Genomic DNA, 128,435 nt, shown 5'->3' with positions numbered 1-128,435 from the left:
GGCGTTGCCTTGAACACCAAAAACTATGGCATTAATGAAGGTCAGTCCCATCATCGGAGAGCCGATGCCTTTATACAGACCAAGCATCTGTGGACAGGAAAGCAGTTAGGCGTAGTTAGACGCTCCACCTTTGGCGGGACTTCATGGTTTTCAGGTGTGCTTAAAGTAAATCTGGCAATGCGGCCAAGTTAAACAACACGTCAAAGTCACCATGATAAACACTGCAATAAAGTTGCCAACAGGGCAAATAAATGAGCTGCTGCTTCTCTAAAAATGAATTACTAAACTCTGTTAGTGATTAGTGAAGTCACATTGACTTCAATTTCTACAAAACAGCACATATGCTTGATTTAATACACACAACTCATTGTAAAAGGAAAAGACCCACTCTGATGAAAATGTTCCTGTGGCATTTCTGATTGGGGGATATGAAGAATTTAGCATTTTTTTTAATATTTAAATAGTAAATTAGGAGCAGACAAAAACCAAAAATGCTGTTTGAAACCGCTTGTAGCAGTGACGTAGAAACATTTTGACTTGCAGCTGTAATGTGAAGTTGGGGCTATAAGCTTCTGGGAGAGAATATAAAACAGAAGTGGGATGGGAAAAGGGGGAGGTTTACTTATGAGTTTACTTATTTAGGAAAAGATGATCGGAGTGGGTCTTCCGAGTGTTGAATCACTGGAATTCCTGTAATCGCAGTTTGCAACAATGATCTACATTTGTCAAAGAGGACATTTTGACTGCTCAGCTGTTTGTTTTATGCATGATCAGAGTCTGCAGAAGCCACAGGTAAGGAAATACAGTACAGCAACAACAATGCAGCATTTTAAAGTAGGAAATCAACTGCACCACATGAAACGACCGCATGGCCCAACATGCTCCACTTAGCTCAGATGGCCCGCAGTTCTTTATTTAGCTCACCCAGGAATGAGATCCTCAGTGAGCCTGGCTAAGAGATACACTTTCCCCCAAAACCCTGTGAGAAACATGTTGGCTAATTCCTCCAACAAACTTTTCAATGGAAACCCCCACCTCCCCTAAAAAGCCGGAATGACAAACTTGCAAGCTTACCGACTCCTGCCGTACGATCGATTGGAAGCAATGAAATGTCCCACGGTACAAAGGTTTGTCCACATTTTGAACCTGAAGGCGCACCTGGGGATGACAGCACTGCTGTTAAGGTCCCGAGCCGGAGTGATGGGACCACAGAGGACCACGGTAATCAACAACATACAAGATTACAGAAAAGATAATAAGCAGGCAACTTTCTGTACATGTATTTTATTTAAATTAAAACTGAAATTATATCCTTACGGGGTACAATATGTGGGAGAGGGAAATAAATCAGTCATAAACTGAGCATAAAGCTGAAGAAAAGAAAAAAGAAAAAAAAAGCCTTCTGTGCTTTATTTCTATTATTCAAGACAGGACATTGGGTGAGAGAAAAAGACCTGGACCGTACTTACTAGGTCACATTTCCGTGGAGAGGTTGTATATTTCTCTCTCTCATCTACAACACAGTGACACTGTTGCTGTTAAAGACAGCTGCCCCGAGCCCCAAGCAGACACCGGCTCAGGGAGAAATGACATTAAAAGCAAGGTGTAAAAGAACTCCAATCAAACCATTCACCATCTGTGTGTGCCTCTGAAATCGATGCTACCACGTCACCATTTTTTAACACTTCCTCGCCACCTTTTTTTTTTTTTTTTTTTTTTTTAAAAACCAAGTGGAAGATTTCAAACAATTTAAGAAAACATACAGATTGATTTTATAGAAAAAGCCTCAATTTCTAAACCTTTCAAATATCTTTTTCATCACCTGGGTAAATGTTTACTTTGCAACCAACACTGCATGTTGCTAAGATACATTCTGCAACCTTGAGGTTACATAGAATTAATGACTAACTAGGTTTACAGAGCATTACACAGCAAATTTAACCCTAATAATAAAATCACAATAATAAACAAACTTTTATAATGTAAAATTCTCCTTTACTTTATATATTTTTAAAAAGTTTGAGCTGACATTAAGCTTTGTGCAAAGCAAAACTACTCTTTATGACAAATTTTAGTCTAATTTTTTAATTAATGCCCCTTAAATAGTGGAGATCTACTGCTTGTGCTGTTAAAATGTGCATCTTTCCCATATTTTGGATTCAGATTCTTCTCTGGAGTAAAGCAAACAGTTTGAAATGGAGAAAAAAAAAGTGAGAATATTGATCAGCATATTAGAATATTGACCCACCTTTACAGTGTCAAATGGATGCCCAACTAAAACACCAGCAGCACCTGCAGACAAAACAATTGTTTTATTGTTTTCTGCAATGGACAAACTTTGACTCAAGTCTGTCAAAACCTCGACGACTCGTGATACGATGAGCAGCAGAGTCATCATCTGGTCACTGCACTGTAACCCCACCAACGTCATCCAGCCAGCACCCCGGCCTTGACTCATGTCAATGATCCCAAAACTATTTTACAACTGCTCCTTCGAACTTCTGAAGCCAAAACAAGCACTGGCAGCTGGATGTCTTCTTAGTAACAACAACAGATCTTAGACACAAACCTGACAGACTCCTTTAGAGGAGTTTTATTTTGAAATTTTACACTTGGAAAGAGCACACTGTATCCCAAATACAAGAAAAGGGCCACTCCCAACATTCAGTTCAGCAGGGGGGGGGGGGGGGGGGGGGTTGTATTCAACTTGAAATAATGAAACACTAACAAATGATCATTTTAAGAGGGACCAGACATAAACGGGACATCCACACATACGTTACCAAAATTAAACTTGTAACAGAAAACACTCCCAACAGAGGAATGATTACACATTTTGGAATGTCAGATTCCTAGGGAAATATAAATAACAGGAAGCCAAACATGTTTGTCGTATTTGTTTAGGTTGGAATTAGCATGACTAATCCATTCATGCAATAGAGGAACTTCCTAAATTAACAGCAGTAATTTTCAATCTGACGACTTCACCCCCATATTTTTTTTATTTTATTTGAGGAGATAAATCACAATTTCAGGCCTAAATCTCTTGTTCTGTGATGGTGTTGTACATGGCGCGCGCGTATCGTCCTAAGCTAGCCGGCTGTCCTGTCTGGCGCGATGGAAAAAACCCGGCTAATGCTAGCAAGTGATGCTAGCCGACTTGTAGCTGGCACATCACTTACCTCCAACACATCCAGCGGCGAAGTCCAGCGCCATTCCCTCAAACTAATACACGTGTTGGAAGGTGTTTGACGAACTCGATGACAGGTAAACGGAAGTAGTAAACACTCTTGTGTGGCCACCTATGTGTTATCAACAGCCGCCGGCTTTGGTGTTCAGCCGGGAAGGTTAGCTTACTTTTCGACCTAACGCTGCTGATGCACAAGAAGACAGACACTGATCATAAAAATAAAAACAACTTCGCAGCTCCAATAAACTAAGGGACTAAATTTGTGCCCTCGGCCGGTCTACTCGAGTTTGTCTTCCTGCCAAAGCTTTCTATTTCTGTGCTGCGGCAGAAGGCGGAGGTTGACGGCGTAAAGACAGACTCGTGCTTGCCCTTTTTAAGGCAGCCCAATCGGTTTACTCGGACGCGGACAACTCCCCTAGAGGGCTCTGTCCGCCCCTCACGCCCATTGGCTGCGGCTAAAGAGAGGGTTATAATTGTCACGGCAGATCCTTATACCATCTAAATCAACAGTGTTATCAACATGCAACTTGTGTGAGTTTGCAACAGGGATACACAAACTGCGTGACCTGAGCACCATAGGCAAAGTGTAAACCAGCTGGGTGTCACAACATACAAAAAAAAAGTTCCTTTACCTTAAATATTTTACACGTGGCAGGATATGACAACAAAAAACCCTTTAAGACCCACTCAAAGGAAAATCGCCTTTTTAACATGTTCTAGTGGAAATTCTTTAAAAAAAAAAAAGAATATTAAGCTTAAAATTACATTTCTCAGTATTTTTAACTTAAATCTTTGTGAATCAGGAACAGATAAAAAAAACAACAACTTGCAGCCGTGACTGTAGGCGCTACAATCTGGCTCAAAATGTTTGGCTAAATGACTTTAATATTCCTAACCATTTTTGTTGCACCGGTAATGTTAGGTCCGGGTGTGAGGGGCTGTAAGCTAGTGGGAGAGAATGTAAACAAAGGGATGATGGGAAATGAGGGGAGGCTTACTCAGCGCCAACAGCTCCAGTCACAACTCAGAGGCAAATTTCTGATGAGCTTCTCTGCCGTTCTGCAGAAACAACTGAAAAACAACTGTTTTTGTGTTTTTTTCACTTTGGCTAAAACAGCATAATAATAATTAAAAGACAACTTTTAAAATAGATCAAAGATGATCAGAGTGGGACTTTGAAGGTGAAAACGGTTCCTTCCAATTTCCTACGAAGGAACACGTCTGTGAACTAAATAAATATTACCATGATCCAGAAAACCAGAAAGAGAAAAATGAACAGAAAAGGACATCCCCAACAATAAAAAACATTCACATCAGTTAAAAATAACTTGGGGAAAAAAAACCCAACCGCTTTGAATTAAGGGAGAAAAAAAACATGAATATTTTATCTACATTGCAAAGAATATCTAGGAAACCACCAGGGATTTAGAAACAAGCTTAAACAGAAACTGGCTTGTTATGATAGAACTGGGTGGAGGTTAGAGAGCAACATGAAGTAGAATTACATCGACTTCTGAACACTCTTCAAACACAAGGACACTTCATGCACCTCCAGATGGAACCGTCCACTCAGAAAATGCATGCGATATAAGAAAATTCTTTTCTTTTAAAAATGAAAAACTTGGTTTGTAACCTAGAAATTCCCTTAAATGGTTTTACTGCCTTTAACACACTGTGTAATTCAACCAAAAATATTGCTTGCACTACTGGACAAGGATCTAAACTAGCTAAGGACGGCAACATTCATCAATGAACTGTCTGACTCTGCAACCTTTAATGCTTAAAGAGCAATTTGATCCAGTTTCAGACTAAAACCCACTTCGCCCTTTACCCTTTACTAATAGTTTTTTGTGGCCATTAAGCCCTTCATGTTTAAAATATAGCTTTTAAAAATGTTTTCTACAGTTGAGTTACAGCAGCATTGTGCTTTTCTGTGTACAATTATTGTAAATTATTTACTTTTTACAGCAGCAACAATCAGTTCCTTTCAAAATAAAATGCGCCCTGTGTCAAAAAAAACCCACCCTCATGCTGTCACCCTTTCTCTCCTTTTAATATTGAATATAGAAATTACATCATTGTTGTAGAATTCAACTTTTTCTAATAATCTATACATGTAAATGCAACGAGATGGCGTTTTTCTAATAATAAACCACTCTGACAGTAAATTAAACCATTTACCATCGTTTTGCTCAGTTATCTGACTTGTTAAAAATCTATCATTTACCGGTACTCGTTTTTTTGTATTTTTCTTTAAAGCCAACGATCCACAGTAGAATGATCAGAGCCTCTGGGGCCCCATCATCAGGTTGCAACGCAGACCTCTGGTCTAAGCAGTCAGTCGTAGCAAATCATTTAGTAAGACCAGTGATGTTCAAAGATGCACAAACAAAGCCATCGGCGTCACCTTTGGCTTTCTGTCAACTCCACCAATGAATTGAAAGCTTGCTCTTCCAGGTGGACCGCATGCCTGACTAAAAAGACGGGCAATTAGACTTATTGTTATCGAAATCCAATTTGGGATCAGCACCTCCACATTGTAAATGACTAGGACTGTAAATGTCTACCAAGGCATGCATGTTTTGTTTGGCTGCTTGTTGCTACGAACTCATTTACAGTCTGTTTGGCAATCATTAATCATCTGTTCTTTGCAGACTAGGCCATGCCAAAATGTGCTAAATCCCAGCTTATAATGTAGGTATAGAGGTGAATTATTTTCAGGTCAAAAGCTTAACTGTGAACAACACACAGGCAAAAGTGAACATTCTGTTCTCTTTTTTCCATAATTGTTCCTAAAGTTAAAAAATTAAGTAGTAAACATTTTGATTTATTTAGATGTTCTCAGAAAAAAAAGGACTTGTGTTTCAGTTCCTGTACCCGAGTGAAGACGCACGGCAAACTGATCAGCTGAGCGGAATTCAGACGGAATCTCCTGAATTATTCATGCCTATTTAATCATTCAAACGTGTTACCTTGAACGACCCCCAGTTGCTGAGAAGAATACCAAGTGATGTTTGAGGAAAAAACTATAAAAGAAAAATGCTTCGACCACCCGTGATCGAATAAAATGATAGGTGAGAAGAATAAAAATAAAATGGGTCAGAAGAATTTAATTATTTTGGTTGTAGGGGGAAATAAATGAGAAACATTTTTATCATAATTTAATGGATATTTAACATTAACAAACTCCTGCAGTTTTTTAAGTCACATTATAAAGATTAAGATTGGGTTTAAAATGTAAATAACTAATTTGAATGGATATTAAAAAACCTTAAAATCCAATAATCATATTCATAAATTAGTCTTTTTTCAAAAAAACAAATTCATGTAGTTTTCCTGCTAAACAACTTTTGAATTTGTTTTTAATGTAAGGATTTTTTTCCCACCTTCATTAAGTTAAAAATAAACGATTGTTTATAAAACTGTTTTCGCATAAATTAAAATGAGTTTTAGGAGGGGGGAAAAAAAATAGCAAATAAATAAAATTGTTTACCAATGATTTAAAATTAAACCAAATATTTGTGTGTTGGGTTTGTGTACTTTGGCAGCAAATGCAAACCAGACAAAAATGATTACTAATGTAAGATGTTGTTGAATATTTTTAATGTGCAATTACATAAACATATGACAATAAAGTTGAATAATTTTACCAATTATAAACCAATTTTCATTTTAGAAACTTTGCCTCCGCGTTTGTGTTGATGAATGTTTGAATCCATTATTCTAATTGTTACTCCTAATCCACTTTTGTTATTGAAAGAAGTTTTTTCAGTACCATTTGAACAGCTGACAAGCAGATGTGCAGATAGAGTTGAATTAACTTTTTTTTTTTTAAATAAATATTATTTTATGGTTTAACGACATTTAATCTGGCAATAAATCGACAAATTTCATGTTAAAGATGACAAGAACATGGGAAATGTCATGCTTATTCACGCCTATCGTGAGGGATTACAACCTTTTCATGGAAGAAAAAAGCTGCAATCGTGGGTTACAATTTAAAATTTAGCGGCCTGGGTGTCATGAACTGCTTCACGGTCTCCTCCGTGACTTGTTTGCGTCGTTCCTGATGCTGGGCAATCATCGGCTGCAGAGTCTCAATCAAAATCTTTTTGAGTTCTCCTGTTAGAAGAGCTCCACTTGAGTAGTCCTGCAGGGAGGAGAGTGGGATTCAGAGGAGGATGGGAAAGCAGAAAAAGGAGGAAGAAAACAATCAAGAAAGAATAGCAAATGGGATTTTTCTCCCCCCTGTATTTTCACCCACCTGCTTGATTTTTTCTAACTGTTCATCGTCATCAAGGAAGAAAGTCAGATACATAAATGAGACGTCTACGTCTGGGTTGCCACCGAACTTTCGGTGCTCCTCTATGGTGTCTTTTCCTCCCGAAAATGCATGTTTGTTGATCTGTGTGGGGTCACAAAATGTCAGAAAATGGCTTTTTTTCCTTTTCTTTTTAATAGATTAGCAGATTGAACAAGGCACCTTGTTCTTGATCTGCTTGGGTGTGTCGGTGAGGAAAATGGAGGAGTTGGCGTCGCTGGCGCTCATTTTAGTCTGCGCCCCCTGCAGGGCGGGGAAGAAGGAAGAGTGCAGCAGAGCTGGTTTGGGATAACCGATTCGGGGAGCGACGTCTCGCGTCATTCGGAAGTACGGATCCTAGGAGAGCAACGAGTAAAATCAAAGTCCCAAATCCTTGTCTTTTGCATGATAAACAACTGTTGCGTGTTGTCATCCTCACCTGGTCTATGGCACAGGGGATGAGACACTGAACGTCTTTTCTGCCACCAAAAATCTGAGGGAAGGAGTTGCTAAAGGATGGTGCTGCTTGGATGGCCGGGAAGCTGATTTTTCCTTAAATAAGTAAAAAAAAATCAATTGCTGTTGAAATCTGGGTATCAAAAAGATTGTCTTTTATAAATAGAAAAAGACTAACTATAGTTGTTTTGTTTTTTTAAATTAGTGAAAGCTTTTTTTTTTTTCCTACTTACCAATGCAGTCACTGTCTTTAAAGCCAAATATCCCTTTAACCTGATTATATGTCACATGTTTCTGGATTTTCACCACATTTCTGTAGAATTCAGGAGATGAACTGTGGAAGAAAATTACAAATGACCAAAAGAATAAATGTACGTAGGCATAGCTTTGAAAAACTGCAAAAAAATGTGTTTTATTAATGAATTTGGTGGTGTCTATGTAGAAATTACCCCATGTAGTCAAAGTCCGAGAAGATGAAAGTCTTGTTGACATCGAAGCCACAGGCAATGATGTCCTTGGCGTTTTCCACTGCAAAGCGGTGGCATTCCTCTATTGCTAGATCCTTCCACAGATACTTTTCATCATCAGTGAGCTGGATCACCAAGGGAATGTCAAACACATCTTGAAGCCACCTACAAGAGAATTAAAGGATCAACTTCAATTGTGAACATAATCAAACGTTTTTTATGGCGCTTTTGTTGGAATGTTGCGGCATTCCCCCCCCCACCTGCAACATGTTTTTTTGTGTTTTATCATTTTCATTTTTGCCAATTTTAGTTTTCTTTAAAGCATTTTTAAAAAAAATGTTTTATGAAACATATTGGTACTTGTCGGTTAAAAAAATCCACAGCCTGAGAGCGACGGCTTTGTTTGTTAATGTTGGAGAGGAAGGACTTACTTGTAGGCTTGGGCGAAAAATCGATTGAATGAATTCCTTCAAATTTTTTGTTACGGGCGGTTTAAAAAATACCTAAATCGAGTTTTTGTGTAATGCGGCATTTTGGCTCCCCAGAGCTACCGTAGCATTAGTTTCACACAGCGGTATGGCAAGCGACAAACAACAACATCATAGCACAGACGAAACAGCAAGCGACAACATGGCTACCGGTGAGAGTGGGGAGTTTGATCCCAAGAAAGGAATAAAATTATCTGTTGTTTGGAACTGGTATGCGTTTGCTGCCACAGACGTGGAGGGAGAGACCCCATGCTGCAACATTTGGCTAAAGCCCATCGCAGTCAAAGGCAGCAGCACCACAAACCTATTCCAACCCCCGGTGGAAACCTTTTATTACTGTTCTCCTTCACTGCGTAACACCAAACATGAAGGCGCGCCGCCAACACTTGTGCATGCTCTCACTCGCTCTCGTGTGGCACATGCTCATTCCTCTTACACACGCAGCGTGTAATATCGCCCAGCCCTACTTACTTGGTAAAGATGAAAGGGATGAGGTGACCAACATGCATGGCTTCTGAGGATGGACCTCTTCCGGTGTAAAGATAAAAAGACTTGTTCTTCTCATAGGCATCCAGTACCTGGTGCATATCTCTGCAAGACAGTGTAAGTTAGGAAGTGATTAACTGATCCACCAGACCTTATTAGACTCTCTTCTACGTGTTTGTAACGGTTTAATGTAACAGAATACAAAAGAGGAAGAAAACCTGTGAGAGAAGAAGATTCCTCTTCGTAGAAAGCGATGAGGTTTCTGTCCTGTGACCTTTTCTATTCTGTCCACCAGCTCCGTCTCAATTTTACTGCTGCCAAACCTCACTGTGAAATTCAAAGAGGATGTTAATCTGCCAGCCTTAATCATAAATCAGAGAAATTAGAATCTCACTACAATTTGACCTATGAGCTTGTCATAATCTACTCCTTTTGCATTGCTGGTGGAAACGTTCCACGGGTCAACATTGTCCTCTTCATCAATCCCATCTGTTGCTGCTCCATTGTCCTGGTTGACTACATTCTCTGGAGGTGGACATCCAGCTTTATAGTCCTGTCCTGTCAAGTGTTTGTAGTCCGTCTTCAATTTTAGAAGCAGTTGAACAGCAACGTCAATTTCAGCCTGAAAAATGAAAAGAGTTGTCAGAAAAAACACCCAGCAGTGTAATTTTAAAACATTTTAATATGCAAATCCTTCAATGGCCAGTTCACCAGCATGCTTCCAAATCACTATTGATTTGATTTTAGTTGGTAAAATATTAGGTATTCTAACTTTATGTAGTTTTTGCTACATATTAACAAATTTACATTTCAATATTTAGAACGGCAATAGCCCACTGACTATGCAAGTCTCCTTTCAACTTATCCAACAATCCCCCCCCCCCCCCCCCCCCCAAAAAAAAAGAAAAAAAAAACCTGATCCAAAAACAACCAGGTTGATAATGACACTCAAAGTAAGATAGATGATTGGTCAAATGTAGCTAATCTTTTGTCAACGTGTGCAATGCAGTTCTCTGAATAAGAAGAAAGCTGAACAGAACAGGTGTTTGGCCACATGGAGCATGAGAATGTGACAGCTGCATCCAACACATTTTGACGATCTTATGAACTCAAGGGCTTTTTGAAGCACAACACATACATTTACAGAATTCCACTATTCATTAGGAATAACTTTGCAATAGACACGCTTGTCAAAATTGAGTATTGAACTAAGTACCGCAAAGGGTGTCACTTCGCATTCTGTTTGCACATGCTCACTTCACCATTGAAGAAGTTGGGTTCCGCATTGGAAAATATCCAGTGTTACTGGAATGCTTACTGGGGTACCTTATACTTTGATTTCAAGGTGGACTTAGCGGACATTTGTGAGCCAGTGGTTTTGTGACTTTGGATCGATTTCACAGCTTCGTGAAAGGTACAGGAGAAATGAGGTCCACAAAACATCGACGTCACATCGTGACGAACAATGTTAATGAGAGCGGCAAGGAGCAGTCACAGGTTCAAGCACTTAATACAGAATAATAAACTGCACTCGACAGATGTAAAGCATGTAATAACATAAAATGAACGATCTTCTAAAATAATCCTAAGAATTGGAGAATCACTTAAATAATGTCCTGTGGCAAATTGATGGTGTTTAGGACACAGATAGGGAAGATGTGGTTTTGAAAAAGTCAAAAAGAAAAAACTTGATATACCGTATTTTCCGGACTATAAGCCGCTGCGGAGTATAAGTCGCACCCCTTGCCAAACTATGAAAAAAAGGGGGACTTATAGTCCGGAAAATACGGTAAAACAAAGGGGATCAGCAAAATGTCAAATATGAATAATTTTCTTAATTTGAGATCTATTTTATTTCTTTCTTTGTTCGGAATTGGAATCTCTATTGTTTGTGGTCACCAACTTTTAATTCTGGACCTTAGAAGTTTGTGGCTTGTGGTACCTACTATAACAACAAACAATATGTAAAAAAAATTGTTAGACTAGTGTCTTGTTTGGAAACAAATGCTGTCAATAGGCTGCAAGTAGAGGAACACTGTTTGGAAAATGTCATTGGTATTATGAAAGTGTCATACAGACAGAAATGATGTCACTAACCTTTTCTGCTTTAGCTGTTTTCAAGCATCTGACTTGTTCTCCTTGTGCATTTAGTCTCTCATACAGCTGCAGTGGAGTCATGGCGCCTTCTACCTCCTCTTGTGAGTCTGTCATCTTTTTCACACTGAAACAAACATTAGAATGAGCGACTGATCAAATGGAATTGGTAAATCCAAAATAATCCTAACAATCCTTAATACAGGAAGATAATTGTTGCTAAAGAATATCCCTCATGGTTTCGAAATGTCTATATCCAACAGCAACATAAAAAATAGCTGCCATACGGTAGAGGTAGATCATGCTAACTTGACAAACATTCGCTAACTGGTAATGAGTTTACCCTTTGTGCAATATTCCCCGTAAATTCCCTGAATACGTCTTGAAATTTAATAAGATAAAACAATCAATGATACAACATAAAAAAGTACAGTTACTGAGCACCATACCGTTTAATTTTGTCCAAAAAACCAGCTGACAGCTCACTCATTCGGCTTCAAGCAGCCTGTGTTCTGGTAAACCCTTCCCCTCGCACACAAGGCCGACGAAGAGTTCCGCAGATATTCTTTTTATGAGTGTAACGCGTGGAAATATTTTTTAAATATGGGAATTTACACGCTTTGTATATATATTTTTAGTTGTACAGTAAAATTAAAGAGCTTGGATTGTAATACATATATTTACCCAGCAGGAAGTTCGGGTGAAGCCGCACGATTCCTCACTTTCATCAACTTCCTGTGTTTTCTTTTCAAAATAAAAGATTACGGACGTTGTCAGACAGCATCAAAACGACCAAATTTAAGAGAAACCTTTACTCTGAAGTGTTATTGGTACTGTTAGGTTTTTGTGCGAGATCTTTGAATTTGCGATGGAATCAACAATACTCACAAATGTGTAGCTTGTGTACGTCTTCCTTAAGTGTTGCTGCAACAATGAAAGACATATTTACTGTGTAGCTTATGTATCTTCTCCTCAAGTCGTTTTTATATATCTTCCAGAGAGACTCGAGCGAGCTAATCTTCTTGCTACATCCTCCTGGCTCACTCACTGTCGACTCAAAAGAAACTGTCAGTTTGGCAGTGACACCTGCATCTGTAAGTACTATAACGTTTAATAACATTTGTTGAGGCTGTCTCCTGGGCACCTACCCGAGTTAGGGCAAGGAGCAAAAATATAAAAAAGGTCAAAAATGATCCCTGAAGGTTTGGATCAATGTTACACTGAGCTCTGGGTGGTGACAGCATGAGTGCACCAACCACCACACCAAGGTTCTAAACACAGGGGTTTATATACAGAACAGGGTGGTCCCTGGTCACCCAACACATTAAGAAACACCCGGCCATGCAACTGGTCATGCAACTACCCTCCTAGTGAGTCCCCAGGTCAGAGACAGATGACCCAAAGTTGTTGGGTGTTCATGTTTATGCCTTAACTTGTTTGACTGGTCTCTTATCTATTCCTCCTTTAGGTATAGCAGTTGTAATCTTCCAGTAAAGCTCTCAATGGTCTTCCAGTCCAATTGTTAGTAATCTTGCATTAAAATTCCATCCCCGTCTCTTCCACAGGCTGGTTTTCTGTTTTTTTCTGGTGCGTTCTGCAGCCCCTCTGTTCAGCAAGATAATACCTTTCATCAGGACTGCCTAACAATATATATCATATACAACTAAACAAAACATTTTATTTTCTCGCATAATAGTATTCAGCATTTGACTTTGCTAATAGTAATAAAACAAAATCTTACTAACTGTTTCTGTTTTTGTTGTATTTTGGTTGTAAAAAGCTGGAGAATATATCACATGACTACTGTTTACTACTGAGGTTGGCTTATACCTAGTCTTTTGATATTGAGACACCACAATACTGCTATGTTTTATATTGTCAACATTTGTGTAGAAGACATTTCAGGACGAAGTTACACACATTGGATGGGTGCAACACACAGTCAGCAGCTCTACAAACCCATGTTTCTTATTACATTTAAAACCAAAAAATAGATTTTCCCCAAAGTATTGTCTTAGGAAGGAAGTACAACAAAGAAATAGTCAGCAAAACCAACATTCCCTTGCTTTTTCTACTAAATTGATCATTTTTTAAAAGTCATATTTGATGCATTACCATGGATTCAGTTTGCTTACTTGACATTTTTGAATTTAAACTTGTCCAACTGTTAAACAGTAAATGGGACTACTCTCAATGATTATGCTTTTAGTGAATAATATCAAGACAACACTGTTTTATATATATCTTATAAAAAGAAACATTTTGGGATTTAGATTGCATATGATCAAATATACACAAAATCATACGGTACTTTAAGACATTGGAATTTATAACTTTCTTTGTATTTGTGTCTTTTAAATAGACTTGTAAGGTGACCTTAAGTGGCATTAAAGGCACCTACAAATAAAATTGTTTAATTTTTGTTTCATTATAGCCATATTTTAGAATAAATGCCCTGTTTCTATTTTATTGCCATTGATGCAACTTGATATGAGCAGCTTTTGATAGAAAGTTTAGGAACTTCTGTTTCTATCTACACACCCACCCATGCAAGCATATGTCCACCTCATCAATTCCTTTTAATGCTTATATTTTTATGCCATTTTATTTATTTGAATCTTAAATATGTAATGGGAGAGCTGTAATAAACTATATATTTTAATGTTTGGTTTTTAAGTAATTCAAAATGCATCTCTGTCAGATCATTGTTTAAATATATATAATAATATATTTGTGTTAATTACTATATATTATGAAAATAAATATTATATATATTGTTTTTCTAAAGTTCTGTCAAAAAAAAACTTTTTTCCCCCTTAACTGAAAAGGGTTGCATGACTGAATAAATGATAATTGTTATCAGTGAAGGTATTGATATACCCGTTGTTGTTTTCATAATAGGCTTTAATATAACTAAACCAAACTGAAAATTAAATATATAAAGTAATATAAAGCGGTATAGGACCAACAAGTCCTTAATGGCCTTTGCTGGTTTTTCACTATTTTTTCTCTTGATTAAGAAAAAAAAAAGTCATTAGTTGGACTTTCTCAATAACATTTAGACATTTCTTCTGAAAATGTCAGATGTTTTTTTTTTTTTCCCTGTTTGATCTGTAAGTATAGAAAATCAAAGAAGCCACTAGATGTCCCTACTGGACCTTAAACAAGCGACTAACAGCTTTCTGTTCTGATGTTTTCAGAGCCTTCTGAAGATGTCTTCTCTGGTTGCATACGATAATTCAGACTCCGAGGACGACTCGTCAGATCAGCAGGAAAAGAGATTAAGCCCGGCCCAAACTGCACCTTTTGAGCAAAATCAAAGCCCAAACGCCCCAATGTTACCCGATCCCCCAACTTCAGCTATGGACCAGATGGTTTCTGGATACCATGGAGACACACTGTCCAACTACCATCCTCAATCGCAATCCCTGAGTCAAAGCGACTGGAGGAGTTTCAGTAGACGTCAAGAAAAAGTTGTAATGGACTGTACTTCTCCAAGTATGACTCATTGGAATATCCCGTCTGTACAGACCCCTCCCTGCATTCAGAAAAGCTTTAGTCTGGTGTCAAATTCAACAAAAAGGCTACAAAATGTCCCTTCTGATGTGAGACCGTACATTTCTAAAAGACGGAGACTTTCCACTTCAGTAGAAACAGAACAGAAAGACGACCCATCGGAGCCTGATCACGGGAGTCAGAGCAGAGAGGCTCCCATTCTCTCTAATGTGCCATCGAAACTGGCACCTTATCTTGGTCAGAAGCCCAGAGCTGCAAAGATACCCAGAAGGCTTTTGATGAGTCTTGGAGGCCACAAGGGTCCAGTCAACACAGTGCAGTGGTCTCCTGTGCCCCAATTTAGTCACCTCTTACTATCTGCCTCCATGGACAAGACCTTTAAGGTAATTATAAGCACAGAAAACTCCTTCTTTGCACAAATAATAGTAACCAGTTACATAAAAAAAACCTCAGTTCAGCTGCTGAAGCTCTGCTAAAGTCAACCTTTTAATCTAATTAGTAAAAATAGGCTTTTTTTTAACCTGCTGTAATTTTTTTATCAAAGCATTTACAGACTCTTCATGAGTCATTTTTGTTGGACAAATTCTCATCAGAGCAGTTTTGGGCAGGTGTAAAGTGCAATAAGTGGGTCTGAATGTATAATCACGACCTTAACTGACATTTAGTGTAATTGTCGCAATTAATGGGCTCTCAGTGTAATTGGCACTGTGTCACAGACCAAAACCTAATACCAGCACCGCCGCCTCAATTTACTTATACACTACCATCCCTTTCTTTAGAATCAAATCTGTCATTTAGGGCAAACGTGTGTCAGCACTCACAGGAGGAAAAAAAAATCTGTCTTGCTTTTTTTCCCCACTTCTTTCCCTGCTCGTGTTTTCCTTTCACACCTCGAAACAAGTCCCCGGTCCCCCAGACATAAAAGGTCAAGCAATCTTGCTTCCTGCCAGTGCACAAACATTTCTCCATCAGTGTGCACTTCTGCTTTCTTACCAGCATCCTTTGAGGACCATGGCTAATTAATGATTTAAATATGAATGTGTTCATTTGCATAATCATACCAGCGTGTTGGGGTGGCATCCACCTCGCCTGGCACCTGGAGAGGGCTGCTTGGAGCAGATGGTGGAGACTTGGGACAAAGGATGGAGGTGAAGATGTTGTTATTAGTATGCAAGGATTATCTGAAAACTCTGGGATGGTAACCCTTGAGCAGGGGGATTGTGTGTTCCTTTTGCACAGTTTGAGCTGTTAACTAGCAACTGGATGAATATAACTTGTTGTTTGTTGTTTTTGCTGCTTTTTCTTTCTTAATTCAAAATTGAATTGATCGTTTTTTATGTAAAACAATCCTGTAAAGACGGTAATAGCAAAGGTTTTTGCATATTTCTCTAATAGTCACAATTTTCCTGTTTTTTTCTTTTTTTTTTGGAGAAGCATTCATGGTGACAGGGTTTATAGCTGCATCCTTTTTAGCATTACTAGTATGTGGGTGAGTATGTATTACCTGTAGTTTTTCTCTCACCAAGGTTGTGTTTAATTGGAAGGTTTTACCAGAAATGTAACCGTGGCAACGCTGTGCAACACCTGTTTCCTCCGCACTAACAGTAGTCGGTTCCTGCTGCAAAGTGCAGAAGAATGTCCGCCATGGTAACTAAGGTTGTACGCCGAACATTTTTATTGGTATATGTAACTTAGTGAGAAAATTAGGCCAATTATTTGGAAACATAAGCTTTCTTTTCCTCCTACTGATTTTTTTTTTCATTCTCAGTTTCAGGTTTTTTTAAGCCCCACAGCAGCCCTGGACTGCAAGGACCAGATTGTATTTGCAATCCTTTTTACTTACTGTGCCTTTGAGCAAAAATGTCACTCCTGCCTCATAGAAACTCACCAAAACATGTACAAGCCCCTAGTACCCAACTAAAGTTAATTTTTGGGACAGTGAACGACAAAAATAATGATAATTTCCCAGAGTGAGAAACCGTCAAAATCTTTTCCAAAAAAATTCCCCTTTAGTATCTTAAACAAATTTAAACTCCATCATTGGAAAACTTGGGAAAAATTTTTTGGAGTAAGACGTTCTAGATTCTGATGACCCCAATAATGTTGGGAGTGGGGTCATCTGGCCCCCCATAAAATGGCACAAGGGACACATGGCTCAAGCTGAACGAAATGATATGTCATACGACACAAACATGTTAGGGATATGGGCGTGGTTAATAAAAAACGTCCGTTGCCAAGGAAATTGAAAAGATTACTTATGCAGATACTTCTAAAAATTTACAAAGATCTGTTTGTCACCCCCAGGTGACCAAAACATAAAATAGTTGCTATGGAGATAAAAGCAACAGAAAAGCTCCCTTTTAAAAAAAAGTGAATTCTTTTTGAATGAATTTGCACGTGCACCTCCGACCGGGCTGGCAGAGGCAGAGGAGGGGAATGAAAACAATCATTTGGTTTTATTCCTGTGGTCAAATTAATTCTCCAGACTTTGGTTTTCTGGAGAATTAAATTTACCACAGTAAGAAAAACAGATTATTCCAAAAATGTTACCTTTTTCAGGCATTGCCACCTTGTAATAAGTTTGACCACTGTTCCCAGTGTGTGTTTTTTTTTCCTTTCAAATTCTTGTTAGGCTGAACAAAATCTAAAAACACTCCCTCTCCGTTCCCTCGTTGATATCCTTCACGCCGCAGACGCCTTGACCTCCGTCAGGTCAGTCTAATGTTATCATTGCAGCCTGTTCTCATCTCCTGTTGCCATGGCTATAGCAGGTGTAAAGCAGCAGCTTTAAGTTGATAAACCGCAACAGCAATTCAGTTTTAATTATCAAGAGTCATTTGTGAAGCACATTACCCCCAATGAGTCATTTGCAAAGACTCGCTGTGCGTGTCAATTAAGCGGCTGGTGAAATGAAAGGGGACTTGAGTGAAAAAAGGCCCTCTCTCAGGGATGCACAGCTTTTGGTGATTTGGAAAACTGTAAAGGTGTTTGCATCTGGGGGGTTCTATTTAGCATCTTTTTAGTAACAGTATTACCGATGTAAGCATTGTGGCTTGTTGTCTGACTTGTTGCAGCTTTTTGAGGCAAAATGTCATCATCAGGTACTTTTACGTCTCACATTTACCTGTTGCCTAGAGATGGCAGTATTTCCCTTAGACAAAGATCACTTACTAGTGCACAACAAGCAGCATTTGTAAGAGATACACCAATTTATCTTCTTTCTACGCTGCAATTATTATTGTGGTTGTCTATTTCTGTGTCAATTACCTTTTCCTCACCCTGGAGGCATCTTTGGCGTTCTGGTTGTTGAACCCGTGCCTGCTGGATTAATATGTCACTCATCCCTGTCCATCTTTCTTCTCCATTTCCCGTGGCACAGCACTTCCCTGCATTTTTTTTTCTTTCTTTTTTGGATCCACGTTTAATAATGAAGCGCAGAGCTTCACAGATCTTCAAAGTTCCTCTGTGGCCCTTGTGATGCTGGGAGAGCATGTAAAAAGACAAAAAAATAAAAAAGACTTCATCATTAGTGTGATACCTCACCAAGGCAACAGCATTTTTGCCCCGCTTTCTTGCCAAGTGATCTTTTTTTGAAGTCCAGTTTAATAACGGAAGACAGAAGCGAAAAAAATCCCCAAACCTAACAGCCTGGCTGGCACCTCCTTCATTACCAGACTTTCCATTCGCTCTGATTTATTTTAATGCAAGGTGTTCCAATAGATGGGCTGACTGTCACAACACACAGAAGACAGCCGGGTGCTTCTCCCCTCTGATACATCACTTATCAGGGAAAAAAAAGCCTCCGACAACACAAAGCAATTAGAGCCATTACACTTCCCTCCGTGCTGATTTATATGCACATTCAAGGGAAATTACTGTGATAAATTAGAAAAGGCTGCTTTTGATTTTAAACAAACCTGATTTGTACCACTGTAATGGCTCTTCTTTCATTTCCAATTTCCCTTCCCATCCATGCACTCTGCTGAGTAATTCCATTTGGTTTCATTAAAGCAGAGTTATGTGTGAGTGGTTTAGATGATGTCTTTGTGAGCTCTGGGAAAGCAAAGATGACAGATTAGACCCAAAAGCTCCCGCGACAGAGAAAAAGTTTTCCGAGGGAACAGGAATTCTTAAACAGATTTCCAAAAAGCCGTTTGTGGAAATGACACTAACGTCCAAAACTACATGTTTGGAAACGTTAGTCTTCTTGCATCATGCTTTTGTTGTGTTTTGCTCTACACTCCCATCTTTTCTCTTTTTTCTTTTTAGAGCTGTTCCAGATACATGTCGTGCAGAAAAAAACCCTCTTTATTGAGGTCAGGATGTGTCTGAGAGTTTGGTTTGTGTCCATATCTGACAGGTGTGGGATGGAGCGGCGAGCGGGAGATGCCTCAGGGTTTACACCTGCCACTCGGGAGCCGTGCGTGATGCTTGTTGGACACCCTGCGGGCAACAACTCCTCACTGCTTCATTTGACAACACGGCAGCGATCACAGACGTAGAGACTGGTAGGTAGCAGCCATTTTCAAACCCATGCCGTGCTGCACATTAGGGCCATTAATCAAAAAATACAACAGCAGCGTTTCTGCATGTTTTCCCATATTTGCGCTGACCCTTTTCAAACTAACTGCTGCTGATTTAAGTTTCATTATATCCAGAGAAAATGTTATTTTCCCCCTGAAAAACTGATCCCAGTGACCGTCTTTTGTTTACATCTCTAGCCACAACTCCTTTTAGGAGAATATATCAAGAGTCCCTTTCTTTAGATCCACCAAAGTGCAGTAAAATAAATGCTGCTAAAATAGTAAATTAACAACAGATTCATTCATTAAGAGAGGTTGATGGTTCAGACCCTGTGACAGGTTTAGGAATAGCCAACGACTCATTCAATAATTAGATTAAATTCAAGTGTTTTGGCTTATTGCCACAGACAAGTATGTAGGTTAAATCCATTTTTTTCTTCTCAATAGAAAAAAACCCTGAAACTATATAAAAAGGTGCAAAAAGTCTGCAAACTGAAGCTCCAGAGCCAAATTTTGCTCGTTCAATCCCCTATTGTGACCTTCAGGCTTTAAAGAAATAATCCAAAAAATTCCAATAAATGTTTTTGTATTTTTGGTTTATTTGTTTTTAGTTGATTAAGTTGTTGTCATTAATGTTTACACTTTTAGCATGACAGATAACTGAGCAAAATGACGGCAAAAGGTTGAGTCTATTGTCAGAGTGGTTTATTATTAGAAAAACATATTCTTATTGCGTTTACATGTACAGATTTAAAAAGAAAAAAATTGGATTCCATACTAAAGTTTTCATTTATATATATAATAACAAAAGGAGAAAATGGATGATGGTGCGTCAAAGTCATAATGTCAGAAAAATTCCAGATCTTTCTTGCATTTTTTATCTTAATCAGTTTGGATTATGTTTGTCAAACTTTACGGCAGAAGATGTTGATGATACCCAGATTTATGTATCTGTTATCTATTTTTAAGTCTTAAGCTACGTTCGCACAGCCTTCTGCAACGCGTGTTCCAGCAACCATTTTCAAAGAAAAGTCCATTAACACACATAAATGTGAGTTTTGGGCTACAGCGTTCAAAACTGTCACGTTCACGCAGAGGTACGTATATTTTTAAGAACGTTTTTGGGCTCTACGAACAAAATGTGCGGCCATGGACCATGTGTTGTAAGTTAAACCAGGTCGAACTTTGACCAATCCAGGACTAATATTTAGTAGTGACGTAATGGAACGCCACAATCAAGTGGCTGGAATAACATACAGGAACATGTGTGCAGAGTATGGACTGGAAACCCCAAGGTCAAAATGGGAAACACCTCAGAAGGTAGTAGAGAATGAGAGGGCAAAAAACCTGTGGGACTTCCAGATCCAGACTGATAGGATGGTAATGGCAAACCAAGAGCAGGTTGTCCAACAACCGAAAGCCAGCTGTTGCCCCCCCAGCGCGGCTAGTCTGCAGCTCACTGCTCCCCCCAGGGGATGGGTCAAAATGTGGAGAAGAATTTCTCCATTGTGGGATAAATAAAGTATCTATTGTTAGTATTATTATTATTATTTTCATTAGTGGTGGAGAAAGAACAGAGGAAAGCCGTTGTGGTGGATGTGGCAGTGCCAAGTGATGGGAACATCAGGAAGAAGGAACATGAGAAACTGGAGAAATACCAGGGACTCAGAGAAGAACTGAAGAAAGCCTGGAAAATGGCGGAGTGGCTACAACAGATCCCTGGAAAGACCACAGACCTCTCAGTCCAGAAAAGCGCAGTGCTAGGAACAACTAAGATACTGCGCAGGACCCTCAAGCTCCCAGGCCTCTGGTAGAGGACCCAAGCTTGGAGGAGAAACCACCTGCAGAAGGGTGGTTTCTCTTATTTATATATATATATATATATATAGGAATACAGCTGTGGGATTTGCACCGCTTTGAGATTTTGCACCAAGCCTCTTTCAGCTGTATGTGGCAGACATGCGCTTGTAAACAGTAGAAAAAGAAGAAGTCCCTCCCTGCTTGTCCAGTGTGAACATCACGTTCAAGAATAGAGCATTCAAAAACACGTGTCACATGAATGGTGTGATCATAGCATTAGGATGTTCTGCAGTTGCTGAAGTATCTACATCCTGGTCTTGCCGTCAGTTATTAGGCTAGTTTGCTAGTGTTTTTCTCTGGTTATTTTTTGTTATGATATGTACAAAATCTGGCTAATTTATTTTGTATTTTTTGTCAGAGTGCTGTATAAATATGGACTTCACCAAAAACTTGAGTAATTTGAACATAGAAGACCCTGATGGTTCAAATGTTGAAAAGACAGAAGTTACCAGAGATGATTTAAAAAAAAAAAAAAACTTCTCTTAATGTTTGTTGATTTCTTACAAAATAAGAGTTGGAACAAAAGGATGGAAAGAACAGAAAATTTGTTAAAGATTTAAAGGCCTTCCTGGTTTCTACATTTTTGGGTCAGCGCATGGCAACCACAACTAGCAGCTGTTTGCACTTCCCCTCTCAGCACGTCTGTCAATTGGGTCAATAAAGCCTGCGGATAATAGCTTGGCCAGCCCATTAAACACACAGGCAGCCCCAGGAAGGAAATCAATAGTGGATACATCACCACAGGAGGAGCCACCATGACCTTATCCTGGAACGTCACACGCTGGGACCATAAACAAACTAATTTTTATTTGATCCTCATTTCTAAACAAGCAAGCAAGCGAGATCTAACTGGCATGAAAACTAATGTCATACTTCCGACAAGTCTTTGGGAAGTAATCCCCCTCTTTAAATGTCTGGCATTCTGTTCAATTGTCTTTGTTTACTCTTGAAATGTAACCATATTGTTTCCCAGAAGAGAGATTTGCATGCATATCAAGAAAGAAAAAACTCAGTTCTACTGTAATCCTAAAGTGAGAGCTGAATATTCAGCTCAGCTTCTGCACAACTTCTGTCACTGCAGAGCATGATACAGCAAAGATGAAATCACTCTCAGTTTAAACTCCGTACTCTAGCAGTTGCTTCAAAATAAAACAAACAGATCAATACGTTATATTTTTCTACTGAGAAATATTAAAATATGGAGGTTGGACGTATGAATTCAGTTTGAAAGCTTAACTGGGATAGTGTTCATGAAGGATTTATGGAATTTTGTGACACACCAGTTCAAATTCCTGGAGAAAAAACACTCAAACCCATGCGGTTTCTAATATCAGAACGAACTTCCCCTTTTAAATCTCATATGTCATGAATATTCAGCTTTTAATGAAGGCTTATACTCTATATTTTTGTGGCACTGAAAGATTCTCCTTTTCCTACTAGATTAAAAAATATGAAAAAGGAAAGGAAGCACATAAAAACTGACACTAGCTTCACTCACTTCACTTTTCCTGAGACTTTAAATTCGAAATCTTTCGCTATAACGACCAATAAACCAATGAAATCTAAAGTAAATAAAGTCAAGACTGTTTCAACCAGAAGCTTTTCTTGCTATCGTAGTCAAAGTTTATGTAATCTACTCTGTAGACATCCACTGTTTATGGTGTTTGTGCATAATCACTGTCCTTTCAAAGCGCCATTGTTAAGATGCCATGAGGGAGGGCCAGATGACTGCAGTCCTCTCTTATCTGCCCTTTCAAGACAGCTAATTATTCTAGCTTAATTAAAACATGAGGAGCCCCAGTTTATTATGATGGGAATGTTGACTTTTTATTGTCTTGCCAAACATGAGTTTTAAATCTCTCTGACAGATCTTTGCCGTTGGGTAAGCCAATTAGGCTGGAAGTGCAAGCCTGATGAAATAGTCTGTTAAATTTTCGGAAAGTCAATTCTGGAAGTGAGTTAGCCCTCCTCCAAGGGGAAGGCCAATTTAAGTTTGGGTCTATGAGTCACGTCTCTGCCTTTCTGAAAAATGCCCACAAGGAAAATCCCTCAAAAGCTGTGTAATGTAGTGCATTTTCGTCATGGACTAACAGGTTCAGATTTTTGTTATACAGGGTCTTTTGTGTTTGTTCAAGAAATTAATGAGGAGCCATCGTGCCCCCCGAGGATTTCCACGCCGCACCGCTTTTGAGTTGCTGCCTTATAGTTTATGTTTTCTGGGAAATAAAATACAAATTTTTGGTCTCACCCTTTCATGCCTAATTAAATGAAAGCCCCTCGGTGTTCTTGTTCCCTATCGAGGTGTGACATTTTTAAATTGATTTTGATACAGCTCCAGTGTAAAACATTTTTTTAACACACCATTTTTCTCCCCTTAAACTCTAAAACATCTTTCCAGGTTTCATCTGGTGAGTTGATTAAATATCTTAACATCCACTCTGATGAAAATTGCAATTTTTGTGTTTTTAACATGTTCTTGGGGCGTTTATCTGATGATGGAGGACATATATAAATAAAGAAAATGTAAGGTTATATTTGTATTTCTGAGTCTTAGTTATACAAATATCTTTTTAGTCGGAACTGGTTTAAACTGTAAGCATGGATAGCTCCAATATTGCTCGCCATCTATGGGGCGACAGTGGCTCAGGTGGTTGAGCGGGTCGTCCAATGACCGAAGGCAAAACCATAATTAAGAGACCACTGGAAACCCTTCCAAAATAACTCAAAAGCTCAAAAGATGATCAGAGTAAGGGTGTAGTCAGACTGGAAAAACCGTTTGTTCCAGACCCAGTTCTCTTTATTTTGTCCGGATTGAGCTTTGAACCTTGCGTTTGGTCTGTATTCAGACTGTTGAAAGTGGTTTTGATGAGCCTGCATTCATTAGGCCACATTTCAGTGAGTTGCTGTGTCTCATTGCTGTGGTGTTATGGCATTGTTTTAAGAAAATTCTGTTAAGGAACTACTAGGTAACTTTTAGGATGAGGTCACAGTCTCGCACAACAAGACAGAAAAGCATGTAAAACGTGTTTTCCGCTGTGTTAAAATAAAAGAAAGGAGTTGCTACATTCTGACCGTGTTTAGATCACGTAACCACCAGCTAGGGAGGGCGTTTTGGACCAGTTGTTCCGCTCGCGAGGACGAATTGTATTCAGACCGAGGAATCTCAGAGCGAACCGAAGTTTGCTCTCCGATTGGAAACGAACTGAGACCACCTTGAAAGATGAGTCCGAGAGCAGTTCCTGGTCCCGAAACAGGCTGCGCCTGGGTGTACTCAGACTGAAAATTTGTTCTGAATTACTGGAGGAAAACAAACTCTGGTTCACTTTAAGCGAATCAAATATGTCCAGTCAATAAAATAGTGAGATTTAATAAAAGAAAAACTTTAATTTGCCAAGTATAGGTTGGTATAAAAACTTTAGCTAGTGAATAAACTCCACCTTGATGGCCATGGGTAGTTTTCTTTAGCTGTTGGCCCTCTTACCACCAGATTTATTGTCTGTTTACTAACCACTATGTTTATCACTACAGGCAACAGCACGGTGTGATTACACATATTGCTGAGTGCACAAACGTGTAATAGAGGCTCCTTTTTATGCTGCAGATTAACAAATGCAAGAAAGGCTTCAGGATAATTTGTTTCTCTGAGGTAATGTGGTTTTTATTTATATTGTGTTTAGTCTCCATAGCTAAAGAAGTCGGGATATCTAATCAGTCGAAATCTAATTTGTCACTGAGCAGAAACGACAAATGTTGACTTTAATTTATAGTCTGAGGAGACTCATGGAGAGGAGGGAGTAAAAGCTTTATCGTCCTCTAATGAAAATGGTAGATTCCTAGGATTTAATGTGAGCAACAGCTCAGAATAAAGGGGACTCATTGCAATAGTTATTTATGCGCCATTTTGCAGCGTTTACAGTTTTGAGCACATAGAAGAAGGCAGGGACTTATTAAAGTTTTACAACATACTGCTGTTACTCTGCAGATGTACCCGACAAAATAAAAGCAGGGTTGTAAAAGACCCAATATTATTTACTGCTCTGATTTTATTGTCAACTAAGCTTTGAGCGTCAATATGAGTTCATGGTTTGCACTGGAATACTTTTAATCATAGAACAATGAATAGTCATCTAAACCGTGCCTTTTTTTTATCTTAAATATGTGCAAATGGTATTTTCTTTGTTTGTTCAGTTACAAACTCCATTGTCTGAAAATAAACCATTTTTTTCCCAGAAAAAGGGTTTAGTCTGTACAGTCTATGTTTAAAGTCCCACTTCGATTATCTTTTATTCTATTTTCCCAGTGGTGTTGTTTTCTAGGACATAGTTTCTGCAGTATGGAAGCATTTGTGTAGCATAATTAAAAATAAAAGTCAATACCAGAAATACTTTTTCATTTTCAAAATGAAGCTGCATTTTTTGACTCAAAATTAAAATTAAAAATCAGTACTTCAAAACGCTTTTTCATTTACTACTTAAGAACCGCTTATTCTGTGTCATAGTTAAAACGAAAATGCAAAGAGGGGATTGCATTTTCATTTTCACATCCACCTTGCGAATAGTGTCACATAATTCAATTCCACTTAGCATTTCCAGAGAGGAGGCGGGGCGATGACGTCAGTGCTATCTCCGTGTGTCCGGCTGCTAAGAGACACAGACATGTCTAGGAGCAGTGCGTTCAGGCTTGTAGCCTTGTTTTAGCGGCAGAGGAGAGCGCTTTGTGATGGCTGTGCATTCCTAATGATTGTACACAGCTTCTCTGGACTTTTTGGCGAATTGCTTTTTCATTTAATTTTTGAGTCAACAAATGCAGCTTCATTTTGAAAATGAAAAAGCATTTCAGGTTTTGACTTTTATTTTTAATTATGCTACACAAATGCTTCTATACTGCAGAGTGCCAGTAGCTCATTAGAAGTTGGCCTCTGAGTTGCTGGCAGAACTGAGTAAGTCCGTCCATTTCCCATCATCCACCTGGTTACACGTTCTCCCATTAGTTTACAGCCCCGTACAACCCCCAACCTAACATTATCGGTACAAAAAAAAGGTGAGCAATATGAGAGCTATCAAGCCGTACAGTTTGCCAACCCGGACGAAGAAAATAAAGACCTACATGGATCTGGTTGTCAACAAGTGGATGCATCAGAATGGAGCAGAGCAGAGAGCTTGTGGCCTGCCGATTGTAGATTTTATGTCACAACTACAAGCTTTTCAAGCCAGATGTTTTTTTCTACCCCCCATGCACAACGATTTAAATAAAGAAATACTCAGAAACAAATGTTTATCTCTCTTTATATATGTTCTCCATCATGAGAAAAATTTCACAAGAACATTTTGAAAACATGATTTTCATCGATTACTGCTTTGGTTAATTTAAAGTTAAGCTAATATTTTTGCAACGCGTTTGCTTTTTTTGTGTGTGTCTAATTTGGCATCTGCGGAGGGTTTTTAGGATAATTTGGAGTTGACCAAATCATTCTGAGAGTTATGCAAAATCTTTTAGCATTTTCAGCAAGTTCTTTCAGCAATTTCTTAAATTGCCAAAGCATCCTCAGTGACCACATTCAGTAGAAAGCATTCACACTAGAATTATCGCAGGTAATGCAACTTTTCTAGTTTTTTTTAAAGATTTGTTTATAGTTAATAGGAAATACTGATTAAAATCCTGAACACTAGGGAATATGAAAGATGCTTTATTAAAGATAGAGCAAGAAATCATAGCCATGATATTAAGCAAATGTGTCAGTTGAGTTAAAAGCCCCAAAAAGATTTTTTTTAAAAAGGAAGAGTTTATATAAGCGTTTTAGATTATATAAGGAGAAGCAGATGAGATGTGGTGGTGAGGCACTTCAATTTTCTCTTTTTATCTTTGCAGCACTAAAAAACCTTGTAACTGTTACCTCGTTAAAGGGCAGCGATAACTGCTTACCCAAGTTCATTTGTTTTTTATCTTTTTGCCCATATGTTAAACAAATAATGATTTGACTGATTTGTAAGTTCATTATTTTGCTTTGACTCTGACCATAAAGATTTGTGACAGTTCTTGGATGTGAATGGATTTATTTTCCTTTTTCCACAGCTGTTCTTCACTCTGCACCACATCTACCATATAGCTGCACAAAGAAAAGAGTCTAAGAGGAATTGCATTTAGTTTTTTCTGCTGCTCTTTTTCTGCTTCATGTTTGCAGGTCAACAGACAGTGAAGTTGAACAACGAGTTCAAGGTGATGTGCGTTGCTCTGCACCCCAGCAACCCAAGCGTTGTCCTGTGTGGAGGTTACAGTTCTGCAGTCAAAGCATGGGACTCTCGTAGCTGCAAGGTCAAATTTGTTTCCCTTCTTCTCAACAGCAGATGTGTGTTTGCAAGGTCTCTGCTCTGTAGCTCTAATGCATGTGAGAGCTTTACCCAAATGTCTTCCGTGCCACACACTCCAGTCACACACTAAGCAATCAAGATTTCATTTTACTCAACCATCCGTGTTTTACTGCACAAACAGGGCAGGTTATGTCACAGGGTGTTTAAAGCAAACGTCATTCTTGCTGTATAAATGGTTCCTGTGAAGCTGCAGCCTAATATTGTTATTAAGCGTAATGGACTGCTTTATATGATAATCCTGTTCATTTCCCCTGAATCCGAATTCAAATTCTCCTCTTTGGCAAGCCGTGTCTTCCTCTGGCAGGTCTTTTTTTATTTTTAGATTCAATACTCCATTGATACTTCTGCCAGTCAGCATTGATATAAGTTTCCAATGAAGCTGTCCTCAGCTTTTTGAAGATGTGATGTCCTGGCTGTCTGTCAGGCTGTCTCTCTGTAGTTAAAGCTAGACAGGACCGAAATCACCCAGCTCCCCTACAAGTGCAGCCATCCAACCGTTGACCTGTAGTCAGGTGGACTTTAGGGGCTGAAACAAGGGTCAAATCTCCCATGTTCATTTAAGGTTCAGTGACAGGAAAAACAGCTAAAAGTTCCGGTGAATTAGACTGCAGCTTAAGTGGCAGCTAAGGGTTGAAGGTTAAACGCTCTCCCCTATACAGAGCAGCTGGTCTGTTCTCTTTCAACCTGATCTGACCAAGCAGCGTCTCAATTCCACTTTGTAGGAAACCTGCATTTGTATTTCACCCCTTGATATTTAAACTGAGTTAATTTCTGGCATTGTCTCAAGATGCTGATGACTTTCAGATCAAGGACTTGCTTGTTGGAGGCATATATGTAATTATTGATTTATCAGCCTTTATTCTGTAGCTATGTCATTTAATCAATGTCTTCTTTGAAGTTGTGAAAATCAGCAGATGCTATTGTCGATTTTCCTCACATAATTAGAAAACTCAGAATCCACAAAAAAGCCTTAAAGGCAACAAGATGGTGTAAATGTTTTCAAATTCCTTAAGGACAAACGTCCAGATGGTCTTTTAAAGAATCTCTCCGATGAAAATTAGTATTTTTTTGTGTTTTTATCATGGTATTTTTCTGATGGTGGAGGACATATATAAAAAAAATGTAAGCTCAAAATTGCATTTCTGAGTATTTCTTTATTCAAACTCTTGTGAATCCGGAGCAGATGAAAAAAATTCAGATTAAAAAAGAGCTTAATTGTGACATAGGAGATACACCTGCATCCTCTTGTAGAAGACAAGATCTTTGTTTTCCTCATCCGAGCTGGTTTCTGGCTCAAAACTGGATGGCGCCAATATTGCTCTCGTTTTTGTTGCACCAGTAATGTTAGGTTTGGGGGTATGAAGGGCTATAGGCTAGTGGGTGAGCAGTCAAACAGACGGATGTCGGGAAGTGGGGATGGGATTGCTGCATGGCAACGGTTCTACCTACAACTTAGAGGTGAGGAACTCTAATGAACTCCTGCCGCTCTGCAGAAAGTATGTTCTAGAAACGACATTGTTGTTGTTGTTGTTTTTTGTTGTTGTTTTTTTAAGGGGGGGGGGGGTGCTTTTACAATAGATCCAAAGTTGATTCTAGTGAGGAAGCTAGTTGTGACTTTGCACACATGTGTGTTTGTGTGCTTCTAGGTGATGAAAGTGTACAAAGCAGGGGTCCAGCAGACCTTGGACATCCTCTTTCTGAGAGGTGGGGAGGATTTCATTACGAGCTCTGATTGTGTGAGCAGAGACTCAGCAGATCGAACGCTCATCGCCTGGGACTACCAGACCACAGCTGTCCTCTCCAACCAAATCTACAATGTAAGACATCTTTGTGCGTTGACCTAAAAAGCAACACCTAGAACCCAGTGATGCAGCCTGGCATATTACATTAAAGGGTCAACTACGAAACTGTACTCATATTCTGAGTTAATCTTCTATTTTAATTGTGCAAATCTCCAAAAATAGAGCAAAGTTTGGTTACAAAACGTGTTAAAAATGTGATTTTAGGATTTGTTAGGCATGAAAATAATCAAAATAAGAGGTGTGTAGGAATAAAACCATGTATGTTTATTTGAAAAAAGACCAGTTGACTCATTGGTCAAAGCAATTTGAAAAGGTTAAGAGCATATTTAACGTCCCTTTTGGTTTTTTACGCTTCACTTATTTGGCCACCAGGAGCGTTACACTTGCCCAAGCTTGGCTCTCCACCCGCTGGAAGACACATTTGTTGCCCAGACCAATGGGAACTACATGGCACTTTTCTCCACCCAAAGGCCATACAGAATGAACAAGAGGCGGCGATTCGAAGGACATAAGGTCAGTAGGTACGGTATTAGGGTATCAGGGTTGCAATCACAAATTTTATCTATAGATCATGCATTGCAGTGTGACGACATTCACGCATGCATAGATGTTTGCAGCTTCTGCAGCAATCCTGAAATCAGTGTGTTTTACTGATCCCACCCTTTTACCCTCTTCCTTATCTAAAATATACACCAAGTAGATTACTATGTTTCCACGTCAGATTGCGGGAAAAGTTGTTGTGGTTCTGCAACCTGAGGCTCCAGAACCATATGTGGCTCTTTGACCCCTCCTTTTAGGCTCTTTGGTTAAAGGAAAAATAAAATGTTTTTCATTGAAAAAAGTAAACTGTTTATCAAGCATAACAAAACAGCAACATAAGTCAAACTTTTGATTACCGTAAATTAATTTGCAAACAGTTGATGGAGAGTAGATATGACTTTGCCAGGCTCTTGACTATGTAGTCCTGATGTTCAAAAAAATCCATCAAGTGCTGCAGTTTACACAAGTTCTAAACCAGACTCAGTGCTGACATGTTGGATCTTTTTGTTGTTGCAGGTGGAGGGATATGCCGTGCAGTGTGAGTTTTCCCTGGACGGAGCTCTCCTGGTCTCGGGCAGCTCCACTGGCTCCGCTTACTTCTACGACTTTCACAACGCTCGTCTGCTGCACACTCTGCAGGCCCACAGCCAGCCCTGCCTGTGCGTCTCTCAACATCCTGTCCTGCCTGCCACTGCCGCCACCTGTGACTGGGCAGGTGAGATCAAGATCTGGCACTGACAGATTATTAAGGAGAAAAGAAAACGAGAAAGGTGATTGCAGGACCTTAAAATTCAATTGAAAACTATATAAAAAGACTTTTGCCCTAAAAACATTTTGCACGACATTTAATAACACCAGGAAAAAATCTCCCCTTTTTAAATCTTTCAAAGTAAGTTTTTATTGTCCATTTCTTTTCTATTTACTTTCTTCAAAATGTTGATGTTGAATCTTTTTGTCATAGTCATGCTGACTGTATTGAAGTTAAACTGTATAAATTAAATAGACATTTACTTCAGTGCTGAAAAAATTACTTTTTTATCTAAAGCAAAAACATAATTCAAATGGTCGTTTTTAATTAAAACATTTGTTTTCATTTCAACATTCTGCACAGACATCACTTTTGAATGTTTTTATCTTCTCACTAAACGTGATTGGAAGTTTTCCTTTCATAAAAGCTGCTCAAAACACCAGGAAGAGACAAGTGGGGACAAAATAAGGAGGACATCGTCTGTCAAAGCATTTGCCAGTTTTTCTAAAACTGTGCCACTCTGAAATAAACATATGGGAAGATCATTCATTATCTAATAAAAAAAAATGGCTGTGAAATGTGTTGTTCTTTTAAATTGATCAGTTTTTTTAATTAAAATAAAAAGAATAACTAAAAAATACATTTTAAATCAGGTTACCTTTGTACTGGCGACATACAGAGCAAGACAATTTATTTACATACATCCAGTTATGGGAAATAATGCTCTTGAAGGTTTACAGTATCTTTCCAAACACCCATCTTTATTAAATAAATAGGCATACAACAAAAATATACAACCATGCATCAGACAGACAAACAGACAGACATGTTGACACTTAGACATGCCTGTTGGTCCTACAACAGGGCTGGAGGTAGGACGGAAGAACACACTTCAGCCACCGCATTCAGGGTCAAAACATTCAATAAATAGAACATCAACTGAACCTAGATAAAAAATAGACATAATCATATCATGTCATAACATATCACATCATAACTGTATTTGTATTGTTTCCATTCTTGCACATGGTTTCCTCCACAAAAATATAAATCCTTCTGTACAGTCATTACATTTGATTTCAACTCTATGTCCCCCTAAAGCTGCTTCACACATTGTATCAAATAAAGACTGTGGTTGGAGGGTTGTGTTGCTAGTTTCTCCCATTATAAAAAATGATGCTTAGGATCTTTGAAATTTACGGAGCCGGTGATTTGACATGCGTTAAAAAAAAATTATTCATCCTCACGAAAATAAATAATTCACGCGATAAGTCATTCATAAACACGGATGTGAGCAATACTTGGATTTGTATATCTGTATATCTCATGACAATGCATGAAAGACACGGAGGATGTTTAGAGATCGGATTTATTTATTTTAAAAAGCTCCACCGAAGCATCGGTAATCACGTCTCCATGTCTGAGTTCATTCACTTCCCATTTCGCACTCCGTCCTGCTGCAAAAGCCGCTTCCCGCCACTACTTCCGTGTCTCCGTGTGATCTACATTGATTCAAGAGGGGAAAAATAAAAACATGAATCAACCTAAGGGATCTATTTATTATTGTCTCGATGAAAATAAGAAAAATATCAAAAGATTTAGGAGGCCTGAGCTGGCTGCTTCCCCATACCGCAGCGGGTCTCTGTCTGCCGTCTCCATTTACATCAATGGTGCAGTGACAAAATATATTTTATTATTGCTTTAAACCAGTTATCTTATTTACAATAAAGATGTAATCAGAAGAATTTAAGTTTATTTACGGTTGAAAATACGGGGTGTGTAAAAGGTCACAATTATTTCGTGGGATTTTTTTTTGTTTTTTTACCCGTGTCAGGTCACGGGCTCTGTAGAAATTAACCCCATAACAACCTTATATGTGAGGAAATGAAGGAGGTAGAAGTATGGCACTACAAAAAACACTATCCCTTTCTTGCTGATTTCTTCCTGCAATACTACACGGAAACTTTTCTAAAAAGATGCTAAAACATTGTTATCCTTTTCTTCTTTGTGTGAGATCGAAGCATCTCTCGGTTGCTGGGCAGCAGGACTTTTTTCATTTATTTTTTTAACTTCTTCTCAGGATAGCATGCCTTTGATATTATCTACACACCTTCACTCAGGCAACTTTCACATTGATTCATTTGATGTAGCCTAACTTGGCATTCTGGTTTGTCTGTACCTGCTACTTTCTCATACATTTTCTTTTATTTAACTTCTTTTTTTGTTTAATTCCAAACTGCTAGCTGGTGTTTATGAACGACTTCCTAATAAAACTAGAGAAAAAAAAATCCCATTGGGTTTGTGCATCCAGTGCTAACAGCCTTAGAAAATTTGCATCCAGATTTATATTTTTCTGCATCGTCAAGTTTCCGTTCGTCTTTTATGGACCCAAATCTGCAGAAAATAACAGCATACATAATCGTTCACATATCGTGCAGTGTTTATCTGACGGCAACGACGTACACACTTCCAATAGTGTTCTTTTACATACAGTGATACTACTTTAGATATACAGCATGTACATGGTTAGGTGGTGTAAAGGAGATTTTCTTGTCCACTGAACATGGTTAAGGCAAATTCGCAGGAGTCCGACTCGAATACTTCGGTAGACACTGTTCAGTACAGCCGCCAATATAATTCTGTCCTTGTTGTACAAAAATATGAAAAGCCTTCGCTGTGTAAAATAAAGAACTACAGCTCACATAGTCATGACCAAGAGTTAGTACCGCTTTGATAAAAGTGGTAATTTCTTTAAAATGTAAAAACAGGAAGAAAATATCAAAAATTGGTCATTTACAACCTTTTAACAATGATTAAAACACATAATAGGCCTAAAAGGAGAAGGAACATGGAGGCAACATTAGGTACCCTCTTCCTGCTGTCATTGGGTTCACGAGGGTGGATTGCATTCAGGTGCCACTAATTCATTTAGAATTTTGTAAAGCTTGTAGTTTTTCCTACAAGTAGCCAAAGGATTTCAGAATATGGAAAAAAATACTACAATTATAAGAAGCTTAAGAAGTATATTTTACTCTAAAGGGAAAATCATTTGTCCTAAAATTGCAAAAACACTTGATGACTAAGATTCATTATATATCTTGGATATGAACAAATGGTCAGATGATGACAAAATGCAGTTGAGCGGCACTATTGCCAAGAGTCATGTTTCTCTCAAACCAACTCTAGAGCAATGCGGTACAAGAATAGTGATTTGGGTTTGCTTTGTTGCTGAAAGACCATTTTAGCCAATCGAGCTGTTCTTTGTACAAGAGCATTTCAGAGACGAGAGCTTTAGCTTAGCTTTAACCTGACAACAATGTAAAGACAAATAAAGAAATCCTAAGCAAATGCAACGCAAAATAAAAGTGTTGGAGTGATGTAGTCTGACCTCAACTCTGAGGAGATGCTGTTGTGGGACCTTAAGAGAGATGGGAATAAACTAATAACCTTAAGAACTTGATATAACAAAATATGAGGTATCAAAGAAACGGATGATCTTCATTAAAGTGAAAAGCAGAAAACGAATTTTTAAACTTTTCCTTCTAAGGATAAATAAGACATCTGTTGAACAAAATATATATTTAGCATTGTTGTTGTGTTTTTATTAACACTGTAATGTGCTTTTGGAAAACAACTCTACTGAAAATGTTGCATGCTGCTGTTATGTTTTTACACAGGAAACTAACTTTTAGCTATATCTACTTAAGATTTTTTTTACATCGCTTTGTAAACAATATTCATTCTGTACTTTTAATTGCACATTGATTTTTTTTAAACTAATAACTTTAAAGGTTATCCAGGTAATATTTGTCAGTCAATTTCAAGCAACACATGTGGAAAAATAGGTTTTGCTCGTAGATATTATAAAATATCAGATGGTATGTAAAACGATTTTTTTTACTTTTGTGCTAAAAGGTGGAATGTACCATTTATCAATAACAGTCTGTCTGCAAATGTGTCGTCTCGTCTTATTTGTGTGCATTTTACATCATGCATTTTGTCAAGAAGAAAAAAGGAAGGGATAAATCGCTTAACAGCTTGCAGTCGGTACAATTCACCACACATAATGGATGAGTTTTTTTTAGCCCAAATATGGGTAATTAAGTCATCCCATTACGGACACTTTAGTTCCACATCAATATTGTTTGCATTAAAGCAGGAATTAATGGACTTTTGCTGGTTATTCTTTCAGTGCACAACATCAAAAAAGAGCAAATAACATTAGCATTGCCATGTCGGATCGGCTGTTTCATTCTCACGGCTCCAATTAAAAACCTAATTACAAAAACCAAAACAGACTGAATAGCTGGTGTCAGGCTACACTGTAACAAGACAACAACAAAAAAGGTTGTAGACTTCATGACGCGTGCCTTGGCTAAGATACAGAAAAGGAAAACAACATCCCATCACAAGTATGCTTGCTGCAGAGACATAGTGCAGTACAGTACAGTTAGGAATTTTCATTGTCATGCATAAAATGAAAAGCTCTCCTCTTCTACTCAATTCAGGAGAGTACCATATAGCTGTGCCTTGGTCAAGCTGTCCTTCCTCGTCAGTCCTGTGCTGCCGAATTTTTGGTATCTTGGAGAGGTCTTCTTCGGGAGTGCGGGGCCGACACTGAGGGCAGAGCTGGAGCTTGGGCGCGGGCGAATGCTAGGCCTGGGGCTGGGGTAGTGCTGCAGACTGGAGGCTTCAAGAGAGCTTTGGTGTAGGGACTCTGCTGAGCTGTCCATGCTCAGGTTCACATAGTCCTTCTTGGCACTAATTGCTGCTGTCACTCCTCCACTGCCATCTTTGTCTCTAGAGCTCCCTGATAGGAACAGACTACATTCAGAGTCTTGACTGTCTTCCTTGGCTCTGTACAGCACAGATTTTTTGTCTTTGCTACGATGGTCTTTAGCTTTTTGGCCATGCCTAGGTGAAGGCATAGCAAAGCATTGGTCTAGGACACGGCTGTGGAAGACGTCGTCTCCATCATGGATGCCTCCTTGGAGAGAATCCTTGACTTTCCTAGAGGGGCACATTTCAAATTGATGTTCAGAGAAACTGTAGGGAGAGAGCCGACCTGTAATGTCGCGAAAAGAGGAGGAGAAGGTGTTGATGTCCTCCACACTGAGTTGTCTCCAGCGACTGCTAAGTTCGTCTTCTGAAACCTCGTCTCGGTTGTCCAAATCTCCTCCACAAGCCTGACCCAGCCCAGGAATGGGTCCCATGCTGTGGGATGAAGTCAGGTGAGGGGTGCTGGAGTGATAGGGTTCACTGAAGCAAGAAGCTGTCCTTGAGTAGGCTGGGGAGGTGCCCTTCAGTGGGCTCCTGGAGGTCACCATGTGCTGGATGCTGTGGGATTTGGAAAAACTCGGAGTGTCTTTGTCGTAAGGCATTGTGCCTTTTCGTTCATAGTCACCACTGCCCCCATTTCGCCAGTCCATGTATAGACCCTGGTGCGAAGAGGATAAGGTGCTGCTTAGAGTGCGTCCACACCCGCCACTAACTCCACCCTTCTCATCAGATGCAAGACTGAAGCTAGAGTAGGAGCTAGAAGCAGGAAGACTTCCAGCACCATATTCGTCGTGGGGGGGGAAGGGGGACGGAGGCTCATGGGAGAAACTTCCAGACTGAAAAGGATCGTCATCCGGGTTACTGTCCATGGAGTTCTGAGCGTGGATCTGTAGCAAATCTGTGTTGTGAAGATCCACGCTCTGCCTCCGCTCTGTATCTTGCCATCGTTCAGGGCAGTATAGGGCAGTGTCGCTGCAGTACAGGTCGGATGTCTTGTACGCAGCACGGCGGTTTAGGTGATCAGTACTTCCTGTTCCTGTTAGAAAATCCTCATTCTGGTGCTGGGGGCTAGGCGAACGGGTTGCAGAGACGCTGGTCCCTGCCTCAGGCTTCTCCAGAATCTTGGCTATTATGGATGTGGGGACTGTGTCAGAATACTTGGGGTGACACTCCGCCATTTTGGATCCTCTGCTTCGGTTTTTTTTCTCGATGTGGGAACTGATTCGTTCTTGAAAGTCAAGTGGCAACTAAGAAAAGAAAGAAAAGCAAGAAAAAATCTGAATTAAAAAACCTGTCTTTTTATACTAATTTACACTACCATTTTATTAAACATTTTTGTTTAAATCTGTATCAATGATAGTCACATTTTTTAAAGATTTAAGGACACACTCCAAAGAAAATTGTTTTTTTGGTGTTTTTAACATGTTCTTGTAGCATTTCTCTTAAGATGAAGGACAGACAATGTATAGAGAAAATTAAGGTTAAAATTGTGTTTCTGAGTATTTCTTTATTCAAATTGTTGTGAATAAGGAGCAAACGAAAAATTACGGGTTGAAAAAGCTTGTATTGTTCTGTTAAATCTACAATTGGGCGGCCATAAGTCCTCTGATCAGCTCCATTCTGATGCATCCACTTGTGGACAAATAGATCAACGTAGGTCTTTGTTTTCCTTGTCTGAGCTGGAATCTGGCTCAAGACTTTACGACTGGATAGCTCTGGAATTGCTTGCCATTTTTGTTGAACCAGTAATATTAGTTGGGGTTGGCAGGAGAAAGTGTAAACAAAGGAATGATGGGAAATGAGGGCAGGCTCACTCAGCGTCAACAGCCCCGCCCACAAATCACAGTTGAATTTGTGAAAAGTTATGCTGCTCTGCAGAAACTATAAACGACACAGGTTTTGTTTTTTTTTTGCCTAAAAAAATAAATAAAACAGACATAATCATATTAAAAAAAACCTCTGGGAACATTTTTACAGTAGATCAAAAGATGATCGGAATGGGACTTTGACTCATCTATTCTAGCCTTTTTAGAAAAGTACTTTTCTTTTGTTACAGCAAGCATCTAAAAGTAATTTTGTATACTGTGCGAGGACTACAATTTTTTTCGAATAATTTTGTCTTGCAAATATTGGTTAATTTTTAATATTTGTGTCCAACAAAGCCCCCATCTTTTTTAAACTGTCACCCTGTTTCTCTGTGTCCCTGGCCTCCCCTTGTCTTGTCTTGTCATCTGCCTCTCAGACAGAAGGGCAGATGCAAAATCTCTTTCATCACGTCATGTTTGAGGGAAAAAATGCTGTCAATTACAGACTGTCTTTTATGCACCATTTAAATTTGGTGGAGGTCAGTGGAAGCTGCTCCTGCTCCACCATGCTTTTTTGTGCTCCTTTTCCTAATTCTTTGTTTTCTTGCTTTTTCTTTCTTGCTCCACTAGCTTTTCAGCCAAAAAAAAAGAAAGAGAGAACCCCCCCAACTCTTTTTCTCCCTCCTATGCTCTTCCATGTTTTCTTTCTTTCTGTCTTTCTTCTGCCTGTCATCAAACACATAGCGGTTCTGCAGAATGAAATTAAACCAGTGCTCTGTGTCTCCAGCTGGGCATAAAAAACAGCCTCGGCTTTGTTAAGAATTAGAAGTTTGCCTTGGCATATAATAAGCCACATCTTTAAAGTCAGAGGTATTTTTAGCAGTGGTTGCCTCTTTCAGAATAACTAAAGATGGGATGGAGTTGAAGCTTAGAGGAGGGCAGGCTTGGGCAGCCTTATCAGTTATTTAATTCAAAAATTAAATAGAAGTCAAACAGATGAAAGTCCAAAAAAATTTGTTGCCCAAACAAATAACGTTCAAGCTTCTAACGGACTGATTTTCTGTTCTGGCTGCAGCTTTAATGTTTTCCAAAAAGAGTAATTAAGAGATCTGATGGTCAACAGAAGGAACAATGAAGGGTAATGTACATCACCATCTTTCAGTACATCAGGAAAGAGATTTATTTTGTGCTTGTGCCATGTTTTAGTGTTTAGATGCACATCATGCATGTGAGTTATGAAATACAAATTAAAGAAGTCCTGTCCCATGAGGATCTTTATAGGCCTAATTTATTAATTCTCAATCTCTAAAATTCAAATTTAGGGTTTTCAGTTCTCCTGAATCTTACATAACATAACATTCATAGAAGAAACTCTAAAATTTTAGTGAATTTCTTTGTCAAACATTTTTAGTCATTTGAGATTATATGAGATTAATACTCTGACACATCATTGGAGCTGGACCTCACATTATTCTGTTCTTTAGGGCAACCAGACTTTAAAGACCCACTCTGTTCATATTGTATTTATTTTAAAAACATTCCTATTGGTATTTTAATTATGCTGCTTTTAGACAAAACCAAAAAAACTGTGTCGTTTTCTTGGTCATAGTTTCTATGGAGCAGCAGTAGTTCATTAGGAATTTGCCTCTGAGTTGTGGGCGGACCCATTGGCACAAAGCAACCCTGTCCCACCTTCTCCTCCCTGTTGCTGAGAGCTTTTTGTTTACAAGCCAGTTTACAGCCCCTCACAATCCCAACTTAACATTACCGGTACAGTTTTGAGTCAGATGCCAGCTCGGACAAGAAAAACCAAGACGTACATGGATCTAGTCGTCAACCAGTAGATTCATCACATTGGAGTGGAACAGGGAGTTTTTGGCTCACCCAGTGTATTTTATATTCCTCCATCATGAGAAAAATGCCACAAAAACATGTTAAAAAAAAACAAATAAACCTAGTTTTATTGGAGTAGATATTTACAGGTTGATCTAGAAGACGTTTCTGTCAAAGTTCTGTGCAAATGTGATCTGGATGTTTGAGAATCTTCACAGAAATTTAACTTCAAAAACCTAGAAAGTGTGAAAAACAGAAAATCTGCAGATTTAACAGCTATGACTGGATCATATTTAAGGTTTACTTGACAAGTGGAAAACATAATTTTCAAGTTGATGTTTTCAAGTTCCACATTGCTGTGATCGAGTTTCACTGCATCGACATGTACTGAACATTAGTTGCCAACTGCATTGCCGCTTTACGTTTATAAAGCTCTGTTCAGTTTTCTTTGTTCATTTTAATGAATGACATTTTAATTTAGCAAAATTATTTTCTTTAATTTGATTTCTGTAGAAGTTGCAAATCTTAAAGTGAGAACTTGGTGTGTACAAGACTAAAAATATAAAGTTGATTAAACAGAAAACTGTCGTAAATTAATATTTTGTCCATCATAAACAAAATCTTTCTGTTGATTTTTTTCTTTTACACTGTCCATATTATATTGTCTTAACAGAGTTAACCACTTTGGGTTTATTATTTTAATTGTCTAATGTGTTGGTTCGGAGTGCACCTATTGTTTACATATTTAATTTGTTTTCCTCCTCAACCAGCTCTTCATCTTCTCACAATGCTTTGATTTATTATGGACAGCTGGGAAGCCGACAGACGCCACTTTAGACAGTTTCAATGGCACTATCTATTACAGGAGCTACACATCATAATTTCTGCACCATTTATGTTTGTTTTGATGCTGTTTGCTTTCATTCTATTTAAAATATATTTGTATTTTTAAACAGTATGACAGGAATATTAAAGCCTATTTCACCAAAGTTTTCTATTGCAATAAAAGTTGAACCTCTGACTTGTGAAGCAGGGAGAGAAGGGAACTCACCTCTGATAATTTGTGCGATCTGTAGTGGGACTTGGAGCACTGCAGCAGCTGAGCTGCCAGGTTGCAGTCTTTCCTATACAGGTCCTGTAAAAAGCACAACAATCATTTTTTAATCAGTGCACTTTTCTAAAGCTACGGACACAACAAGCTCATGGTGTTTACACTGAACAAGCAGAGAGGGGCTTCTTCTTCATTTTTCTATTGTTTACGAGTACAGTACTACTACTAGTGCTACTAAAGTTGGACGAGGCTTGGTGCGAAATGTTGAAGCAGTGCAAATCTCGTGAATCTTGCTCCTTTTTTTTCTTCTTTTAATTGCTCGATTCCGATATATGAAAGATTTGATGTCACATGATTCCGTCAGGGCAAAAACCGCAATTATTAATTTCCACTATATGATCAATTTCCAAACGGTTGGCACTTCTGTGACTTGTAAGAGCTGACTTCCATACTTCACTACCAAATCCGAGTCCCTAATCGGTCAAAGTTTGACCTGGTTTAACTGTCAATGCGTGTTCAATGGCCGTCTGTGTAATACGTAGAGCCCAAAAACGGTTGTAGAAACTTGTGTGGCGATGCAACAAGGGGAGAGTTTAGAACGTAGAAGCCCAAACACTAATTTACCCACATTTACAAAGTCTTTTTACTGGGAGTGGCCACTTGAATGCTTGTTACCAAGCGTTACCTGTAGCTTGACGTGTAGCATCAAGTTTTGAAACATAGTTAAAAAAATGTTGGTTTTAAAAAATAGGTTTTTTACTCCAATTTATTTTTTCGTACATTTTTTTTTAACTTTTTGTATATTTTTTTATTTTTTATCTTATTTTTGAGTCGGCTTTATGCTAACATCAAGTGTTATGTAACAATAAAAATCTTAAAATCCTTTGTTTACTTGCTTAAATACTTTGCTTTTGGGCATAGAATATGGGTTTTATTCTATTAAATACTGTACTTCATTCTAAAGAGTCTGTTAAAATGAGATTTTTTTAAATTGAAAATTTCCCTTTTGTAGTTGGTTAGGCACATTTTATAATTTTTACATTCACAGGACCTGAATGCATGTAATACCGGTTGCATGGTCGGTGGTTTTAAGGTAAATCATCTGATGTATGCAGATGATTTAGTTGTCTTCAGCCCCAGCAGCTCCGGATTACAACAACTTTTAAATGTCTGTTCTGAATTGATGTCATGATTTGTCGTACAAGGGATGATGTTGCATTGAATTTTCCTGCTTTTAAACTTTCTGATTCTGAGCTTGCTGTCTGTCTCAAAGTCAAATATCGTGGTTATATCATCAACGATAAACTTACAGTTGACGATGATATCCACAGACAACGGTGTATTTTATATGCTCAGGCAAACACGGTTGCACACAGGTTTTATTCATGCTCGGACAATCTTACTGCACACCTTTGTATACGGCCCACCTGTGGACAAATTATAGGGCATCCAGCATGAGGAAGCTACAAGTAGCCTATAATGATGCCCTAAGGATTTCACTAAAACAGCCTTGGTGGTGCAGCGCATGCAGTTTGTTTGTTGGTGCTACAGTTAATACTCTCCAAGCTTTATTAAGACTTTTTATCTATGGGTTTTTTTATCGTCTTAATGCTTCAAATATTGAAATCATTTTAACTGTCACCAATGCAAAGCACAGTACTTTTATACACCAATCCCCTATTTGGAGGTTTTGGTACAGTCGTCTTTTTTAAACTTTTAAGTTTGTTTGTTTTTAAAGTCAGCAGTTTTAGTCTTTTTATTAAGTTCATGATACCTGGTTATTTTACTGTTCTTATACTTTTATGTAATTGTTTTTATATTCCTATGTCATTGATTTTTATACTTTTAAGACATCTTTTAAAAAAAAAATACTTTTTATGAAATTGTTCTTATACTTGTTTGAGTGTTCTATTTTTATCCTTAAGTCTTTTATATGTTTTGTGTATTTTGTGGCAAATGGACTTTGAGTCTGTAATAAAGCTTATTATTATTATTATTATTATTATCATTACGTCATTTTTTTGTAATATCCTTTCTACCCAGAGTTATGGATAGTTTTTTTTTAATGGCACATGTACTTCTCAGCATCTTTCACCCAGATAAAGTGAAGCTCTGTCCGTCTTTGCTCCTTTTTCTCACTCCCTGTTGAATGCGTGTTTTTCGGCTCTCCGTCAACGTGAGGGTGGTCCACTGGGTGCAAAGGAACCTCGCCTTTCCCTTTTGTGTTCCGGCTCGTCTGCGTGTGGGTGGTTAGCTGGATTAGTTCTTCCCCTCTCCCTCTTTTGTTATTCTGTCCACTTCTAAAGGTCAGTTTTGCAGCATTGTGGCCCCTTGTGCCATCAACCCCACTGCCTAAAAAATGTCACTGAAGTCTTCTCTTTAACACTTTCAGCTGTCTTTGTGTCATGTCAATCTGTGGTTTTTCACTTCCTTGTATGATGTAGACGTTTCTAATGGTTTATTTGATATGACTAGATGTCTTTTTGCATTTTTTTATTAAGTTGTTTTTTGTTGTTTTCCAAATCAGCAGCTTAGATGTACATTGACTCTAGTTGACAATGAATTTGATAGTCTGGCATAGACTATTAACTATACATTTGTGTAAATTGACCAAGGTCATCACACATCTGCTGTCCATCTTTAATCTAGTTTCACTTGGAGCCACATCTTGTGCTCTGCAATCATCAGGCTTGACGACAAAAAGAAAACCAGAGGAACTGACAGTTGATTTGAAAAAAAAAAAAAAAAACATGCCATAAAGGTCTTTTTTTTAGGTCCCTCTCCTAAGCCACAGACACATATAACTGCACAGATAATCTCTGACGTCCTGAAAATGATGCCTGAATGGATGACATGCTGGCTCCGCTTATTTCTTTTCCTTTCGCGTTTTTCCCACACCAAATCAGCTTCCTCCATCTAGTCCTGTCTTCTGCATCCTCTACTCTAACAACACCAGCTAGCTTGACGTCTTCATTCACTGCATCCATAGTGTTCCATTAATAGCATCTGGGTGGTAAAGTTAAGTTTGAAGGTCTGTTGGGTTCCCTCACCAATGAGAAAGACACGGCCCTAAAAATGCTCAAATTGAGTTCTGTTCAAATCAAAACGGTAGTTTTTTAAAAATATTGCCCCCACCCCAACAGTTTTCATGAATAGAAAGTTGTTGTTTTTAAAAAAAAATATTTTTAAAACTTGACTGTAAATATTTTTTTCATTTTGGTGTAAAATTAGACTTCTTTAACATGGTAGACAATGGAACCTGCCTCCAGTGGTGTCTTTTAAAATTGCAGCACTTTACACTTTCTTTTTTTTTGGCTTGTTCAAAAATAAAAGATACAGTTTTCTGTGCCATATGAAATGAAACGTTGAGATTAACTCACTGTGCACACTTTTCATGAATGTCTAAGAAGATCCAGTTCATTTCAGTTTGACCACAAACAGAAAATAAAAATTTCTTTTTTTTCTGTGTGGGTTGAATGAAGTTTGAGAACAAAATTGTTTTCTAATTTTTATTTGAATGAAAAATAAATATTTAAATGTAGTTGGATGGGGCAAGAAACATCTGCCCTGCCTGCAGTTAGAAATAAAATAGTTTTTGATTTATTAATAATTCCTGAAAAAAGGCACTAAATCCTAACATTAACATTTTTCAATGTAAAACCAAAGTGCTTCATTTCCAGCCAAAGGTACGACAAGGCAGGCGTTTTATTCTGAAAACACAAATCTTTTGTCTTATACAGTGCCTGTTTCCTCTTCTGCTTTAAAAGTAGCGCAGTTTTTGGATTATTAAATAATTCTTTATTTAAAAACACAAAGTGTGAGTTTTGTTTTAACACTTGGGTTACAAGAATATAAACTATAATTTACTCAACATTTTGGAAAAAAAAACACTTGAAGTACAATAATCAAGGAATAAATTAAAATTTAAAAATCTTATAATGCTAAAACATATTTGGAAATACAATTTTAAAAAACAAATTCACGTAGTAGCTACATTTTATTTTAAAAAAGCTTTTCATTTCTGGAATTCTTATTTTCAATTTCCTGCCATTTGAAATCCTTTATCCTTTTATTTAGCAATCATTTTATTTATTTTAGAATTTATTAGTGATCATTTAAATACTGTGTTACTATTTCACGGACCCTCCTGGTAACATTCAGTATTATCTATACACAATTACAGGAGTATAATAGGGCTCTAGGTATAGAACATAAGTATTTCCTGTCATTTATGGATATAACTAGTGTTTCTTTTGCAACGATTTCTTATTTTATATAATATGAAAGTTATTATGTCTTTTTGTGTGTTTTTTTTATTTTGCACCTCATTTAATGTTTTTTTGAGTAGTTGAATTGGGATCCTTTTATACTTGTTTTAGTGATTCAGCAACAATTAAAAAAGTTTTTATTGTGAAAACCAACTCTAAGCTTTTTTGGTCCTTGTGGATTACTCTGTTATATATTATTGGCAAAATCGAATAATCCCTACAACTCTTGACTGTACAGGTTTATCTTTTCGATTTAATGAAGGCAAAGAACATTTAATTTAGTGTGATGCATTTGCATGCCTCACTTTATGCTCAAAGTCAGCACTCTTGGCTTTGCCAGAGGAAATGTCTGGCTCTTTGCTGGCCCTGAAGGGGCACAGTATCCCCCCATTAAAGGTGAACTTTGATCTTCATCTACCTGGGCGTACTGAGAGAGGATTGTCAAAATGCTCCACGCTTCAGGAGAGGAAGAAAGGGAGGAAAGTCAGCCTAACCGGCTGCCTCCACACAGAAGAGAAGTTAAAATCACTTCAAAGCAAGCGAGCGACCAGGCCGCCATATGCCCTTCAGCTCAGTTTCGAGAGTCCCCCACTCCAGTTTCTGCCATCCCAGAGGATGCCCATTGATTTGTGCATAATCACTATAAAACACCCAGTGGCTTACCGTTAATCTTTTCTCTGCTGGGGCACCTTGACAGACAACTATCTAGGATGTTGAAAAAAAGTAAAATGGGGATCTGGCTTGCAGTAAGAATGGGTTAACGGTGAAGACTGCCGATGTGGCAGACGGAAGTTTTTGAAAACCCCTTTTAAAGGGTGGGGAAGGGCAAAATCCTGAGAGCTCCAAGGATCTTCTGGTACTTTTAATTTGTGTTCCTCCAGACATCATTTATGCTTGTTCTTAGACACATTTTCATGCAAACAAGTTAAAACAGTTTGTACACTACTTACAATAAGTTATGGGGATATTGTAAAAAAAGAACTGGAAGCCGTAAACACAGTGTTTCACTTCACAGATTTTCAGGACAGGGAGCCAATTGTATTGATGTGATAAACACATACATGTGTTACACATACATCAGTCAGTGCAAAACTCTTTTGGTTTTGTAGATGGCCCAGTCACTGCACGATTTTACCTCAGAAACATCATAGAACCCATCACCATTCCCCAACTCCATCAGCACACTTCTAACTTTCTGTTCATGAGTGTTAATGCTCCTCCACATGGTGCCATAATTGTCAAAGCAGTTCATAAATATCAAATATGAAAATGGTGTTGCTTCTCATCTATTATTAGTAATATCAAAGGGAACTTTCCATTAAAATTCAAACCAAATAGGAAAAGGGCTCATGTAAATAACACTAACTTATTTTGAGAAGTGTAAATAGGTTACTGGATGTCCTTGTGCATGTGTGCACACCAGCCAGAGATGTTGCTAAGACTTGCAGAGCACTCACGTTGTCCTCTCTGAGTTTATTAATGGTGATCTTGGCCTCCATGAGGTGGTTGTTGAGTACAATGATTTCTCGGCTGAGGGCTCTCTTTTCCTCTTCATGATGCTGGGACTGCAGAGACGGAAAGTAAACAGTCAAAAGAAAAACTCAAGCAGGAGTTAAAAAAAAGAGGGAGTGTAAAAAGAAAAGTGGTAAGATAATAAAAAAACAACAACAGGAAAGACAGAGTTGAGGGAGCAACTGAGGGGAAGAATAACATGATAACAGAGGCAGAAAAAATGAAACACCCTCAAGTCAGCGTCAGTGGAAAGTTAGTGGCTGGCAGCAGGTCTTAATTAAAAGAAGATTACACTTGCCAGAGCTCATATCGTATCAATTACTCTGGGAGTACGAGTACGAGGCGTAGAGGGAACAGAAAGAGGAGAGAAAAATAAAGAGAGGTGGAAAGTGATAAAGATAAATGAAACACTCATTTCATTCCCAATGATTACTGTCAAATAAATTCAAATTGAGTCCGCCGGAGTGACATCTGAGTCTTCCTAACAATGCAGTTTAACTGCGCTAATGTCTGGCATTTTGCTGGTGTATCTTCCGCTCTGCCAACTTTCATCTCAGCAGCTATTTGTTCTGAGTTTTGCCACAGATGGAGCAAATAATCCCAATGATCTGACCTGTTTGTGCGGCTGTCAGGACACTGCTTCCTAATCGAGCTCAGTAAACCTTTTTTTTCTAACGCTTTTGCAAAAGACATTAATAGTCCCCCAAGGGGAAATGACACTCTCCGGCCACTTTATTAGGAACACCTTGCTAGTACTGGGTTGGACACCCTTTTGCCTTAATCCTTTGTGGAATAAATATAACAAGGTACTGAAAACATTCATCAGAGACTTTAGTCATTATAGTCATGACAGCATCACACAGTTGCTGCAGATCTGTCAGCTGCACATCCATAATGCCAATCTCCTTTTCCACTACATCCCAAGGGTGCTCTATCGGGTTGAGATCTGGTGACTGTGGAGGCCATTTGAGTCCTGTGAACTCATTGTCATGTTCAAAAATATCTTGAGATGATTCCAGCTTTATGACATGGCGCCCTATCCTGCTCGAAGTAGCCATCAGAAGATGGTACACTGTGGTCATAACGGGATGGACAATTCTCAGGTAAGCTGTGGTGTTGTAACCATGCTCAATTGGTACTAAGGGGCCCAAAGATTGGCAAGAAAATATCCTGCGCACCATTACACCACCACCACCAGCCTGAACTGTTGAAACAAGGCAGGATGGATCCATGCTTTCATGTTGTTGAGACCAAATTCGGACCCTACCATCTGAATGTGGCAGCAGAAATGGAGACTCATCAAATCAAATCAAATCAACCTTTATTTATATAGCACTTTTTCAACAACATATGTCACTCAAAGTGCTGTGCATAAAATACAATAAAATTTAAAAACAAGATGACAAGACAAACCGTGCGACAACGCCCCCCCCCCCCCAAAAAAAAAAAAAAAACCACACACACACACACACACCCACAGACACACACACATCAATAAATAAATGAATAAATAAATTAAAAAAGTGCTAAAATGATAGAATGTAGAGACCAGGCTTTGTCCTGAAGTGGGGAAACGACCAGACAACGGTTTTCCAATCTTCTATTGTCCAGTTCTGATGAGCCGGTGTGAATTGTAGCTTCAGCTTCCTGTTCCTAGCTGAAAGGTCTTCTGCTGCTGTAGTCCATTTGCCACAAAGTTGGACGTGTTGTACGTTCAGAGATGCTCTTCTGCAGACTTCAGTTGTAACCAAGATCTTTTTTGAGTTCCTGTTGCCTTTCTATCAGCTGGAACTAGTCTGGCCATTTTTCTGCTCACAGAACTGCTGCTCACTGGATATTTTCTTTTTTTTTCTGGACAATTCTTTGTTAATCCTAAAGTTGGTTGTGGGTGAAAATCCCAGTAGATCAGCAGTTTCTGAAATACTCAGTGCAGCCCGTCTGGCACCAACAACCATGCTGCGTTCAAAGTCACTTCAAACAACTTTCATCCCCATTCTGATGCTTTGTTTGAACAGCAGCAGATCGTCTTGACCATTTCTACATGCCTAAATGCATTGAGCTGCTGCCATGTGATTGGCTGATTAGAATTTTGCATTAACAACCAGTTGGACAGGTATACCTAATAAAGTGGCCAGTGTAGAGTATACTATCTTTTTGTGCATGGATAAAAAATACAAGATATTTTAAAAACAACTATTTACTGGCACCTTTCTTGTGCCTGCTTTTTCTTGTTAATATGAAAAAGGCAACTGCAAGTTCTGTTTACTTTTTAATACTTATAACAAATCTATTTTCTACTTAAATTGATGCACTGCCTGCCAGCTTGGTGCTAACAGCAGTGTACAACTGTGAAAGCTGTTTGGCACATATCAAAAGATAATCCGAGGCTTTGAAGCTGAAAACAGATACAGATCTTTAGTTCTCACCAAAGCTGCTGACTTTGGTTTATTAATCTAATCGATCTTCAAAAAAATGCTGGCGCTCACGTTGGATACAATGATCTGAGACAGTGACATGCTTTACAAAAGGCGCTGCATAATCCTAATAGGCTTAAAATTGTGAGAATGATCTTCCAGTGTATTTTTAAGGGTTAGGGGGCGGCGTACTTTTAATTATTAGCGCTATGGCCAGCGGAGAAAGCGCAGCTGCACACACTGATTGTTTCTATCTCCTCGCTGCGTTGGATACACATGCTTTCTTCTCAAGATGTTCTTATCAGTTGATGGCCCACATTAAAGAGAAATGCATCTAGGAGAATTAATATGCAAATCATGACAACCTAACAGTGAGTGACCCTGTGGAAGAAGAGGAAGAGTTTCTCATAAGTGCTGTTCACTTTCCAACTAAACCAGAAGACATTGCAGCTCCCATTTCAATCCTGACTCAAACAAAAGTTATTTTTCTGTGCTATTCATGATACGAGGGGTTGTTGATGTGGTTGCAATCTGTAAAATGTCAGCTTCTTTAAGAGCTTCTTCCATCCTTTTTACTTATTCTGGTCGGAGATTTTGCCTCTTAACTGGGCAACAAATGAATCTGAAGTCCCATGAGATGCAATTACTGAGCACAGTGGTTAACAAAGGATAGCAGAGCACTACACTCCATTTTAAAAATGCTCTTATTTCAGGGCTAAAAGAACAGGAAAAAAGTACATTTCTAAATTTGTTAAAGGCTTATTAAATCAGGACACCAACAACTACCTCTGACCTGGACAAAGTCGACTTTCACGAGCAGCTGTTTACCTCGACAAACACAGAAATTTTACACCGCGAAAGGGGCAAAATTCTTTTCTAAGGCAAAGTGGTTATCGTTCATTTCAACCTATCTAAAAAAAGCACACACTGCATTCCCACAACTGATTTACAGCTTGAAGTACAAGAGGTGATCCATCCCTCTTTTACTGAGTTGATTGCACTAAAGTGTTCTGATACTGTTGGGAAATCAGGCCTAAAGGGAAAAAAATAAGCAAGAATAATCATTTATAATAATTTTCATTGGGAAGAAAAGTTGGTTTCTTCTCATGATAAAAATAAAATAGGCAAAAAATTAAATCAAAACACGGCTTTAAGAAGATTTAATTGCAAATGTATGCAGATTTAGCTCTCTGCTAAGTGACAGGATGTTTTAAAAAATAATTACACAGCAGAAACAGGTAGACTATAAATAGGAAAAGAACCCTAATCTCAAAAAGAAAATCGCTGGAAAGAAGTAAAATTATCTAGCTATGCAGCAAATCATTTCTACTTAAGAAATCCTAGAATAAGATTTAAAAATCTAGAAACAAAGAGTTCCACACAATCATTCAAAAAGGGAAGAAAAAGCTTAAAAACTAACTGTTAGATGGAATAACTCCAAATTGAATATACAGCCCAATAATAAGAATTTTTTGTTAGTTCTAAGCAAATGGTTTGTATTTTTATTTATTTTAGTTTACAAGCAACTGATTATAATTCATTACAATGTGACAAAAAACTACTGTAATAGGAGGAAATGACTGCTTTTAAAAAAAAAGTAAACAAAATTAGATTAGCATCTTACTACTAGTTAGTCCATCTTATTAAATCCTTATCAGATCTAAAAGTACTTATTCTTAAAACATAAATCTACATTTTTGTTTCCAAATCATTGTATATTGAATGCCAGTCTAACTTGTCAGGATTTTTTGTATTTTATTATCAAATGAAATCAAATTAATTAAAACAATATTTCCAGTGCAATTTGAGTTTTATTTAGCTTTGAATTAAGTTTCTCTATTGTCATAAGTATGTGGAAACATTTGTTTGGACTTGTTTTTAATAACAATGTCCTCATTTTTAGATCCTAGCTCTTAGTGAGACAATAGGTGTAGACTAGAGCAAAGATAAGTTAACACAAGTTTGAACCTGGTCAAATATGTTGAATGTCTAAAAACAAGGTTTTAAATATTTGCAAGTATCAAATAATTTGAAGAGCAAGCCATTCATTTTTTTAACTGTTCTTAATTCTTCATAGTTAAGAGACGAGTAATTAAAAACGATTGGATTATAAAAGGCCTTAGATGCATTATAAGTCTGTGAGATTTAAAGTAAGAGCGGAGTTTCAGGTTCATAAAGTTCCAGAGTTTATTGGCATTTAAAGCAGAATCTGACTGTTTTCAGGCTTCCAATTTAAAAAAATAACTTAATTGGTCTAAGATAACTTGAGGCTCCATTTTACATAAAACTTAAAAATGTAATTTTTCTTCTTATTTGGAACAATATTCAAAATGTAATTTTGATTGTTAAAAGAACTGAAATAATTCTAATCTTTCATGAACTGGGCAAAGTTAGTTGAGTTACTGAAGTGAAAATAGTGCTGCTGAATTTTTCTCAAGACACTAATTCAGATGTGGATGTTATGGAGCCGAAAAGCAACACTGGACATCATCAGCTGACATGTCAGGGGGGCTAAGCTTTCAGTCCATTAGGTTTCCCTCTAGGGTGCACTATAACGGCAGACTCTGTGAGAAAGGCAACAGTGTTTACAAAAGCCGATGAAGTGGACTTTATTTTCTGGACAAGTTAAAGTCCTCCAGTGTTTGCAGTAAGATGCTGCTTATTGTCCGTGTAAATCAGTGCTGCATTGCAGTTTTCTTTCAGAGCCAGCAGAAATGTAGCCTGCAAATTCAGAGAAACTCAGTAAACTGATTAAGAAATAAGATGAACTGTTTTTACTCCTATTTTCCCTTAAAGTCCCACTCCAATAATTTTTTGATCTATTGTAAAAGGGTTCCCAGTGGTGATGTTTATGCCATTTTTAGTTAAAAAAATAACAACAAAAAATCTTGTTTCTGTAGAGCAACAGGTGTACATAAGAAATTTGAGTTGTGAACCCCATCTCCCATTACCCATCTGTTTACACTCTCTCCCGCTATCTAGAGTCCCAGACAATCCCACTTTATCATTACCGGTGCAACAAAAATGGTGAGTAATATTGGAGCCATCCATCTGTACAGTGTTGAGCCAGATGCTAACTTTTACAAGGAAAACAAAGACGTACATGGATCTATTTATCTGTAAGTGCATTCATTGGAATGAGGCGGAGCAGGGAGCTTGTGTCCCGACCATTTGTGCCATCTACGTCCCTGCTACACTCTTTTCCCAATGGCATTTTTGCATCTGCTCCTGATTAACAATGATCTGAATAAAGAAATACTCAGTAATGCAAGTGGGTCTTAAACTCAACTATGTGCAGTCCCTTAGAGTCTGGAGTTCTATATGTCGATTATAAAACTACTTTCACTTTTATAAAATTCTTTAAAAAAAACTGCCAAAGTCTGTTCTTTTGATTGAGTTTTCTCTGTGTAACAACATCTTTATTAAAGGCTTATAATGTGTGTTGTTGGTGCAACCAATTAGTGGCCAGCAGATTTCTTTTTTTTTCTAAAAAAATAAATAAATTACGTAACTACAAAAAAAAAAAAAAGCTCTGAGTGAAACGTTGAAACAAACACAAAAGACCTCCTCACACAGTTATTACGAAGGCTTTTAATGATCTAACATCTTTTATGATGGTAAACATGCCAGACCTGAAAGGGCTTCATTTTATTTATTTATTTTTTTTTCTTTTTTCCATTGGACTTTTTAAGTGAGAACTGGTGGTTGCAAAACAAGTAACTGTCATTTGCCCCGGGTTTTGAAAATCTCTGATCACCACAACAGATCTTTTCATTGTAGAACCAAGGAGCAATTTTTATCAAATGAAGTTTACATGTAGTTTTTTTCCTGAGAGGCTAGAGCTTTTCTTTTGTCAAAATGCAGCATATTTCTACAACAGGTTTCTAAAATGAGGTAAACATAAGCTCAAACAAAAAGGAACATGAGACGCCTTTTTACATCCACATGCCGCTAATCAAAGACTCTTGTATGATTCATTATCAGCAGCTGTGAGCTCTCTTTAAAATCCAAACCTTTAGTGTTTTTGCACGTTCAGGTCTGTTATTGCGAAATCATGTAGGAAATATTTTTAAATAGATCCTAATGATGTTACTACAGCTCTCTGGAAATCCTTAAATCAAGTTTGTCTAATTTATTCCAAAGACGACTTGGATTTTATTTGAAGTTAGCAAAGAAAGTATGATGGAACAGTAAAAGACTGGCAGAAAGCTGTTTTAAGCAGCTCCTTCAGTAATTATTTTACAGCATGAATGTTTAGCGCTGACATTCTTAATGAAGATGACATTTTTCATTAAAGAAATTATTAAGTAAGCTTGATTTAGGCTTGATTGACCTGCCAGTGCCAAGGTGGCTGTTGGTTAATTCCTGACAACTCTTATTAGGAGTATGACCAAGGTTTTTCAGGACCACAGACAGCTCTTTAACATAAGCAGAAAGCTCAGGGTCCAGCAGAATTGATTTGTATGAAAAATAGGACAAGAATATAATACAATACTAAGCTACGGTGCACATGATGCAATTACAAATGTTTGTGTTTTTCATATTTGGTGTTAAGTACTGCTTGTAGAACCAGTGTTTTTGCTAGAGTCTTTGAAGTTAAATTTATTCTTATGTCTGTGTAATTTATTTTGGGCACCACAGATAAAAAGCTTGCATGAATAGCAATTGTATGGAAATATGTCTTTCTGCTTGCGCCAGCTCTGACTCAGAAGGAGCTCCAAGATTAATTTGAACTCTTAATTCACCAAGGCATCAATCTGCAACTGGTCCTAGGCTGGAACTGCAGAAGCTTTCTTTCTGCTAGGTAGTTTTTTTTAATGTATCAACATAACACATGATGTTATACTTTTGGACACAACAAAACTGAAGCATTATGTATTTAGAGACATTCATCTTTAAAGTCCCACTCTAATCATCTCTAGATTTATACGGAGCGTTTCTAGTTGTCTTTTCATTGTGGTTTTGCCATTTTTAGGCAAAAAATAAACAAAACTGTGTTGTTTTCTTGGCTCTGCCCTGGCTTCCCATCATCACTTTGTTTACATGCTTTCCTGCCAGCTTACAGCCCCTCACAACCCCAAGCTAACAGTAAAAAAGTGGCAAGCAATATTGGAGATATCCAGCTGTGCATGGAAGACAGACATGGCTCTACTTTTCTGCAAGTGGATGCATCAGAAAGGATCAAAGCAGGGAGCTTGGAGCCCACCGACTGTAGCACGTATGTCACTACTGCAAGGCTTTTTATTGTCTCCTCCTGATTTACATAAGAAATGCTGTCTTTCTTAATCTTTCATATATGTCTTCCATCCTCAGAAAAATGCCCCCAAAACATGTTATAAAACCCCAAAAAACGATTTTCATCTAAGTGTGTTTTTAAAAAAGTTAACATCTTATATATATATATATATATATATATATATATATATATATATATATATATATATATATATATATATATATATATATATATATATATATATATATATATATATATATATATATATATATTTTTTCTTTCTCTTTTTCTTTCTTTTTAATTTCAGGCTCCCCAGAACCGTTAATTACAGCTCTGAACACAGTGAAGTCACAAGTCACTGTCACTGTCTTTCAGCCTGGGCTGTCTTCAACAAGGGCACACTCTGTTTGAAATGTCATTGCATGACATGACATCAAAAGAAATAGCAATCCAAATGAGGCCTTGTCTCCAAAAAAAAAAAAAAAAAAGACTGGGAGGGGGAGAAGTAAAAGTCCTGTACTGTCTCTAGCCATGAAGAAAGAGTTGCTGCACCCAGGCTTTAATGTACTGCTGTCTGTGAGCTCTGTAATGATTAAAAATTGGTCAATGATGATGTGACACTGTGGGCTTTTATTCTCTTTTTGTATGACAAAGCAATAAGGATTACAGCGGATAAAAATCACCAATAAAAAGCACAGAGTATTGCCGGATAAACACCCCTATTAAAGGCTGCCTTCTGAACATGCACTGTAGTCTTTTTAAATCGCTTATTTACTTCAGGTGATTTTACTTCGATAGCAATGGCTCTGTGATTCACGGCAGAGGTTCTCCAGAGTTGAATCTACCTAAAGAAGCCGCTTGAATGCTAAACTGCTAAACCCTTTTTCGTGTTTGTGTTTGTTAAAAAACTGACCTGTTTTGCACCTATTGTGTTAGTCTTAGTGTTGTGTTAGAGGCTCACCTGCGTTGAAGGCAGAACTCTGCTAAATTATTAAAAGTTTTTCTTTACATTAAAGCTGTAAACCCGTCCTTTTTTTATTGTATACTAATATTCTCGTTTCCCCTGTGCTCTCCCCAGCCTGGATAAAATACAAGGTTGTGTCAGGAAGGGCATATGGCATAAAAATCTCTGACAAACCACCTGTAGGAATCAGTGAAAGCTGATTCGCTGTGGCAACCCCTTATGGGTTTAGCCAAAAGGTGAACAGCAAATTTTAGCCAGTTTATGTGAGCCTAAACCCTTGCTCCATGCCAGCAAGCAGAAAAGCCTAGTTTGATGCGTCTCTGAACAGCTAAGGCAGGTAATAGATAGGATTTCATTAATTTTTTGATATCAGTAAAATTTCTTAGACTTTCTAATGACTTTAAATTTAAAAATAAAGACAAAAAATCTTCTTAATATGTGCCACAATTTGAATTATACGTTTGAAAAATAACTTTTACTCAGAGCTTTTTGTTGAAAAATAAAATGGCTTTTCTATTATGTCATAAAATGTATGAATCACTTTGCAAAAAGAAAAAAAGAAAATAAATTTGGTTCCAAAATCTTTCTGTGCTGAAAAATTTGGCCCTAATAAACAGAGAGCTCCTTCCTAAACACAGTTATGAGGAGACATATGCCTCCTTTCCCCTGAACCGCGCAGTCTGGTCCGGTACTTTTCAATAATTATTATCTTTGATTTTTGGTGTTTTCTTAACATGGTTAAAAAAAACTTATCATTTTACCACTGTGTTTTTTTGATAAGAAGTTTAGGCTTTTCTTTCAGCATTTGCAGCTACTTAACCTTAGAAACAAAGCATTGTTTTTACCATGTACTAGACATGCTTGATCTATTCCTCCTCTAACATTTATTTTCTGTCCTGTTGTCTGCCTTAGTTTCTCATCCTCATTCTCCAGTTCTTCCTTTTATTGCTGTTTTGTAATAAAAGTTGGCGGTCAAGGATGCGTGGCATTCAGGAAAAGATGCGTTTTGTCGATGAATAAATAGTTGGAGACTTTTTGCATGAACATCTCGTCTTTGGCTAATGTTGTCAAAGTCCTCTTTTTGATTTTATAGCTATGGTTTACAATAACAGACCTTATCTGCTGCGTCATGGAGCCCTAATGTTCAGTCTATCTACTCAATGTTTAGTCTAGTTCTGGGGTTTTTACACAGGCTGCCAGAGGATAGATGTTAAAGTTCTGTTATGGTTTGGCACCAAAATAATTAATAAATAATTGATAACCTCCTGACCCGGTATGTACCAACCAGACCTCTCTGTGTCATCTGGATCCGGTCTTATGTCAGTTCCTAGAATCCAATCCAAAAATGGAGAAGCTGCATTCAACTTCTATGCTCCACAGATCTGGAACGGACTTCCAGAAAGCCTTAGATCGGCTGAAACACTTGGTTTGTTAAAACACAGGTTAAATACCCAACTGTTCTCAGCTAAATTTGATTTGTTTGTACTCAAAAGTTTACATCTGTACTGCTACTGTAAGCGTACTGTAATTTTAAATATTTTACACTTTTGTTTTACATTTTTATTTGAAAAAGCTTTCCTTTAAATATTTAATTATTTTTAAAGTTTTACTTTGAATGGTCTTTGCAAATGTGATTAAAAAAAATGCCTTTCCTTAAATCAACACATCGTCAAGCAAACATTTATCCATTATTTGTTCAGTTTTTACTTCTATTTCAAGGTAAATAAAACATTTTTCTTTACTGTAATTTGTCAGGAGAACAAAAAATAAGAAAATGATCAGTCGATTTGTAAAATAACTGTTCTTGGTTTTAATGGCGAGATGCAGACTTTTAGCGTCAAAGCCTGACAGACAACACTTTCTAAAATTGAGGTTACCACTCAGGTTCATCACCACACTGTCAGAGCCAGATCTTCTTCTTCAAATCAGGGGCTTACGTCTGAAAGCAGATTGGGGGGAAATGCTCAGGAAGTCAACCTGACGTGATGAGACAGCTGCTGCTGAGGTGACCAGAACAGCAGTTAGGAGTAATAGTTTTCCAACAGGGTTGCACGACAGCTAAGAGCAATTACTTTGGACATTGATTGTGCGCCCTGTCTTTGATTGTGTAATTGCTCTGAGAGAGATGAGAGTAGTTCTGCGGCTGAACAGGTGAGCTCAAATCGATTACAGTGGGTCTCTCATTTATTAGACCACAAAAATTGGGGGGGGGGGGTCTCATGCAGTCGGTGCTCTCAAATTAACAATTTTTCCTAAATTATAATGTATCATTATGTCACATGCTACAAGTGCTGTAGTTAAGAATCAGAAGCAATTGCATTTGCTTCTTTTTCATAGTTTCAAACTCCATCTAAGGCTTTTAATTTTTTTTTTGAAAGTTCCTCATTTCTTTAAATATCCAGTGCAATAAAAATCATGATTTTTGTTTTAGTTTTAAACATGTTCTGGTCACATTTTCATTTATGAATCCATAAAGACTTGGATTTCTGAGTATTTCATTATTCAAATCAAATAATTGTAAATCTAGAGCTGACAGAAAAATGCAGTTGGAAAAAGCATGTTATACGACAAGCCACAAACTCCCCACTTCGCTCAATTCCAAATCATCTGCTTTGTAGACGTCTAGATCCACGTTCGTCTTCGTTTTCCCTCATCTGAGCTGACTTCTGGCTCAACACTGCAGTGCTGGATAGCTTTAACTTTGCTCACCATTTTTATTGCGCTTGTAATGTTATGTTCGGGTTGTGAGGAGCTGTAAACTAGCGGGAGAGAGTGTAAACAAAGGGATGACGGAAAGTGAGAAACTTTCACATGAGAAATTAAATTTGAAATTAAAGACACATCAGTGGTATTCTTTTCTTATTTGAATAAATAAATAAAGTATGTCTCTCCCTGTATCCTTTCAAGTTCCTTTTTAAAGTAACAACAAAAACGAACAAAAGAACCAAAAACAATATTCGATAAGAATCCAACATTTCAACTATTAACAAACCGTGCCTTGCAGTGCAAATGTGCATAAGAATCAGATATTTTCAAGCTTAGTTTGCTACACTCTGATTTACTCTGCACATTGGTCTAAGCCACATACCTGGCATCTTTTCTTAGATGCAAGTTCATCAATGTCTGGGGTCAGGCTCTGAGCTGAGTAAAACCTAGTATTTTAGTAGGCCTGTCTTGAAAGCTCCTGTTGTCCATCTTTCGTCTGGCCATTTTTGAGAAGGGTGAAAATACTTTGTCCGATGTGACAGTATACACCACTAGCATTAATGCACATTTGATATGATCTCGCGGGCCAATTATAATTACACTGCGGGCCAAATTTGGCCACGGGCCTGAGTTTGACACATGCGATCTAGACCAAAAACACATTATAATCTGTGAGTTAGATCAATCAAAAAATAGTTTTTTGGATTGTATTTTATTATTTACCATTTTTTGGAAAGATGGAGAACAAAAACATGCATTCAAACCAGCTGGTTTTCATAATTTCATGTTTGCAAAGATCTTTTTCAAAAATTACAACTTTTACTGAAAGTTCAGTGTGTTTACTTTGAGTTTGTTTGCTGCCATTCTTTAAAAAAATATGTTGTTATTAATATAAACGTAATAAGGTTTATTTACTATAGTTAACCTTCGTCTGTTAATATCTTTTTCCCAGATCTACAAAGAAAAAAAATGGGCAAATTGTGTCAATTATTGCTTGGGTTTTTTCCACCTTTTATCCTAAATTCGAAATGAAGGATTTCCTGGCGAAAGGTTAAAGATTTTAGCAGAAGAGTAAAACTAAAGTTCAGATCTCATGAAGCTGCTGCCTAGAAAACAACTTTTTTTCTTCCCGTCTTTACACGAGTCTGGCTGAGGGAGGGAAGAGCAGATTTAATTTAGCAACAAACCATGAGACAGGGTTTACTGGTAACTGCAGGACTTCATGTTCTCCACTAAATGACCCGGAGTCAAGCTTGTAGGTAAAGGCAGATACCAGACAGGTCTAGTATTTGTGAGGCGCACCAAATGTGCTGGTTCTCATTGTACATGGAAGCAACTTATGGGAGGAATGAGTGCAGATCATAACACATAAATAAAAGATTAAGCCCCTCTTCATGCATCTTTTATTAGAGTCTTGGTGAGGGCTCTGTGGTTGAAGACAGAATTAGATGCATTTCTTGTTAATGTCTGTACAAGCAGATGCAGACTTCAGTACAGGCTGACATTGGGGTCACACAGCAACAAGCACTTTTTTTGGATTAAGAAAAATAAGGTTGAAAAAAGATGGATGACTAATCCTCTGAGTGTCAGAAATTTAAAAATAGAGAAAATCTGTTTGATTAAGCAGAAACAAAATGCCAAAGAAAATACTAAACTGATTTTTTTGTATCATTCTCTATTTACGGTAGACATTTTTAATCTCTAATGTAAAAAAAAAGTAAATCAGGAGACATTAAAGAAACACCATTTCTTCACCATTCACCTATTCATGCAAATATCCATCACATCTATCTATTTGAATGCAAAAAAAAACCAATTTTTTTCAATAACTGGAATAAATTCAGGCGTCAAAGGGTTAAAATTACTACGCTGTGACTCGAATGCACCTAAAATACTTCTCTGCACAAAGTTTTGACAGAACAAGCTGTCGTTATATGTAAGTTGTGTTGTTTTCTGTCTTGTTTTGTCGATTTCAGTTCTGTTTTGTGCTGTCAAATCTGCCGTGAAAGTTTCTTACCGCTCTGCACATCTTTTCCTCTAAATCCTGGTTGATCCTTTGAATAGCTGCATAGCTGCTTTGGATCCTAGAAAGACATGAACATGACTTAGATTTACAGAACAAACACCAAAAGCTTTGAATCGTTACAAAAATATCTCTCAAACTAAATCTCATAGAGAATTTATAAAGATGCTTGTAACATTTGACTTAAACTGTATATTTTTTGCATGAACTTTGAATACATCAGTGCGTGCGGTAAAGAAAAACAGCCTGTTTGTTTCATGGCTTTACCTCTCAGTGTAGTGCAACATATTTTCATTAGCTCTAAAGCTTAGAAAGCATCTCTAAACCATCATTTATGGCGTCATTAACCTCACAGATAGCCCATGGAGACTCCAAGCGACAGGAGAAACAAATCATAAAACAAAAAGTTTATGAAGGAGAATGATTAAAAATGACTTAGAGACCCTGGAAAAGTGGGGTGCAAATAACTGTAATAAAACCTGCAGGCATTAAAGGGAACAGTCAGTCATTCCCAAGGAAAAGTGAGCAGTTTGTGCGCTTTTCCCCCCCTTTACACTGATCCGTGTGTCAGGCAGCACATTACTGGGTTTTGCAAATCACACTTTTTGCAGTTTGACAGACGATGTTCAATCAGACTCAGTCTGACAGAGTCCTTTGGGTCCTTGTCTGCAGCCGTCCTAACAAGTCTCCTCATTTTAAGACAATGACAAGCCAGTTTAAATGGCGGCAGTGGGTGACAGGCAGGCGGATGGATGCAGGGCGGTGGATCTGAAAATTCTTCGCTTCAGTTTAGCGATTCCAAAACTGAAGCAGCAAAGGGCAAATGATAAAAATCTATTTTTATTTTTCTATGTATGTTTTTCTATTTGTAGAATTTCAGTGAATGAAATAAACCTAACAGTTTTTTACATAGATGTCTCATAATTCCTTTTCTTCACCTTTTTTTTCCCTCCAACATTTTTGGGTATTTAAAATGCCTGAAAATAGAACAAAACCATGCCGTTCTTTATAATACTTGACGTTGGGGATTTACAACTAATAACCTTTAATGCCAGGTTAGCCATCTTTGCTGTGACAGGAAAACAAACCAATCAGGGGCTATGTCCCAATTCCATACCTACACGCTAACTACTAAAAAACAATTTAGTGTGGAATATTTTACAAAGACTATTTATGAATCTGATTATGCTTGGTTATTAAAAAAACAAGTTAAAATAAAACTTTTCACATAAAAAAATCATTTCAACGCAATGCATTGTGGTCAGTATTCGCCAATCCTGTTTGCTTTGAAGCTTCTGGGAAATTTCTAGGGCACTGGATTTTGGAATTGCAGATGCAGACAGTTCTACAAAATGGCAAACGCACTACATAGCGCACTAAGTGGTGAGTAGTAAAGGAATTCAGACACAACCATTTTTTATTTATGGTCCCTTTTTCTGCCATTTTTAGTGGCACACTGGGCATTTGATAGACCAAAACATGTTTGGAGAAGGCTTGGTGCGAAACGTTCAAACGGCGCAAATCTTGCTTATTTTTTTTTTATTGCTTGATTCAGATATAGGTAAGACTTGGTGTCAAATCATTCCGTCTGCAATTAGTAATTGCCGGGAATGAGTTAAATCGTGTCTTGCAGTACTTAATTTAAGTACTTAATTTAAAAAATAAGATCCAATACAAGTTACAGGGAAAGCTTTAAATAGTCACTACAATAAAATAACCATGGATTAAAAATTGTTTTAAAATAAAAGACAATAAAAGGTGACATACAGACAGAGGAAATTGGTAGGTTCTATTAGGTTTTGAAAAGTAATTGGATGAATTTTAAGATAAGGCTTAAGTTTGTAGGCAAAGAAACAAACTAAAACGTTGAAGCAGATTGTTTAGGGATTTTGGAGCTGCTACAGTAAAAGCCTTCCATTCCCTTTAAGCGTTTGCTTCGTTTTTGGCTTCGAGCAGCCAAACTTTGAGGATGTAGGAGCTCAAAGAGGCAAAAAGACTCCAAAGTGTGTAGAGATTTAAAACCTTATGAATCCAGGAATGAATGCCTTCACTGAAGTGATGGAAGTATTGCTGCCTGGTTCTCATTCTAATCAGGTTCTGAACAGAATGATTCCTCCTGTTTTAGGCAGGAACTGTGTCTGTTATAAAGGTAGAGGAGGTGATCTTTCCCATAGCTTAAAATGCTTTAAAATATGTTTACAAATGGAAACGGTACTTTAATTAAGTGTTTGACTTTATTTTAATGGAACATCCATTATTTGTGACATTTAGGTCAGATAAATATTTGTGGGAAAACCAGAAAGGTTTGTTGCTTTTATGTGTAATTTGCAGTATGTTGAGACCAGTCCCAAACGGCCATGTTGAGTTCTAAATTGAGTTCTACCTGCGCAGCTTCTCTGTGAATTTCTCCAGCTCCTCTTGAGCCCGGCGGAGTTCTGTCTCCAGGTACTGGCGAGTGGAGTCGAACTCTGTTTCCACCATCTCTAGCTTCTGGGTTGTGTGGGACAGGCGCTTGCGGATATCGTCTTTGTGGTCGTGGAGGGAGCTGAGCAGACAGAGGGAGGAGGAGTTCAGAGAGCAGAAATGTGGAAATGCACAACTCACATCAGCCATGCTCTTGGTGTTGTCAGCGTTCAACAACAATGAACAAAACGGGAAAGGAGATTGGCGGAGAAGGCGGAGTGTGCGCTTGTGTGAGAAGAATGGGAAGAAGAGGAAGGTATGATGTGCAGCTTGGGTGTAATTCAGTTTGGAGAGACAGGTCCTAGGCAGGGAGGAAGCAGGAGGCCAGTGGGGAGGAGGAGATGGATGGAGCTGGAATACTAATAATTTCCCATTCACAGTGATGGAGCCGAACACAGAAAAGATCTCCCATTGGTGTAATGGTGAATTAAATTATGTGGAGGCTGAGTCTCTCGAAGAATAGGAACCGTTTTTCACCCCAGACAGAGAACATGGCTAGATTGTGGAAAAAGGGTTGCAAACATAAAACTGGTGACTGAGTGTGAGCGAGAAACCATTAGAAGAAGGTGAAAGACAGAAAGAAAGCTCCAGAGGAAGCATGATGCTGGAAGAATGGCACAGCTCTAACCCTTTTATTATCAACAACAACATAGCGGACAGGTAGATATATTTCATTACGTGTGTGATGTACGTTTGTGTGTGGAGGATGAAAACAGCATGACAGCGCCGACCGAGGGAACTGATGTGCTAATGAAAGGCTTGGGATTGGGAGCAGAGGTAGAGAGCGCTCTGAGGGATTTAGCCCTTCTTGGCTGAAGAAGAGGTTTGATGGCACAGCAACAGCCAACCAACTGGAACAGAGAGTTCAGCCTCCATCCTCCAAGCAAAGCCTTAATTACAAGAGCGCAAAACAATGCCAATGAAAGACTTACAGAGTCTGCAGTATAAAAATGGGTAAGAGAATGGAGCACCTTCAATACTTGTGTGGAACTCTTAGTAATAGCTCTAATCATTCATTAACCAAACTCATTCTGTAAATAATAAACATCATCCGGAAACACTAAAAGATGCAATATATTTGTAAAGCCATGTAAGCAAGAATTAAAAGAACAGACTGTGGGAAAAATTGTGTAAATAATTTGTTTTTGGCTGCTTTCTAGGGTCTACACTAAATATATAGACACAAAGTTTTGATTTTTTTTTTTATTTCTTAAAAATATATATTTTCTGGCAGCAGATTTTCCTTGTAACATACTGAAGGCCTGAAGAATTTCCACATTATTAAAGCTCATTTTGACTGAGGGGGTGCCTAACCAGGGCAAACGACATTCCTAAAAAAAAAGGAATTAATATGCTTTCAAGCAGGACATCCATAAAACTACAGCACACATGAAGAAACTAAAGATAACAGCCAGATTTAGTGAGCTCAGACAAACCAAATACCTTAAGAAAAGCCTTTTTATTCAGCCTGCAGTTTAACCCTAAACCACTTTTAATAACAGTGTGACAAGTTTTTATTCAGTTTTAAGCTAGTTTTTTTTTAACGCCATGGTTGGCTCTATGTTGGTTGTTCATAATATTACTGATCCAATAAAGGCAAATAGGCGGGGCAAATAGGTTTTTGGAACAATACATGTAGCTAAGGATTTTATCTCTTAGTTGTCAATTCAACAGGACCCACTCATATTTGAGTGGAATTTCCATCTCCATCCATTTTCCAAGCCTACTTAATCCTTTTTGGGGTCACTGGGATGCTGGAGCCTATCCCAACCACTGTTAGTTAAAGGTGGGACCACCCTGGATGATTCGCCAGGCCCCATTTCCATCAGTCATGATCATTTGTGACATCACTAATAGTATTCTGCATGGCAAAAATGAAGCTCAAAGTGTCGCGGCACTTTTAAACAAAGCAACTTTACCACACTCTAAAAAATATTCAAAAAACGGGAAATATAGTAGGAGAGAGTAAAGCCAGTTTTATTCGGACTATTTGGTCAGCAATCAACAAAATGCACCTCTATTGTTGCACAAATCTTGGCTCTGATAAAACTACAACAGTTAAATTAAATGTTTTCGAAACTAAATAGTCTTATTTTGTTGTGTTGGACTTTACATGAGAGTAACTGCTCCTCTTTACAACTAGTCTTCAATGGTAATTTAAGAAACTGCAATAGTTGATGGTTCTTAGTTGGTTTCAAATTTTAAAATGGGAGGTGGGTGCTTGTTTAAAATATTTTAAGGCTGCCTCTTTTGTGTAACAAGCCACCGAGTGGTTAATAAATGAACTGCCAATGCTCCAGTAATTTTGATTTTCAAAGTTGGGTCAAACAAAAAGTTTGTCCATACAACAGATAAAATATAAATTCTAGAAAAATTGTTTCTTTTTCATGTATTTCAGTTTGACATGACGTCTTTTGAAAAAAAGTTGTTTGCTTGATCCCAATTATAAAAAAACCATAGTTCAATTGCAAAAAGTAGAATGACTGCCTTTAATATCTTCTTCCTCTCCCACATAGGGGATTATAATCAGACAAGTGAAACCAGGTGTTGACAAATCAGAACAAAAAACATAAAATAGAAGTGAACAAAATAAATAGAAAAACAATTCTTAAAGAAAATCTAAGAAATTACAAATTACAGCAAACAGAGAAGACCTTTAAAAAACTATGGCAAACACACAAATAATCCATTTTCTGTTTTTGTCCCAGTTAAGCCGCATATATTTCAAGCTAATTAAGAAAAAATCCTTGAAAAACGTTTTAAAAAATTCTGGCCTCGTGCTGAATCTGTGTCACAGTCGACTGAAGCAGGGAGTGGTTCAGCCAGTGGTTATCAGTGACCGGAGTAAACATCATGTGGCAATGTATTTTAGTCATTGTTCAGTCAGATGTTCACGTCAGACTTAATAAACATAATAAACTACAGTTTTCCTGCACATTGTACAACTACATAAAGATCAAATCTTGTGTAATCGCTACATTCCAAAAGATGTTCTACTTAACAAATAAGAAACGTCCCAACTCTTTAAAAGCACAACACCAGCTGCACAGCATAGGGCAAATTTTTAGACTCAGTCTTCACAGCATAACTACTCCGTACACATTGGTGGTACCACTGATGGACTTGCAAAATAAATCCTAGTTTAAACATGAGGGTTCAGAATACACACAACTTTAGTTTTTATTATTGTAAAAAAGCGATTTAGACAGATTTTTCTTCAGGTCATCGTCTTCAGCTGCTAATGTTTATTTTTTTGAGAAATGTATGAGCCAGGAGGTTGCTGCAGGTACGTGGGAAAATCACTTGCGGGGTCTTATCACCAAATAATACCCGTTTAATTAAATCTCTGCACGCAGCCCTTGTTTTTGTTTGAGGGTATTCAATCTCTTGTCGCCCTCCGCATGTTTTAGACTGTGGCTGATCAAATGCAGAGCCGTGTTTACTGGGACGCAGATGTCAGCCAGCACATGAGGAGATTTGAAGATGATTGCTTTGAATTAAAAGAAGAGATACAACGTTTTTAATTGCTTATAATAATCATGACCATCTAGTGAAAATTAATTTCTAGCGGTTGAAATGAGTAATGGATGCTCCAGCAATGAGGATGACTTGGACTTGAGACACTTTTGAGACCTTCTTACCTTCTTTTTGGATGTTTGCAACCATTTCTCTGGGTTTTCAGGGCTGTTTTGCCAATATATATCTTTTTCATATTTTTCTCTGTGCCTTCCCTCTCATGTGTGTATTGATGCTGCCTCTGCCGCGGCTGCTGTTGCTGGTCGACTGAATGTTGATGCCGTGTATGAACTCTAACCGTGAACCAATAGTCAAAGTTTTAAGTCTTGCCTGGGGAGGCAGATAGATGTTGGCTATCTGTGATGACCCTGGCAAGAGAGCAGAGAAAAACAGCTTTGAAATTCCACCAAATAAGCAGCACATTTCAATACATGCCAGGGAAACAGTAACTGTTTGCGTTCAGAAGGATCTGCCTGGTCACTATGAAGGAGCAGAGGGAGCAAATTAATTATGTGTGTGTTCACTAAACCAGATTAAAGAGTAAAGCACATTGAAACATCCTCTTTTCCCCACCAACTCTAGTTATCCCAACAGCCATCTTTCTGACTTATCGTTTACATCTTCCTCTTCTACTGGATGCAATAGAACGCAGTGACCACAAACTACAGAACCCCATGGAATAAAGAGTTATTGACCAGCTGACCACAGGAGTGACCCCTCAATAAATCAGTGTCATGATTAATGCGTGTTTCCATTTCCTCTGCGGTCCAGCAGTTTGCGCCTTGTCCTCCACACAGAAAGAACTTCATAAGCAGTCACATGCTGTCAGAAATAGCCAAGAAAAAGCTTTTTCAAGTGTGACCATCATACTTTTTCCAGACACATCTGTGTAATCTGATAGTTGTGAGCGATATGTCATAAATTGAGAAAAGTCCAAGGCAAGGATGATTTCTGCTCTAAATGAGAGCAGTGATAGATTATCACTCGTGATTAAAGATTATCACTAGTGCAGCAATACAAATTGATGTCCATGGCTGTCACAATTCCTTCATTGTATTTGTTACATTAAAATAAGAATTTAAGGGTTAAACTATTCTTATCCAGCTCATTTTGATCCCTTTTTATTGTGAAACTTTAAGAACAAAGTGAGTCCTAAACCAGTATTAGATTTTTTTCTTCATTTAATAAGTTATTACTTTTATTGTTAACAATAGGTCTAAAAATGATTTTAAATAACTTACAGATATTTTTTCTTTAGAGTTGTCTTTTGCTTGGAAAAATCCAGCTCTGTAAAGAATTCAGATTTGTCAAAAATCTTATTTGTTTAAAGATGGGTTAAATTGTAGATGTAGTTGTATACTGTGTTGCCCAAAACGTGATCAAACTTGATTTAAAAAGCGCTTCTGATACTTGTGTAGCTCAATCTTATCCTTTATATGACATATTAGGTATCGCTTTACATTAAAAGGGTTGGTAAATAATTGGGGTAAAAACAAACAACAAAAACATTTAAGGAGGCAAGATGCTGAGCTGCTACTCCTGCTGCCCCCATTGAATCCCAACTGTAGCAGCTATAAAAAGCTCAGTTGCATTAAATTTTTTTAATGCAACCACCCAGCATAGTTTCTACATCCCAAACACCATCTTGTGTCTTTAGATGGAAACGTGAGGTTGAACACTGAACACTAGCTCCAAGACAGACAAACATTTTACAGGAATTGTCAAGACAATACGATCTTTTAAAGAAATGACCTGTCTGTTTTATTTCTAAATTTATAATTATTGTCTGAACATTAATGTAAAAGTACAATAAAGATATGTGGTGTTATTTATTAACTTTTTTTTTTTTTTATACAAATTAGAATTTTTTTACCACTAAATTAAATTTTTACAGTAACCGTGTCCAGATTTTTGAGCTAAGGCTTTTGAATAAAGGTTCATATGCTATGAATTTATTTGTCCATGTTTTATTTACAGTCACAGAATGTAAGTTAGTTTATTTAAAACCACTTTGAATCACAATGAGCCAGCTGTGCTTTTATTTTCTCAGTGTCTACAAAGTAAAAGGGCGATGTTTAGGAGCAAACTGGAATAAATTCTGTGTTGCATGCCCCATTTTAATGCCATACTATATATTGTTTTTAATCACCCCCCAGCATTGGCCCCTTACTTGCAGTTCTTGAAAACACAATTAATACAGCTGCTATAGCTCTCCTCTTATCTGCAAGTCCCAGGGAGGGAGAGCAAGAAAGCCAGCGGGAATCGCTTCCGAGTTTAGGAAAAGTGGCTGTATAGAACTGTCCTCACACACACACACACACACACCCACGCGCGCGCACACACACACACACACACCCACACACACAGTCCCCTGCAGTGAGTATGGAGTAGTGTACTCAAACTCTAAGATAGCACCTCCCCTCAGGGGATAAACAGCAGATCCTCGTGCCTCAAGTGCTGTTTGCTAAAGTAAACACTATCTATGGGCAGGAACAAATTCAGGTCCTCAGAGAGATTTGTGACAAAGCTCATTGTTCTTTCTGCAATGGGAGCCAATGGCAAAACAGCCAAAAGTGTGAAGACTGAGAGCCCAGCGTCACAAAGAACTGATAAAAACCCAGCATACTAAAAAAATAAAATAGTTTCTAAATATTTCTTGTCAGAATACAGAACACAATGTGGTGACTCAAAAACAACAAAAAAAGAATACCCTCCATCACTCTTCTCCATGTCTACTCCCGATACAGTGGCTGTTTAATTCAGAATAAAACCTTTATGTTAAATCCAAGAAATGTTCAGTGGCAGTCAGCCTCCATCTTGCATTTACAACAGGGAGCCTTTATGCAGCTCAATTTACTAGTAATGAGCCACAGTAGGTGCGAGAGGTAAGCTACTGCCTGCCACATACACCATTCACAGGCACCAAATAAGGGCATTAAACTTTAATAGCCATAGTGCCACCCCCTCCTGAAGTCTGCTATTAAGCGAGCAGCAAACAGAGACATCACAACCCATTGTAAACAGAGAAGTGTCAGCTCATAGGAAGAAAAAAAAATCTGGTCTAAATTTAGTTGTTCGGGAGATGATCTCATGACTCTACGTTACAGTCTGACAGGCTGAAAAACACTGGGTCATTTCAGAGTCCTAGAAAGGCCCAAACAGCAGTTTGTCTGTCAATATGTTTACATGCACAGAGCTATTAACCGGGCTTCTATATATCTGTCAGTAAACAAGCACAGGAAAGGGATTGGTTTATTGATTTAAGTATATCTGTACCCATTTGGACAGGTGATGCTAGTGGATGTCATGTAATCTCTGGGGCAAACATCTCTGTACATCTTCTCTGTGCCTTTATTTTGCTTTTTCTATTTTCATCCCTTGATGGACAATCTTCTCTTGGTTACTACATCTGCTTTTTTGCATAAATGTCTGCACAGAAATCCTGCTTAAAGTCCTCTTTAAAATATTCAGACATAGTTTCTTTAACTTTAATAAACATGTTTGTTGTTAGAAAATTATCACTCGTGTTTTTTCTATTAAAAATGGTTTGAAAGAGTCTGCACTTTAGTAGTTGTTATTGTTAGTAACATCAAAATAACATGTAATACATTTTATAAAAATCTTTGTAGAAAATCCTGATTAAAGAGGATTTTGTTGGTTTTTACACTGTTTAGTTTTCCCATAGGTGTGGATAATCCAATATTTAACCTTTCAAAATTGTCAGATCCTATATATAAAATCATATAAAAAGCTAAAAACTTCAAAAATATGAAAGTTTTTTTTAACAAACATTAGTTGTGCAATCTGAAAAAGATCTTTAAGAAAGCATCCTTTCTAGTAAAAGCTAAATTAAATAAACTAAAATAAATAGGCGCCTGTTTTTTTTGCAAATAGTTTTTAGTTTGAAGTTCCTGAGACTATATTCTTTATTATTTTTATGTTTTCTTTTCATTATGAATATGCAATTTTTAGCCTAAATCCAGAAAAACTGTCTTTTTCCTAGGACATAGTTTCTGCAGAGCGGCTGGAGTTCATTAGAAATTTGTCTCTGATTGTGGGCGAAACTGTTGGCACAGAGTAAGCCTGCTCTCCTTCCCATCACCCATGAATGAGAGCTATCTGTTTACATGCCCTCCTCCTTGCTTACAGCTCCTCACACACCCAACCTTACAGTGGGTCTTTAACATAGAAGATATTGCAGGCGACACTGAAATAGCACATGCTATTTAAAGTACGGTGACTGCCCAACGATTCATGCGATCAACTCGAATCAGCTGATTCTGACAAGGGGAAAAGTGGCTTTGCATATTGGCAGTGCACTGATATGTAACAGTAAAGGAAAGTGAGAAACGGCGCAAAGCCAATTTCCACTACGACAGAATCAGCAGTACTGCTGAACCGTAGACAATGGAATCTAGTAGTCGAATGAATGTCAACACTGGAGCTAAATCTCTGGTGTTGAAGGGTTAATGCTATAGGAACCCGAACAGACAGAGATTTCTTGAAAAACCTCTGGGAACATTGGTTGAAAAGTCAACTATTTTCAGCATAGCTCATCCTCTGATAACATGCTTGTCTTTGCTATTGTACCAGTTTGGGAAAAGCTGTCATCAGAACTCCAACTATAAGGTTTTAGACATCAAGTTCCAGCCAATGATTTAAAAAGAAACAAAATATAAAAAAATGACATCACTGTAAGGTGGAGAACATTTGAAGTACTTTATGTGACAAATGTTTCAGTGACATTTAATTCAAATGCAAAGCCACTGAAGGTAATGTTGAGGCATATGAGCTGTCTATCCCATTATAAATAATTTGTTTTTGGAGCAATACACACAGGACTGCAGTTCACTTTCCAACAGTTAAAGGTGATTTGAGTTGCTAAAAGGTTTTGCTCTGCCTGTTAAGGAAACCACATGAAATGGTTTACAGACAGACATGTTTTGATGTATTGAGAGATTTGACAATCATTACCAGAAAATCTATACAAAAAAAGTGAGAGCTCCAACACACAGATACCTCAGTGCAACATGCAAAAAGAAAAAAAAAACATCCTGCTGTGACTCCAGCTGTGGCCTCCTGTGGAGACCTGACCAGCTTTAGAAAAAAAATAAAAATATGAAAAAGGCTTACAATTTCAACTTAGACAAGCTAAACTTTGCTGGTATGACTGAAAACTAAAAGACATCAAACTAGATCTGAAGGAAGTTTCAGAACGTAGCAGGGAAACATACACAGTTTTAGGTACATTTGTCTCCAGCTGTTTTTCTTTTGCAAAATAAAATTCCTCTTGGACTGATCTCAAACTTGTTAAAATACCATCTGCCACTATGACATTTTGTAAGTATTTTGGCAACATATACTGTTGTTTTATGTGCACTGTGTAATTAAACGATTAAATATTAAGGAAGGGGTGGAACTTTAGTTTTAGCATGCTAGACTCTATAACATTTCAGGTTGGCTTTTATTGTGAAAATGCATGACTGGAATCTTTTTTGTGCTCTGACAAAGAGCTAAAAACGTGTGACGTTAAGGCAGCAAACTGTGTTGGTTATTGTACCCATTACGCCATTATTGCTTAGGTGGCTTAATTCACAGAATTCTTCCTCCAGCTGCTGGTTGAGGAGAAGGCTGCTCTGTTTCTGGAGTCTTGCATCAGAAAAAGGCGTGCTGTTCAAGCAGAGCTTGAAAGCAAATTCTGATGAACAACACTTCTGCTAAAGTAAACACATATTGCTTTTTGTTTTAATAACTTTAATGGCTTTGTCAGTTTTAGCCTATTTGGTTGTTGCTTTCTGTGGTCTAGATTTAGGGAAAGAACAACTTATTCAACCTCACAAATAATCGCTTCAGCAAAAGCAAAACTGTGACTTTGCATACTTAAAAATGCATCATGACTCTTGTTTACCAGCTTGTATCTGACCAGACAAATGGATCAAGAACGGATCTTTTAAGCCAAAGCATTCAACACAGTCCTGAAAATCCTGTTTTCGGTATATTAACATGTTCGTTTGACATTTTTCTCAGACATCTCTGAGACATTTTTCTCAGAGAAAAAATTGAGCTTAAAAATGTAATCTCTGAGTGTTTTGTTTTTTTTCTATTCCAATCGTTATAAAATAGGAGCAGACCAAAAAAATGCAGTTTAAAAAGCTTGTAGCAGTAAGGAAGAAGCTACCATCGAGGACACAAGCTCCCTCCTCTGCTCCATTCTGATGCATCCACTTGTAGACGACTAGATCCATGTACATCTTCGCTTTCCTCGTCTGACGCCTGACGTCTGACTCAGTACTGTTCGGCTGGATAGCTCCAATATCAGTCACCATTTTTGTTGCACCAGTAATGTTAAATTGGGATGTGAGGGGCTGTAAGATGGCAGGAGATTGTAAACAGATGGCTCTCAGTTATAGGTGATGGGAAAGGGGGGCAGGCTTACTCTGCTTCCAGCAGTCCCATACACAACTTAGAGGTGAATTTCTAATGAACATCTGCTGCTTTGCAGAAACTTCATTCCAGAAAACAACAGTTTTTTTTTTAAATTTTGGCTAAAAAACAGAATCATCGTAAATAAAAGACCACGGATAACATTTATGCAATAGATCAAAAGACGATTAGAGTGGGTCTTTCAAGGCTTGACCAAAGAAATCCATAACTGTGTCTGTTGATGTGCTTAGAAGTAACCCAACAACTTCTCAGATTTATTTAAATACCCAAGAAGTTGCAGGATTTTTATACCAGGCAGCAGTGGATGAGGGTTTTTTTTTCCTGAAAAGAAAAACAACAATTGGGCATGATCATGCAACAACAACAGAACACAACAAAACTTAGTATGAACATGAGCAAGAATGTGTTTTTCTAAGCCAGTCTAAAAGGCAAGTTTGACTTCCATCAAATCAGGCATGTTGGATGAGTCATCCTCCTATTATCCACGAGGTGTAAAAAGAGCCAAACGAAATGGTCTACATTGTCTGTTTGCTTTTTAAACTATCAAATAAAGGAACTTTGTTTATGGCAAATCTAACTTAAGCACGGCAGCTTTAAACAGCCTGATTTAGCCTGTGCATTTTTAAAGTTGTTTCTCTTTTGCTTGGGGTTTGATGTGATCTTTTGAGCTTGTATCAATTATACTTCATAACAGTGAACCCTTTCTGTGTTATTGCAATGAACACATCTTGAGGGGGTAGAACTGGACAGTCTTTGCTTGCATTATTTGTTCTCTCTGTAAATGTACCCTAGGGGACAATTGTTATGCAATTGTACCTAATACAGAACTAACCTATGGGAATCAAACTGAGCTCCAATAAGCCCATTTGTTTCTAAATGTCATTAGTAATGAAAACTACAAGATGGATCATTAGAATCAATGAAAAATATAGTATTTGAAAGGTCACTGTGTGTCCTTCCAACCAAAACTTCAACCTACATGACCCAAACTTCCTGAGAATGAATTAAACCACTGAAGGATCTCTTATTAGCAGAGATCAGTTCTCTAGGGCAGTTTAATCCAGTTTTGAAGGTCTGTTATGCCACAAAATCCATTCATAAGATTTCTTCTTTGTAATATTTGAGCAAAGTTCAGCACACTTTGCTGAATTAGGACCCGTTGCACACAGAAAGAATATTTACCATTGAGATTTCATCTAAAAGGTATTCTCTATTCTTCTCCAATATCACAGGCTTTAGCAAAGTACAAGGAGGGGATTAAATAACTGTACTTGGTCCGCCTTTCATGCTGCTAATTACTTCATATTTGTGAATCTTGTGTGTAACGTGACACTTCTGGATTTGAAAACTATTGGTTCACATTTCAGGTCTAGTAATTTTCCGTTTGCCTAATAAACCAGTTCCTCTCCATATTTGCTCTCCATATTTGCGTCAGATGCAATGTATTGAGAAATTCGAGTGGAAAAGAAACGAAGCACAACACAGTTAGATCGGTTATTTTGCTTTTTCTAAGTCCAGTTACTCCTTTTTTATTTGCATCTCCTGCAGCTTGCAACAACCATCATGAGTTTTCAAGCTAAAACAGCAGCTTCATATTTTTCTTATGCTTCTCAATAATTCTGTCAAAGATTAAGATGTACATAAAATATGCATTGTAACAGGAACCTTTTCTGGAAAGCCCAAATGGCCTGCAGCAGCAGCATCCTTCAAGTTGGAGTCAGTAAGCCTTCTTCAGGACTAAGAACAAAGCAAATCGAAACAGTGCACATTATTTGTACGATCCTTGTCCCATATAGTAAAGATTATGCTCTTTCTTTGTACACATGCAATGCAAGAAACCCACACATGGCTGACTGAAAATACCAACTATAATAGATGTTTTTGGGTTTGGCAAAAAGAAAAAGACTAACCGAATTCCCTCTGAACTGATGTATCTGAGCTTTTAAAGCATTTTGTTCTTTTGATGAGTAATGCAACATTTCCTCAACTCCATTAATTGTACCTCCCCTGAAAGAATTTAGAGACCTCCTGGGAGGCCTTCCCCACTCTTTGAAAACATCCCCCCCAGAGAAAAATAGCTTCAATACAAAACTTTGTATTATGTCCTGTGTTTTGTTTCTTTTCTTTTCTTTTTAGGTCAAGGGAAATAAATATAAACTAATAAAAAGAGGTTGAGTTCAGGTTTAAATTCCGATGTTTTTCTTTATAAAAATATTCTAAAAATCAACTAGAGCTTCGATAAATGTTATTTCTTTATAAGCCAAAAGCAAAACTGAAAGATTCCTCAGTTTTTCTCTTTATTTGTACCATTTTGATCCAGATTAAAAAACATTTGTTTTGTTGCTTATCTATTTCTTGATCAAATATCCCCTCCATCTGTCCTTCTGTTTATTTGCAGCAAAAATAAATAAAATTATGATTCAAAAAGGTAGTTGTTTACTCATCCCCAACATTTTGAATAAACTACAACTACAGACAAAGAAAATCAGATGTAGAAAGGAAAGCTCCTACAGCTGACCTTGCATGTCTGTGTATTCTGACTATAAATATGTTGATTGTTAAAGTTTTGTGTAAGTGGAATTCAGACCTTGCTGTGGTTGCTATGACAACATAGTGATGAAATAGTTGTGCTTTTGCTCTGATCAGACATAGGAAGTTATACTTCTACTTCTACTTTTTAAGAAATAAAAAACACATTTTAGAGTTTCAATTTTCATCTTAAGGCTACACTTTCCGCGTCATTAAAGCACTAACAAAATGCTTTTTTTCCCCTAATACTATTTGTTGTAATATTATCTCAACTCTAACCAAGAATTTGAAATTAAAGATGCTAACAGAAATAAAATAAATCACATAGAACATTTACATTTGTCTGCACCTCATATTTCTTCATATATCTGCCTGCATAAATATACTTCTGCCATTATAAAGCAGGATAACGGCTTTTGTTCCAACTATAGCTATATGTCCTAAAATCTCTAATTCCTGCTTTAAATCAGACCAAGTTCTCGTTCTGACTTTTACATTCTAGACTCTTCAAAAGCCCTAGTGCTCTCTGTAAAACTCTCTAGTGTTCATATCAGCTTAAGAAAAACCAACGCTGCAGAAAATTGGGTTCTAAAAGACCCAATCTGATGAAAATCATGTTTTATGATGTTTTTCCTTTTGTACGTTTTTTAGATGGAGTTGAACTTCTTATATACATCAATTATTTCCAACTTTGTGTCATGAGTTCAACAGAAAATCTTTTTATGATCTTCTGTCTCGCCTTGCTCTGACCCACCTGCATGACTAGAATTATGTCCAAGATTTAAGAATTATGAACTGACTTGTAAATAGGTGAAATTTTGATAAATAAAGAAGAAATTATGCTCTTTCTTTTTTAGCAACCTAAGAAATAGACACTTTAGAAAACCAAAAGTATGGTCTAAAAAAATACACGTCTTCACAAAGTAGTATTCAAAATAAAATGATTTAAAAGATTATTACTTTTGTTATTACTTTTTTACAGCAACATAAAATATATTGCTAAAATCCTACTACCTATAATCATTGGATGAAGATAAATGTCATAATGCGCTTTAAAGAAATCTAAAGTAAAAAGAGATTTTATTATGACTTCACGGATCACATAGATGTTTAACCGCTGAAGCATAAAAATATCTCAATTTAAAAAGCACATAACTGCAGAGCATGAAGACATTTTGTCTTAACACAAAAGTCCTTCTGTAATTATTCTCTCTTTATGGCTGAAGCCTAAATAGGACATCTGGAAATCTATCATGCGTTACACGGAAAGAGGTGCTTGTAGGCTGAACATACAGCAGCATGCACGGCCCTCCAGGGTGCAATGAAGTATTTATTGAGGCGTAATGTGTGCAATATGTGCACAGACAGTGCAACATGTAGCTAGTGAGAATGCTGGATAGTTAACCCAACTGAAACCTAACAAAACACAGAAGTAAAGGGAACATGGGGGGGGGGGCAAAAAAGACATTTTTGAGAGCACAAAAAAAAAAAAACATCCAGTCTTAATTGTGGTGACAGGTGGTCATGTGTTCATTTGGAAGGATTTGTTTGCACGCCGGGTGTAGAAGGACAGACGTACCTCCAACAGCAAAGGGCAAGGTGGGGAGTCAAAGCAAGAAGGAGCATTAATATTTATATGCGTGATTCACAGGTACCTACATCAGAGAGCAAAGACACATGCTTACTCAAAGACGAAGCTGAGTGAGCACCTTCACATCATCCTCCAGATGCTGCAGTAGCCTGCCTTCTCAAACGCCAACTGCATAAATCCCCGATCTTACTGACTTGGAAATAATTAGGCAGAACAATGAGGGAATGAGGAGGTGGTAAAGCGCTTCAGGCTAACCTGAAGGGAGACAGCTGCTTTTAGGGGGGGTGCGTGTCTGCTTTGTATGGATGCAAAGAAGAAGCAACAAAGGCACATTCCTCCAAAAAGTTGAGTGAAGTATAAAAGTTTGATGGAGTGCTTAGTAAAACTGAAGACAATGAAAGTGGGAAGAAAATTAAAAAAAGGCATCCTGACTTTTTCCAGATTCTTTGAAATTAGTCACCTCTGGGTCCTTGCTTTTTTTAGCGACTGTATTTTCACAAGGACTTCATACTTGTCAAATCACTGAATTCAATGAAAAAAAGTGAGATGGGGCACGGAGAATGTTGTCATTGGCAGACAAAGTATAAAGGACCCTCTGAGGTGGGAGGCTTCTTATCAACCAGTTAGAAGTTTTCTTTTCTTTTTACGTCAAGCACACTTTGTCCTTATTTTGACAGTCGTAATGCAGTCGATCAGGACTTTGCCAGGCGCCACAAATCACCTGACGAGGAATGCATTAATAAAGCAGAATATAAGAAGAACAGCTGTTGGCACAATCTATGCGCTTTGAAGTGGAAAATTAAAAGAAGGTGGAGAAGAGGAATTACACAGCATTTTATTCATATGTACTAAATATCAGAAAGACAGATTTTTTTTTAAACAGTCCTTATTGTTTTTGTGTTCTGCTTTGAAGGATTTGTCAGAGTTCAGTTTTACAGAACAAGCCTCAGTGTGCTCCCAATGACATGTATCACTTCAGTTGGCACATGTGCAATTATGTGGCTACAAGGAAAATGATTGAACAGTAGTTTAGGGCTTGTTAAGGAGTTGCTTATTCATGTTTACTTAAAATTACATTTCCAAGAAGGAAATTTCCGGTAACAGGGACGGCCTGAACAGGTCATTTCATAATTGGAGAAGATTTTATGTACCACCCATCAATTATCCACAAACAACATACAAAAACATAGTTTTCAGCTAAATTTACATGTCTTGAGACCAAATTTATAAAACTAAGAGAAAAAAGTGCTTGAAATTAGTTTTGAAAATAACAAATCAGTCTGCAGTACCCCCTAAAATCCATTTTCCCTTGTCCCCCTCCTGATGTCCAAATCCAAATTTAAAGAAAAGTTTAAACTAAACATCCACTGTGTGAACATTTGTTTTATGCTGCAATTTCAAGTAATTATCCATGTGTGCCACTACATGAACCTAACCCTTTTACCGAAACAGTTGCTTTTAGCGAGAAATTGATCCTATTGATCAATGTGTAGAAGAAAATCAGAAAAGTGAAGGTTTACTTTTTAAAAATTCTGAATCCCAAAGAAAACCCAATGTGAATAATACAGACCATAACACAGTGCCGTGGAGGATGCTCTAGCACACACACACACACACACACACACACACACACATGGCAAATCTTTACCTGTAAATGATGTCCATTCCTCTCTCCTTCTGGACAAAAATTTCAGCGACTTTAACATTAAAAGTCCTCCTTATCTTATTTTAGTTATAGAAGTGTGTTGTTCAGCATTAGTCATTCATTAATTATTACTTCACGTTTTGAATAGAAGTCCACCTTTAAATTATTTTTAATGAGATTGCATCCGCCATTTTTGCAGTGAGTCAAAGCAAAACATAAAATACTGAGAAGCCCCTGGCTGCAGTTTCCAGACCAAGGCGTGCCTCAACATGGGCGGTGTTAAACGCATTGAGGCACGCCCGCTATATGGGATTTATCCTCGCAGTTAAGGTTGGCATTCAAAAATACTAAGAGGCTCATTTTTGTGTAGTTGATCTGGTTCCTTCAGTCAGTACTGATCAGTTCTCAGGTACAGGTTGGTTCTGGAGCCTGTCCTAGATGGGATTGGTTTCTTGCAAACTCTAACTTATCTTTTCACGTTATCAATTTAAGTGAAGTAGTTCCAGATTTTGCTTCTTTTTTCAGTGTCACTCATTTCTGTAGGTTTTTGTGTTGATGTCTCTTCTAGTCTTCTTATTGAACCTGGCGCTCTATTCCATTCACGCGCTGCTGTGCGTGTAGCGAGCTTTCGCTACCCCTCCCCTGCCAAGCACAAACACGTATTGACCAATGATGAGCGGTTTGAAGAGAAATTTAAAAAAAAAAAAAAGAGTGAAGGACAGCTAAAAAAAAATGATTCCCTGGAAGAAGCCGGCTCTTGTCGTTTGCTTGTAGCCAACGGTCGGTAATCGGAACCAATCGTATCCATAATCGCACGTTTAGCTCATACTATCGTTGTTTACATTTGGCTGCCACTGCGATGAACTTCTGAGCGCCATTTACACATTTCAGACAAAGCGAAAATCTCCAGGGTTTATTTATGTCATGAAAGACATCCTGTTCATTGACTTGCTTAGTCTGCGAACGTGCTGAGGCAAAGGAAGGTGGTGTCTTCGTCCTCTGAGCAGAAGCAGGGAACACAGAGGCAGTAAAAAAGGAGGAAATAGTGGAGCGCTACGCGTTGAATCCCGCCCACGTTGAGCCACGCCTCGGTATGCACACTGCATCCAGTGGTTGTTGAAAATACTGGCTCTTTTTAAATAAACTTTGAGTAACAATTGAAGAACAAATGCGAGCTCACAAGCGCCCTCTGTTTTGAGAGATTGATATTGCGTACCTCGCCATCTGTCTTTTCAGTGCACTTTTATGTCACATTTTAACACAAAATAAACGAAACATGAAATACATTGAATGTTAAATAGAAGGGGTTTACATGTAATAAGATTTTCTACAATCAATTGTTTTGAAATAAAGCATTAAATTTTGGTTTTTCATATATTTTGGGATGCTAAGGGGTTGCTTTGCCAAATTTTGCAGTTGCTTTAGCAACCCCTAGCTACCCCCTGGTGGCACCCCTGCTTCTTGTCCATGTTTTTTTACATTTAATTTAGTTTTTTCTCACTTTAAATGTTGCTTATTAAAGTCCCATGACCGGTTTAGCAGTTAGGGAATTATATACTGTAAAATTATTGACCTGATTTGCATAAAAACTTTAAAAAAAGGAGGAATTAAAACCCAAATTGATCCTCTAAAGATGGTCACAACTTAAATGATGATTATTTAAAATATTTCAACTTTGAAATAGTTAAAATCATTTAATCATTGTTTAAACAAAATATTGTTTAGAGGTTTAATCTACAATAAAACCTAAAAACCTTTATGATACGAGGTAAAACGTCTTTCCAGCTTCAAAAAAGTAAGGCAAAAACTGAAAGCAAAGCTCAAAATACCAGTGTTTACCAGTGTCTCAATGCTTTTTGTCATTCTTTTTGCTTTTATCAAATCAAATTTAGCATCTTTCTCAGTGGTGGAAGATAAGACACCAATCAAAAATCTCAAACATTTGTTCAAGAAGTAAAGAGTAAAAATCAACATTTTGACTCTTTTTTTTTTTTTAATTCGATCTAGAAAAAGAAGCGAAAACAATATAACTGTGAGTGTTTTGATCAACTAAAACAAAACAAAAAAAGTACTTTGTGAAATGAAAAACAAAACTTTCTCCTCATTTATTTGCTCCAACATCCATAGATTCTCCTTTGTCTTTTCTTCCCCATGATCTGTGCAACTTCAAGAGTTTGCTTTGATGAGAGCAACTTTTTTCTCATAACGTGCCTGTCCTGCCATAATTGGCTCTCTGAGGTATTGTCTTGTCTGTGAATAATAAACTTAATTGCAGGCTATGGAAATACTGGATTCTCTATTCCCACGCAACGAAAATCCAAATGACGACTAATTTATTTTAGCAGAAGAAATACACAAATCAATTGCAGCTGCAGATTTTCTCCAATAGAAAGTAGTAGCAGCCTCACTGCTGCTGCAGTAACAACCAGAAAGGCTTCAGTTTACTCAAGCGTCCTCCTTCCATATTATCCTGTCATGCTATACTGTTGAATGTTTTGCTGACCACCCATCCCCTTTTACCCCCCCCCCCCCCCCCCCCCCATCCACACACTGTAATAATGCAACACATGGACAAGAAGTCACAGCAGCCTCAGCAAAGCTCTCCAAACAATAATTGTCTTCACAAGCAGCAGCACTCACTCATCTCAGAGCCGGTAATAAAATCCAGGCATGCACTTCTCTGCTTTTTTTTTTCCCCCTTACCGTTTATATGCTTTTCGCCTCATTTTCAGCAGATAAGATCACTACATTCAATGAGGCTGTGCGTCCCCTCAGAGCAGCATGCATTTCAAAAAGCAGACTCCTCCAGCTCTGACTGGAGACAGGCTGGTAGCCAGGGAGAGGGATAAAATGAGAGAGAGGGGGGGGGGGGCTGCAAACTGAATGGAGAAGGAGGAAGCGTGTATAGGAAGAGGAGGGGTAAAGGGAGTGATGAAGAGAAGGAGAGGAGGAAAGGTGCGGTGTAGGTGTGACGGCCATGAGAAAAGGAGGAGGTGAAAGAAGCTAACCTGTTGTCGTGTCGCATCTCTCCATCCGAATCCTGGTTGAAAGAGGAGGAAAGAGGGTAAATGATTAGACATATTTATCAAACTGATTCATCTGCCACCGCCGCTGCTGCTCGAAGTGAAGCACCTCTTATCTGCTGTTTAACAAGCCTTCTGAGTAGATATGTCTCAGCAAACAAATATATCCATTATTTGCAACTCTCTGTTATCAGAGCATTACATGAGAGATGGAAGGGTGGGGAGCATGAAGACATGATAGATTAACAGCGCAAAAGAAGAATGCTGAGTGCTGCAGAAATTCAGGGAAAGTGCCAAAGGGCAAAAAGCAAGCTTAAGTTTCTGAAAGAGGAGCAACAGAAATGAACAAGGATGGAGGAAAAAATTTAAACAAAAAAAAATTCTGGATCCAATTTTAAAGAAATGGCCTCACATGTTAGGAAAACGAAGTCTACGTTAGCATTTTTTGTGTTGTTGTCGCCAGTTGTCCACCCTTGCACAAAAACTGGAAACGAGGGGTGGGAGTGTAATGTTTACTCAAAAGTGACTGTATATATCAGCTTGTTTTAATGTAGTGTTACTGCATCATGGTTTGTGGGAAGCAGATCCTTGTTTGCATGCATTTGTTTGTTACACGTGCATTATGCATGGCAAGAGTTTCACAGGGGATTCATCATTTACATTTTCACTTAGGCTTAATTCTTCAGTCCAAAACCGATTACCTAGGGTAGTTTCTTGAACACTGCGGCTCATACAGCCACACTCATGAAATACAATCGACAACTTCACAGAAGTCCGGTTTCGTTAATTCGCAATGCGACTGCTGGTGTTTGTGTGTTCACATGTTGCATGCCTGCAGCTTGATTTATTGTGGAGGATTCATTAAGGTTTAGTCATGAACGTCACGCTTGCACAGCCATGTCATACAGTTTATTGGACAGCACTGCGTGTTTATAGGCATGTGCATGCTGCCCTTCACTGCCTCGTGAGGGTGTTACAAACCCTGAGAATGATACAGCAGGATGACTCATACACCTACTGAATGAGACAATGCTCAGTAATCCCCTCCATCCATCCCTTCATTCCAGCCTCCCCGTATGCAGAGGGGAAAGCCTGGAGAGAGTGGGAGGTTGAGAGGATCAAAATTCCTTCAAGGTTCTGACTGAATAAAAATAAGCTATCAGAGATGTGAATTTGTTTACTGAATCATATTAAATAACTGTGATAAAGCAAGAGCTGCAGGAGCGTATCACTAGAGAACAGCTGATTCACGTTGGTACATTTTGTTGAAACGGAATTCCAATTATTTCCTTTTTATGCAGTAACCGTACATCAAATTTATTTCCTTAAGAAAAAAAACAACAAAGAAACATAGTTCTTTACGGTACAAACAATTGATCAGGGTGTCAATCTGTGCCAGAAACCTTTCACCTTGATGTCACCAAATGGTTTGTGAAAATACACTACAGCTTTAAGTTTCTTGTTTGATTGTACATTTCCTGGGTGTTGAGATCAAGATACCACTGATGCTTTACTCCCCAGGAACATGCTCAAACCTCAGGAGAGAACTAGACACTCACTAACACTCTTAGGGTAAATATTCTGTCAAATCTTCATGCTTTCCAACTGTAGTGTCAAAAATCAGAGCTCCATCTCCCCCTCTGGTCACCAGCGGGAACCGTCTCCAGAGTTCTGAGTGCACTTCATCTCCCAGGATCCCAGGCGCACATTTTCTGAATGCCACACACCTGACTATTTATTTGCAATCCCTCACAGTATAAGCACTTCACTGAGCCTCACTCAGTGCGAAGGATTGCTTGTGCCACTCTGCCTGCATTACCGAGCTTTATATCCTGACCTGATCTTCTGATTTCCTGACCCTGATTTGTCTCTGACACCATTTGCCTGCTGCCTGCCACAACTCTCGCCTGGATCCTGACTACTCCTGGTTCTTCTCTGATGCTCCCATGCTCGTAATCGACCCCGCCTGCCTGACCCTGATTTGGTGTTGTCGACTTTTAGCTTTGATAATAAACCTGCTGCAATTGGAACCAGCCGTGTGCCTGTTTTGTGACAGAATACTTCACCAAGAATGTTTTTTACCTATTTCTTGGGGGCTTGATCAAACACCAATTCTGTCATTTTCCAACCCCAAAAAATCTGTGCAATAAAATACATACTTTTGTAGTGTTGCTTTTTTTCTTCAAAGTAGCATATTTTTCAGTATGTTTTTCGATGGCTCCTAGATTTGTCACATTTATTTTGAAAGCATGAATTCCAACTTTAACCTGCTGCTAGATTTTACATCCCTGTTTGCTTTCTCGTAAGAAACACCCTCCTTGGCAGGCTGATGACCCAATCAATAATGGTATGATGGATTGCAGCGGAGCAAGTTTTTTTTCTAGTATGCCAAATGTTATCTTTATAATTCACACATCAGCTGTGCTACTGCGGGAGAGCAGAGGTCCAGGGGAATAAATTTTAGTAAAGAACCTGCAGTCCAAAACCCCCCAACTTCTTCACCAATAGAGGTAATAAAAAAGAAAAAGATCCTCACAAATGTACTTCAGTGTTTGCATATATTGATGCAGGTTAGGGTCACAGTGGCCTTCAACGCAAAAGCTGCAGATTCAAGAAGATTTTGGAAATGTTGAAGTTATTTTCATACGGCATGCAGCAGTGCAGAAAAAGAAGTATTTGTTACTCGGAGTAAAAAGTCATATGTGAAGTGGATAAGTGAATGTAAAACTGCTAGAAAGAACCTTTACTTTCTCATTGCTGTGTCTATATTGAATGTTTAGAGGCCATACAGATGCAAATGCTTGAGAACCCTTTCAGATCCTTCAACCTAAGAAAGTGCTCATTTACTGCAAAAAGATCCATTCAAAGTTCAATCCTAGCCATGATTTGACATCATTTAAAAAAAAAAAAAGCGAGCACAAGTGATAGATGAGTTTTGCATCTACTTTAGAAAAATCTTGCAGCTTCTTCCTTATATTTTGCCATATAACAATGGTTTCAGTCTCTGTCATCTTTTACATTTTGATTTGTCACATTCAATTAAGTCATATACCCTGCATAAAGGATTCATGCCTTATTCAACCACCATAAAAAATAACTCTGCTTTTAATGAATTCTGATCAAAATTACAATATACCATTGAAATCTTTACATTCCACTTATTTATCACACATGGGGCATCATTATTCATCCACTTAACTATGCAATATCAAAAATACAGCACTCTCTTTGATTAAATGTGCTTTCTTCTGTTCAAGTTAACCAGATTGATCACATTTACAGCGGCAAAAATTAAGTTTCTGCTGGCCTGATCATTCATGTTAACAAATGTATGTTTCGTCTGTAGTAGAGTTTCTGGAATCCTCAAAACCTCAAAAATTATAAAGCCAACTTTGAATGATGCATAATCCAGCCATTTTATGTCTTTCTTTCATTTCATTTTTACTTTATGGATGTTTACTTCTCTTTATGAATACTAATTTCCACAAGCCCTTGTTAGGCTTTTTGATCAGTTAAAAACTAAAGTTGTCCTTCTGTAAAATTATTCTTTAAATAAACCTATATATAAATACATATTTTTGGTTACAAAATGCCTACAAATCTATTTTTACATGTCCAAGGCAAGTCAAGTCCAAAGTTTAGGAAGAATCAATTGGTATGATCTTCTCACCTCTCAGTCTGCCTTCCCATTAGAACATTTGCCAGATTATTCTGCTTCTTTATAATAGAACCGCTAACTTTTTTTCCCTGTACTTTTGGTTCTACTTTCTTTCTTAGGTTTCCTGTCTAGTCTGCTTCACACAAGCAGACAGGGTAAACACACCAGAATCCACTTGCAAGCAAAGACCCTCATTTTTAGGCAGATCAGCATTCACTTGTTAGTTCAAATGAGCTTTTACACCAGCTCAAATGCTATTTTTAGATGTACTTTAAAACAATCAGTGGCTGTGCAGTAAATTTGTGTTTACTCTGTCTGCAAAACCGTAAATTTAGCACACACCTTTTGATTATGAGACGCCTGACTTTCAGGTGGAATTGTCTTCATTTCTGAAACGTCCAGTCTCAAATTTCTAGATGATGATCAAGTCTTTTAAATCTCTTTTTTTGAGGCTCAAGTGAGACATATTCTGCCACAAACATGAAGACAGCCATTATAAAGAAAAAGATTTAAAAACAGTCACACATTAAGAAATTTAGAACAAATATTTTTTTATAATATTGCCCCCAAAAGTTTTTAAATTTAATGTTTAATTTCTTCTGATTAAATGATCAGAATTAAATTCTAATGTTTTTCAATGCATCAATGCAGTGATGTGGTGTTGTACTCACTGTCACATTGGCAGCCCGAGGCAGTGAAGCAGATCTATAGGACATTCTGGGAAATCCCTCTGGCCAGCTGAAAACAGGGCAGGGGCTGCTCCGCTCAATGGTGGTCAGTTTAGGAAGAGATGTCCCATAACTTTTGGGTGTCACTTTTTTCTCTTTTTCCCTTCCTCGTTTTGTAATCCTGTCGTCCTCCCAGGAGGGTTTTCCTCTTTCTATGGACTTTTCTCGTCCTTTCTCGTTCCCCCAAATATTCTCTTTTATCCTCTCCCTCTGCCTTCCTTTCTCCATCCCTGTGTCTTCGTTTCTCTCCCATGGAATTCTGGTTCTCTTTTCTTTTGCTTTTTCCAAAGTTTTTCCCAGCACATTGTCTTTCCCAATGGTTCCATTAGCCTCCAGCTCGTCAAGCCGTCTCACTCTGTCAATGTCAGTCTCTAGATAAAGTCTCCCAGTGGACGGCTGGGTTTGGATCTTCGTGCAAAGGTCTAGGTTATGCTCCTTGTATGAGTGACTACCCCCTTTTACTTTCCTCAAGACTTCCTCAGGCTCTAAGATCTTACAGCTGGGTAATGTTTTGCTCCACTGTTGAATGGAACTTGTAATGTCCTTGGAGTCGTATTCCTTAATGGTCTGAAGGTTTGAGCTAGTCGGGCTGTACCACAAGCTTGATACTGATGTGGAAAAAGGGTTTTTTTGGGCTGAGTGAATTGGAGGGTAAGATGGAGTCGAGGGTGGCGGAGGTGGTGGAGACATGTAGGAATGGCGAAGGGTGGATTGTTGCTGAGGAGGACCTTGTTCAAAATTTAACACTCTGCAAGTTACCTCATTCAGAAACTGGGAGAACTTGCGCATTTCCTCTGCTCTTTGATCCTGCTGACTGGAAAACACAGACGAAAGGCTTTTACCAAGCCTGGGCAAAGTCATGTTTGGCTTACCTTCATCTTTACAAACTTTGATAGCAAAACAATTGCTGCTTTCATCTTGAACTGCAGGATGAGAGAATACGAGGTTCTGATAAATAATTTCATCCTCAAACCGAGAAGCTGACGAGGCCTGGTTATTGTTGCTGGTTTCTCCAGATGGGTCCTCCGAAGCCTCATTGTCTTCTGTTTTGATGGGTGTCCTTAAAAGACAAGTAGCTCCTGAGCTCCAACTGTTTGTATCCCAGCTGCCATCATCATCACTGGAGCTACCATTGCCGCTTTGGACACCCATGCCCCACTCACTGGGACTTTGGGAGGAGTTTTCCAGACTGCTTAGCGATCGCCTCCTAATCTGTGACACTGATTCCCTAAGATTGGGCAAAGAGACCTGGAAGCTGGAGGGAGATTCTTGAAAACTTGACAAAGATCCTTGGCGGCGGGAACCAGGCTCTTGGAGGCTGAGTAAAGAACCTTTTGAGCTTTGACCTGTGTTGCAGTGAAGGCTGGAAAGAGAATCTTTGAGTACAGGAGAAGACTGGCGTCTCAGTGGAGGGTGATCCTTGTGGTCACTGTAAGGTCCAGAGAAGACAGGACAAGATGAGGTGGAAGAGCAAGAGCCACGATCTTGCCGAGTTAGAGCCATTCTTGATTTTGGCTTTCTTTGCAAAGTAGCCATATTAATCACCTTAGCTCCTTTTCTTTGCACAGACTTTTGTGATCTCTGTTGAACAGATTCCAGCCTGAGACCATCGTTGGAAATGGACACGCACAAGTGAACCATCCCAGGCGCAGTTCAACACTTTTTTGTCCTCTGGCTTTGCCTAATTTTAATTGTCTGCCCTAGTTGCCCTGACCTCCAACTGTGCACCCAAGCTGTTGCCGTGTGACACACTTTCACACCACCACAGCACAACACACAATGAAGCCAAAAAAGGAGTTAGCATCAGATAGTCACTTGGCTTTAACCAAATCGTTACTATTCATACCATGTTTCATTCATTTCTTCCTAAAATAACTTTATAGATCAGCTGCTGCATCACCAGCGGTTTGTTAGCGGGCACCGTCTCTAATGAATTTGTGTATTGACAGGAATAGTGTTGGAACACAGCTGCATATCCAGGTCAGAAACATTGATCAGAACAGCCACTGAAATGTGCAGCCAGATTGCAAATTGGACGAATATCGACAAGGAACACGTGGTTTGTTTTATTAAGCTTACTTGTGTTGGTTGGGCTGTGGAATAATCAGTACGTTTAACCTGCCCCTTAAGAGGCTCTTGATATTAATTAGTTAGTCCAAGACTAAACTCTACTAGAATATCTGATGCAAAAGTGTTTATGCAGATTTCAGCTAACTTTATGCAGGCAAATACATGAGGCCAGCACTAAATTATGTTTCTTTGTCACCCTCATTTAAAATCCCACCAATAATTTTTGGATCTTTTGTAAATTCGTTCCCAGTTGTCTTTTAATTATGATTATGCTGTTTTTCTTTTTTTTTAAATTGCCTTTTTCTGGGTCATAGTTTCTGCAGAGCAGCAGTAGTTCATTAGAAATTAACCTCTGAGTTGTAGGCGGGACTGTTGGCAGGGAGGAAGCCTGTGCTCATTTTCCATAATCCTTTTGTCTACAGTCTCCCGCCAGCTTACAGCCCCTCACAGCCCTTTACAACCCAGACCTAGCGTTACCGGTGCAACAAAAAAGGTGAGCATTATCAGACCTATCCAGCCATAAAGTTGTAAGCCAAATGCCAGCTCAACCGAACTACAAGCTTTTTCAAACGGCATTTTTTGTTTTAATTTTTTTTCTCCATCAAAAAATAAATAAATGCACAATTACGATTTTCATTGGAGAGGGACTTTAAGGTTGGAATACAAAACAAGAATTATGAACAAATCTTGTTGTCTGTTTAGTGAATCATCACACTGTTGTTGACAGTTGAGCCAAAAGACAAGGGTTTTGCTAAGCAGAGGATCAGATTTTAGCACAACGCCAACTTGTTAATTAGTAAATTTTATACCCAACAGCACAATTCAATTTCCAAAGCTGAGCTCCATCTGCTCTCTGCTGTTCCTGCTTCAATGTTGTCCCTTGTCTGCCAGTTTGAACCTGGCAAAATGTATCCCAGGCTAACAAAAGCCAGCTAATCTAAGCAGGTAACAAAACGACAGGAAAAAAAAACATTTTGTGTTTAAAGCCTAACAAATCAATGAAGTGTGGACATTTAGAATAAACTATTTCTCCATAAATATTACTTTATGTGTGGAAAAAAAAACAGGCTTATTCATCTTCACATGTTCACAGTGTCTATACAAAAAGCCTCAGGACTTGAAGTTATAATCAGCAGCATCAGCTCCCCAGCTAAATGGAAAATAGAAGTTTATGGGTTTTTGATGTGCAAATGTATCCCTCTTCAACAGTCTCCAGAGAAAGTTGTTAAGTGTATTTTTCCACAATTCTAATGTTCGAACACACAAGAAAATAGAAAGATGAGATACAGAATCCAGTGTTTAAGATGCCAAAAAGTGCAGCTGTTGCATCTTAATTTGACCCCGAACACTTTATGGAGAAAGATCAGGAGTCATCTCGCATGTTTAAATGCATATTTTTACGCTCACTCAGATGGTTACAATTTGTTTGAATGTCTTAAATAAAAACACATTTACAATACATTTTGCAGATACAGTCAGGACCATAAATATTTGGACAGAGACACATTCTTTTTTAATTTAGTTTCTGTACATTACCACAGTGAATTTTAAATAAAACAACTCAGATGATCTCCAAAAGATTGCATAAAAATGTGAAAAACTAAAGCATTTTTTAAACCCAATACCTTCATTTCATGGGCTCGTAAGTAATTGGACAATAGACTCCCATGCTATTGCATGGGCAGGTGTGAGCAATTCCCTTGTTATGTCATTATGACTTTATGTCATTATGGCCAAGTCAGTCACCTGGTCTTAACCCAATTGAGAATGCATTTCACTTGCTGAAGACTAAATTTCAGATAGAGAGGCCCACAAACAAACAGCAACAGAATCAGCAATCTAAATAGTGCAAAAGAGCAATGAGATGGTTAAAGTGGCAGTTTAACGGTGCTAAGAACAGTAAGTAGATGAGTCTGTGATGGCAGTCTTTGGTGAAGATGATGTTCTGAACAGGTGTGAACGGTTTTCAGTGTGAGTTTGTAGCAGGGAGTGGAGGGGGCAGAGGGGGTAGGGCAGGGAGAGAGTTGAGTTTCCTTATCGCCTGATGGAGGAAACTGTCCTTGAGTCTGCTGGTTCTGGCCTGGAGACTTTGCAGTCTCCTCCCTGATGGCAGGAGGAAGTGACTGTGGGATTTGTATGAGGGGTCCCCTGCAATCCTGACGGCTTTGCGAGTGAGGCGGGAGTGATAAATGTCCGAGGCCACTGAGAGGGACACGATGATCTTCTCAGCTGTTTTTACAATGTGCTGCAGATTCTTCCGGCAGGACGCAGTGCTGGCTCCGTACCACACAGTGATGCAGCTGGTCAGGATGCTCTTGATGGCGCCCCTGTAGAAGGTCTGCATGATGGGGGGAGGAGCTCTGGCCCTCTTCAGTTTGCGGAGGAAGTACAGGCGTTGTGGGGCTTTCTTGGCGAGTGATGCTGTGGTTCCAAGACAGGTCGTCGGAGATGTGCACCCCCAGGAACCTGTTGCAGCTCACCCTTTGTACCGCAGCACCATTGATGATCAGTGGAGCGTGCTGGGTGTGAGTTCTCCTGAAGTCCACAACCATCTCCTTTGTCTTCACCACATTCATTGCAAACAAAGGGGTGTCAACCAAATATTAGTAATGACCATTTTGTTTTCAGTTATTTTATTTGTCCAATTAAGGGATTGTGTTTAAAAAATGCTTTAGTTTTTCACATTTTTGTGCAATCTTTTTGTTCAACCCATGGAATTAAAGCTGAAAGTCTGCACTTCATTGGGATCTGAGTTGTTTTATTTAAAATTCACTGTGGTAATGTACAGAAACTAAATTAGAAAGAATGTGTCTCTGTCCAAATATTTATAGTCCTGCCTGTAGTTAGGAAGTACTTATTTTACTATTAGGGCTCCATCATGTCAAGTGCACATGTTACAGTTTCTAATTGAGTGCATCGGCATGGTTTTCTTTATGAATAATGCCATGATGGTTCCATTTTTCTTTACAGGAATGTTAACAAAACATTTTATATTAAAGGATCCAATAAATGGAACTGAGATAGACTTAAAAAAAATACATTTGTGATCTTCATGCAATCAGTATTTGTGGCATGAAAGCTTAATTTAATTCTATTTAATTATGTTTATTTAAGACTTCATTTGTACAACAAAGGTAATCTCAGTGCTGCACAAAACGCAAAAACCATGAGTCAGAGCTTTATTAATCATGATGTTATAATCCAATATAGTCCAGTTAGTTTCAATAAAGCCAGATTATCTCAATTGTCTGCTAATGGTTTATACACATGATTAACAGATTACGTCAAAGAGCTTCTAATGTAATCCTCGTACTAAGCAATCAAAATAAAATAGTGCAAAGGAAAACTCTGTAAATGGAATATTTAGACTGAAACCTTCAAAAAAACCAAAATCAGCAAAAGCAACCATCTACCTTACTCTGCATTCTCCTTGACTGTCTTCATACTACTGTTTGACTCTCTGGGAACATATTCAACTGGTTTAAATCATATCTCACAAACAGGACAGAATATGTGGCTCTGGGGACTGCTAAATCTCACACACACACGGTCACCTGCGGAGTGCCTCAAGGCTCTGTTCTTGGAACTTCACTTTTTACCATCTACATATCTCCACTCGGACAAATCATCCGTAAACACAATATTTCATTCCACTGTTACGCCGATGACACAAAGTTATATGTGAAAATGGATTCCATTCCCACCCTAACTTCTTCTGCCCTCCAGGCATGTCTCGAGCAGATAGAGGCGTGGATGGCTGAAAACTCTCCAATTCAACAGCAACAAGACTGAAGCCATATTAATCAGTACACCTCACCAGATCAAAACATCTTTCATCAAAAGCATTTTGATGAAAGATGTGATTTCTGTTTCTGGTCACAACATTCTGCTCTCTTCACCTGTGATATTCTTGGTGTCAAAATCGATTCTAATCTAACAGTGTCTTTTTTCCATCTCAAAATATTGCAAAGCTCCGCCCCTCACTCACCCAGTCTGATGCAGAAAAACTGATCCATGCATTTATCTCCTCCAGACTTGATTACTGCAATGCTCTCCTTGTTGGGATTCCTGACAGGAGGAGCCTGGAAAAGCTTCAGCACATTAAAAATTATGCTGCTAGGGTCCTGACAATGAGACGCAAATTTGACCACATCACTCCTGTTCTTAACTGGTTTCTCTTTCGTTCCAGACTACAAACTCTGTCTCCTCACCTACCACTGCATCCATGGAACTGCCCCTGTCTACCTTAGTGAGCTCCTTTCCCCACATGCCACTTCAAGACTCCTCCGCTCAAATTTTACACATTGCCTTCATCAACCAAGGACCAGGCTAACCACAATGGGAGACAGAGCCTTTCAGGCTGCTGCCCCTCGACTCTGGAACAATCTTCCAGAATCCCTCAGAGCCCGACAAAGCCTTGACACTTGAAAAAAGGCTTAAAGACTTTCTTTTTTAACAATGCTTTTTAGTACTTTTGATTTTTTTGTTTTTGTCTATACTTTGCTCTTATCTTTAATTATTCTAAATAAAATTTATTATTATTATTATTAAGTTAGTCATGGCAGCAGTTAGGGACCAGGAAGCAGATGACTGTAAACATCTGCGAAGAGATGGGTTGGTAACTGCAACAGTGAAAGAAATGAAGACAAAGAACTAAGAAAGAAGAACTAAGAAAGAAGTTATTCACTGCAGAAATTAGAGATTTAAAAAGTAGACAACGACAAAACCACAAGAACATTTGCTGTAAAACAAAATAGATATGTTAGTTACAGCAACAACAAACTCAAAATAATTAATATCTGTCAAGACAAAATCAATGTAATAGTAACTGCAACAACAATGGAAAAACACTGGACCAGTTTTTAGGAAAACAAGAACATAATAGTTAGGTCTTAGTCACAACTGCTCTTACGAGTGGATACAGGCTATCTGCAGGTAAAAAATGGCCAAACCTGTACAGGAGACACAGTTGGCCTGCAGGAAATATTAAGGTTGTAGACCACTCGATGATCCCACTGAGCGAAAATGTTCATTCAACTTTTTTATTTCGATGGACATGCCGCAGGCGACAGGTCGTAGTTAACACATACATCACACATTAGGGTAAGTTAGGGTGAAGTAGGGATATTTCAAGTTTTCAGCTCCCCCAAATCCTGCGGACTGTGCAAGGAGCCCTTTTAGTGCTGTTTAAGTGATAAGTGCGCGCTCCTTGAGGGCAGCCTGACTGTTAGAATTAATGAAATTAGACAATCAGAGCATAGTTTGTTTGGGCCTCCTCCAGCATGCGTCCTATTAACACTTTTGCGTCCAGTCCCACCCTGTGCGTGTAGCATTCGTGATATATTAAGGGGCCAGTGTGCGGACCTTATTAACGACTCGAGTGCGGCATGAGGGCACCATACAACAGTATCACCCTTACGTCAAAAGTGCGTGTAATTGCCATTATTCTTATAAATACTTCACAATACACTAGTAAAACAATGGTATGTTCCATTTTCATGATGTCCCTTGTGGTGGCCATATCAGCTGCAATGGAAACTGCTAGACAAACCTGCACTCCCCTTAAGATGCAGTTGCTCCTTTATTTTTTTGTAGTCCAGGTTGACAGGCAGACATTAGACATAAGTTATTTTTGTTTGTTGAACAATCTCGACCAAGAGCTTTAAAACTTCACAGGGAATAAAAAAGGTATCTTGGATTTTTTTTTTTCCAGTTTTTAATTGCTAAAACACTTAGTGCCATTCTCCAAACCAGTCGATCAAAAACATCACTCTTTGGTCTTAACCTAAAGCACAATTAGCAATTACCACACAACTTGCAAAACTGTAATCTACTCACTGCAGAACACACTCTCACGTTTAAAACACAGCTGGCATTCACAACACACAACATGCAAAAAGTTAACACAATGGCAAAACTCAAACTCTGTTCCAACACTCTGTTCCAACAGTCAACATCAACAGACAACTGATCAAAACTGATGACAATTGTTGCAAAACAACTGCAGTGAATATAAGGACAGTTTTAGAGCATGTATAGCAGCTCAAGACCCACACTAAGACCCAAACCTGCATCAATTGCCAGAATACTTTGTTGTTGTCTGGGACATGTCAGACATGTCAGATTCATAAAAGTTTGTTATGAGACAGTGGTTCAACACAAATCTTTTATTAGTTTTCTTCCAGTTTGTTCTCTATTCCTTAACCCAATTGGAAGGTTTACGAGAGACAACCATGCACTCGAGAAAACCTGTTGCAAGTCATGGACACGGCTTGTAATTGTGTTTCAATTGTGTCTTGTCAAGGCTGGATCAGGCACACAAGATCACCTTTTTCCTGTTGTGTAGCTAGGGCATGTGATGTGGATGAAGTCCTGTGGTCTGACCCGCACAGACATAAGATGGTAAAGTAAATGTGAACCTGGGCTTACAGTGAAAAACAAAAATAGCAATTCTGAATAAAGTTTACCTTCGGGGGAGGGGGGGCATTGTTTATTAACCATTTTGTGAACAGTGTTTTGTTGCTTAGTGTGTTTTTATGTGAGTTTGTTAGTTTTGATGACAGAGTTTTATTGTGACTTCAAAGTGAGCTTTTGAATGGGACTCAAGTATTTTGTACTTTTAGCCTATTTTTGGAAATCGTGTATGCTGTTTTGCTGTGTAATTCAATTCAATTGAATTCAATTTTATTTGTATAGTCCAAATTCACAACAACAGTCGTCTCGATGAGCTTTGTGTAGTGTGTTATGTTTACTGTGCACGTGTACAGTCTTAATTTTGACCTCGATCTGAGCTTTTGATTCAAGAGTTAATGTAAGTCTTTTGTATATTTTGCCCATAATTACAAAATGTTGTTTGATGCTTGGTTAAATTGGTCTAATTGTTTAGAAAATGTGTTTTAGCAATTGGGAAAAACTGTAAAACTATCCATAGTACACTATACTACTAATACTACTAATTCTATAGGTGTCATGTTTCTCAATTGGTGGCCTAATTACACTTAAAAGCCAAGAAGAGTTGCTCATGAGCAGACACGCATCTTCTGTCACGCATCTTCTTCCAAATGTTCCTCACACTGTACAGTCTCATTAATTACTGCATCAGGTAAAGGGGAGGCTGTGTTCTTTTAACTCAAATGAGGAGAAAATGGAACTAATTTAAACAGGACTCTTCTTTTTTTTAAATATATATATTTTTTATTTCACATTAACTCCATTTGTTTTACCTATGTGATTTGCAATGTCAGTAGTATCAACAAGGTGAACTAAGAAATGAAAAATGCAGTAAAAGATTTCATAAAAATCAAATACCGGTAAATCTTATTGTTCAGGCCTTTAAACTTTCTTTTCATTTCTTTCTGTCTTTAAACACTCATTGTTAAAGCTAAATTCAAATCCAACAAAACAGAACATTATTAGATGCAATAACACAAGCATGTCTGCTGCTCTCTGAAAAAACAGACTAATAAGATCTCTGCAACCTCATTTCCTTTGTTTTTTGCAGAGCTTCCCTGCACCCTTCAAAGCTGAAACTAAAGAGATCAGATGTTTCATTCCAGTCTTTTGAATAATCTGATGTTTAAACTTCATAGAGATGAGCTTTCAGTTATTTTTTGGGTTAAAATCCAAATTTAAAAACATGTTTGTTGGTGAAAATTTAAGCGATTGTCAGAAGTAGAAAAAGCAGTTAATAAAAATCTAAACTCACAACATAGATAAATGTTGTTTTTTATTATGAATCTGTTGATCCCTTTTATTTTTTTTTGAAAACACGACTATAAATCTTTTGCGATTATAAATCTTTTTTAGACATCTTTTTAACACGTCTGAAGGCAACTGCAGAAATCTACGAGAGAAGCACACCCTCATTTAACTTTGATGCAACGGCTGTCACTCCAGCTGACACACATGATCCTTACTTTATCATTAATGCGAACTTTAAAAAAAAATGGCTGGAGCCCTCAATTCCCTCCTGTTGTCCACATTGATGTTTCCATGGAAACAGTGGTTTGTGATCTGGATCCATCTTCTCTGTCTTGCTACGTGCAGGAGCAAACTGTATAGCTTTCCTTTCAAATGCCAGGGCAGTTTAATACAGGCACCTGTAGGAAATGTCAAGTGTGCAATCTAACCAAAAAATATGAGGTCTGGCACCAATGATAAACAAAGAAATCTTATTGGATTGGAGAGAAAAAAACAATAATGCAGCTTGTTCTTTTTTATTTCAGAGTGTAATAGATTTTTTTAAAACGTTACATTTAAAGAAACATTTCTTTTATATTTAAAAGCGTTTTTAAGTGTTTACTTTCACGTAAGTGACACATACCAACACTAATCTACATTTACAAACAAGCACCTTAATAGAAACACCCTTTGAAGACATGCAGAGCAGCCCACCTTACTGATTCTTTAATGCAGCTAAACACTGCTTGTTTATGTATGCAACAGTGCTCTCCAGTGGCTGCAGCGGGAAGAACGTCAAAATGACAGTTTGAGTGGATTTTCTCTGCTGTATCACCATCTTTGCTCATTCGGCTGTAAAACACATGTATTATCTTATGATGACGCAGCTGAAAAATGTCACAACATAGTCATTTATTTATTTTTTTCTTCTAGAAAAACCTATAGTCTTCAAACAATTACACGTCTACTACTGGGGGCTTGTATTTATTACTAGTCTGTTTGAAAAATGTTATATAATAATTAATATTTTAATCACCCTGCACCCCAGTTTTTCTGCAAAACTGATATAAAAAATAAAATAGTAGGAGCTTTAGGGAAAAATGTAGATTTTCCAAATCCTTTTTCATGTGTGTGTTGTTTAGTTCTATAAGAAAGAGATTTCCTAAAGTGTGTTTTTTTGTCTATGAGCTGCTCCTGTCATGACAGCAATGCAGCTTTTTATTGCTATCTCACGTATCAAGTCTGCATAAACAACTAAATCCATTCTGCACCCGTTCTGAAAAATACTTATTTCACCTTCAAGGGATTGGATTTGGTGTATTTTCTGACAAAAACGTGCATGTTCATAAGATTTATTTAGTCCCACGGAACCGGATTTATTTCCCAGGTGAAGAGATTTTCTTGCAATCAGATACCAGCCTGTTTTTTTCTCTATTTTAACAAGTCTGTTCTGTTGATTGATTACATTTTGCTGACACATATCTTGTTTTCTTACAGGTGTTTTTTCTCAGGGTAGAAATAGGACAAAGTTAAGAGAATAGGGTGTTCATAAGTAACAAAGCCTGCAGTGATATAAAGATGTAAATGGTGAAGACAGAGCTGTCAGCACTGTTTTGCACCATCCAGCTTGTAATGATGGGTTTATATGCTGGAGCAGGCCTCATGAATATCTGTGATTTAATCGCACTCAGCATTTTCATTGCAAGAAAGAGTGACAGAAATAAAACTCCTGACTGCAACAAGAATCCTGAGAGGTCACACATACATTCCTTTTGCGCAGACCTTCCCATTGAATACTAAAAACTTAAACAATTGTCCTCAACTTATATGTATGTCATTTGTTGTCTTTTCTATGAAACACCTGTATCTAAAATTAAATATCTGATTTTGTTTTCAGCTATGATAATAATAATTTCCCTTATGTTTTTGCTGTCATGATAAATTGAGGTAATTTTGGAGCCAAAGTGATTTGTATATATTTTCATCAAAAGGTGTCAAGGGGTTGAGTCTGACTGATTAATAATTGTTTGAGACTTATGACAAATCATGGCAAAAATTGAGTCTTGGGAATCTAAACACACAAAAAAACCTCTGTGTAGCAAAGGGCTGAGAGCATCCAGCACCGTTTATCCAAAAACGCAAAGAAAAAGTTCATCTTTGCACTGTACATGAAATTAAAAGCCTGTTGGTGGCATTTTGGATGGTTTTGTGATGGTTGTCTTTCAACTTAAACTTCACAAGTCTTGTCTTCTTACTGGTTTAGATTTGATTTCTATTGAGTTGACGTCACATTTAGTATTATCTGGGCCGTGTTCGAGTATTGCCGTATATTTAGTTACCTTTAAGTTTTCTTGTTTTTTTAAATATAGAGAGAATTGAGACCAAATACTTTCAGAAAAACCAAAATAAAATATTTATGCTTTATTGGTAATGGTTAATGTTGATAAAGCTGTGTGCTTTTTAACCATTTAAAAGTGCAGGTTGGATGTAAAAAACCTTTACCAAATTCACACGTTTACCTTAATGCCGGCATGTCCAAAGTCAGGCCCCTGGGCCAAATGTGGCCTGCAGGCTTCTGTCATAAAATCAATCATATGCAATCGCCAGAATTTTTAAAATTAATGTGTAGAATTTCTTGATTGTGATTGGCTAAATTACACTTTAAGTTGTTGCAAACCTTTAAGCTCTTGTGCAACCCTTCTGTCTCACTTTCTGGCTTATTTCTAAAATGTCAACTGTAAATAAAAATAGGAAAGTTGACAGCGGACAAGTGGAAATTGGGAGTTTTTTTTCTTTTTTTTTTTGGTAAAATACAAAAAAAAACTGTGTTTGATCACCTTTCCCACCAAACTCTGTTTGTGTAGCTTTATTTTAAATGAAACAGTGGAGAATAAATCTTCATTAAGTTTATTTAGGTGGTACAAAAAAGGGGTCTTTAATTATTTTATTATTTTCTTCAGTTTTAAAGGTTGCTTATGTTGCAGCAACATGGGATTTTTTTGTTTTCTTACATGATTAGGTGGTTTTTTCGGTGAATAAGTCCAATTTTGTGTTTATAGAAAGCATGGAAGCATCATATCTGATAACAAAACTTATAAATATGAGATGCTTCGTTCCACTTCTACAAACACAGGTTCATCCATTTAATTCTGATTTTCGAAAAAACTCTTTAAAAAGAAGTCAGGTTTCTGTCAGGTTTCCCTACAGGATCAGATGTAAGTACATCGTTTCTTCACAAATGAAACATTAATGAGGTTTTTTGCTTTGTTGGCAAAAATAAGAAACAGTTTTAGAAATGTAAAAGGAGTTTTGTGCATTCAGGCTGTTTCTGACCTGCGATGCCTCTTCTCAGCTGCATGTTGTTTCCAAAGATTCTTCTCAGCAGGAAACATTCTTTAAAGTCCAACCAAGCATCAGCTTCCCTCTAAATCTTTGAAAGTACTTTAAAAAAAATCAAATCTAAGATTGAAAAAAGAGATGGGAAAAATAAAAACGCTAAAAAAACACAGACACGGCCACAGGGTGACCTGTGACTTTGTGTCAGTTTTGTAACATTAACAAGAAGTTGGAGCCCTATTCATCATTTTCTTGTTGACATAAGTCATCAGTATCGTGTTGCTTCTTTATCTTAAACAAAATAACAAAATTTGGAGAATCAATGGCACACTCAGTTGCCATGACGACAGCAAAGCCTCTGTGTGCAGGTTGTGACTGGGTTTTGTCCACAGTGGGACCAATTATCTCTCTCTCTATATATGTTAAATAATTTAAATAATTCTGGCTTCTTTTGGGAGCAAACGGTTTAATCTGGAGCCTTTATGATGTAACAGTGCAGATTGGGAGAGCATACATGTAAATTGAATGGAAAATTATGATCTAAAAGAAGTTTAGCTTTGTTTCCCGTGAACATTAGGTCACTTACGGGTTTTCTTGTCTTTGCAATAATGTTTTCCAAAATATACATTCAGTGAATGAAGTATCACAAAACATTCTTGTAATTTTAAAGTAAAGCAGACACATTTTCAATAGCATGCCTGTAATTTAATAACAGTGTGTTATCTACTCACATTTGCGTATCACAGAGCAGTACATTAGACAGACATTACAGTCATTAAACTGTGTATGGTGAGATATAATACGGATCAAACTGAGAGTCACAGGAACACCTATGCAATTATCCCTCTAGGCATTTTATGGAAATCACCACTATTGTACCAAAAAGCAGCTGCAGCTGTGAAGCTTATTTACAGGAAGAGCTTTAATTTTCAGTACAAAAAAAAAAAATCATTGATATTTTTATTTGAAAGTATAAGGTTTATAAAGGATTTTGATCTAATCCTCATTTATGTTGAATGCAAAGAACTTGTAATGTTGTTTTCACAGATCTAAAATTTTCTGGAAGAACAAATTGAGTGATTAATTATTATGTATTCGTCTAATGAGGACTGGAGTCCGTCTTCTCTTTCTATGAATAAATGAGAAGTGAAAAACAGTGAGAGCTGACTGAAATTGAGATTACAACGATGAAACTTTAATCCACAGACTTTGCTGTAATGAGGTGGGCTCAACTGCGGCTAGTGTGTGAACTGAATACTAATTAGTCATATTCAAAACTGTAAAATAGCCTAGCCCTCTGTACCATCAACTTTTGTGTTCTAATTTTATTTTTATTTTTTCCTTTTTTGCATGAAACATAAAATGTTACCCCCAAAATTTGTCAACAAACAAGAATAAATTGTTTGAAATAGAACACGTTTTAAAGATTTACTCTACTGCTCATGTCTGCAGGCAGGTCCACGGTGATAAAATAGGAGCTCAGCTGGATTTTTCTTATCGCTCAGAGGACAATTAAAAAGCCAAGAAGTGCAGGAAGATTAAAAGCATTGATAAGAATGACTGAGAGCAGTAGGAGATTTGTAAAAGAGTCTTAAAATCAGTCCCAAAGCGGCAGAGGGCAGAGTTTTCCGCGGGGTTCTTTTTTGGGCTGCGATAAGTGGCGTGTTGCAGGAAATGCAACTCACTTAAACCTCACTTTAAAAGACCAGAGAGAGCACAGCAGAAATCAATGCTCCAGGTGAGAAAAGCATGAATTGGTCTCTGCACTGGCCAGAAAGAGAAAAGGTCCCAGCAGAGCAGTAGATCTGAAGTGAGGAGCATGTTTATGGAAAAAAAAAACAGTCTCTGGTTGCATGCTAAGCTCTGCTTCAAATGTTTCCCTGTTTCTTTTATCCAGAGTGCTGCAGTTTATTTGTTTGCTTTTTCCCCATAGTTTCAGGATGAGTTGGAAAACATGGAATGGAGGTGTAGTGGTTCCCTCACCAATAGAAGGACTATTGTCATGGTGCCTCTGTCAGCTCCTCCCCTTCCCCTCCCTGCTTGGCCACTGATTCATCCCAGCTGCGTCCACTCAACTCATCACCCTGCGAGACCTACTTAAGGAGCTCCTGGATCATCATTCATCGCCAGTTCGTTGCCCCTGATGGTGCTAGTCTGGTCTTATCACAGTTTCATGTCATGTACCTCAGTCTCTTGCCTTACACACCCTATCTTGTCTCCAGGACCTACATGCCCACGAGTGGACGCCCGAATCAGTTTCTACCGGAGCGGATCATCATTCTGGACCACCTACCTCGTCACAGAGTCTTGCCCAAACGTCACGCCTCAGCTCGAGCCACAGCCGAACCTCCAGCCACGTCACGAGCCACCGCCGAACCTCAAGTCAGGCTACAGAACCACAACAACTCTCCAGACTCGTTGCCTACCTGCCACAGCTAACTATTACAACACTAGAGCAAATAAAACCCATTAATCTCACTCACCTCCTGTCCTCCTTCCGGGTCTGCCTAGCTTCGCTAGCCATGACAACTATGTATAAATCCCAGCTAGGTCCTTTACTGTCTGGAGTTTGCATGCTCTTTCTGTGTGTGCATTGATTTTCTGCAGGCACGCCAGCTTCCTCTAACAATAAAAAAAATGCTAATAGATTATTTGTGTGACTCTAAAATGTCCATTTTATTATGTCTGTGTCCTCTTGCTATGGCAAACTGTCCAGAGTGTACTTGCCTTTGCCCAACGGCAACCCTTTCTCCCTGCATTCAAATAATCAGGTTTGGATAATTTTTTAAATGTAGAGCTTATTTGTAAAAACATATTTCTCTAATTTTTTAACAGCGTTTTATTTATGCTTTAAGGAGAACCTGGTTAAAAGCTAAAGCTGACAGAGCCTTTGCAGCAGTGCTTCCATCCCTCTGGAACTCGCTTCCTCTCAGTCTCAGATCTGTAAATGTTTTCTTTTAAAAAGGAGCTAAAACATATCTTTTTAAAATTGCTTTTATTCAATTCCTTTTTTTAATATTCTGTGTTTTACTGTGAAGCACTTTGTGATTTTTGTCTTGAAAGGTGCTACACAACTAAAGTTTATTATTTTCTGTAGAAAACAATACTGTTTTGACTGTTTCCCCACAATCAACGAGTAAGCTACACCTGAGGTTTGTTTTGTTAAGTATAAGTATAGCAATTATACTATATAAACAATGTTTGCATGTTAGCATTAAGCTAATCGTAGTTGGGCCTTCTCCCTTTTAAATGTGAAAACGTTTTGAAGCTGTGATATTTTTGACAGTGCAGACAAAAGGTGACAGGGATGCAGCAGCACCATTGTTTTCCTGCAGGTGTAAGTTGACATCATTTGCAGGATGCTAATGCACAAATTCCAAATAAACAAAAGGCTTTATACTTGGATGAGAAGGAAGCTCACAGACCTTCAGTCTCTTTCAGGCTTCTCTTTTCAGCTTGCCTTTTTTTCTTCTTTTCTCTTTAATTGGATAGCTTTGCTCCAGTTCGTTTAACACCTGGGCTTGGTTGGATGCTGTCACCTGCAGCTTGGCTGTGTTCACTCACTTCTGTCTTCTTGGTTGTTGGCCGCCTTCTGGAGTCTTTTCAGTGATTTAAGCCAATGGTTTATCTTTAGCCTGTGCTTTATTGATTGTTACTGTCTCATCCTTGTGTTTTTTCTTTTCTTGGAGTTTGTTTCATTTTTTTTCGTATGCTGAATCCTGATTTTTTTTTTACTCTGACGCCATTGAGCTGCATACTCCTGTGTTTTAATGTTCTTTGGTCTGATTTGAACCACTTGTTTGACTAAAAGTATGTGTGTTTTTTTTTTTAAACCTGATATTTTTTGTCTATATTACACAGAATCTTCTATGTACACTCGACTAGAACACTTCATGCTGATATATATTCTGCAGCTCAAGTTAAGGGATTAAAAGTTGGGAAAGACTGCACACGAGCTCATCAGCCTGTGACGTTCAGCCCTCCTTAGAGTCCTGGTGATGGTGGGCGAAAGAAGCACTGCTGGTTTATCTGGATGGATGGCTTTCATGCCTGGCTAAAACTTAAAATTTCACTCTTATTTTCCTTTTTTTAAGTGGACTGCCATATTTATTTTTCATAAACACGTAACTTTAAAAGTTGTTTTGACATTTTCTTGATTTAACAATTGCTTTTTTTTTACATGAGGTATAAAGCAACTTTAACTGTCAGTCCTACCAAAAGACTCAAAGAAAACAGATGCATAAATCTAAATGGCAAATAGACAATTAGTGCTTAAAGTCCCTCCCTGATTAATATTGTTGAACCTTTATTTATTTCGGCAGGTCGACTGAGAACAATTTCTCATTTACAACAACGACCCGATTTTGTAGCAACAATGCAAAAACAGAATGACAATGTAATATAAGTTACATACAAGTAAAACATGACATCTTCACAGATCAATATTTAAAATGAAAAGTGTACAGTAGGCACTAAGTTAGTGTTTACAATGAAAAGACAGAGGGAGACCCATAAAAAATATCTACTTTTATTGATCATTCTTTAAATGTGGTATCGTTTTCCTTCACATATAGAATGATTTTACAAATTTGAGGTTAAACTACATCCTTTATGTGCTTATATCCTTGTTCTGAAAATTATTTACCATCTACTTACAAAGACTTGTTTACTTTTACTGCATTTTTATATTATTCTTTAAATAAGGCTGTTTCTATCTATCGTCGATCTAGCATCCCTCCATATGTGTCTGCTATCTTGAGAAAAATATCACAAGAATATGGTAAAAACACCCAAAATACAATTTTCACCTGAGTGGATCTTTAAATACTAACTATAATACTAAATAAAAATAATTCCCTATTTTTGTCCTTTAAACATTTTTTTTATATTGTGAATGTAGAGCACACATTTAGACTAACAGTAGTTACAACTATTCTCTTAACAAACCCTCATTGTAAGCTCCAGAAGTAAATTTGCTATGAAATTTGATTCAGATGAAGTCACTCCTGTCCAGTTCTGGAGAAAGAAGGCTTACAGGAAAAATTGCAGTTTGAACTGTTGAAATTGTGAGAACTTCTCAACAGGGGAAAGAGGATTACAAACAACGTCATCAGCTTAAAACAAGAATGAAATTGGAGTTCAGTGCAGACAGGTTTATCTGTTTGACACATGACCTCACAACCATAGGTAGAGATATTAAGAAGAGCCTCACAGATGTGCTGACTGTATTCAAAGTGAATCCTTATTTTCTGATCTTTCAGTTTCTTGTTACATGGCCTTGCATGAACCTCAATGCAGCTCAGGCTGTCTGCACAGACTGGCTACTGCAGCTAATGAATGCTTACAGTGTTGGGATTCTGAAGGGCTAACTTTGGGAAACACTGAATTATGGCACGGTGTGATCCAGCTGTCATGCTGTTCTAAATTCTTGTTTTCCTCTTCAGGCTGCATTTAAACTGTTTTCCAACACAGCAAAACAATCTACAGTAAAGCATAACTGCTTTGTTTTCCTGAAATTCTTGACATTTTGATAAAAAACAATCTAATTTTATTGGATTTCTTAATTAATTTCAATATCTTTTATCAGACTGGAACAGTGTGAAATTAAAATATTGGGAACATTTTTAGCACAGTAAATATAATAACTTGTATTTTGTGAGGGATTTTTGTGTGTATTTTTTATTGATGACCCTGTTTAAAGTTGTGCTAGTTTTAGTAATTGTACATTTGCATCAGAACGTTATAGTCACCAAATTATTAATGATTATTTCAACAAGAAAGACTCGATCTCGTCTTTGACTAAAGGGAAGCGGTTGTGATTGATCCCTGTGATCTTCAGCTTTGACACTTTTTCATTTCGGTATCACGGCAACCACAGGCGCAGCTCTCAGCATTACAGGATTAAGATCAGTTTTTGTGTCAGTCAAGACAACTATTCATTACAGTTGCATCGAAACAAAGGAAATCACCAGCACTGGAAAGTTTCTCATCGTTTTGTTTTGCTGTTGAACTCATTCTTTTTAAATGACTCACATGAAGAAGTATTGAGTCTTGTGTATGATCAGTAAATATATTAGGGACTATAGTGTGGTCTTTATGTGTCACGGTGCCGACTGGGTTACTGCTTCATTGTTGCTGTTTTTTTAAATTATTTTTTAAGGTCATTCAAGTGCTGTGTTATTAATGGTGTAACTACATTCAGTGGTATCAACAGTGTTGAGTTTTTGTTTACTTCAATTGGAAATCATTCAAAAAACCTCCCATGTCTCGTCTCTAGCATCACTTCAAAACAGCACTGAGAAAACGCTGAAAGGCCACTGCGTGGGATGCAACGCTAAACACGGCCCACCGGCTGTGAGAAAACAAACTAAGATTACAGTGGAGAACAAAAGTCATTATGCTTGTTGTTGAACTGATGGATAAGAGTGTGCAGGCATGCATGCATGAATGCGTGTGTGCGTGTGTTGACTTCCAATCTGTGCCATCACTATTAGGTTATGCATACTGTTTTTATGAGGACATTGTTTGTGTATCTAGAGTTCCTTGTCCAAAATACATTTCAAGGGAAATAGACTTTTACTGCCAGATTGACAGCTTTATGAATCAGAAAAAAAAAGACATTACAATGTGAAAACATTCAGAACGTATGGGTCATGCAGGCCACAGAGGGGCTGCATGAAAAAAAAGATCCCTGTTATGCTGCTTAAAAGGTGCAACACCACCACTTTTTGGATTAATCAAGATGCTCAAAAAGTACAGTTATTGTGCAAAATGGCAAATAATTTTCTTCTTTCCCAAAACTGTTTATTTTTCCTTAGCATGTTATTTTTTTAAAGTTTTGTTTCTTTACACTACTTTAAAGATATATGTGAGCACATCTCAAAATGAAGTTTCTGAAACAGCTTTGTGCTCAGATTGGCCGGGAGTCTGCAGAAAAAGCGTGATTTCTTTTTTAAACTGCCCAAATAGGTCAATATGAGTAACAAATGGGCGTTAAATGTGCTTTGTTACACTGTATTTTCTGCATTTTTTCAAAGAGCAACAGTGTGCTTTATAAGCTGGAGGGCCTTATTTATCGACTAATTCTGGTTTTGCTTTATGATGTCAAAGCAGCTTTAAGAGGTGCACGTTGATCTATCAGTCTGTTTTGTATGTGTTGCAAACAAGGTTGGGAGTTACAGGTATTGTAAATACGCTGACGTAGATAAGGTGTAGCTTGTGTGTGTGATCTATATTGATGAAAATATGGCAAGACAGCTTTAGATTCAGAGACCGCATGATATTTGTTTGTGGGTAAAACAATATTTTGTCATAGATGAACATGAGACAGTGACATATGCATATAGGAGTGTGGATAGTTTCCTCTGAACGAAGAGCAGCAGCTGCAGAGCAAACATCTATCTGCACATTTTTTATTCATAACACTGTATATAACATGAGCTTTATGTAAATATGCCTGCAGAGCGCACTAAAACTAAGCTTATAGCCTTATAACAACATTATGTTGCTATTTTAAAGTAGAATTTAAGATAGTTGTGTATTAGTTTATTATTATTCCTTCTGCACTTCTTTCGCCAACATTGCAGCTTTCTCCTTTCCTTGTCCTTTTTACCTTTCCTGTCGTCATTCGTCTCCTTCTTTTCATCTTTAGTCCTTTTCCCATCAACATCTCTTCCCTCAGCCTTGAAAGGGAACAAGAGCTTTCTCCTCTACCTTTTCACCTACTGTTCACCTTCCGTCTATTCATCAGGTCCATTTTCGGGCTTCTATCACCTCTTTTCTTTTCAGCAGAAGTGAACAGAATCGTTAGTGAAAGAAAAAAGGATGAACACAGGCAGTGATGAGGAAATGAATGAGCAGGGCAAGGTCAAACGCTACCCGTTTTGAATGCCTGTCTCTTCCTTTATGTGCTGCTTTCAGTGCAGCACAGTTTTTTCCGATAAAGGAAAATTGATTGAAACTTGCGTCTCATGCACTTTTTAAAAATGTTTTCATATCAAATGGAAGAAGAGATCTCTTGCCTAGGCTTCCCTGAAAGCAACATGACAGTGCTAGTGACAGCTGTTCATAAGAACATTACAAAAAGAATTCAATCGGAGAATTTTTTTGATACAGTTTTGGCAAAAAAAGGAATGCTGCTTTCTGCCAGAAGATGGCCTTTCATACAAGAAAAATGACAAGTTTTATGCTGCAAACCATAAACTGTCACAGCTCTTTCCATCAAATCAACCTAATGTAATTAATAAGAAAAATACACTAATATACGAGTTAAATCCTACATTTTCTCCAATACCTTGTCTTTTACATGCTCCTTTTTCCTTTGTAAATATATTTTTGAGCTGTACACAATTTTCAAGCAAATTACTTTTTATACTTCTGTACAGCTGAAAGAAAAATGGAACATTGCATAATGGGAGATGGTAAGCAGATGATAAAATTAGCCCCATTATGTCAGTTACAGCTGGAGGAGCACTGACACTTTCATTATCAGATTCAGAGTGTGAATGTGTGGAGTGTGTGTGTAACCAATGGAAGATTTTTAAGAGGTTGTGCCTTAAACGTCAGGAAACCAGAACCAGCTATGAGCTGCTTGAACGTGAAATAAATGACCTCTTTCGTGTATCTGTTGAGAAACAGAGGCTCAAGAAAACAAACAAACAAACACTGCATTGAAAAGCATCAGCATCTCAGATCAAACCTCTTTTTGGAAACACAGAGTATGCATAGTTGATGTATGGCAGCTTGACAGTTCAAAAAGTCTGTTTATTTCTGTTAAGTTTGGCCTCTTTTCAGCTCTGTCCATGTCTGCAAATTATTCATAAGGAGTGCAGGGAGTGAGAGAGTCCGCAGGAAAACTGTTTTGACCTTGAGCCGACTGCCACAGGTTCTTGTTGAGGAGAAATGCAATTAGATGAGGAGACCAATTGCTAACTCTCTGACTGATTTGTTCCAAACTGTTTCTCAAATGAACACTGGAGGCTTTTCCGAAGCAGTTTTGTACTACAAGCTGAAAATCGTGTGTAGCACCTCAGTTTAGAATGCCCAAGAGTATCACCTTGATGCAAATTTGATGCAAGAGCAGGGTTGATGATGAAGTCATTTTTAAAAAGACTCAGTCATACCCTGCAATGTGAAATATATGCATCCTAATAGTCTCTTTTAATTAACAGTTAAAATGTGCCTGTTGTTATTTTTAGGTGTTATGGAAAATGTGAATAGTGGGTGTGTCACAAACCAGATGTAGTAGTCATGATGTTAAGGCCTTTTATGTGAATTTTTTTGTTTAAAAAATCTCCAGCTGTGGCACAACAGCATTTAATGTCATATGAAGAAGCTTAGCTTCCCATAAAAAAATCAAGTGCTGTCTGTAAAAATGCTTGTCATTAATGCAAAATAATATTTACATTTCTTGACCTAAAATGCTTCTTTCATGTAATACAGTGATACATGTGAGTACTGTACTTAACATTTTGTACTATAATATTAGTAAACCAAGAAATGTAATCCTGCACAAGTTAAGTACACGAACAAAACCAATAGTTAAAGAAATAAAAAGTAACCATGAAAAAGGAGAATATCCTCTCTAAGGGTGCTTTCTGTTTGGTTCACCCCAGACTTTGTGACAGTCCACTTTGTTTGGTCGCCCACTCCCATCATCTTTTGATCTATTGTAAAACATTCCCAAGGGTCTTTTGATTTTGATTATGCCATTTTTAGCCAGATCAAATCAGAGCAACAAAAGTTCATTAGAAATTCACATGAGTTGTGGACGGGACTATTAGCGCAGAGTAAGCCCCTCCTCACTTTCCGTCATCCATCTGTTTACTCCCTCTCTCGTTACCTTACAGACCCTCACAACCCCTACCTAGCATTAGCGGTGAAAGCGTCAAGTAATATCCAGCCATACAGTTTTTAGTCAGATGCCAGCTCTGATGAGGAAAGCAAAGACGCACATGGATCTATTTATCTGCAAGTGGATGCATTAAAATGGAGTGGAGCAGGGAGCTTGTGGCCGTCTTAGCGTATTTTCTTCCTAATAAATATACACTTTGTCAAATTGAATTTTTCGTCTCCCCCTAATTCCTAAGGATTGAATAAAAAAGTACTCAGAGTTGCTATTTTAAGTTTTCTTTCTATATGTCCTCCGTCTTAAGAAAATGGAACAAGAACATGTTAAAAAAGATTTTCATTGGATTGTGTGAGGGGCTTTGATCAGATACAAGTGAACCCTAATGCTGTCTAAGGACTATTTACTGAAGGAAATATTTTATTTTATGAAAAAAAGTTTTGAAAGAGAACTTATTTCATAAATGAATAATAAAAGGACTGGCTTTCTGTTTGTTTTTCATTTAGGGAAATACTACCAACAGTTCAATTGACGACTCAAGGTGTTACAGCTCATGGGAAAAGTATTTGATTTTTCTCCAGTGATTTTCCTTAAGTTTCTTATTCTGTAAAGTGTCTTTATCAGTGAGTTTTACCTAAGAACTTGACATCCTGTTTGAATAGATTGTCCTGTCCTTTATCATCTGATTCCAGCTTTGCCTCCTGCCTTTTTCTTTACCTTGTCTGGATAATTACTAGCATTTGCTCGCCCTGGTTTCTTTAAGTCTTTAAGCTGTTCATATTCATGTCTGATCCCATTATACTTCTTGGCAGTCACTGAGTTTTTTTTTATTGGTCTGTTTAAATTTTGAATAACTGGCTGTGGTTCAGCCTTCTGCCTTTTAATGAAGACGGTTGTCTGGCAGCCTCCAGAGAACCTCACACATGCGCCCCCCCCCCCCCCCCCCACACACACACACACTCCCCCAACATGCTATGACGCTCGCCGACTGAAATAGAAACATTGAAGGGAAAACCAACAAAGGCAGGCACAACAGGTGAGAGTGGATGTGTAAGAGCCGATGACAAGCCTGACCCCCTTTTCAAAGCCAAATTGTTCATTGCGAAAAAAGGTTTCACTAAAAATCTAAATGTGATTGTAGGTTACATTCTTTTTCACCTCACCTAGTTGCACTGTTTTCTTTTTATGCTATTTTTAGGAAATCTGCTTGGAGTGAGAGGGATCCTTCAGTTTAACAATCAGAACCGTTGGTGCAGATCTTTTCAAAGGTTGATCTAGAACAATCTGCACCTCTGAAGCTTGTAATTTTCCCTCCTATCTGATTAACCTTTTTGAGGATGAGCATTGCGTGGGATTCCCCACACAGTCACATTAGCACGCTTTGCTCTAAAAATGTAAAATCTTAGAATATAGTCAGATTAAAAAGAAAAACAAATGTAAAAAAAAAAAATAAACTTGAGGAAATTGATGTGAAGAATTGGGGTGTCAAACTAACTTGTGTTAATCGCAAATAATTAATTAGAGACAAATTTTATGTTTTTTAGTAATCTTGTTCATCAAATGTTTAATCTATAACTGTTATCTATCAAGTAACACTGTCTCTCGTAAATTAAAGGATAAGGGGAAACCTGATTCAAAAGTTGCTTCCGCGAAGTCCATTAATTTCTGGTAAAGGATACCTCAAAGGGCATTATTCCACTTGTGAAAAAAAAAAAATTAAATCAGTTAGTAGTACTTTAATATTGTTGTTGTTTTTTTTCTTTTTTGAGGTTTAAATTGTTTTTTCACAATAAGAAAACTATGTCATATGCTGTGTGTTACGTTGTCGTAGTAACGGCTTCTGAGCCTGCACTGACCTCACTCTGCCACAGCGGAGGAAAGTGGTATACATGCTGATCATCATGAGCAGCTAAACAACCCATAATTTCAGAGGAAAAGGTCTTCTTCTTAGTGGCTATTTTTGTCCAGATGATGAAGCAAAAGTTTGTTCCAAAGAAACAAAATTTAAATTGTTCAATTCTTCTGGTGTCACATCGTTGAGGAATTTTAATGGAAATGCCTCAAAAAGAAGCTTTTTTTTACAGCAATTATTAGGTTAGATTAAAAACAGATTCATTAGATTTAATAATTACAGGTTATAATGAATTGATTAATTGCACAAAAAATTAACCCTATGCAGAATTCCAGCAACTGGTTTGTCATTAGGCTAAAGCATCACTAATTTACAGATTAGTGCACAGTTTAACTACACTTTGATTTTCATTTTAGTTAGTATTGATCTGTTAAAATAAACTAACCATTTAAGTCAAATCAAGCCACCTTCATTTCCTGCTTCCTTTTTTTAGACTGTGCAGGTGACTTCAGGGTAGCTGTTCCTTCAGGATCAGGAGGAAGGGATGTTTAAATTGAGTTGTTTTTATTTCTGGGATGAATGACAGCTGCTAAGCTTGATAAAGTGAAAGAGGTGCGCCACACGTCCTTGTGCAGGAGGAGGCGGGGAGAGGAAAAGCAATATGTCTTTATGCCTTTGAATACCTACATCTCCAGCTCCAGGTTGTGGGTAAAAGCTTGATGGATTTTTCCTTGGAAAAGTCTTTCATAGCCTTTGAGAGAAAATGCCTCAGATTACTTGAGATGACTCACACAGGAAAACAGTTGAAGAGCCTGGATAAGTGATCGGTGCTTTTAGTATCATGGCAGATTATAGTTCTTCTACCTTATGTCTTTTTCCTTTTTGTCTGGCTGGTTTCTCCTCATTCCACTTTTCTGTGTGTCGGATGAAATGAATAGAGGCTGCAGTGTGTGGGAGAACAGATTCAGGCAGCTTTTTGCCGTACAAAGTAACACTATAGCTAAAGGCTACGTAAACTGGATTGACCACACTTAATGTATTCAACTAGGTTCAGGTTATGGGGTCAATCAGTGTCATAAATTAAACTGAAAAAAAGCAATTTAAAGGGATAGGTTTTTGGTCTGCTCTGTGCTTGGGGTGGAAACAAAATGTTTAAAAATGGCCTCAGTCTGCAGTTGCTGTGGGTTATTAATGTTACGTGTTTGTCAGTTATGATGTTTGCTTAAGCTGGTGCATAATAGTCCGCTGGCAGTATCAAATGTGAGGTTCTGCATGAGTTTCACAAATCAGAAACCATATATATATATATATATACATATATATACAGTACAGACCCAAAGTTTGGACACACTTTCCCATTCATTTGAATGAGAAGGTGTGTCTAAACTTATGGTCTGTACTTTATATTTTTTAAAATTTGCATCAACACCTGAATAAACCCAACTTAAATGAAGTGCTACAAGCAAAATTTGAGGAAAACATGTCAAAAATATATACCGGTATCTATACCATGTTTAGGATGCCAGATGCTTTCAGATAGGAAGAGAAGACTTCAGTTGCTAAGGCATCACTTGCAGACTTTTACTTTGAAGTTGTTGTGGCACACTGTTGATGCAAGGTCACAGTTAGTGGTGCCACACCCAAGATGATAGCATCGCTTTCCTGTTCCCATGGAAACAGGACAAGAATAAGTATCAAAAAGCAGGTGATAAAAGGTAAAGCAATTCTTTTAGAATAACCCCATTCGTTTTTCTTCCTCCCCACACTCGGTTCTTCCTCTTCTCTAGCTCCATTTATTTTTTTTAATTTACAGACTCGCAGTCTTGTCCATCAGCTTCTTCCCCTACCTCAGCACAGATAATGAGAGGCTACAGTTGCTATGGAGATAGGCAACACGTTTTCATTACTGAAATGTAGTTAACATCTCTCCACACTGTCTCTCCGCAGAGCAGATGGCAAAGTCCACAAATGTCATCACTCTTTTTCAGCCTCCTGCAGGTCACAGTCGGTGATTAGGCTCTTATAATATCCCAGGTAACTGCTGTTCTAACAGCCACGACGGGTGGCTCGCTGGAGTGCTTGTTCTTACACGGATGTAATTCAGATTAAGAATCAAATTTAAAGCAAAAAACAGAAAAAAGACTCCTTTTTACTTTCTATGAATAGTTTTCTAGCAAATAGTATTAGTTAAAGTGAGTTAAATCCTCAGAGTTAATGCAATGATCCTCTTTAAACAAGAAATTATAAAATATATATATTTGTCAATTTTTATTTACACAGATCTGAGTTGATATAACCCTGATGCAAGACCCTTTTTGATACTTAAAGTTCCACTCCAATCATTTTTGAGCTATTTCAAAAGCATTCCCATTCCTCTTTTAATTATGATCATGTCTTATTTAGCCAAAATAAAAATAAAAACTGTGTTATTTTCTAGGACATAGTTTTTGTAGAGCAGCAGTAGTTTAATAGAAATTCACCTCTGATTTGTGGGCGGGACCGTTAACGTAGAGTAAGTCATCCCTCACTTCCCATCATCCTTCTGTTTACACTCCCATTACAGCCCCTCACACCTCCAAACTAACATGACAGGTGCAACAAAAGCGGCAATCAATATCGAAGTGCACAGGGTTGCTCACGTCTGCAAGTGGTTGCATTGGAATGGAATGGAGCAGGGAGCTCATAGCCGTCGATTGCAGTTTGTGGGTAACAACTACAAGCATTGCCAAATGGCATTTTGTCATCTGCTCCTGACTCACCATAATTTAAATAATGAAATATTAATAAATGCAATTTTATTCCTATTTTTCTTCATTTATATCCCTATCGTGAGACAAAAATGCTTTAAGAACATGTTAAAAACACCAAAAACACCTTTTTGTTTTAGTGGATCTTTAACAACCTGCGTGAATTTTTTCAAAAACAGTTTTAGATGAGTTTTCCTTTGGAGGTGTATCTCTTAAGCATTGGCAAGACAATTTACAAGACTGATTGAAAAGGAAATCAGCAGGTGTTAAACATCATCATTCATCGTGTACAAAACCTCCAATCAATACTTAACAATTGCAAGAGTCACTGCCCTCCTAACAAGTATTCTATTATTATTATTATGCACAACAACAATTTTCCTTTATTTATTAAAATGCAAAATCAAAGACTGCAAAAGGTACAGTAATTCGGGTCCTATTTTGATGATTTTGTAGAGCAGATTTTGCACCAGCACAGGGAAGAGAACTGATTGTGTTTGAAGTTCTACCACACTCTTCTCCTGGGGGAGCCAGTTGGGGTCTGTGGAGTGGTAGAAAATGCATGGTGCGCCCTCAGCCAGCGGGAGACAGATCGGCTCTGCTCCACCTTCCTTGTAATTGGGATATTTGAAAGAGAAAAATGTGCCCTACATTTCCATCAACTTTCCCAGCTTTCTACAAAGGCTCTCTAGCTGAAATGAGAGTATCTTTTCTTCTCCTCAGCCTGCTGAGAAGAAAGAGGTGGGATGAAGTGCACCTGGACTGCTGCTGTTGAGTGCAAGTTTATTACAGGCTTTGAGGCTTTTTTTTTGTTTCACTACAATTTTACTGGTAAATCTTGCAGAAAACTTAAATCTGTAATCCCCAAAACTATAATTACCTTATCCGTTCTAACTGTGTGTGTTAACAAAAAAGCTTGGTAAGGATGATGTCAAAGAAAGAAAAATTCTGTACGAGTCTGTCAAATAGAAGTATGACTTTTTGCAGAATAAAATAAACTGTTGTTATGAAGCTGAACAGAAATGAGATTCGGCTCCAGTCCGTGTCTTATCAGCACATTTTTAAATGACTTTATTTTGTTAAAAAACAACAATGTTTGTTTGCTTTTTCATTGTTAGCTCTATGTGTTCCAGACATTCACACAAAACCTGCCGTCTGCAACACTTTGCTGTGTTTTATCTTCTGGCTTTTATGCTGACGTTTTGAAAAGATGGCTCCACATAGATCACGTGATTTCCCCTTGAAGTTTGCATTAAAACAGTGTTTCATGCAATAACTGAGAAAGCAGATTCTTTTTAGAGCTGCATAGAACATTGTAGTACTTATAAAAAAGAAAACTAACATCTGACAGTTTCTGTCATTTTTGTGTTCAGTAAAAAAACCAAATATAGAATCAAGATAAATATTTAGGTGGTTCTGAGCGAAACGAGATTATTTTCTTATAAATCTGAATTTCCTTTTTCGTTTATTTGATTGAATTTGATGATTCTGGACACTTGAAATTGGAACAAAATTCACCAGCCAAAATAAATATCTTCTTTTTCAGACTCATCTGGGTTCTGAAGCAAATGTTGTTAAGATAAATAGATCAGTGTGATCGGACACAATGGGCTTCTCCTGAACAGAGCTGTCTTTCTCATCTGGGCCAGTTTTAGGATTGAACCCGATCCACTTTCCTTACGCTGACTAAGCTCATACAGTATCAGTGTCAGCCCTGGTTCGGATGTGATCAAACTTTGTCCAATTTTTGACTGGATCTAAACCAAGTTTGACTACTGAGTAACACTACAAAGGGTTTCAAGGCTCTGTGGGCTACATTTTCTCCAAAGCTTATTATTAATACTATGATTACTGAAATTGTCAGAACAAAAACATCACAAATAAATTAATGATGAGTTTAGACCCTGTAGAAACTAAATTAACTTTAAAGTTTATTGGATCAAAAGACAAATTATCACACATGTTATAATAATGTCAAAACTGCATATAATTACAGTGTAATACCAACGTCAAATTCAGCATTCTGTAACCATGTAATAACACTAAGTATTAGAATGTACTATGCAGCTCTACAAAGAAACATACTATCAGAGCAACATTCAGTAACATCAAATGACTTTGACATGTCACAATATTCCTAGGGAAGAGTTGCTTTACAGTTACAGAATTGCAATGAACCCATTTCCTTATTAACTTTATATTTAAAGAGAGACTTTACAAAAACAAAAATAGAAGTGAAAACACAAAACATACTCAGCTTTTTTTGTACATTTAAAACCAGAACAAAAACTGCACGTGTTGTCTCTAATATCAATGTCTCATGATATAAAAAAAGATCATGAAGTGATAACATCGACTTCACATTATTTTCTTTCTTGCAAACATTTCTTCCTTTCTTTTGATACTTTTACAATGTAATAAATTATTTTTGTGCTATTCATTGCTTCAAAATATAATTTTTTAATGTAAACATGAAATGACAATTTCTGCTCTATGTGTAAAGGGATTCATCCTTTTTGGACAGGCTTATTATCAGACAAGTTAGTATTCAGAGATTATTTAACTTAATGATAATGTGTTTAAATTAAAATTAATAACAATAATTTGTTTTTAGTAGGCTGCTAGAAGTTGAAGCTGGGGTAGCTATGGTGCACTGGGGCTCTGTGCTCTTTTCTCATCTACTTCTACCCTTCCTCTCTTCTCTATTCTTGATCATTTTTCATAATTTAGTACTCCATGCCTCTGTTTGGTACAGTGCTATTCATGTACTGTCCCTCTTTCCCTCTCCCCTCCTGGAGAGTGGGAGTGCTTCCAGTTTCCAGTTGGCTCATCCGTGCTCCTGTACCTGACCGTGTACCTTATCTCTGGCTCGCCTCTACTACTGTTTCTACACCTGGCTGTGGATCCTGTCTCCGGCTCGACTCGCGCGCCCGACTGTCCCCCCAACTCCATCTGGATGAAGCTCGTCTGCTGGACTTAAATATGTAGTTGTAGAGTTAGATACGTTAATTCTTCTCTATGAGTTCTGGTAAATCGCCTGTCCGTCCTGGGGGAGGATCCCTCCTTCATGTGGACACCCCTGAGGTTTCTTCGTTTTTTCCGGAATCCGTTTTTTTAGGAGTTTTTCCTTACCGCGAAGGGGGGTCTAAGGGCAGGGATGTCCAGTTTAGCTTAGTCAGTTTGTTAGTTCAATTTAGTATTTTTCTATTGAATTCTATGTATTCCTGATCCTTTTACTTTATGTTCCACCTTTTCAATTACTGATACGAAGCCTATCGAGACGACTGTTGTTGTGAATTTGGGCTATACAAATAAAATTGAATTGAATTGAATTGAATTGAATTGAGTTGAATCCTTTTATATGACTGGTATATCACCTGATTTGCAACATAAAAATATCTAAAAATAAACAAATTAATGCCCAAGTAAACATCTCTGCACGTCCTCCATCTTTTTCCCCCCTGCATAACAAAAACAAGTTTCTGCTTTTACTGCTCGTCTAAAAATACACTCTGGCAAACCTTGTCTTCTGTATGTTCAAGATGGAGTAATTGCTCCCCACTATGTCACAAAGTGGCTCACCTCGACTCTATACTGAGTTTTATCTACCGCTGACACACCCTGCAACTGCAAGTGACAGGACCCAGAGTGAGCATAAAGTCCCCTGCGGTGCTTCTTTTCTGCTGCCCGCCCTCAGTCACACAACTTCTCAATCTCACTGACTGCAGCCTGTCAGCTAGCCAGTTATCCAGATATTTGAAGAGGCACGACTGCTGCAGTTCTGGCACAACAGTGTAGCACGAACTCACAAAATGTAAAAACATGACCTCCTGTTGGGTCCAACTAGGAAAGAACTTGTTCCAGCAGGATGATTGAAATGTTTTTCTCCAACTCCAGTAGATGAACCACAGAGGATGCTGAAAGGTGAAGATTTTGTCCATTTGGAGAATCCCAACAAATGTCTTAAGAGGCTTTTCATCTTGTGTCAGGACAAATGGTTCACAGTATTTCATTGCACAGGGATATAATGTATATATCTTCTGTATTGATTCCCTGTTTAAAATCAAACCGCATGTTGCACCATTGAACCAAATTGTAGGGAAATAAATCATTGCATCCCTACTGCATACCAATATGTTTAAACTGAAAGTTCCAAAGACCCATTCTGATGAAAAATATTTTTTTGGTGTTTTAACATGTTCTTGTGGCATTTTTCTCATGATGGAGGACATAAAAGTTAAAAACTGCCAACAAAAGGATGATGGAAAACTCCAAGCCACTGCCCACCCATAACTTAAAAGGGAATTTCTTATGAACTCCTGTTACTCTGCAGAAACTATGTCCTATAAATTATACTGTTTATTGTTTGGGGCTAAATATGAACAATCATCATTAAAAGACCATTGGGAACGCTTTTAAAGTAGATCTAAATATGATTGGAGTGGGACTATAAACTAATACTTGGTTATTTTATTGTTCTTATACTCTCATCTCATTGTTTTTATATTCCTATGTCATCGATTTTTATATTTTTATGACATTGTTTTTATATTCCTATGTCATTGATTTTTAGATTTTTGTGACATTGTTTTTTTTCTAATACTTTTTGTGTCATTTTTCTTATACTTGTTTGAGTGTTCTATTTTTATCCTTAAGCCTTTTATATGTTTTGTGTATTTTTGTGGCAAATAGACCTTGAGTCTGTAATAAAGCTTATTATTATGGAGTCCTATGGTGTTCATAATTAAATAAATAAATGTCCCCTTGTGCAAATACACAATCAACCAATAAATCTCTCATAAATATATAAAACGATCATGAAATTGTGAAAAACCTGCACACTGATTTTAAATTAGCCATTATTTCATTAAATATATTTCATTTTGATTTAAAAACCTGCTCATTATTTTAAAACAGCATTTTAAAATTCTCAGATTTCACTCAGATTTCAAAATCACTATTTTTCCAAAGTAGCTTTGTTTTTATTTCACATTGCTGTTTTTCAGAATTACTTATTTATTAAATAAGCCATTATTAAGCTTGCAGAGGGAGTGTCAACAAAGGGTTGATGGGAAATAAGGGCAGCCTCACTCCCCACCAATGGTCCTGCCTGCAACTCAGAGGTGAGAAAACTGAATCTGCAGAAAGTATGTCCTAGAAATTGGCACAGGTTTTTTCATTTGGCATACTTATGATTAAAAGACCACTGGGAACACTTTTAAAAAAAAATCAAAAGATGTTTGGAGTGGAACTTTAAAATGTGATGCCCTGAGGCTTTTTTTCTCTTTCACTTACTTACATTGTTATGTCTCTCAGTAGCATGACATCAACTCAGTATTTCATCCTTGGATACTTCCGCTTTCAATGACCAAACTTCTGGCTCAATTAGACTTTGCATTATTGAAGCATTTCTTTTCTCAGAAAAAGCAAAATTGTTCAGAACTTTTACCCTGAGATCAACAGAAAGCACGACTTTTTGTTTGGTGCTGAGAGTCTTTAGAAAGTCCAGGTGCTTTTATGCCCTAACAAATGTGGCTTTTGCATACCAAGGCTAGGTGGAATTTTTGAATCAAAAGGTCTCACTGGCAGAAGTACAAAGCCCTCAAGCACGTGTGGCAGAAAATAGGAAGATGCAAGAGGGAGATTTAGTTTATCTTTCACCTCTAACCCTGCTGTCCAATAAAGAAGGTTCTGCCCCTGTTTATGGCTTATTATCACTTGGAGGTTTGGAATTAAGATATGCCCATTTAGAATTGGACATATCAGATATAAGAAGCTCTAAATTTCATGTTAGGAGGTGTTTCAAAATCCTCAGAAGGAACAGAAATGACCGAAAAAAAATCCCCTCAGTCAATCGTCTTTCAGAAAGGATAACTCAACATGCTTGAAAAGAAGCGATCATTATTCTCTCAACTTCGCCTTCAAGTATTTTTAACAATCTGGTTTAAAGCCTATAATCTGGACAGAGCCGTTTTCATTTGAGTGAAATACCATAATACAAACTGATGATCTGTGGCGCCGCAAATTTCAGTTTGACACTTTAGTGTGCAGCTCTACCTCCATGAGAGAAAATCTCTAACACTATCTCGTAATGGCAACTTAAAGTAATAACAGTCCAAGGCTGTAAGACATAAAAAATGGGAACTCATGGGAAGAGTACAAGTGTGTTAGAGTTTATTGATCATAGAAAAGGCACCTCAGCCTTTTGAACAGATTTCAAAAGATTATGAATTGCAATAAAAATATGATGAAAATGCAATCACTGTGATTAACATATTTTATAGTTATTAATCTTGAAATACTGTGGTTTAGTAATTTCTTAGTGGATGAATTGCAAAAAACAAAAAAAAAAACTTAAATATTTTAGTATCTGCAGCCGATTTTCGCCCATATGTATTCCCTGCAAGATCCAACGCCTCAAATTAAGGCTAAGACTTCAGAAAAAAAATGCTCAAACATGTACAGATCAGATCTGTAATGTCTTTCCTAATTTCATTCTTCAGGTTGGAATGACACAAATAAAAGATCAGATAAAACTGAAATCAGGTTCTGAGAAAAAGAAGGAGGAGAAATCAATGGACAGACTTGACACGTTTCATGAAAAGGAATGAGTGATATAGATCTTTTTGGTGCAGCGGATTGCTTTGCCACTGTGATGTTAACCTGTCCTCGAGCTCCAAGGCTCCGGGGGGTGGGAGGTTGAGCATCAACAGACCAAGCAAACTAAAGGGGTGGAGGGGGATGTAAGAGAAGAGACCTTTCAGAAGATTATATCGGATCTGAGGAGAGTCATCTATTTCTCTTCATCTGCTCTCCTCTCTCCTCTGCCGTGTGTTTCAGACGGATTCAGAGCGGGCACAAAGGCAGCTGACCTGACCTCTCTTCAATTTGCAGCCTAGAAACACATTGATTTGCTGCTTATTTGCATGCATACACCCTATCTCTTCATTCAGACCTACTCTCTTTTTTAATATAAAAGATTTCGTTATGACTAAAGAAGATTAGATAAAGGAGAAGAAATGTGATAAATCCCTTAAAAAAATTTTTTTTAAAGATCTTTACATCCTATGTTACCTTTAATATGTTTTACGTTTAAAAAAAAAAAAAAGGCTTAAATCTACTTTATAAAAGCTAGAAACATCGCACAAAACAATTTGTGATCAAATTAAATCTCACAATGACACCAGAAAGTCAGTCACTTCACAGAATTCTCACCTTGGAACGGACAAAGGTGGGATCTGGGCAGCAATAACAGTCTAAGAATAGAAAGCATCATTGTTATGTATGACAGGTAGGCACTGTGTCGAGGAAATCACCTAATGGCATTTTGAAATGAGATAATAAGTAAATTTCTACCTTTGGGTAGTTAAAGGGTAAAAAGAGAGAAAAGTGTAGTGTTCGGCTATTATTCTTAAACATAAAGGTACTGTTGAGGGTATTTTTGTTAGAAATTTTTTCATGTTTTAACCTTTTGTGAAAAATATATTTACATAATATGAATGAAGATATTTATAGAAAGGCTAAAGATTTAAAAGTAACAGGAAAGTTTGTCAAATTACGAGACAACATATTTTAATTGAGAAGCCATCTTTTAAGGACGGTTAGTTAGGCTTGTATGTGTTCAAACTGAGTAAAAATATCATCTGAGTTCCTGCTGGTGCGGCAAATCGCAAGCTTAGATTTAAATGTTGCAAACTAAACACAAGGATTTCTGACAATGTTCCTTCTAGGATCAAGACTTTTGTCTTGTTTATTTCAAAACTCCCATTCTAATACTTTCACCAAACCAATTGGTGCAGGGATTTTGTTGTTTTCCCATTTGTACATTAATTTTCTACATTTAGATCATTAAAATGAATAATATTTGGGTTATTGTGAAGCTAAAATAATAGTTTTGACGCTTTTTGATCTACTTTAGGTTTAACATTTTTTACAGTTTTTCTTAGATTTTATCTGCACTTCTTTATGTTTGGTTTTAAATTATTCTTTAGCTGTTTGCATCAGGATTGCCTGATGTGAAACAAAAATAACAAAAAGGTACATGCTTTTCTGGTGCCAGACTCATTATTATGTGTGTTTTGAGCCTGAAACTTGGCAGTCTTTCTAATATTTCTCCTGAACAGAAATGTAAATCTTTTATGTTAAGAATGCTTATGTTTAAAAAAATTCTGGCCCATTTTGATTAGGTAAAAAACGTTGTTTGAACTGAGGCTACAATTGTGTATATTTATAAAAATTACTAGTCAGAAAAGCACCACAATCCATGTTCAAAACAGATTTGTTGTGTTTTATTTTTTTAACTACTTCCAAATAAAATTTCTCTAATCATTTGTGGAAACAAAATAATAGTTAAAAAATCATAAATTAAAGTGATTATTAGTATTAGTGTGGTTGTGTTTTTCCTTCATGATAAGCCTTTAGATTTATTATGATTTTTGATCATAAAAGCAAACAATTTGGATATATATATAGATTAATATATTAATCGATAAGTACATGGATAAAGGTTTTTAATATGGGAGATCACCACACTCCCTAAATGAAATCAGAAGTATGGGTAATTTCGGAAAGCGGTTCCTGACGCATGGCTATACGCATGGGATGTTGCGCAGCGCTGAACCCCTCGCGTGCGTGCGTGGGTAAACTGGCGCACAAATTCTCCCCCGTTCAGGTGGGAGGAGCGTCTGTACCGGGACGCCACACGACGCAGGAGCAGCGGCGGCAGCAGCAGCAGAAGCATCAGCCCCGTCCAAACCCTCGAGGTCCACCTCTGCCAGGCAGACCGTCCCCACACCTGTAAGGTCACTTCCAATAGCACGCCGCGCGGAAAACGCACAACCAGACGGAGAAACAGACAAATATGATCGAAACCACTTGAGGGCAGAGCATCGGAACGACAAAGGTGAGACAGTGGGGGGGGGGGTCGTTTTTTTTCTTAAGATGACTCGGAATTAAAGTGCTTTTTTTTGCGCGTAATGGACACACTGGAGAGCAGACGGTTCAGGTGCGACAGGCATTACGCTGATTAATTAGTTCTTCTGAACGGCCCAATTTTCAGCTTTAACACTTACAATTATCTCATCTCCAAGGAATTCATTCATCAAAGGCTTTATGCAGATTTAGAAACGTGAAAAGCGTCTCTTGGGGAATTGAAAGATTGTTTCTTACAATAAAATAAACTTTAAGGATTTTTTTTCCTTTGGTCTTTTCTGTTTTTCTGTCTGACTTATTCATCTTTTTACAGGGAAAAAAACTGATAAAAAATGATGATGCATCTGATCTGGGTGGTCTTCATTCTTAGTGTGGCAGGCATGGTAAAAGGTAAGACCTTTTCTTTTATTTGTCATCCTTCCCCTGGGACATGCACTAGCACAAAGACAGGTAAAAAAAATGTGCAAAATTATTTCTCTAACAGAGGAATATTTATTCTTTTGAATGTTTTATGCGTCTTTTGATTGTTGATGCAAATAAACGCCATCTCTTCCTTCCTTTGAAGGCTGGGAATGCAGCGCAGGGTGCAGTCCAGAAAATGGGTTTTGTGAGAGGCAGGGGAAGTGCAGGTAGGTTATTAAAATTACCTCGGATTCCTGTGCAGACGGTGGCCCATATCCTGTGGGCTTTTAGCACCTGATTTCCATAAATGATTTCTGCTAAATGTGCTCCATTGAATTTACTGGCTCCCTTTTATCTGTTTGTATCTTTTTTGAGTTTCTCATAGCAGTGTATTGTTTGAACAGGAGCTTTCAGTGATTTTGTGAGGATAAATCGCTCTGTTCCAAAGCCTGCCAAGCTTGAATTGTCTCCAAAATGGATTTTCTCCATTTGGGGAGTTTAATGGTTCGACTGATCTAACTGGAGCCTGAAATATTCGCACTGTTGGAACAAGGTGGACGCTCTCTTGTAATCCCCCTACCCACGTCCTTTCAGGTGCAAACCTGGGTGGGAAGGAGAGAACTGTGACCGGTGCATTCCCTTCCCTGGATGTCTGCACGGCTCATGTGAAAAGGCATGGCAGTGTATCTGCAAAGAGGGCTGGGTGGGCAGCCTGTGTGACCAAGGTGAGTCTCATTAAGCTCCCCTGGGGCTTCTTATCTTTATCTGCCTCCGTGTCAGAGGTGAGGCAGAGGCACAGAGCTTTGGCGCCTCGCAGGTTGTCACTGAATTAATGTAAAGAACAGAGTTCAACATGGTGGGGGGGAAAAACCTTGGACGCAGTGTCTAAGAATGGCTTTAGACTGGTGTTATGTCTGTGCCATGATTTATATTTTTCTGTAAAAAACAAACAAACATAAGATGCCCTGCACTCCCGCTTAATCGTCAAGCTGGAAAACTCACTTTTTCCTTTTACCCATGAATTTGGACTAAGACTAGTTCTGGATTCAGTGTGACCCATTTATCAGTGCTGACTGCATCTCATATTCAAATGGAACATATGTGCTGGTCGCCCGTGCTTATGTTCTCTGTCTTGCTCTCAATGACAGCATGCTGCTGCAGCTTTGTGGTCTGCAGCGATGATGGAAACAAAAAGACAAGAGGAAAAAAAAAATGGGGACAGAAATGCTGGCACAGAGAGAGCTAGACGCTCAAGATCCTTTTTTTTTTTTTTTTACCTTTACAACAGATACCCGCCTGTGCTCATCCAGGCCGTGTTCCAGCAACGCCACCTGCGTAGAGACGGGAGAGGGAGGATACATGTGTATCTGTCCTCAAGGCTTTGCTGGAAAAGACTGCCATTTGAAGAAGCAACTCTGCCTGGAGAATGGGTAATTCTTTTTTTATATTGTTGCACAAACTTGAATTCTGTTTGATGTTTGTCTTCCACATGCACAGAGCAAAGAATTTCTATTGTTTAAGTTGTAAAAAAAAACAAATAAATGTGATGTTTCATTTTTTAAAATACAAAAAACATTTCAGTTTTTCTGTTGACTTGCATGCACTCTCAAAAATAGCCGAGAACTGTTAAAAAATGTTCACGCCTGCAAGAAAATGTACCTTTTATTGCCACACATTTTTCCATCCCCCTTCTTCTTCTTTTTCTGATCTTAATCAGCTTCTTTAATCGCTGAGATTTGTGTGAACTTTTATAATCATAAAAATGTCAGTATGTTAGAATTTAAGAACCACAATGCCTCAAATGCCTACTATTGCATTTAAATTACTGTCTTTAACCAAATTCATGTCAGATTTAGGCTCATTTGTGCAGCAGTCTGCCGGTGACCGTAGCAGTAATTTAAGATGAATATAGATAAAAGCCACTTGACAGACTTGATCTGCTATGTGGTTTACACAGGATTGCTGGTTTTACTCAGTAAATAGCTGTAGTTGCAGGTCCAGAAAATCAATTCCAAACACCAGAATCATAGACGTGCTCAACATAAATTCTTTGTTTCTGTGAAATATTTCTACAGAAAGGTTTATTACTTTACTTAAGAACATTTAAACTGCAAAAAGAAACCTCAACAGACTGAAGGTGAAAGATGACTGAGTTTTTGATATCACTCTGAAGAGGATTTGGCACTTTTAAATCAGGAAAAGATACACAAGTAGGAGCTGAATTGGCTTTTTAAAATGAATGTCAAACCATTGAAATAAAAGCAAACGTTTTGTTTTCTTTTTGTTATTTCTCAAATGATTCTTGGAGAATCAGACATGTTTTCTAGGGAAACAAATGAAAAACTGAAACTATGTGGAGGTGTTTAAACAAATCTAGTTGAAATAATTGTTTACAAACTGAAACCAACCCAGACTTTTTTTTTCTTCACCCTTTCCTGAAAGCTTAATGACATGCCTGAATTACAGATGGAGCAGCTCTCAGGAGGAGTCCTCCACCTGACCATCAGCATATAAAAAGTCCCTGCGGGTACAGTTAACTGACATGAACCAGCAAACTCTGAACCCCCCTCCGTGGCTGCAATTTCTGATAGTTTTATTATGCTGCGCCTTATATCCACCACCAGCCCACTGAAACGGTTATTGTTGGTGAATTATCAGCTGTCCTCTCACACAATAAGTGTCCACATTTCACATACCGCTGGTACCCGGTGTCTGCACGCACCATAAATCAGCTCCTCTGAAGCAAAGGTGTCTGAAAACTGCGTTGGTAGTGGAAACGAGGGGTGTTGCTTCTGAACTACTCTGAAGAGGAGTCAGGAGCGAGTGCAATCAGGTGCTGCCTGAGTTGTTGATTAGGATCTGTCTGTGTGCACACTGGTGAAGCATGGTTGTACTGATCAGATTTAGAATGACTTCTTGTTGAGGGTTATTAGTCAAGCTGTTTATTTGTGTGGGCATGAAGAACTGAAGGAATACATTTGAATAATAAGCCAGATTATCCTGGATGTAAATTAATTTAATCTTTTTTTGGGTTTGAGTGACTCTGCACCTTATCTTTAAGCATCCCCCTACTTTGGATGTTGTAATTATTTTCTAATTCTGCTCAGTAGAACTACACTGATTTAAGCCCTCAAGATGTTAAAGCAAAAAAAAAGCATGCGGGTCAAGGATGCTTGAGGCCTCCATTTATAAAACTCCATGTGGGTTTCTGTGTTTTCCGATACTTTCAAATTGGAAAATGTGTGATCTCAAGAAAACACTCACAATTACAATAGTTTTTTTCACCACCTTGAATGCAATAATATGTAAGTGCTAGGACCAAGCCCCTACAGTCCATTCCCAAAATTTACTCAAGCCATTAAGAACCACAGGTTGCAGTTCCTAAAGATACCACTGGAGGCAGATGTCAGAGGGAAACAATTTCTTTTTGACTTTAAGTCAGATTGCATGAGAGTACCACAGCAAAAAAAAAAAAAAAATCAAGAGAGAAAAAATTACGAGATTTGAAGTAGTCTAGAGACAGAACTTGTAAATTTACAACTTCCTATGTTGTAAATTTAAGATTTTTTTCATTTAAATATGTGTTTTAAAGTCATAGGTACGACATTCAAAATCATAAATGTACATTTTTAAAACACAATTTATGAGGACAAAGTAATAAATCTAGTCTGACTGTTAAAATCGTAAAGTTACGACTTTTTTGTAACTTTGTTACGTTAAAGTAACAAATGTAACAACAAATGTTGTTATGTTAAAGTCATAATTCAAAAAAAAAAGTTTGTTTGTAAACTGGCCCTAATACTCTGTTGAAACATTGGTCTGTACTCCAAAAATCAACACATTTATTGGCATCTAAAGCATCTAATAATGATTAATTTATTTATTAGCGCTTAAATTTGAATATTTCTTTTTCTTTTTTAAGCAGACAGGGGACCCAACAAATCTTAGTATTTTACTTTATCATTTGCCATTTTTGCAGAGTTGTTAAGTTCAATTCAATTTTATTTATATAGCCCAAATTCACAACAACAGTCTTCTCAATGGGCTTTGTACCAGTAATTGTAAGGTAAACATACAATCAAAAAAGGATCATAAATGCATAGAATTCAATAGGATAATACTAAACTTTAACTAAACAGACTAAACTGAACTGGCATCCCTGCCCTTAGACCCTCCTTCGTGGTAAGGGAAAAACTCCTAAAAAAAAAACGGATTCCGGAAGAAGCCTCAATCCAAATCCAAAACTATTTCATACTTATCCTTCAAAATGCCTGAAATCTGTAGAAAATTGTTGAAGTTTGAGTTAGTTTCGTTCATTTATAAACAGCCAAGTCATAATCAAAATGGGTTTAAAGGAAAAAGAGAATTCTATCAAATCAAAACAAAGATTTTGTCTTGTTTCAATAACTGAGGGGAAATGGTTGCATTCACTTTTACATTTTCAAACCTTTTTTTTTTCCCCTTGCAGCTCCCCTTGTCAGAATGGAGGCACATGTGTGGACGCTAGTGGCTCAGCCGCATCCCCTTTCTGTTCCTGTCCCTCTGGGTTTTCCGGAGACTTCTGTGAGATCGGTGTTGACAGCTGCCAGCCTAACCCCTGCCTCAACTATGGCAATTGTACAAACCACGGCCTCACGTTCACGTGTGTCTGTCCACCGGGCTTCTCGGGTTTCACCTGCAACGACAGCACCAGCAGCTCCTCCTGTGCTGGCAGGCCCTGTTCCAACAGCGGGACATGTGTCCGTCAGCTTGATGGAACGTTCCAGTGTGTCTGCCAGAAAGGGTTTGCGGGTCCAACTTGTTCTCTGCGTCACAGACCAAAGAGCAGAAACAAACTGCTTGGTGCTAGACCGGTGGAGCACCACATGCTCGCCCTAGCCCCCCAACACTACTCTCTGCCCGCCCACGCCTTTCACAAGCTGCTTAAACCTCCCGATAGAGACCTGCTGAAGATCACCCTGAAGGAGACTGTCCACTCCTCTGGCGTTCTTGTCACTCACGGTCAGCTCATCTGCTTCGGCATGCTGGCCTTGCTCACCTGCCTGGTTATTCTAGGCACGACGGGAATAGTTTTATTTGGCCGCTGCGAGACGTGGCTGGCCAATGCCAAGTACAGCCAGCTTGTTCGACAGCAACGGGAACACCTGCTGAGAGAAGTCGGAAGCCCGAGCCAAGAAGAGCCGGAGCACTCGGTAAACATCATCCTGCCAGAGAAGATTAGACTCTCCAGCTTTGGGAGACACTACACCTCAATCTGATTTAAACTTCCACTCCGAAAATCTCAGAATAAAAGTTCCCCCATTCCAACAGAGGGAGACCCTGAAAACAGACAATCACTGATTCTGCATATAATATTTCAGTGACTTGGTTACAAATAATCATTAAAAATGTACAGAAGCTGAAACGATCTCATTGCCTGACATTTTCTTAAGTGATCAACTCTCCTGGTGTTTGAAAGCCCAACGAATGGATTGTGAAACGGCTTCTCTCTATTGATGAAATGTGATTTGAGCTACAAGAAGTCAATTGATGGAAAAATCAAACTAAGAACCTGTTTATCAGTTGATAAACTGTCAGCTGTGGACAATCTCGTGCAATTTCTTACTGTGTAAATGTGTATGATCGTGCAGCCTGCATTAGAGACCGAGGAGGACCCCAGCTGACCCACAAACCAAGATTTTAAATACTGATATAATGGTTACAATATTATTGCTCCAACTTGCATTGTACATGTTACATTTACTAAATGTTACTACATATTTGTTAAATGTTATACATTTGATATATATTTACTGAATTCTTCTAATTCCTGCACAGAAGTGAATCATTTTTAGATGTTTATTTTCATATTGTTACTGTGTTTTGTCCTCGTATTTTTACATTGAACGATGAGTTGAGTTTGACATAAAGGTGACTTGTTGAGGGGCTGGAATTTGTTTGGTTGTGTAGCACATTTATCCCAGACGGATAAGCACAAATACATTGGAACAAATCCACTTTAAAAGAAATAAGCTTTCTAAAGAAAAAGATTCTCAGTTTCCATATTGAATTTTAAAGGCTCTCAGTCTCGCACTTTTTCTGTTGAGGTAAAGAATGTTTTATAAGAGATAATCTGCTGAAATGTTTCTGCTAAATTAATAGTGATTGCCTCTCATTGAAGCTGCTGATTGTTAATTGTGTTGTATAAAAAGGTGTGACTTTGACACTTCCCACAAAGATGATGCAGATCAGTCTAAATGGGCATCCGCCATAAAAACAGGGAGCGTTTCAAGTTTTATTAGAACATCAGGTACTCTGTGAGACCCATCAATGCGTTTATCTCCACATCTCGACTGCTAAAAGTTATGTTTTCTGAAACTTTAGGAACCTTAAATGAGTTCTGTCTACAAGATGTGCTTTTAATTTTTGTTCTGCATGAAGAAAAAACTTTTTTCATTGAAAACATAAAAACTATAGTTTTGACTATTTATTTCCATTAACTAGTTGTACTAATTGGCTGGTAAACACTCATGTACATTAATACCGGTAGTTGTGATCATATAAT

The 128,435-nt window shown here is 37.8% G+C and overlaps 5 protein-coding genes across 16 annotated transcripts in view; 2 read left to right on the top strand and 3 right to left on the bottom strand.

Annotated features, from left to right (window-relative positions):
* slc25a29l (solute carrier family 25 member 29-like) overlaps nt 1–3,635 on the bottom strand; it is a 5,952-nt gene extending 2,317 nt beyond the window's left edge. The window contains exons 1-5 of one of the 3 annotated variants that reach the window (XM_078940597.1): nt 3,183–3,581; nt 2,249–2,292; nt 1,470–1,513; nt 1,075–1,158; nt 1–87 (exon numbers count right to left, since the gene is read on the bottom strand). The exon at nt 1–87 is cut by the window's left edge and continues 2,317 nt beyond it. In XM_078940597.1, coding sequence (XP_078796723.1) covers nt 1–87 — 87 coding nt within the window. In that variant the 5' untranslated portion in view covers nt 1,075–1,158; nt 1,470–1,513; nt 2,249–2,292; nt 3,183–3,581. The other 2 variants (XM_023951416.2, XM_078940598.1) reach the window with 2 other exon arrangements.
* A 3,141-nt stretch (nt 3,636–6,776) lies between these two features.
* wars1 (tryptophanyl-tRNA synthetase 1) lies at nt 6,777–12,509 on the bottom strand. Of its 2 annotated transcripts, XM_011490297.2 has the most exons (12): nt 12,370–12,509; nt 12,166–12,225; nt 11,485–11,608; nt 9,793–10,009; nt 9,606–9,714; nt 9,373–9,492; nt 8,396–8,578; nt 8,180–8,280; nt 7,930–8,042; nt 7,674–7,847; nt 7,455–7,595; nt 6,777–7,340 (listed from the first exon to the last, which is right to left on the bottom strand). In XM_011490297.2, exons 2-12 carry the CDS (start codon nt 12,207–12,209, stop codon nt 7,182–7,184), a joined length of 1,485 nt encoding a protein of 494 aa, XP_011488599.1. In that variant the 5' UTR covers nt 12,210–12,225; nt 12,370–12,509; the 3' UTR covers nt 6,777–7,181. The 2 variants fall into 2 exon arrangements, with proteins under 2 accessions (XP_011488599.1, XP_004082290.1); XM_004082242.4 differs by lacking the exon at nt 12,370–12,509 and having other exon boundaries at nt 11,931–12,220.
* Nucleotides 12,232–31,416, top strand: wdr25 (WD repeat domain 25). 5 transcript variants are annotated; one of them, XM_020713889.3, is made up of 8 exons: nt 12,232–12,384; nt 12,480–12,575; nt 14,682–15,380; nt 19,358–19,505; nt 27,562–27,692; nt 29,395–29,565; nt 29,923–30,063; nt 30,607–31,416. In XM_020713889.3, exons 3-8 carry the CDS (start codon nt 14,694–14,696, stop codon nt 30,826–30,828), a joined length of 1,500 nt encoding a protein of 499 aa, XP_020569548.1. In that variant the 5' UTR covers nt 12,232–12,384; nt 12,480–12,575; nt 14,682–14,693; the 3' UTR covers nt 30,829–31,416. The 5 variants fall into 5 exon arrangements, with proteins under 5 accessions (XP_020569548.1, XP_078796719.1, XP_020569547.1 ...); XM_078940593.1 differs by having other exon boundaries at nt 29,923–30,071; XM_020713888.3 differs by lacking the exon at nt 12,232–12,384 and having other exon boundaries at nt 12,441–12,575.
* Nucleotides 31,417–31,578: 162 nt separating this feature from the next.
* Nucleotides 31,579–86,742, bottom strand: begain (brain-enriched guanylate kinase-associated). 5 transcript variants are annotated; one of them, XM_078940591.1, is made up of 7 exons: nt 80,626–80,734; nt 65,534–65,776; nt 61,813–61,974; nt 59,424–59,490; nt 46,032–46,139; nt 40,307–40,390; nt 31,579–36,864 (listed from the first exon to the last, which is right to left on the bottom strand). In XM_078940591.1, the coding sequence occupies exons 2-7, from the start codon at nt 65,602–65,604 to the stop codon at nt 35,338–35,340; spliced, it is 2,019 nt and encodes a 672-aa protein (XP_078796717.1). In that variant the 5' UTR covers nt 65,605–65,776; nt 80,626–80,734; the 3' UTR covers nt 31,579–35,337. The 5 variants fall into 5 exon arrangements, with proteins under 5 accessions (XP_078796717.1, XP_078796716.1, XP_023807123.1 ...); XM_078940590.1 differs by lacking the exon at nt 80,626–80,734 and adding an exon at nt 80,321–80,476; XM_023951355.2 differs by lacking the exon at nt 65,534–65,776 and adding an exon at nt 84,970–86,742 and having other exon boundaries at nt 33,036–36,864; nt 80,626–80,657.
* A 34,484-nt stretch (nt 86,743–121,226) lies between these two features.
* dlk1 (delta like non-canonical Notch ligand 1) lies at nt 121,227–127,823 on the top strand. Its single transcript, XM_004082514.5, has 6 exons — nt 121,227–121,460; nt 121,803–121,879; nt 122,055–122,118; nt 122,486–122,616; nt 123,180–123,321; nt 126,360–127,823. The coding sequence occupies exons 2-6, from the start codon at nt 121,822–121,824 to the stop codon at nt 127,147–127,149; spliced, it is 1,185 nt and encodes a 394-aa protein (XP_004082562.1). The 5' UTR covers nt 121,227–121,460; nt 121,803–121,821; the 3' UTR covers nt 127,150–127,823.
* Nucleotides 127,824–128,435: the final 612 nt, after the last annotated feature.

Source organism: Oryzias latipes, chromosome 22 (genome assembly GCF_053564925.1).
Source record: "Oryzias latipes strain Hd-rR chromosome 22, Olatipes_Hd-rR_3.1".
NCBI lineage: Eukaryota > Metazoa > Chordata > Actinopteri > Beloniformes > Adrianichthyidae > Oryzias > Oryzias latipes.
The sequence above is the reverse complement of the archived record's forward strand: the minus strand, read 5'-3'. Positions and strand labels throughout refer to the sequence as shown.

What these genes read in the sequence shown, in the direction of transcription:
- wars1 (XM_011490297.2), bottom strand. Translation starts at nt 12,209, where the DNA reads ATGAAAGTGAGGAATCGTGCGGCTTCACCCGAACTTCCTGCTGG. An exon ending in AAACAGCTAAAGCAGAAAAG is followed by an intron (nt 10,010 to 11,484) that starts GTTAGTGACATC and finishes TTCATTTTTCAG; the next exon opens with GCTGAAATTGACGTTGCTGT. An exon ending in GGAATCTTCTTCTCTCACAG is followed by an intron (nt 9,493 to 9,605) that starts GTTTTCTTCCTC and finishes ACTGTCTTGCAG; the next exon opens with AGATATGCACCAGGTACTGG.
- wdr25 (XM_078940594.1), top strand. Translation starts at nt 12,441, where the DNA reads ATGTATCTTCTCCTCAAGTCGTTTTTATATATCTTCCAGAGAGACTCG. An exon ending in TGGCAGTGACACCTGCATCT is followed by an intron (nt 12,576 to 14,681) that starts GTAAGTACTATA and finishes TGATGTTTTCAG; the next exon opens with AGCCTTCTGAAGATGTCTTC. An exon ending in TCTCCAACCAAATCTACAAT is followed by an intron (nt 29,566 to 29,922) that starts GTAAGACATCTT and finishes TTTGGCCACCAG; the next exon opens with GAGCGTTACACTTGCCCAAG.
- begain (XM_023951355.2), bottom strand. Translation starts at nt 86,667, where the DNA reads ATGGTTCACTTGTGCGTGTCCATTTCCAACGATGGTCTCAGGCTGGAA. An exon ending in GAGATGCGACACGACAACAG is followed by an intron (nt 61,975 to 80,625) that starts GTTAGCTTCTTT and finishes CTGTCTGCTCAG; the next exon opens with CTCCCTCCACGACCACAAAG. An exon ending in TTCACAGAGAAGCTGCGCAG is followed by an intron (nt 59,491 to 61,812) that starts GTAGAACTCAAT and finishes ATGTCTTTCTAG; the next exon opens with GATCCAAAGCAGCTATGCAG.
- dlk1 (XM_004082514.5), top strand. Translation starts at nt 121,822, where the DNA reads ATGATGATGCATCTGATCTGGGTGGTCTTCATTCTTAGTGTGGCAGGC. An exon ending in TGTGGCAGGCATGGTAAAAG is followed by an intron (nt 121,880 to 122,054) that starts GTAAGACCTTTT and finishes CTTCCTTTGAAG; the next exon opens with GCTGGGAATGCAGCGCAGGG. An exon ending in GGGCAGCCTGTGTGACCAAG is followed by an intron (nt 122,617 to 123,179) that starts GTGAGTCTCATT and finishes CCTTTACAACAG; the next exon opens with ATACCCGCCTGTGCTCATCC.